Raw genomic sequence first — 139,512 nt, 5'->3', positions numbered from 1 at the left:
GCGAACTGTACTTTGTTTACAAAAATACATGGACAGATGGACAGGTGGACGGACGGACAGACGGACATGCATAAATCGACTTAGAATGTGATTCTATGCAGATCATCAAAATGAACTATGGGTCTATCTAGTTTCCTTTTGCCTGTTACAAACAAATGCACAAAGACATAATACCCTGACCACTTTGTGGTGTAGGGTATAAAAAGCTGTAAGTTCGGCCGGGCCGAACATTGAATACCCTCCACCATTTGGTGCAAATTTAACAATTTAAAAAAATTAAATAAAATCCGTTAAAAATTCTGTTAAAATCTTAAAAATACCGAATTTAGCCGTATATTAGGGTCTATACGACGACGTGGACCTGCATAGGCAAATTTTGTCACAAGCTATTACAATATTCAAATTATTCAATATTGAAAAAAAATCTGTTTATAATGTAGCTAAAATCATTAAAATATCGAATATAGGGAGGTACCATGGGGGTTATAAAACGTCGACCTACACAGACAATTTTCTGTCATAGGCTGTAGTATCCATTACGAACCTTAAATACCAATTTTGAGACAATTCTGGTAAATAATGTCGCTAAAATCATCAAAATACCGAATATCGCGGGGTACCGTTATATAAGGTCTATACGAAGACGTGGACCTACATGGCTAATTTTCTGTCTTAGGATGTAGCATCCATTACGAACCTTATATACCAATTTTGAAACAATTCCGGTAAATGTTTTCGCTAAAATCATCAAAATAATGCATACCGGGAGGTATCGTTATATTTGGGCTATACGAAGACGTGGACCTGCATAGTCCATTTTCAATAGCAAAAGTCCTGCAGACATAATACACATTTGAGTAAAATTTTATCTGATTTCGACAGACGGACAGACAGATAGACGGACAGACGGACGGACATTGATAAATCGACATTGAATTTTATGCTGATCAACCTTGTGAGGTCTAAAATGTACATTTCGAGGTGTTACAAACGGAATGACAAACTTAATATACCCTCCATACTATGGTGGAGTGTATAAAAATAGCTAAAAGCGCTAATATAGAGCAAATTTATATTGATATCCCAACACTTCTTCACATCTGTGAGGGTCTACAAAAAAATAAAATAAAAGTTAGTGGGAGCAAACACAATTTTCGGTTTACATTTATTTTCGGTTTAAAACAATCGAATTTCGCCGACAAAAATCGCTTTACTAATTTATGGGTTTATAAGGAACATTTTGTAACACCAGCAACACGGACATGTCATAATAAGTAAGAACTTACCAAACTGCTACTAATAGTAAATAAATAAGTTCTAAAAGCGCTTATATTATTTGTAGAATTCAGAATCGCCTGATAGGCTTCCTGATTTAGAGGTTATCTCATGTATCATTCGACCTGCCTTTCCAGTTCAAATAGATCCTTCCTGACACGCCTGGGTAGGGAAGTTCACCTAAAGCATATGGTGAATTTTGAGATAACCCAATTGAAAAGATACCGAATATCGTAAGATACAATTATATGGGGGATATACGAACACCTGGTCAGGGTGAGATAAAAAAAAAACTGCAACAAAGTCAATCGCCATAATTTTTACATTCTTTTTTTATAAATTTTATTGAATGAAGCAAAAAATGTCAAAAAATTTCTGAAGTAGTATCAGATTTTAGAAAAAGCTTAGATTTGTTCCAATTGGTACGAATTATGGCCATCAAACGGCCAATGAAACCGTCACACTCTGCCCGAATGTTGCTCTGCGGTATTTTGGCCATTTCCCGGCGAAGCGCTTGCTTGCTTTAGGTGATCGACACATTGATATTTGTTAGTGCCAACCTTGCTTTCCACACAATAGTCCAGCGGATTGGTAGCCGGAGATTTTGGTGGCCATTGTTTCCAGGAAATGAAGTGAGGAACCTCATTTTGTAATTTTTTGCATTGCATTTTCAGGTGGCGCGTGCTGAGTGCGATGGTGCTGAGTCCTGTTGGAATGTCCAATGTCTGCGGCCAAAATGTTTGCGTGTCCAAGGCTTTAATACACCCTCCAGAATATTTCTCGATAATATTCGGCATTTATTCTGAACCATCGGCTGTTATGGCGGCCCACACCATCACCATGGCCGGTGCCTGAGTTCTGGTGGCCAACCGAAGGTGTACATTTTCAGCTGGCCCCTTTGGAGAGTAAACACGATCATTTTGTTTATTCTTGCACTCTTTGGAATTTCAATGGCTTTAACCCCAGCTCATTTTTCAATATTTGCCGAATGGAATATTGCGATATGTTCTGCTCACGATCCATTTTCGGCCACTGCCACGCGGGTTTCGATCAAGTCGCTTCTTTACTTTTCGAACCATTTCTGCTGATGTTGCTGTTTTCTTCCGTCCACTTCCTGGACGTCGGGCTACCCTACCAGTATCGCGGTAACGAGCGATGGTACGAGACACAAAAGATTTATTCACATTGAAATGCTGGAACGCTCTAACGACAGCCACTTGTGTTTTTCCAGCTAAATATAAAGAAATCACACTATCACACTTGAATTCCATCACGAATATATTTTTTTGTGGAAAATTCTTACCAAAATTCTTTTGTACGCTTATAAACAATATAATGAGCTGTCACTGGAATAATTTTAACAGCTGTCATTGGTCTGAAATAATTTTAACAGCTGCCACTCGTCTGAAATAATTTTAACAGCTGTCACTCAGCAGTCTGAAGTTGGTTGCAGTTTTTAGTTATATGATGGCTATATGAAAATGTGGTCTTGTATAGCTAGTTAACTGCTAAAGAAGGAGGCGCGAAATCAAAACAATAATTTTTAGATAACACCTTTGCAAAATGTGTATAAAATGGCAAGATACCGAATATCATAAGATACAATTATATGGGGGATATACGAAGACCTGTATACGTAATTTTCTGTCATAAGAAATGAGACATACAGATAATATCTATGTTTAATATTCTATCAGAACAGTATCGCCAAAATCATCAAAATACCAAATATAGCCGATATGTGGGAGCTAATCCAACACATGAATTTAACTGGACAGTTCTCTAAAGGCTGTTTCATATCATCATTATACTAGTCCCTGGGTACTTTATACCTCGGCAGAGAATTATCTATACAGGTCCACGATATCGTATATCCCCCATATAACGGTACCCCCGATATCAGTATTTTGATGAGGTTAGCCACATTTTCAATGGAATTGTCTTAAAATCCACACAAGTAGTTCCTTGTGAGTACTTTACCCCCTGAGAGAGAATTGTCTACACAGGTCCACGATATCGTATATCCCCCATATAACGTTACCCCCCCCCCCCCCCCCCCATATTCGGTACTTTTGATGATTTTACCCAAATTTTTTATCGGAATTGTCTGAAAATCTGCACAAGGAGTTCCTTCTGGGTGCTTCATACCTCAGCAGAGAATTATATATATAGGTCCACAATATCGTATAGCCCCCATATATCGGTACCCCCCCCCCCCCCCCGATATACGGAATTTTGTTGTTTTTAGCCACATTTTTCAACGGGATGGTCACAAGGGGTTCTTTGTAAGCACTTTACCCCCGACGGAAAATTCTCTATATAGGTTATCGATAACGTGTAGCCCCCATATAACGGTACCTCGCGATATTCGGTATTTTTATGATTTTAGCCACATTTTCCAATCGTATTGTCTGAAAATCCACACACGGAGTTCTTTGTGAGCACTTTACCCCCTGAAACGGAATTGTCTATATAGGTCCACAATGTCGTATATCCCCCATATAACAGTATTCCCCTATATTCGGTATTTTGATGATTTTAGCCACTGTTTCCAATATAATTATCTGAAAATCCACACAAGGAGTTCCTTGTGAGTACTTTACACCCAGACATAGATTTGTCTTTATAGGTCCACAATATCGTATATCCCCCCATATATCGGCACCTTCCTATATTAGATATTTTAAGGATTTTAAAAGAATTTTTAATTGATTTTATTTTTTGAAAATTTTCTAATTCGTTCCAAATGGTGGAGGGTGTTCAAAGTCCGGCCGAAATTACTGCTTTTTTACTTGTTTTTTAAATTTAGTTGTCGTATATGGATATAGCTATAGCTCACATATATAAATATTTTAATCCAATTTCATATTTAAGCGTTCTCAAAATCATAAACATGCTTTCATCAATTTTAGTGAAAATCGGTTTAGATTAAGATGTAGCACCCATATATTAGCTACATTCGGTTTTACTTCACACATATTTCCAATATAAATATATACATATTTTTCCAATTTAAATTATAGTAAGTCTCGCCTGACTTTTGTGCTTTCACATCTAGTTTTTACCTGACATTTTTAATCAGAAATATTTTTCAACAGTTCCTTAGAAAAATTGTAATTGTTAATTGTATAAATGCTCGAATTCCAACTAATCCAACCGTTGAATTTATTAATCATATATGTAAATAAGTTCATTTCTTTGTAATTTTGTTACATTTTTGTAGAGTAAATATTTCAAATCGTCCTTTTCTTCCAAACGACAAAAAATTTCCTCCTACGGCATTTATTTATTGGTTTTGGCCTTTCCAAGGCGCAACATTCTCTTAAATATTTAATTAAAATCTCATAGTCTTCTTATACCGTCATTTGTTTTGTTCTCCCCCAACAAAAAAAGGTAGGGTCTGCTAAATTTACCGCAAAGTAAAAAGGTCGCTTCCCTTATTTAAATTTCACAATTTACATTGTTACTTTAATTTATGGCCGTTGTGTGTTAGGTTTTAGCCTATTTGTTCCAAATACAGGATTAAATTTCTATTCTTATTGAGGAAAATTCACTTTGGGTAAATACCTGGCTTCTTTTTCAGCATGGTATTTTCATTAACACATTTTGTTTATTGGATAATCCTTAAGGGTTATACAAAATTAAAAATTAAGAATAATTAAAAATGATTTTTTAATGTGAAATGTGCAATTTTTTAGGTGATATTAAATGCATTCGGAAATAATATTAACGTAATTCCACACATTCATAGACATTTAGGGCATAGGGTGAATTTTTAAGAGCTATAGAAAAGTTTTTTTTAAAAAAAAAAAACAGTAAGGAAAGCTGGCCGACTATATGATACCCTACACCACTATGTATATTTAGTAGAGCTCTCGAAAGAAAGGTTTATATTGGGCACTTCTAGCTCTATGAGATATCTGGTACCAAATATCATTTTTGTGGAGTGTATATTACGAAAGCGAGGGACTTAAACACCAAAATCGGATGAAACATATATATAGAGCTATAGCTATATCTGAAGCGATTTTCACCAAGTTTTAAATGTTAACTTCTAGAATGAATTCGCTCGGAAGTGCAACTTTTCACTCACTTTGGGCTGAAATTAGTCATTTGGTGCACAAGAAACCTGAAATCGGACGAAGATATATAGGGAAGCTATATCCAAACCTGAACCAATCTTGATAAAATTTGAATCATGTATTGCTGGGCTGAATCTAATATCTGGTACTAAATATCATTTTTGTATATTACGAATGTAAGGGACTTAAAGACCAAATCGTATGAAACATATATATGGGAGCTAAATCTAAAGAGCCGGCCATGTGTTACCCTACAACACTACAATATGTTAGAAGCTCCTTTATGTCCAAATCATTTTGGAAGATTTCGCTTTTGAAATTATATCACGGAACACTGCCCAGCGTTTTGACCAGGGACATTTGCCCAATATTTACGCACTCCGTCTTGCTGTTAGTTGTTGTGGTCCATATTATAGCTAAATATAATCCTTATCCATCTCCAAAAGCAATAGGGCTCTATTCTGGCCCTAGCCCCATCTCCACTCTAAATTTCGTGAAGATCGGACAATAATTGCGACCTGTAGAGTGATTAGAAAATTAACATGGACATACATAGCTAGATCGACTCAGCTCGGCGAGATAGGAAGATCCATATATACTTTCCTATGTGGGAAACCAACACATAGTGTTGTACAAAAAGCAGCTATGTTTGGCCGGGCCTAGGTCCACCATTTTTAAGAAACCTGGCCTCTACCATTTGGAAGAAACTTCGAAATTAAAAAAAAAAAAATCGTCGGAAAATACCGCTCAAATGAAAACCGTTATATGAGGGCTATACGAAGACGTGGACCTATATAAACAATTCTCTTCTAAGGGATAAAGTTCTCACAAGGAATGTGAGAATTTTCAAACAATTCCATTGAAAAATGTAGGGAGGAGGGAGGGTTTTTACCGCTATACGGGAGCTATACGTTATCGTGGACTTATATAGATAATTTTCATCCAGGGAATAAGGTACTCACAAGAAACACCTTGTGTAGAATTTCAGAAAATTCTATTGAAAAATGTGGCTTAAATCATCAAAATACCCAATATCGGGGGGTACCGTTTATGGGGGCTGTACGATATCGTGGACTGATATAGCCCATCTTCGGACGAACGGACGGACAGGGTTAAATCGTCTTAGAATTTTACGCTGATCAATAATATATATTCTTTGTTGGATCTTAAATTATTATTTCGACGAGTTACAAACGGAATAACGAGCTTAAAGTACTCACCAAACTATATATAGTGGAGGGTATAAAAAATAAAATCCGTTAAAATCTTAAAATACCGAATATAGAAAGTCTCCGTTATCCGGTCTATACGAAGATGTGAACCTGCATAGGCAACTTTTTTATAGGCCATTCCAATATTCAAGTACGAAACTTGAAAAATTCCGATTAATAATGTAGCTAAAAGCATCAAAGTACCGAATATAGGGAGGTATCGTTATGTGGGAGCTTTACGAAACCAAAAACTAAAACGAAGGGCCAGCAACGCGGTCTGGGTCAGCTGGTTACTTATATTTTTAACTTACAATTTCATAAATATTCGCTCTAATATAAGGTATCTTGGAAATGTTTGGTTTTATCAAAAAGGTTGTTATTATTTTCTTTCCTTTGTGCAGTTATGCAAATTTATACTTTGAGCTGGTAGTCACTATTTTAAAACCCTACACCACATAGTGGGGCATTTGTTTGTAATATGGAGAAGGAAGCGAGATAGACCCATAGTTACTTTTGAAGATCTCCATAGAATCACATTCTGAGTTGATTTATGCATGTCAGTCGGTCTGTCCGTCCGTCCGTCAGTCCATATATTCTTGTGAACAAAATGCAGGTCGCATTTATTATCCGATTGAGATGACATTTTGCACAAGTCATTTGTTTGGCCCAAGGATGAACCCTATTAAAATTGGATATAATCGGTAAAAATTTAGATATAGCTCCCATATATATCTTTGTCCGATTTGCCTTTTATTGTGCACCAAACGTGGAATATCAGCCCGAATAGTATGGAATTTTGCACATACAACCAAATTAGGTCTGAAAATAAGTATGCCCATATTTGTGGAAATATATCAAATGCAGCTCAGAAGTACCTTTGCTAAATGTTATCGAAGTCGGTTCAGCTTTGGATATAGCTCCCATATACAACTTCGTCCGATTTACCTTTTATTGTGCACCAAACGTCTAATATTTGTCCAAATGGAATGGAATTTGGCACATACGACCGAATTGAGTCTAGTAGCTAGTATACCAAATTTGGTGAAGGTCGGTTCAGATGTAGCTATAGCTCCCATATATATTGTTCATCCGATTTGTTGTATTTGTTACCCACAGCCGTAAAATGCACTCCGTAACAATGATATTCAGGGAAATATATCAAATACAGCTCAGAAATATCTTTGACAAATTTTATCGAGATCGGTTCAGATTTGGATATAGCTCCTATATATATCTTTATCCGATTTCAAATGGGCAATACAAGTCCGAATTTAAAAGATACAAATGCCTCGGCATATTTAGTCCTTTGAACTTTAAATTATAATTATTGAACTTTGAACTTTAAATTATAATTATTATTAAAGTCGGTTTTGTATTGTTACATCATTCCCTTGATATGATTTCAAATTTAGTACTTGTTGCCGTTGTTTTATTCACGCTGCCGGAAAGTATGCTTTAAATTGATGAATTTTTTCAACATGATTTTATTTTTTATTGCACAAACACGATTTAAATGTGATTAACACCTCCCACAAATGGTGCCTTTTTTGGAGAGTATGTTATTGCCAAAGCGATGTGCTTGTGTTAATACGTGAGAATATTAATTTGGTCATATTGACATTTGTTTTGCTCGTACAATTATATTAAACCATCAAAGTTTAATACAAGTGGGCGTTTTAAATACATAAAAAAAATAATTTTAATTATTCGCATTTTTACTTCAATGGCAAGAGAATTCTGAAATGGACAACCAGTGTTTAATGAGTTCAATACAATAAAACTTTTTTAAATTGATGTGAAAATTTCATTGTTATATTGTCTTATATTGAGAAATGAATACGAAACTTTATCAGAGATCACAAAGGACGTGTAAAAGGCAAATAGAAATTTAATATTATATTGGAAACAATTTGGGCAAAATACAAAAATAAAGAAGGCGTAAATTTATTGTTGTTCAATTTGACGTGCCAAACAACAGCTTCAAATTTGTGGTAAATTGAGCAGACCTTTTTACGAAAAAAAAAGAAAATAAAAAATAAAATAAACTTCGAGGTTTTAATTACATATTTTAAAGAATTTTACAACCCTCAAGGGTCTAACTCGATAAATAATCAAAAGGACTATTTAAATATATTTCACAAATCTGGATAAAATCAATGAACAGAAGCAAGAGTTACTCGAAAAAATAAACCAAATGAAACAACATTTTTTGTATGTTTCACATCTAATATATTTTGTATCGAGAATGAATCATATCTGTTGTTCCATACGAAGAAATATCTTTATTATAGGTATTTCAAAGTTAGTAATCAGATATATTTAGGAAATAAAATACATGCTGCAAAAATGTAAGTCGATTTGTAGTCCCCATAATAATGCCGATCTTCATGTATAACTTAGTATCTCGAAATATTCGATAAATCAAAACATTCGTGAAATCAACACACAGCCCACATTATTTGACGTAGAGCTTTGGAATTTGGCAAAATAGTTTGTATTGTGTCTAAATTTTTTGTTTGGTGTTTTGCAATTTCAGCTATCTTTTTCAAAAGATTTATCTGAAATAAGGTTTTTTTTCTAATTCGAAACTGGTTTTAGCATCGATGGCCCAACATTATTTATATATAGCGCTGATATAATGGTACCTCTCTATTTTCGGTACTTTAATCATTATAGCATGCAATTCGATTAATTTTTTCACGAAATTCGGTTCCTCCCACTTTTCTTTGTTTTAAAATCCGATCTCACTAAAACTCAGGAAAAGGATAAAATCTAAGAAAATTGCGTTAAAATATGCCAATAAAAAAGTGAATATTTTTACACACGAGGGCGATTAGGAATCTTTTTAGCCTATCAATGAAAGGGAATAGTTGCTTTTTCAAAAATATTTTTATTTTTCAATATAATCTCCTGAAAATACAATACACTTAGTCCAACGCTTTTCTAGCAATTCTTTCCCTTGATTGAAATAGTTTTCCTCAAGGCCTTCAAAATAGTGGTTTACAACTGTAACTGCATCTTCATTTGAGCACGCTTTTTTAATTTCTCCGTTGTAAAAAACAGTAAAGAAAGTCTTAAAGTCGGGCGGGGCCGTCTTTATGATACCCTACACCACTTTGCTAATTTAGTAGAACTCCGCATAACAATTAAAAGTTTTTATGCGAGAATTCAATCATACACACTATGATTATAATTATAATTTAAAGTTCAAAGGACTAAATATGCCGAAGCATTTGTATTTTTTAAATTCGGACTTGTATTGCCCATTTGGTGCACAATTAATTTAAAATCGGATAAAAATATATATGGGAGCTATATATAAAATTTGGCAAAGATATTTCTGAGCTGCATTTGATCCCCAAATATTGTTGTTACAGAGTGCATATTACGGCTGCGGAGGACAAAAATAACAAATCGGATGAACAATATATATGGGAGCTATAGCTATATCTGAACCGATTTCGATCAATATTGGCATACTTATTTTCCGGCCTAATTTGGTTGTATGTGCAAAATTCGGGCTAATATTACACGTTTGGTGCACAAAAGAAGGCAGAAGAAGATATATATGGGAGCTATATCTAAATTTTTACCGATTATCTCCAATTTGAATAGGGTTCGTCCTTGGGCCAAACAAATGACTTGTGCAAAAGGTCATCTTAATTGGATAATAAATGCGACCTGCATTTTGTTCACAAGAATACATGGACAGACGGAAGGACGGACAGACGGACTGACATGCATAAATCAACTCAGAAAGTGATTCTATGGAGGTCCTCAAAAGTAACTATGGGTCTATCTCGTTTCCTTTTGTCTGTTACAAGCAAATGCACAAAAACATAATACCCTTACCACTATGTGGTGTAGGGTATAGAAAATTCGGATGCGTCTTTGTTGAACACCTGTTTCTATATGAAGGAGTTGCCAGATCGAAACAAAATTTAACATGTGTTCATAACAGAAATGGAAGTTTCCAAAACACTTAACTTCATTCTGTTTATACCGCGCTTTTTGTGCTAAACTAAGAAGTTTCCGAACTGCCATCGTAGTATGGATTGTATATTAAGTTCGTCATTCCGTTTGTAACTCATCGAAATAATAACTTTAGACCTAAAAAAGTATATATACTCTTGATCAGCGTTAAATTCTAAGACGATTTAGCCGTCTGTTGTAATCACGCTACATTCAAAACGAATTAAGATAGGAAGCTAAAATTTTGCACAGATCGGTCTTTTGTCTGCAGTCGATATCGTATAGCCTCCATATAACGGTACCCCCCGATATTCGATATTTTGATGATTTCATCCAAATTATTTAACAGAATTGCTTTAAAATCCACAAAAAAGGAGTTCCTGGTGAGTACATTACCCCCTAGAAGAGAATTGTCTATATAGGTCCACGGTCATATATCCTCTATATAACGGTTCCTCCCGATATTCGTTATTTTGATTATTTTTGCGACGTTATTCACCGGAATTGTTTCAAATTTCGTATATAAAGTTCGGTACAGTTACTACAGCCTATGATACAAATTACATATGCAGGACCACGTCTTCGTATAGCCCCCATATAACGGTTTTCATTTGAGCGGTATTTTCCGACGGATTCTTTTTTTTATTAATTTTTCAGGTTTCTTCTAAATGGTCGAGGGTATAAAAAGTTTGGTCCGGCCGAACTTTGCTACTTTTTTACTTGTTTGTCGCATTTTTAACGCATGAGAGACCACATAGTGGTATGGGTATTATGTCTTTGTGCATTTGTTTGTAACATGGAGAAGGAAGCGAGATAGACCCATAGTTACTTTTGAGGATCTCCATAGATTCACTTTCTGAGTTGATTTAGGCATGTCCGTCCGTCTGCCCATTTATTCTTGTGAACAAAATGCAGGTCGCATTTATTATCCGATTGAGATGAAATTTTGCATAAATCATTTGTTTGGTTCAAGGACGAACCCTATTGAAATTGGAGATATAGCTTCCATATATATCTTCGAATGATTTGCCTTTTATTGTGCACCAAACATGTAACATCAGCCGGATAGTATGGAATTTTGCACATACAACCAAATTAGGCCTGAAAATAAGTATGCCAAATTTGATCGAAATCGGTTCAGATATAGCTATAGCTCCCATACATATATATTTTTCATCCGATTTGTTATTTTTGTCCTTCTGAGCCGTAATATGCACTCTGTAACAACAATATTTGGGCAAATATATCAAATGCAGCTCAGAAATACCTTTGCAAAATTTTACCGAGATCGGTTCAGATTTGGATATAGCTCCCATTTGGTGCAAAATTAATTTGAAATCAGATAAAGATATAGTCTGATTTCAAATTAATTTTGCACCAAATGTGCAATATTAGTCCGAATTTAAAAGATACAAATGCTTCGGCATATGTAGTCCTTTGAACTTTAAATTACAGTTATAATCATAGCGTGTATGATTAAATTCTCCCATAAAATCTTTTATTTGTTATGTGGAGCTCTACAAAATTAGCAAAGTGGTGTAGGGTATCAAGAAGTCAGCCCCGCCCGACTTTAGAACTTTCTTTACTGTTTTTTTTAATGTTCTGCTATATGGTACACTATGATTTTATAGGCTGCGGAATACTACGATTTTGTAGTGCTCCGACTGCGGTACAGTACGATTCTCGTTGTGCTCCGGTACCGCATCACTAAAATATTTTTTAAGGGTTGTGTTGCGGTTCGGTACATTATCTTAGTGTACCTAACCCACTTCGGAAAGGTACAGAACACTACGGTACAGTACCATACTGTTTATTTTTGAACGCTGGTATTTATTACTATAAATCTGGCTGTCTAGATTAAGTCCATACATTTTGAAAATGGGGGTTAATCCCACCAAAAATGTGTATGCAATAGTTATATAGAATTGGTAATGAGCTATGCTTCGTAAAATATTAAATATAACTTAATTTTTTAACTTACTCCTTAAATTTCAAAGGCTTTGAATTGGTAGTTAACATTTTATTATTTTTTAATATCGTACATCATTCCCTTGTCATGAATTTAAACTAAGTATTTGTTGCCGTTATTTTATTCATGCTGCCGCAAAGTATGCTTTACATTTATTCATTATATCAACATGTTTTTGTTGTTTGATAGTGTTATACTCCAGCACGTTTTAAATGTGATTAACACCTCTCACAAATGGAGTCTTTTTTGTAAGTATGTTATAGCCAAAACGATGTGCGTGTGCGTGTGTGGGTGTGTCAATACGTGAGAATATTAATTTGGTAGAATTGACACATTTTTTTGCTGCCATATATTATATTAAACCATTAACATTTAATACAAGTGGGTGTTTTAAAATAAGTAATGAAAATAATTTTAATTATTCTAATGTTTCTTTCAATGTCAAGAGAATTCTTACGGATGGACAACCACTGTTAAATGAGTTCAATACAATAAAATTTTTTTTAAATTGAAGTGAAAATTTCATTGCTATTGTGTCTTATATTGAGAATCGAATACGAAACTTTAACAGTGCTCACGAAGGATGTGCAAAAAGGCAAATAGAAATTTAATATTATATTGGAAACAATTTGGGCAAAACACAAAAATCAAGTAGGCGTAACTTTATTGTTGTTCAATTTGACTTGCCAAAGAACCTTTAAATTTGTGGTAAATTGAGCAGACCTTTTTTGTGAGGAAACAACAATGTTGAAAAATAGAAACTTTGAGGTTTTAATTAAATATTTTAAAGAATTTTACACCCTTCAAGGGTCTAACTCAATAAATAATCAAAATGCCTATTTAAATATTTTGCAGAAATCTGGAAGAAATCAATGAAAAGTAGCAAGAGGTGTAAATTTTACTCGGAACAAATAATTCAAAGGAAAAAACAGTTTTAGTCAATTTTATATCAGATATCTTTGGTATAGAAAATGAATCTTATCTTTTGTTTTATACGAGCAAATAACTTGATTTTAGGTATTTCAAAGGTGGTAATCACATTTCCTAAGGGAAATGTGGTAGTTTCTCATTTTATAAGGCAGTTCCTCTTATATGTCGTATTATCTCGAAGTAGCTCATGTCTCGACATAGCTCATGATTTTCTACACATACATTGTAAATTCTCATAGATGCTTGACATTTTAAGATTTTTATGGATTATAACAGTTGTTTTTGTGGAACACCTCCGTCCTTTGAACACGGACAAAAGTCGGACGGGGCAGACTATAATATACACAACTATGTAGATTTAGTAAGCTACCCGTAACACATAAAGCTACCGTAACAAATTTATAATAAAACCAGTAAAGAAAGTCTTAAAGTCGGGCGGGGCCGACTTTATGATACCCTACATCACATTGCTAATTTAGTAGAGCTGCGCATAACAATTAAAAGTTTTTATGGGAGAATTCAATCATACACACTATGATTATAATTATAATTTAAAGTTTAAAGAACTACATATGCCGAAGCATTTGTATCTTTTAAATGCGGACTTGTATTGCCCATTTGGTGCACAATTAATTTGAAATCGGATAAAAATATATATGGGAGCTATATCCAAATCCGAACCGATCTCGATAAAATTTGGCAAAGATATTTCTGAGCTGTATTTGATATATTTCCCTGAATATCGTTGTTACGGAGTGTATATTACGGCTGTGGGTAACAAATACAATAAATCGGATGAACAGTATATATGGGAGCTATAGCTATATCAGAACCGATTTTCGCCAAATTTGACATACTAGTTTCTAGACTCAATTCGGTCGTAAATGCCAAATTTCATCCAATTTGGGCAAATATTAGACGTTTGGTGCACAATCCAAGATAAATCGGACGAAGTTATATATGGGAGCTATATCCAAATCTGAACCGATCTCGATAAAATTTAGCAAATGTATTTCTGAGCTGTATTTGATATATTTCCCCAAATATTGTTACGGCTGCGGAGGACAAAAATAACAAATCGGATGAACAATATATATGGGAGCTATAGCTATATCTGAACCGATTTCGATCAAATTTGGCATACTTATTTTCAGGCCCAATTTAGTTGTATATGCAAAATTCCATACTATTCGGTATATGATATTACACGTTTGGTGCACAATAAAAGGCAAATCGGACGAAGATATATATGGGAGCTATATCTAAATTTTTACCGATTATCTCCAATTTCAATAGGGTTCGTCCTTGGGCCAAACAAATGATTTGTGCAAAATTTCATCTGGATAAGGCAATAAATGCGAACTGTACTTTGTTTACAAAAATACATGGACAGACGGACAGACGGACGGACGGACATGCATAAATCGACTCAGAATGTGATTCTATGCAGATCATCAAAAGGAAGTATGGGTCTATCTCGTTTCCCTTTGTCTGTTACAAACAAATGCACACAGACCTTGTGGTGTAGGGTATAAAAATAACCAGTTAAAAGTACCAGTCGGTTTTACCGACAGATCTATACCCTCACCCAATGTTCGATCATTTAAATATATATTGACTTCTGTTATGATTATTCAAACTCTTGACCCTCTATGGAGTGGGTTTTGAAAGAAAAGGCCAATCGCTGACTTGTTTCTCAAGTTATTACAGATAAAAGTATTGAAACTTGTGACCCTTTGTGGGTGAGGTACTAGTAGGGGTTCGCAGATAAATAGCATCTTCACAACAGATCTTGTGTTAGCACTAATGTTTGTATGTGTGAAACGTGAAGAGAGTTGGATGCTTATTTCTTTTCTTTAAGCATTTTGTTTTTCAAAATCTTGATTCCTATGTGGGGCAGGTAGCAAGACAAATGGTCCGATATCTACCATCTTTAAAACAGATATTGTGTTGATGGAAATATTGAGATATACCAAGTCTGGAATTTAAATCGGATGTTGATTTCGCTTTTTATGTGCTTTATGGATATTCAAAATTTTGACTCTTTGTGGGGGAGGTACCAGAAGAAATGATCTGATCTCTACCGTTTTTATAACAGATCCTGTGTTAATAGAAATATTCATGTGTCAATGTAATCGGATGTTAATTTCGCTTCTTATGAGCTCAATGGTTATTCAAAATTTGACCTTTTGTGGGGGAGGTACCAGAAAGAGTGAACCGATATATTCCGTCTTACTACCAAATCTTGGATTCATAAAACTAGTAGGATGTATGAAATTTGAAGACAATCGCACTCTTACATCACATTTTATAAAAGTTGTAATTATTCAAAATGTTGACCCTTTGTGGGGGACGTACTTGATGAAGTGGACCGATATTGTCCATTTTCACACCTGACCTAGCACTGACGCAAATATTAGTATTTGCAAAGTTGGAGCAAAATCGAATTATCCTTTCTCTTTCTGTGCAAAAAAGATATATTTTGAAAATTTCGACCTTTTGTGGGGGAGCTACCAGAAGGAGTGGGCCGATATTGCCCATGATGTTGAAAGTTGTGTTGTTGATAAAAATATTTCGATGTACCAGATTTGGACCAGATTTGGACCAAATCGGATACTCCCTTCGAGAGTTATCGTGCGCACCAACCAGCCGGACAGACAGACGGACTGACATCGACTCCAAATGTTCTGAAACGGATTTGGTCCATAGAGACCTAGGGTCTTAAACCATTTTTTCGATGAGGCACGTTTTGGCCGAATCAATTGATATATACTCTCTCTAGCCATATGGCTCAGAGCATAACTAGCCATATGGCTTAGGATATAAATGGATTGATGTGCTGGATGAAGTGGACCGATATTTTACATTTTCGCACCTGACCTAGCACTGATGCTAATGTTAGAATTTGCAATGTTGGAGCGAAATAGGTTAAAACTTTCTCTTCTGTGCAGTAAATTATTTTTTTTGAAAATGTTGATATTTTATGAGTATCAGAAGGACTGGACCGATATTCCCCATCTCTGAACTCGATCTAAGTTTGACAATAATATTGCGATGTACAGACAAATCGATAAGTACACCCTCTCATGAACATACCACGTGCAGATGATCATGAGAAAAGCAGGAACATGTCAAATTTAGTCCGCATACACAGTTTTTCCTTGGGATTTGTTAATTGTCAATTGCTAATCGCAACCTTTTCAATTTAAACGACATTTTTCTAGCTATTGGAGGAAATCTAGATAGCAATACATATTAACCTACATACTTCCCCGTTTTAATTATAGCCTCAATAGCACTGTTGTGTAGTTTTTTATACCCTCCACCTTGGAAAGGAGGGTATATTAACTTTGTCATTCCGTTTGTAACATCCTTAAATATTCGTCGTAGACCCTATAAAGTATATATATTCATAATCAGCATAAAATTCTAAGTCGATTTAACGATGTCCGTCTGTCTGTCTGTCTGTTGAAATCACGATACAGTCCATATTATTTGACGTAGAGCGCCAAAATTTAGCAGAGAAATTTGTATTGTGTCTAGGATATTCGGTATTTTGATGATTTATGCCACATTTTTTCACCGATTTGTCTAAAAATTGGTATTTGTTAGACATAATGGGTTCCAGCCCCGGTAGCGAATCATTGCATGTATGGGTCCACGATTTGGTATAGCTCCCATATAACGGTACCTCCCGATATTCGCTATTTTGATGGTTTTTGCCACATTTTTTCACTGATTTGTCTAAAAATTGGTATTTATGGGTCATAATCGGTCGTAGTTCGTGTGGCGAAACATTGTAGTTATAGGTCCACGTTTTGGTATAGCCCCCATATAACGGTACCTCCCTCCGTCACACATTCATTGCAATTTGATATGAAAGCGTGTTTGGTGCATTAAATACACGAAATGGGACTAAAAATGTATATGGGAGTTATATCCAAATCTGAACCGATTTCAATATAATTTGGTGAATTCATTTTCGTACCGGATTTCGTGACTTCTTCCGAATTTCATTGGCTACTTGTCTTGTTTATTTAATTTAGTTTTGTAGCAAATTCTGTTGTACATTCCAAATTTCAAGAATGTATCTATAACCGATCAATATATATGTGCCTACAAAAATTAAATTTTTTGGAGGTACATCTGCTTTTGATGCTATATCTCCAGTTTCAAGTGGAATTTCAAAAAGGTATATAGTCTATGATATATAGTCTATGTGCTGTAGTATATTTGAAAGTTTTCAAAAAAATCTGTTTAGTGTTTTTGAGTATAGAAATTACAAACAAACATACAAACATTTTCCTCTTTTATAGATACAGAAAGATTTCTATTAGTATTTATTCTGGGAGAGGATAAGTCAAAGCGAGCATTATTCGTCCTCAGGTTCGCTTGCTTATATAGCCTTATGGCTTCCAACGTCGTAGCAATTATTATATTTTATAATTTTATTTTATATTTTCCAAAAAAAAAAGGTATATATATATATATATATATATATATATATATATATATATATATATATATATATATATATATATATATATATATATATTTAATGAGAACGTGAGAGCATTACCTCACTTAAACTTCGTTAAACAACAAGAAGAACCAGTAAAGAAAGTTGTAAAGCCGGGCGGGGCCAACTTTATGAAATTTTCTAAATAACATTTGTTTGGTTCAAAGACGTACCCTATTGAAATTGGTGAAAATCGGTCCAAATTTAGATATAGCTCCCATATATATATCTCCATCCGATTTTAGGTTTCTTCTGCACCAAATGGCTAATATCAGTCCAAATGGTGTGAATTTTGACCGAATTCAGTCTATAAGCATGTGCTTCAAATTTGGTGAAATTCGGTTCAGATATAGCTATAGCTCCCATATATATGTTTCATCCGATTTGGTGTTTAAGTCCCTCGCATTCCGAATATGCACTCCAAGAGACTGATACTTTGCACCAGATATCAGACACAGCCCAGCAATTCATGATTCAGATTTTATCAAGATCGGTTCCGATTTGGATAAAGCTCCCATATATATCTTCATCCGATATTAGGTTTCTTGTGCACCAAATGGCTAATATCAGTCCAAATGGTGTGAATTTTGGCACTTCAGACCGAATTTAGTATAGAAAACAGTACTTCAAGTTTGGTGCACGAAACAAGAATAATATTTAGTACCAGATATCAGATGTAGCCAAGAAATAGCTGTTTTTAATTTTATGAAGATCGGCTCTGATTTGGATATAGCCTCCATATATATCATTATTCGATTTCAGGTTTATTGTGCACCAAATAGCTAATATTAGTCCAAATGGAGTGAATTTTCGAAATGCAACCGAGTTTAGCATAGAAGGAAGAATTTCAAATTTGCTCCCATATAAATGTTTCATCCGATTTGATCTTTAAATCTCCAAATTTCGGAATATGCACTCTACCATAATGACATTTTGTACCAGATAAGCTCAGAAATTGCAATATAAACCTTTCTTTTACGTTCTACTAAATATGCATAGTCGTGTAGGGTATCATAAAGTCGACCCCGCCCGACTTTAAGACTTCCTTTACTGGTTTTTAATTAGTTTCAATTGGTGGAGGGCATTCAAAGCTCGGCCGGGCCGAACTTACTGAAAATTGAAAATCCCTTTATTCACATGACCTTTTGAGCTACGTCATTACAATGACCCGTTTAATTACAACGTACGCAAAATTATACCATATTACTGGATCAAATTTCAATGGATTTCAGAACAGCCACCCCAAATGACGATATGTAAACATAATTACTGTTACAAAACATCAGCGTAAAGAGCAAACGCAAACATTTTCATTTTAATTAAGGTGTGCTATTTTCACATAGCCCAATTAACTTCTTAGCTGTACACTAAGCTTAGGAATATGAAAAGTTCAAGAATTCATATCCTAGAGAGACATTGAAAAATAATCAAAAAGAAAAAAAAATAGAAATGATGTAATGAATGTTTACAAACTAATTAGAATGGGGATGGTGGGAGCCTTTGGATACGAAAAGCTAAGTTTTCAATTACAAAAAAAATAACTCTAAAATTCATCTAAACAAAGATGAGATATTAAAATGACAATCAAAAAATTACGAATTAAAAACTAAACTTCTAATGATGTAATAAATGTTTACACAGCACACAGTATACAGTTGGCAGTTTAGTGTGCCAATGGTCGATTAGCAAAACATCATTCAAAATAGATGGTGCGTTGGAAGTGGTATGTTTTTCGTGCTCCACACTCTCACCCTAGGTTGGAATCAAAAAATATCGTCAATGTGAAAAGAAACCCGAAAACAAGAACAAGTCCAGTAAACAATTACTTGGTTCTGACGCGTAAAATGTGTATTCAGTTCTTAGGTTGCCTTTATGAAGGACTAAACAGACCCCAAGTTTCGTCGACAAGGCAGGTCCAGGCGCATGAACATAGAGTATATTTGTCTTTATATGTCTCAGAATCTACTATACTGAATTACTGAATTAACGCCCAGTTGTAACGGCTGAAGCTAGAATCTTGAATAAATTTGCCATGAGAGTCAATCTTGATGTGTAGGCGTGTGATGATGATGTAATAAAAATTGTTTACTATGTGTTGGTCAAACGGAACGATTTAAAATCCTGAAATTTGGAATGGTGGAGTGCAGTATAGATGTACCAAAGGGTTTTTATACCCTCCACCTCCACTATGGAGGGTATATTAACTTTGTCATTCCGTTTGTAACTCCTCGAAATACTCATGTCAGACCCAACAAAGTATATATATTCTTGATCAGCGTAAAATTCTAAGTCGATTTAGCGATGTCCGTCTGTCCGTCTGTCTGTTGTAATCACGTTATCTTTCGAAGAATTGAGATAGAAGGCTAAAATTTTGCACACGTGTTTATTTTTCCAGTAGGCAGGTTAAGTTCGTAAATAGGTCCACGTTTTCATATAGCCCCCATATAACGGTACCTCCCGATATTCGGCATTTTGATGATTTTAGCGCACTTATTCACCGGAATTGTTTCAACTTTGGTATTTGAAGTTCGTAATGGATACTACACCCTATGACAGAAAATTATCTGGGCAGGTCCACGTCTTCGTATAGCCTCCATATAACAGTACCTCCCGATATTCGGTATTTTGATGATTTTAGCGACATTATTCAGCGGAATTATTTCAACTTTGGTAATTGAAGTTCGAAATGGATACTACAGCCTATGACAGAAAATTATTTGGGCAGGTCCACGTCTTCGTATAGCCCCCATATAACGGTACCTCCCGAAATTCGGTATTTGATAATTTTAGCGCCATTATTCACCGGAATTGTTTCAAATTACGTATTTTGAGTTCGTAATGGGAACTACAGTCTATGACAGAAAAATGTCTATGCAGGTCCAGGTCTTCGTATAGGCCCCATGTATCAGTACCTCCCTATATTCGGTATTTTGACGAGTTTAGATACAATACACGCCGAAATTGTTTGAGATATCGTATTTGACGTTAGTAATGGATGCTATAGCCTGTGACAGAAAATTGTCTATGCTGGTCCAGGTCTTCGCACAGCTCCGATATAATGGTACCTCCCTATATACGATATTTTGATGATTTTAGCTAAATTATTCACCGTTTATTTCAAGTTTCGAATTTGAATATGGCAAACTATGCCCATGTAGGTCCACGTCGTATAGACCCCAATATAACGGCAATATTCGGTATTTTTAAAATTTATCAGAATTTTTTAAGGATTTTATTTTTTTTTTAAATTTCCAAATTCGTTCCAAATGGTGGAGGGTATTCAAAGTTCGGCCCGGCTGAACCTATTGCTTTTTAACTTTGTTTTTTTTTTGAAATTCGAACATTAAGGTTACTAGAAGTTCTAAAATGGGACTAAATTTCTAAAATGGTACCATTTGGTATTGTGTGAAGGGATAGAGCTGAACCCTGAATCAAGTTGGTAAAGTAAGTTTGATGTATGAAGGTGATTTTGAAAGTGTGTATTAGGTGCGCAAACTGTACTAAATGGTAAAAAAATTGAAGTATTTTAATTTAGGATTAAGGAATGAAGCTGGAATTTTGAAATTTTGTATCGGGGTCACTGTTGGAAGTAGGTTTATGATAAAAGCGGGGTTTGTTTTAAGTTATGCTATTTATAACTTATGAAAGGCTTTAACGATATGGTTGAAAATTGCTTAGAGCGGAAAGACAGATATAGGAATAATTTTTATTCCAAAAGTGTACAGAAAATACTCAGCTTATTTAAATATACTTTGTCTTGCGATTATGATTATTCAAACTTTTGGCCCTTTATGGGGGAGGTTCCGATGCAGTGGACTAGTATTATCAATTTCGTATCGTGCCACATTTGGACTATATCGACTGTTTTCTTAACTTTATGTGAGATATGTGATCATTTTTGGAAAATGCCCCACGGATATATATATATATATATATATATATATATATATATATATATATATATATATATATATATATATATATATATTGTTAACTTGTTTTGCAGTTTTCAGATATTAGCACTGCAATTCTGACCCTTTGTGGGAAAGGTGCAGAGGGTGTAGCTCGATGTACATTATCTTAATACCAGATCTTGTGTTAAAAGAAATATTTTGATTTGTAAAATTTGAAAAGAATCGGATGCTTATTTCGCGTTTTATGAGTTTCATGGTTATTCCAATTTTTAACCCGTTGTGGGGGTTGGGAGGATCAAAAGAATTGGACCGATATATGACATCTTCATACCAGATCTTACTTTATCACAAATTTGAAACATATTTCGCATTTTATGAGAAATATAATTATTCAAAATATTGACCTGTTGTGGGGGAGGTACCGGATGAAGTGGCCTGACATACTTCACCTACACACCTGATCTTGTGTTAGTAAAAATTTTGAGATGTGTGAAATTTGAAGAGAATCGGATGCTCATTTCGCGTTTAAAGAGCTTTATGGTAATTCGAAATGTTGACCCCTTTGAAGGAAAGGTACCATAAGCAGTGAAACGATATACACCATCTTCAACTCTTTGATCTTGTGTTAGTAGAAATATTGAGATGTGTGAAATTTGAAGAGAATCGGATTCTTATTTCGATTTTGATGAGAGTTATAATTTTTCGAAATTTTGACCCGTTGTGGGTGAGGTATAAGAAGGAAGGGTCCGACATATTCCATTTTCACAAATATTGAGATGTGCTGAGTTTTAAAATAATCTGATGCTGAGTTTTATGAATTTCGTTTCTATTCAAAATTTGATCCATTGTGGGGGAGGTACCAAAAGGAGTTGATCGATATGTCCCATCTTCACACCAGATAGTGTGTTACTATGGCTGAGGGTTTTTTATGAGCGTTTTTGTTATTCAAAATTTCAACAACTTTGTGGGAGAGGTACAAGAAAAAGTGGGCCCATATCGTCAGACCAGATCGAAATATTGTATATTTTTTGTTCGAGTAAATATATTGTATTTTTTTGTTCATGTTGGATTTTACTTACTTATTCCAATATTTCTATTTTGTACTGAAACAAGTAAAAAAACATTAAGTTCGGCCGGGCCAAACTTTTAATACCCCCCACCTTAGGGTAAAAGAAACATTAGAAGAAATTTGGCAAAAACCATGAAAATGCCGAATATCGGGAGGTACCGTTATATGGGGGCTACACCAAAACGTGGACCTATAATTACAATGTTTCGCCACACGAACTAGGACCCATTACGACCCACAAATACCAATTTTTAGACAAATCAGTGAAAAAATGTGGCAAAAACCATCAAAATACCGAATATCGGGAGGTACCGTTATATGGGGGCTATACCAAATCCTGGACCCATACATGCAATGTTTGCCACACGCTCAGGGACCTGTTATAACCTACAAATACCAATTTTCAGACAAATTTGTGAAAAAATGTGGCATAAATCATCAAAATACCGAATATCGGGAGGTACCGTTATATGGGGACTATACCAGAACGTGGACCGATATATCTCATTTTCAATACCAACCACCCTAGATACAATGCAAATAGCTCTGCAAAATTTTGGCGCTCTACGTCAAATAATGTGGGCTGTATCGTGATTTCAACAGACAGACAGACGGACGGACAGACAGACAGACGGACATCGTTAAATCGACTTAGAATTGTATGCTGATTATGAATATATATATACTTTATGGGGTCTAAGACGAATATTTAAGGATGTTACAAACGGAATGACAAAGTTAATATACCCTCATTTCCAAGGTGGAGGGTATAAAAATTGTCGTATGCACCTATTATTTGAAATGTTGCCTTGAAGCCATTGTATATCAACATTTGTTTCCTCAACAACAGAGACCGTCGACTACGGCTGTGTTTTTTAAATGTGTAGATACAAAAAAGAATAGAATGTTGAATTGGATGCTGACAACGACAGGAAACCCGTGGTTGAAATCAGTTGTGCTTCGGGCATCTTAGAAAACGGTCGGTTAGCGGAAAACCCTGAAAAGGATATATTAAGTTTTTTCACATGATACACAACTATAGAGTGTCTAATGTCGGGAACAAATGTACGTAATTAATAAAGTTCAAAAATACCAGAATTTAAATAATTAAAAAAAAAAAATAAATTTGTGAAAAGGGTGTACTAATTCGCAGAGAAATGTTATTCTTGGTCTAATTACCGAAACTTGTAAAAAAGTTGATTTAATATATCTTTGGGCAATCCTTGGATATTCTAATAAATTCTATTGCATTGTGGATAGCAATAGAAGGTACGTAATTGTAAGAGTGGATTTCTGAATGATATATGTGTGAGTATTATTTGAAGCGGTTTACTAGTATAAATAAACAAAGAAACCTTTAAATAGCTACGTGGTGATAAATTTAACACCATCGATGTCAATTTTTTTCCTGATTAAAAAAGGCTTCATAAATAAATCCATTGAATAATTAAAACAAGTGAGCAAAGGCTATAGTCGTGCGGGGCCGACCATGTGATACCCTACAACACTAAAATATGTAAAAGCAACCTTATGTTTACCATTTGTGGTCCATTTTACAGTTAAATATAATCCAGTGGTCATCCAAAACGCTAGACCTCTTCCCTGTCCTTAATTCTCTTCTCCTATTCGTCAACGAAATGAGCATAAAAAAACAGAAATTCCCCTTTTGTGTATTTTGCATTTCGCCTGTAAGTTATTTTAAGCGTTTCCGTAATTCGGTTGGAAATATTGGTATTTTTTCACACAAAAGTAGTGGTCCATTCTACCCGCTGTTCTAAACTTCAACTTCATGTGAGATTTCGTGTCCTTTGATTTCTATTTGTAACCCTTGTAACGCCTGCATTGCGGACATCTTTAAAAAACAATATCCCTAGGCCTTCTGAGCCTAAGCCCACTGAAAAATTTCGTAAAGTGAAAAAATATTACAAAATATGCACTTCAATATTATAAGTCAAATTGAAAAAATCGCATGCGATTAAAAATATGAAAAAATAAAAAATGACACAAAATCCTACAAAATCTATCTTAACATCATTATTGGCATCTTTTTATGCGATTTTTTTAGAATTTATTCTGATACGCCAAGAGGGCATTCTGAATTGACAAAATTTGTCAAAATCTGTGCAGCCATTCTTGAGATATAGCATTCCAGCTAACATCCCCTTCCTTTGTATATACACATTGCATATATTTCGCTATATATATCCGATATATTTACTATCAGCATCTACGTTACCGTCAGAATTGACCTTATCGTCTATTTGTGATTTAGCTGTGATTAAATATTACCCGATGACCATCAAAATTGGAAGCCTTCTGCCCAGCCCAAAGCTCAAGCCCCATTCTAACTTCCGCGTCGATTGGTTTATAATTGCGACCTGTAGAGCAATTGCAATATCAGGAAATTTTTCCGTTTTTCGTCCATTTCAACCCCTAAATATTATGAGATCATCGCCAAAACCAATAGGGTTCTATCCTGACCCTATCCCGATTTACATTTTCAATTTCGTGGAGATCAGGCCATAATTGCGACCTGTAGAGTGATTACAAATTAACATGAACAGGCGGACGGACGGACATACATAGCTAGTTCGACTCAGCTCGGCGAGATAGGAAGATCCATATATACTTTCCTATGTGGGAAACCAATATTTCGAGGTGTTACATAATTTTTGGCCCAATCAGACTTTAAATACCCCCAATACATAGTGTTGTAGGGTGTAAATATTTGATATTTGTGACCACTTGCTTGTGGGCAATGTTATATAGTAATAACTAATAAAATTTTTTGAAGTTTTCGGATTAAGATTCCTTGGAATCTGATATAAGCTACGCAGTGTTTTTCGCAATATTGCAGATTCAAATAGGAGGTGTATTTTAGTTGAAAATATTAACCCCCCAAATTAACGCCATCAATTCATACATATTATAAATAGATTTTAAAGCTTTATTTAATGTCAGTTTATGCAAAAATCTCATACAAACCATAGTTTTTCAAGGATGACATCAAAGGCCAAAATCTTCCTCACTTTCCTCATCCATTTTCCCAAAATAAAATAAAAAAAGAAAATATTTCCTAATTGCTTTATTGCTGGTTCCAATCCAAATCCAAATCTCCCTTTAAGTTTAATCTTTTTTTGGGAAAGTTTCAAAGAAAAAAATATTCTAGATCAATTGTTTTAATAAAGACATTGTTAATTTTTCAAAAATTTAGTGCTATATGTGCAATTAGATTTTTAAAGTAATTTTATGTATTTGTAAGTTTATTCATAATTTATGAATTTCAAATAAAAATTCGGATCTGATGCGACACGTTTTATGCTGAGATGTATTTCGAAATAGGAAATATTTTTCAAACAATCAATAATATATTTGGTATGGTACTGGAACGCAGTTGTTATACCTTACAGCACATAGTGGTAAGGGTATTATGTCTTTGTGCATTTGTTTGTAACATGGAGAAGGAAACGAGATAGACCCATAGTTACTTTTGAGAACCTTCATAGAATCACTTTCTGAGTCGATTTATGCATGTCAGTCCGTCTGTCCGTCCGTCCGTCCGTCTGTCCAAGTATTCTTGTGAACAAAATGCAGGTCGCATTTATTATCCGATTGAGATGAAATTTTCCAAACAATATTTTTTTGGCCCAAGGACGAACCCTATTGAAATTGGTGAGAATCGGATCAAATTTAGATATAGCTCCCATATATATCTTCATCCGATTTCGGGTTAAATGTGCACCAAATGTCCACTATCAGTCCAAATTACCTGAATTTTGGCACACCCAACCGAGTTCGGCCTAGAAGCAAGTATATCAAATTTGGAGAAAATCGGTTCAGATATAGCTATAGCTCCCATATATATCTTTCATCCGATTTAGTGTTTTAGTCCCTTACATTCGTAATATTCACTCCACAACCGTGATATTTGGTACCAGGTATTAGATGGAGCACAGGAACAGCTGTTTTAAATTTTATCGAAATCGGTTCAGATTTGGATAGAGCTCCCATATTTATCTTCATCCGATTTCGGGTGATTGACCACCAAATGGCCGTAATAGCATCAATTTTGGCAAATCCGACCGAAACCAGCTTAGAAGCAAGTACACCAATTTTAGTAAAAATCGGTTCAGATATAGCTATAGCTCCCATATATATGTTTCATCCGATTTCGTCTTTAAATCCCTCACATTCGTAATATACTTTTCACAGGAATGTAATTTGGTACCAGATATCAGATAAAGCCCAAAAATAGTCGATTTTAATTTTATCAAAATCTGTTCAGATTTGGATATAGCACCCATATGTATCTTCATCCGATTTCGTGTTAATTGTGCACTAAATGGTCAATATCAGCCCAAATCACCTGAATATTCGTACATAAGACCGAATTCTGTCTAGAAGCTAATACGTCAAATTTGGAGAAACCCGGTTCAGAGATAGCTATAGTTCGTAAAATGCACAATAGAATTAGATAGATTTTGATTTTGTACAACATATCTCATAGAGCTCTGTAATGCCCTGTATAAACCTTTTTACGAGAGCTCTACTAAATATGCATAGTGGTGTAGGGTATCATATAGTCGGCCCGCCCGACTTTTGAGCTTTCCTTACTGGTTTTTTATTTACAAAATCTGCTTTAATAATCAAGTTATTTTTTTTTTTTAATTTGGAATGAAAAATCACTAACTCAGATATCGTTAAAAAATAATATTAATAATTAAAAGTTAATGCATTTTTGCTGCCTACAAAAAACATTAAATATTGAAATTAAACGGCAAGCACTCTAATAAACAACAAAGATTGGCAACGCTATCGAAGTAAAGATTTAGTCGTCTAAAATTAAAGCAAATAAAATAATTTTTTGGTCAATAGCAAATGGCAAAAATATGTTTGTTTGTTTGTGTTTGCTTTTGACATATTTGTGATTACACTCAAGATTTTAGTATTTACGACGAAAGAATTGTCTCAACTTCTAAAGGTATTGAAATCTGGAGTAAGCATACGCATATTTGAGATGATGTGAATATGTTAGGAAAATATTTATAAATGAATGAAACGTATTTTTATACCCTACACCATAAGGGTGAGATGATAAAACTGCAACCAACTTCAGACTACTGTCAAGCCACTCGTCCGACAGCGGTTAAAATTATTCCAGTGACATCTCATTTTATTGTCTACAAGCATACAAAAGCATTTTGGTGAGAATGTTGCAGAAAAAAAGTTATTCGTGATGGAATTCATGCGTGATAGTGTGATATCTTTATATTTGGCTGGAAAATCACAAGCGGCTATCATTAAAGCAATCCAGCATTTAAATGTAAATAAATATTTTGTTTCTCGTACCATCGCTCGTTACCGTAATATCGATAGCGTAGCCCGACGTCAAGGAAGTGGACGGAAGAAAACAGCAACATCAGCTGAAATGGTTCGAAAAATAAAGAAGCTACTTGATCGGAACCCGCGTAGCAGTGGCCGAAAAAATGGCTCGTGAGCAATATTCCATTCGGCAAATATTGAAAAATGAGCTCGGGGTAAAGCCATTGAAATTCCAAAAAGTGCAAAAACTTACACCGCAACAAGAAGAAAATAGACTCAAAAGAGCCAAAGAGTTGCTTCGCTTGGCCGAATGTGGTGAACTGGCGAATTTGGTTTTCTCCGATGAGAAAACATTCGTTGTCCAGCAGTTTGTAAACAAACAAGATGATCGTGTTTACTTGCCAAAGATGTTATAAATGTCGAATATTATCGCGAAAATAGTCTGGAGGGTGTATTAAAGTCTTGGGCACGCAAACATTTTGGCCTCAGACCTTGGACATTCCAACAGGACTCAGCACCATCGCACTCAGCGCGAGGTTCCTCGCTTCATTTCCAGCGCACAATGGCCACCAAAATCTCCGGATACCAATCCGATGGACTATTGTGTCCGGAGTATTTTGGAAAGCAAGGCTGGCACTAACAAATACCAAAGTGTCGATCACCTCAAGCAAGCGCTTCGACGGGAATGGGCCAACATACGGCAGAGCAACATTCGGGCAGCGTGTGACGGTTTCATTGGCCGTTTGAAGACCATAATTCGTGCCAAAGGTGACCAATTTGAACAAATCTAAACTTATTCTAAAATTTGATGCTATTTCCGACTATTTTTGCTTTCATTCAATAAAATTAAAAAAAAATGTAAAAATTATGGCGTTTGACTTTGTTGCAGTTTTTATATCTCACCCTGTATATGTGTCATATGGTCCCACTCCTTCTGGAACTGTCTCCACCAAGCGTGAAAATTTTCAATAACTATTTATCCGATGATTATCAGAATTCGTTCAAACTTGGAAGATCATAATATTTCCATCGATCGAAATTCAGGCGCGAAAGAGGAAAATTTTGAGACAATTCTTCTGGAACATTTCTCACAGTGGGAAAACACTTACACTAACATCAGAGCTTGTGCGTAGACCGGTATCTTTTGGTATCTTAAACAAAGATTCCAAATTCAAAATGCACAGTATATTCCAGTTTTAAAGTTTGCACATTGACATATTTCCACCAACATTATATCAAATATGAAGATGGGATGTGTAGGTCGAATTTTTGTTCTACGTCCCTCAAATGTTGCATAAGAAAAAATTTTCAAATTCTGAGGATATATGTCAAAAGGAATCCCCTAGTCTTATTAATTTCTTTTTGGCTTAATTTGCCTTCATCCGAATGGTTTTTAGCTTAATTCTTTCAAAAACTCAACATTTGCTTTATTCACGAAGCTACTGATTATTAAACAGCGTATGATACATGATAATTAGTACTGAGCTAAATTCTTCTGTTAACATTGTTTTATCTAATTTTTGCAAAAAAATAGTACAAATTATCGAGTAAATGAACATTCCAAATTCTACATCATACTACAACATATTGCAGTTACAATTAGTCCGTTAGTTAGTTAGTCCATCCCCAATTGTCAATGAAAAGACAAATCAGCTCATTTCCTCCTGTTGATTGGAAAGTATTCAGGTTCTTTGTGCCATTCCCCTGAATTCATTCGACACAAATCAACCGAGGATATAAACTGTTTATTAATTGCCTTGGCTGGCACTACTCCCCAAAGTTTCACTGGAATACCAAAGACAAAAAATTTGTGAAAAAGTCGTAATAAAGGATCAACTAAGTAATCTGATTTCAGTGTGAAAACTTTCTTTCTGTTTCCCAACAATTTTCTGCTTCAAAAGAGATTTCAGATGTACAAATTAAAACCCTCCCCCAACCCCTCACATTTATTTATGCCACAATATAAGCAATTGAAATGAAAACGACAACCATGGGAACCGAATAACTTCGGAAAGTTGAAGTGTGTGCAACAATTGAGATTGGAAATGTGATCTTTATCAAAAAGTTGTCAAAGTTAATTTAGCTGTAATGACAGACAATAAATATTGTCGACATCGAGAGATGGAGAAAAAGTTTACCAAAAATAAATGGGATTTTATTTTTCCATTTGTGCATCATGAGAAAAATGATGAGAAAAATTGAAAAAAGAAAGAAATGATTTACAAATATGAATATTTAAGTCATACAAAATCAAACTGAACAAGTATAAAAGCAGCTAAGTTCGGCCGGGCCGAACTTTTAATACCCTCCACCATTTCGAAGGAAATTTAAATTTTTCAAAAATAAAAATTCGAAAACTACAACTTAAATGGAAACTTTTATATGGGGACTATACGAAAACGTGGACCTTCATATAAAAATTGTTGTCATAGGCTGTAATACCCGTTACGAACTTCATATACGAAATTTGAAATAATTCCGATAAATAATGTCTCTAAAATCACGAAAATACCGAATATCGGGAGATACCGCTATATGGTGGCTATACGAAGATCTTAACTTGCATACAAAAATTTTTGCCATAGGTTGTAGTACCCATGAGGATCTCCCAGTATAAAATTTGAAACGATTCCGGTGAAAAATGTTGCTGAAATCATCAAAATATCGAACATCGGGAGGTAATGTTACTTGGGACTGCATTCAAAAATGTTTGTTATCAGCTGTGGTAGAAATTTGAAATGATTCCGGTGAATAATGTTGCTGAAATCATCAAAATATCGAATATCGGGAGGTAATGTTATATGGGGGCTATGCAAAGACTTGGTCCTGCATTCAAAAATGTTTGTCATCGGCTGTAGTACCCATTACGAACTTTAAATAAGAAATTTTCAATAATTCCGGTGAATAATGTCGCTAAAATCATGAAAGTACCGAATATCGGGAAGTACCGTTATATGGGGGCTATATGAAAACGTGGACCGACATGGCCCATTTACGAACTTAACCTGCCTACTGGTAAGCTATGCATGTATGCAAAAGTTCTATCTCAATTCGTTCGAAAGATAGCGTGATTACAACAGACGGACAGATCGTCTTAGAATTTTACTCTGATCCAGAATATAAAGTTTGTTGGGTCTATTATGAATATTTCGAGTAGTTACAAACGGAATGACAAAGTTGATGTACCACCCTCCATACAATGGTGGAGGGTATAAAAATGACGAGACTCTTAGAAGATGCTGTAAAATATCACAATTTTGTGGGGCTCCCAATTGATCATAAGGGAGTAATAGCCAAACGAAGGTGACCATATATCCCAAATTTTCCAAAATATATATAGTGTTGACTGAAATACATAGTTGTATGCATATAGAGAATCGGCGAAACATTTATGATTATTCGAAGTTACGACCCATCTTGGGAGAAGGTACTATAAGAAGTTGGGTGTTTATTCAACATTTCGACCCATTTTGGGGGAAGGTACCATGAAGAGCTGGCTGATATTGCCGATTTTCGCATTGTACCTTAATTTGATACAAATACTACGATGTGCCAAGTTTCGATCAATTCGAACACCGATTACGATTTATTGGAGATTTGTGATTGTTTTGAACTTTATTGAAGTAGTGGACCCATATCTGTTGTTGCTAAATATATTTCATGAATCGGTAAACAAAAAGTGGACCCATATGTCTCATTTAATTCAATGATCATTACAGTAATTCAAAGCTCTGTATAAGCTCTATGTTCCTTTGTATATAGTCAAGGAAATATAAGGGGCTTAAAAGAGTTTGGCCTGAGAACTCCAACTTATTTTGGATTTTGAATCTACAAACCGAGTCCTATCAAATCTACTTGGGATATTCCACATTGGGTATTGTATAGTGAAATTATAGTATTTATACCCTACACCACAAGGTGGTCAGGGTATTATGTCTTTGTGCATTTGTTTGTAACAGGCAAAAGGAAACGAGATAGACCCATAGTTCCTTTTGATGATCTGCATAAAATCACATTCTGAGTCAATTTATGCATGTCCGTACGTCTGTCCATGTATTTTTGTAAACAAAGTATAGTTCGCATTTATTACCCGATCCACATGAAATTTTGCACAAATTATTTGTTTGGCCCAAGGATCAACCCTATTGGAATTGGAGATAATCGGTAAAAATTTAGATATAGCTCCCATATGTATCTTCGTCCGATTTGTCTTTTATTGTGCACCAAACGTGTAATATCAGCCCGAATGGAACAACCAAATTAGGCATGAAAATAAGTATGCCAAATTTGATCGAAATCGGTTCGGATATAGGTATAGCTCTCATATATATTGTTCATCCGATTTGTTATTTATATCCTCCGCAGCCGTAATATGCACTCTGTAACTATAAAATTAGGGGAAATATATCAAATATAGCTCAGAAATACATTTGCTAAATTTTATCGACATCGGTTCGGATTTGGATATATCTCCCATATATAACTTCGTCCGATTTGACTTTAATTGTGCACCAAACGTCTAATATTAGCCCAAATGGGATGAAATTTGACACTTACGAACGGATTGAGTCTAGAAGCTAGTATGTCAAATTTGATGAAGATCGGTTCAGATATAACTATAACTTCCATATACATTGTTCATCCGATTTGTTGTATTTGTTACCCACAACCGTAATATGCACTCCGTAATAACGATATTCAGGGAAATATATGAAATACAGCTCAGAAATATCTTTGCCAAATTTTATTAAGATCGGTTCAGATTTGGATATAGCTTCCATATATATCAAATGGGCAATACAAGTCCGAATTTAAAAGATACAAATGCTTCGGAATATTTAGTCTTTCGAACTTTAAATTATAATTATAATCATAGCGTGTATGACTGAATTCTCCCATAAAAACTTTTAATTGGTATGTGGAGCTCTACTAAATTAGTAAAGTGGTGTTGGGTATCATAAAGTCGGCTCCGCCCGACTTTAAGATTTTCTTTACTGGTTTTTGTTTGTTTTTTATAAATTTGGAATTGGTGGAAAATAAAAATTTGTTTTTTTTTTGTATGACCCCCAAATAGTATTAGGTGTCCAAATTTCTTTTGTTTAGAGACTTACAACCAAAGTTGATTTAAAGTATTCCTTTATTTGGCACTTTCCCCAAAATTTAAGTTGTTATGGGTGGCTTTGACTTTGAATGAAAACTTTTTATTTTACCAGTAAAAAACATTAACCCATAAATTTCACCTTTTGATATATACAATTCTAATGCAATTTTCTTAAAAGCTACTATAATTAGGTATATGGTTTGTTCTGAGATATAATGTAAATTTTATGTAGAATGTTCCATCTTTTGACACTTTCTGCTTAAAACGAGATTTTATGTTACATTCATGCATCACTCGAGAATATGTTAAGGTTTCCAAATTTTCAATCTCTATTTAGATTACTTTGCGATGTAGTCTTTCACAATACCCATACACGTGTCTTCAATTTTTATATTTAATGTAAAAAATCTTCTGAATTATCAATGATCTTTTTTATGGGTTCTAGTTCTTGTGGCAAAAATTGAATATTAAGCTCACGTTTTCCTATAGCGCACATATAACCATACTCTCCGATATTCGGTATTATCCAAGCGGTCTAACTGGTATTTGTAGTTTAAAGAGAACACATTTGAATTCAGATACTTTTATATAAAAATGCTTTCTTTACCCAAAGTTGGGGGGTATTAAAAGTTCGGCCTGGCCGAACTTAAAGTTTTTTACTTATTTTTTGTATTGCACAGTGTTATCAAAATTACACTGTGCGACAAAATGTAAATTTTTCAAAAGTAACGGGAACAAGTTAAAAAGCTTCGGCCCGGCCGAACTTTGAATGCCCCCCACCATTTTGAACTAATTTGGAAATTTTCAAATAATAAAATCCGTTAAAAATTCTGTTAAAATCTAAAAATACCGAATATAGCCCTTATATTGGGGTCAATACGATGACATTGTTTGATATTATAAACGGTGAATAATGTAGCATCATCAAAATATTGTATATAGGGAGGTACCGCTATATCGGAGGATACCTGAACCTGCATTTTTCTGTCACAGGCTGTAGAATCCATTACGAACTTTAAATACGACATCTCAATCAATTTTGGTGAGTATTGTACATAAACTCGTCAAAATACCGAATATAGGGAGGTACTGATATATGGTGTCTATACGAAGACCTGGACCTGCATAGAAAATGTTCTGTCTTAGGCTGTAGTATACCAAATTTTAAACAATTCCGGTTAATGTCGCTAAAATCACCAAAATACCGAATATGGGGAGGTACCGTTATATGGGGGCTATAAATTTTAGCCTTTTAACGCAATTCGTTCGAAAGATAGCATGGTTACAACAGACAGACGGACATCGCCGAATTGACTTAGAATTTTAAGCTGATCAAGAATATATATACTATATGTTGGGTCTGAAACGAGTATTTCGATGAGTTATAAAGATCCATTATGAAAGTAGAGCCAAAAGCGAAAGCATGTGTATCGGCGTTTTGAATGTTTGCATCGAAAAGAAACCATAACCCCCTCTTCCACACTTTTAAAAATGTGAAAAATGAATTAAAAGAAAACAAGTAAGCAAAGACTATAGCCGTGCTGGTCCGACCATGTGATACCCTTCTACACTACAATATGCTAGAAGCTTTTGAAACGACGTCATCATGTTGTTAGGTATTCAAAACAATTTCACACGAAAATTGTGGTCCATTTTACAGCTAAATTTGATCCAATGGTCATCCAAAATGCTAGACTTCTTTCTTGTCCTTATCTCTCTTCCCATGTTGTGACCATTAGAGCGACTTCAAAATCAGGAAATATTCAAAAACAATAGGCTTTAATTCTGACCCTAACCCTACCCCCATACAAAATTTCCTGAGAATCGGGCGATAATTGGGACCTGTTTATAATACCCTCAACACATGGTGTTGAGGGGTGTAGAACATTTTTTTAGAAAATGTTCAATGCATAATTTTAATTTTTTTAGAATTTATCCTTTTTATGGCAGAAAAAGGAACGAATTGATGAGAGTTGTGAAAATCAGTCTAAGGTTCTTGATTTATAAGCGGAATAACTACGATTTATTTCTTTTACCTACTTTATATTGTACCTACTTTGCTATATATCCGATATCTTTCATATCAGCATCACTGTAATGGTCAGAAGTTACATTTTAATGTACGGCGACTTCGTAGAAATGTTTTTATTTTTTTTAACATAAAGGCTATGGCTTATTTTACCCGATAAATATTTTCCGACGACCCTCCAAATTGGTAGGACTTACTGGCACAGACCTTAACTCTGACTCCATTCAAAATCCCGCGTCGATTGGTTTATAATTCTGGAAATTTTTTCTGTTTTTGGTCCATTTCAACCCTAGGTTTTTTTGATCATCTCCAAAAACAATAGGCTTGTATTGTCACTCTAACCCCACCTACAATCGTGAGAATCGGGGCATAATTGCAACCTGTAGCATAAATAGCATGATCGACTTAGCTCTGCGAGATACTACAATATTTCGAGGTGTTACATAACTTTTGGCCCAATCAAACTTATAATACCCCCAAAAATTCTGTCTTATCTTATACAAGTATGTTCATTGTGCAGGATTTTAAAATTCTAGCTTTTAGACAATGCTCTATAAAAATGGTGTACCGTATTGTATTTTTTTTTGTATTTTCGTACTTCTAACGACAAAGTTTTCAAAAATCCCTTAGAATATAACATAGAAAATATAACATTTTAAATTCACATCAATTGCTCAACGGCATTGCTGTAACATACCTAGCAATTAGTGCGAACGAACTGAATTCTACAAAATCCAAGAATTTTTCAGATCCTAGACGAACATTTAAATATGTGACAAATGCCATATGTTGAATATTGCTCCGAATTCAGGAAATCTGACGTATAAAGAATGATAGGAGCTGAAACCTAGAATGGGAAAAGGCGTTTTTTACATTCTAAAGCAAATAATTTATTTCCCAAAACCGTATGCCTTGGCATGAACTTGTAATTTGCAGCTGTTTAATGACCATTAACAACAAAGTATCTTCCCTGCATTCAATCTCTCCTGTGAACAGCTACAAATGTCTATGAGGCGGATGAGCGCACACACAGGAGCATACAATTGTAACAATAATGAACACAAGGACCTTTGAATTGTGAAAATAACATAAATTAAGCAACAATTGGCTTCAGCATTCCCATTGCCATCCTCATGGCTCAGTAACAGAGAAGAAGCCAAAAAAGGCTCACGTTTACATACGTGCAAAGTAATTTACATACATACATATGTATGTGTGCACACAGTTGTGGAAATAAACTTAAAGAGAACGATTTAATTGAAACATTAGCTAGCAATGCCATAACATGGAGGTAAAAGTTAACTTCAAAATTAGTTTTTAACGTCCGCACTTGAATTCCTAAGCTATTTTGTCGCTGAAAGTGATACTAAATCTGTCGTTTGTTCACGAAACTTTTTTAAAAAGTTTATAATGTGCTATTTAATTAAAAGCAATAAAAATAGCAAACTTTCATAGATCATATAAAAAAAATTAGATTTTTACATTCTCTATTGAGTAAACGTTACTATTAATTTTAAAAGTTTTCAACATTGGAGAGTAATCAGTGAATATGATAGAGGAATAGAAAATTGGTATGCCCCGGATATTTCAATTTAGATATGATAGTAATATTAATATTAAATAATACTTATTCAAGCTCTAGAAAGAACAAAACGCTGATAGGTGTGTACCGTCCAAATTCCGCAAAAATACTTATTACAAATCGGGTTATCAACGCATAATTTGTAAGGGCATGTTACGCGAAATAAGAAATCATTTCCTGGATACTAGAAGCGAAGACATCTATATATATAAAAGAAAGTTGTGTTAGTTACTACGCTTATAACTTAAGAACCGCTGGACTGATTCTAACGATTCATACAAATTCGGAATTGTCTCCTGTCCGAAAAGGATAATATACAAAAAAATCGCGTAAAAATGTGATATATTAACATTTTCATTTTGACTTTTGAAATGTACAATAGTAATGTTTTATTTTGCATGATTTTTTCCATTTTGACTTACTTTTTTCTAATGTACATTTGTAGTGTTTTTTGTATTTTATTTTTGAATTCGAATATTAATACCAATTTATTTAATTGACTTGATTTCTTGAGAACTGAAATTGATGGCGGGTTACATGGAAGTGTAGTACCGAATTATGTGGTGGCGTAACGGAATAGACGATATCGAAATAATTTAACGCGGTCACGCCAAAGTTAAAAGATAAATTATTTTTCAAAATCGCTAAAAAATCAAGAAAAAGAGATCTTATTGCAAAAACTCTCAAATCGGGAACAAATCGAAAAAAAATTCTATGGAATCGAATTTTATAATAATAGTACATTCTATTGACAAACTTAAGGAGGATCTTTAAACATTTGCTGTAAAAAATCAGAAAACAAGTTGAAGATTTTTTCAATTTGTTATTCTTCTTTTGTCAATTTTTTTCAATTTGTATTATCATATTGAATTCAGTGGATTTTTTGTGAACAAAATAATGATTTCTATCCTTCCAGAAATTCTTCCCAAACATTCAAGATAACTTAAATCGCTTTTGCAGGTCATGATATCGATCATAACTCACGGATAAGGGTACAAACCGATTTCATATTTATATATCCATCGTATGATTTAAGATATTTTTGGGGTCATGCCCACTTTTTTCATTTTTGGCCTTATTTGGCAAAATTTGAAATTTTCAGAGTAGGGCCCATATTGGTCTTGACCACATTTATCAATTGATTTGGCTAAAAAATTGTATATACGCTACCCTGGTGTATGGAACCATCATACAGATAATTGTCACCTAGGAATTTATTTAAGTAAAGCCCCCACATTGGAGTATCCCCAAGTCCACTTTCACATCTAATGTGTGTTCAGAAAAGAAAATTTTGTATTCTATTGAATTTGTAACCCCCAAGAGAATATTGGTTGAGAACATAGATTTGGGATGCACATCTATATGAAATAAATTATGAAAACATGGACAAATTACAAATATAAGAAAGTAGCACGGGACAGAATATTTGTTGAATCGTCGTTGAATTATACTATGATAAAAATACGGACTTACAATTTACAACCAACTTACAATTTAAATGGCAAATGAAATTAATTCCCATGGGTGTAAAATTGCTATATTTTTGATTTGGTCTCTGTTTGTCATATTGGATTATAAGCGGTAGAAGAAAGTTTTCAATGTAGGTCGATATTTCGGAGTAGTGCCCATGTAAAGGTACCTCCTGATTTTACCATATTTCAAAAGATTTGGCTAAAAATGTATATTTGGGTGGAATCTTACACAAAAATTGCAACATATCTACAAATTTTAGAATTTTCTCCATGTAATAGTACCCCCTCAAGTCCACGGCTTAAATATGGGTATAGGTATTTTAAAACACTTTTAATCGACCAGTACGTGAACAGATATCAGTCATATCTGTGAATAATTATACTTTGACAAATATGCCTAATAGACAAAAACTACAGGCCGGCAACGCGGACCGGGCCAGCTAGTAAAACTATAAACATGGAACAAAATACATATTTCCGTTTAGTTTATTCATTTCACAAGATATAGCCTTTTGGTAGCCAAAAAATAATTACAGGTTTTGTTTGTGCGATTAAACGCCTCTAGACTTTGAAGCATAAATTCATGAGACACTGACCGAAATGTTGGGATATTAAATTTAATGTTACGTCCGAAGTAAAATTTGTCAACAAATTGGGAAATATTTTCTAGATTTTATTTGTAACATTAATGTAATTTTATACCATCCACCATTCTATGGAGGATATAATAGCTTTCTCATTCCGTTTGTTACTCCTCGAAATATTTATAATAGACCCTTCAAATAATAGAGGTTGAGATGAAAAAACCGCAACCACTTTAGGCTGCTGTCAGTTCTTAGCTCGTCCGACAGCTGTTAAAATTATTCCAGTGATAGCTCATTAAATGGTTTACCAGCGTACAAAAGCATTTTGGTGAGAATTTTCCAGAAAAAAAGTTATTCGTGATGGATTTCAAGCTTGATAGTGTGATTTTTTTTATATTTGGCTGGAAACCCAGAAGTGGCTATCGTTAGAGCACTCCAGCTTTTAAATGTTAATAAATCTTTTGTGTCTCCTGCCATCGCTCGTTACCGTGATACTGGTAGCGTAGCCCAACGTCAAGGAAGTGGACGGAAGAAAATGGTTCGAAAGAAGAAATGGTTCGAAAAGTAACGAAGCGACTTGATCGAAAACCGCGTCGCAGTGGCCGAAAAATGGTTCGTGAGCTGAACATGTCGCAATATTCCATTCGGCAAATATTGAAAAATGAGCTCAAGGTAAAGCCATTGAAATTCCAAAAAGTGCAAGAACTTTCACCCCAACAGAAAAAAATGGACTCAAAAGAGCTAAAGAGTAGCTTCGGTTGGCCGAAAATGGTGAATTGCCGAATTTGGTTTTCTCCGATTAGAAAACATTGTTGCCCAGCAGTTTGTAAACAAACAAAATGATCGCGTTTACTTGCCAAAGAGATCAGCTGAAAATGTTTACCTTCGGTTAGCCATCAGAACTCAAGCGCCGGCCACGGTGATGGTGTGGGCCGCCATAAATGCCGAATGTTATCGCGAAAATATTCTGGTGGGTGTATTAAAGCCTTGGGCCGCAGACCTTGGACATTCCAACAGGACTCAGCACCATCGAAATTAGCAGGCGTCACCCAAGAATGGTTACAAAATGATGATCCTCGCTTCATTTCCAGCGCACAATGGCCACCAAATTATCCAGATACCAATCCGTTGGACTATTGTGTCTGGAGTATTTTGGAAAGCAAGGTTGACACTAAAAAATACCAAAGTGTCAAGCAAGCGCTTCGCAGGGAATGGGCCAAAATACCGCAGAGCAACATTTGAAGGTCATTTTTCGTGCCAAAAGTGACCAATTCGAACAAATCGAAACTTATTCGAAAATTTGGTGCTATTTCCGACATTTTTTACTTTCATTCGATAAAATTTAAAAAAATGTTAAAATCGTGTGGTTTGACTTTGTTGCAATTTTTAATCTCTGTATACATGTGACTTCTTTTTTATACCCTCCACCATACTATGGAGGGTAAATTAACTTTATCATTCCGTTTGTAACTCCTCGAAGTACTTATGTCAGACCCAACAATATTCTTGATCAGCGTAAAATTCTAAGTCGATTTGGCGATATCCGTCTGTCTGTTGTAATCAGGCTATCTTTCGAGTGAAATGAGATAGATGGCTAAAATTTTGCACACATGTTTATTTTTCCAGTAGGCATGTTAAGTTCGTAAATGGGCCATGTAGGTCCACGTTTTCAGATAGCCCCCATATAACGGTACCTCCCAATATTCGGTATTTTGATGATTTTACCGACATTATTCACTGGAATTGTTTCAAATTTGGTATTTGAAGTTCGAAATGGATATTACAGCCTATGACAGAAAATTGTCTGTGCAGGTCCACGTCTTCATATAGCCCCCATATAACGGTACCTCCCTATATTCGGTATTTTGATGATTTTAGCGACATTATTTAACGGTATTTTTTCAAATTTGGTATTTGGAGTTCGAAATGGATACTAAACCCTAAGACAGAAAAATGTCTGTGCAGGTCCACGTCTTCGTATAGCCCCCATATAAGGGTACCTCCCAATATTCGGTATTTTGATGATTTTAGCGTCATTATTCACCAGAGTTGTTTCAAATTACGTATTTGGAGTTTGTTATGAGAACTACAATCTGTGACCGAAAATTGTCTATGCAGATCCAGGTCTTCGTATAGGCTCCATATATCAGTACCTCCCAGCATTCGGTATTTTGACACTTTAGGTACAATACCCATGGAAATTGTTTGACATGTGGTATTTGAAGTTCGTAATGGATGCTACAGCCTGTGACAAATAATTGTCTATGCAGGTGCAGGTCTTTGCACAGCTCCGATATAACGGTACCTCCGTATATACGATATTTTGACGATTTTAGATACATTATTCACTGTTAATTTCAAGTTTCGAATTTGAATATGGTAGTTGCTTATGACACGCAATGCCTATGTAGGTCCACGTCATAGACTCCAATAGACGGCTATATTTGGTATTTTTAAAATTTTAACAGAATTTTATTATTTGAAAATTTCCAAATTCGTTCCAAAAGGTGGAGGGTATTCAAAGTTCGGTCCGGCCGAACTTACTGCTTTTTAACACGTTCAGTTCTACTTTTATGACCTATTGGATTTTCGGTTTAATTATTGAAAACATTGAAAATTTTCCGACATATTATAGTACGCATTTCCGCCAAATGACCCTTTTTGTAAACGCTTCTCATTCACAGTGATCCAATGCCAAAATTCATTTCTATTCCTACACTATATCAAATGTCAAGATTTTATCTCAATTCGTTCACATAATTCCAAATAGTACCGAATTTAGAGCATTTTACTCTTTTGGTACACCTATTGTCTGAATATTCGAAAACACAACAACAAAGTCCCTCATTAAAAATTCAGATTTCCAACTCCATCCCACCCAAATACCAAGTGTAATTTGGTTTATTATTTTACGACTTTTCAAGCTTTTTCATCTCTTCATTCGAAATTGGTATTAATTAGGTTAAGTTGGGGGGAGTATAGCTGATTGCTATCGGGCGCGTCCACAGGTTACGGATAGTGCAAAGCTCTTTATATGAACTGGTTAGTGGCAAATTGAATAAGCAGTCGCAGACAGGCACTGTGTTTGGGGGAGAGTCTAGACTTAAATAACAGAGTGCCAATAATCTTTAGACTGACGAGGCGATTTTTCGGAGCTCCATAAAGTAGTCAAACCTCTGTCCTGGTCTCTAAATAAAGACGACCTCTTAACCATTTATATTAACCATTATTCATAAGTTTATCCATCAGTGTAACAGATGTTGATGTATGTTATAGTCAGGGCATCGACTGTATTTTAAGGGAGCTTCGTTTATACCTTTGCAACTCAACGAATATTAGGTTTAGTTACATAGTCCTTTGTTCGGAGGTTATGCCATGGCAACCTCAGTCAACAAAATTATAAAGGTAAGGTCACATTGAGCAAATATTTGACGAAAAATGTCAAATATTTCTTTGTCACAATCTGACCACCAAATATTATTTGACGGTAAATACAAAGACAGCTGATTTTGGGAAAACAAAATTATTTGCCAGAAAACAAAAATTTGACCAGTGTGTCCATAATGTGAACACCTATGATCAATTATTTTCCTCTTTTTTGGTCAAACATTTATTTGACGGTGCAAATGTTTTGTAAGGTCAAACAAGGAAAAATATCAGTTTAAAACATTGGGCAGCATTTTGCTTTAAGAACAGGAGCATTTGTAACATGATGTTTAATGAATAGAAAAGCAAACGAATACAATAGTGGTATTGTTTATTTGATATTTTTGAATTAACTGAATTTGAATGTTTAGTAAAAATTTAATATATGGTCTTTTCCAGAACTGCAAGATGTAAAAGTTTTTACTACGATTACCGATTTTCCCTTTATTATATCGAAGAAAATTGACAAACTAGTAGATTCTTGCAGGTTCAGGAATAGGATATAGGTAGATGCATCAACGCTTGAAACATTGATATGTGAAACATTTTGAAATGTTTTGACAAAAATAAGAAGATTTTTCTATGTTTTTTTTTTACGCAATGATGTGTATTTTTCAACATTTTTTACAAATTTCAATAATATTTCATTCATTATTGTTTTGTCAGTTCATTGTCCCAGCAGCTATGTCGATGCGACTACCAGTATTCTTCTACCGTGATACAAACATACAAAAATGCAAAAAAATGTTCTGACAAGGAATTTATTCCACAACAGCTTCCTTCTCCAAATAAATTATACCAGAAACTCCATTATCTTTATGTCTCTCTTTCACTCTCTCTGTCATTTCTCTCGGCCAAATAAATTTATGTTTCCTCACAGTTTGATCAAACAATTTATTGGGAAAATATATTTTACGAATGTGAACATGTGTCAAACATGTTTCCCCATAGCACTATTTGATGTTATTTGGTGACTGTTTGAACAAACAAAATCTGTTAAATATTTGATTGTAATGTGAACATCGAATCAACTCTGTATGAATTTCACATTTGTTCAGTCAAATATGGGAAAACAAATTTCGATCAAATATTTGCCCAGTGTGACCGTACCTTAAGTGTGAAGTTTACCTCCAACTCGATAAAGATTACCTGCCAATCAGACTCGGGCAGCGATTCAGGATCGTCTGCAGGACGAAGCGGAAAATCTGTACTGAAGTTACTTGCCTCACTCTCGGTCATCGAATAATATTTAGCGGGTAAAATAGGCCATATCTTTTTTGTTGAAAAAATTCAAAATTTTTCATAAAACCGCGAATATTTTAAATCCCGGCGAAATCACAAAGCCATGACAAGGTTACTTCTGATCTTTACATTCATGTTAACATCCAACAAATCGGATATATAGCAAAATATGTGCGATATATATGTCTATCAAGAAGATATGCTTGAAAGATCTCTTATATGTCGAGAACGGCTGAACTGATTTCAACAGTTCTCATTAATTCAGAATGGCCTCTTGGCCGGAAAGAAAAAACGTCTAAAAAAATCGCATAAAAATATCTCTCTAAAGATGAAAATATTGATTTTTTAACATTTTCTCATATTTTTTCAATTTTGACATATTTTTGGCATATTTTCATTTTGAATTAAACATTTGGTAATATTTCTACAGCTACCAAAACTAAGTAGTTAGGATATCAGGATATCATATACAGATCGCATTTATGGCCCGATCCTTACGAAATTTTGCATGGGGATAAGATGAGTGTCAGAATAGAAGCCTACTCTTTTTGGAGATGATCGCCATATATTTAGGGGTTGAAATGGACCAAAAAACTGCAAAATTGCCAGCAGGTCGTAATTATCGCCCGATCTTCACGCACATTTGAATGGGGGTTACCGCACATTGCAAAAGCCAAGCAGTTTCTAATGGCCATCCAAAAATATTCATATGTGTTAAATAGTTTGCCAACTTTTGTAGACAAAATACGAAAATGTCCGTTACAGAGACTTTTTGGAGAATTCACAAATTTCACGAGAATTCTTCACGTTGAAGAATATAGTCAAATGTCTGTATCTCATATAGATGCGTTTCAGTCAAAAACCAATAATAAATGTTAATATTTTGCCACTTCTGAGAGATTATAGGTCTTTGGGAAATATTGGTTCCATATCTAGGAAGACCATTTACGTGCAACATCTACCAATAAATTGGAAATGAGCAAATTAGTTTAAGTTGTTATTTTTCGAAAATTAGAGAACGAAACCTGATGGTTTTCTTTAATTTTTTGTCACAATATCTTGTGGAATTCTGTCGAGCATTTCGCCTATGTAAACTGTATGGTTTATTATAGTGTTGTAGGGTATTCAACGGTCGGCCCCGCTCGACTGTAGCCTTTGCTTAATTGTTTTTTCATGTTTCTGCCCCAATTTCAGACTGAATGAGTCCCAGATTGATATTTCTGAGTTTATTTCATATAGACGTATGTCCCAAATCTACGTTCCCAATCGATATTCTCTTGGGGGTTACAAATTTAATAGAATACTAAATAGAACAGTGTGGCTTGTTTGTTCGGGATACCGTAGTATTTTGTTGTTGCAAAATGGTCAGGCTTATCCCAGACAAAAACAAGGGAACTGATGAGGATTGGTGGCTCTTTCCGAAACCTAGGTATTCCCTGCCTTACCCCCTGGTAAACATTATCATCGTTCTCCACTAATAAACAAACGTTGTTTTTATAAAAACAACAATAAAGGGATAAGCCTGACCATTTTGCAACAACAGAATACTAAATATTCTTTGCTGAGAAAGTGGACTTGGGGGTATACTAATGTGGGGACTATACTTAAATGAATGCCTATGTGGATAAATATCTCTAAGATGATTTTCTACCCCAGGGTTTTTTTACCCCAGGTAGCCTCTAGACTAAGATGTGCACTTTTCCGAAAAATAAAAATTTTATAAGAAGACGCCGAAAATACCTTACATCATATGATGGTGGTACCAAAACGTGATAATTTTTTGCAAAGATGGTTTCTTCTTAAATTATCAACATAAGCTTAAATTAGTACGAAAAATATGGTTAAAATGTAGAATATACTTGAAATCGGGTTGTTCCGTTATCAGGGGCTATGGCCCATATCATGACCTGCCAAAGCGATTAAAGGTATCTTGAATGTTTAGGTAGAATTTCTATTTTGCGTTCTTTATAGTCGGTATTTGACTGATTGCAGCCCCAATGTATTTTGCATTTTGTGTTCTCTGTCTTGTGTTCTATTGTCATGTGAAAGAAGCAGGTCCACTTTTTGAAATTAACCCCATAACGCTTCTTCGGTTATTTTTGTTTGTTTAAATGTATTCTCATCTTCCAGCTGAAGCACGATGTAGGTCCTGGAGTAGAAAGCATTTAACATCGTGTTGCGCCCTCATTTCATTTTTAATATTATTAATTCAGAGTTCAAACCAATAAAAAAATGTACACTTCAATATAGAAAAAAGAAAAAGAATCTTCAACTGGTTCGCTGATTTTTTTTGCGGCAAATTTTTAAAGGTCCTTACGAAGTTTATCGGTAGAATGTACTATTATTTTGAAATTCAATTCCATTGAAAAATTGTCGATTTTTCCCGATTTTAGAATTTTCATATAAAGCGACAACGGATATAATTGCTATTTATAGATTTTATGTATTTATTGGGTATTACGAATAAATACATAAAATCTATAAATAACAGTTTTATCAGTTGTGGCTTTATACTACCCAAAAAAACCTACACATCATATTAGAATTCAAAAAAAAAAAAAACAGTACAAGTGTACATTCGAAAATAGTAAGTCAAAATGGAAAAAATATGCAATATAAAACATTACTATTGTACATTTTAAAAGCTAAAATGAAAATGTTCAGATTTCATATTTTTACGCGATTTTTTTTGGATTTTATTTTTTTCTGCCAAGAGGCAATTCCGAATTTGTCTAAATTGTTAAAATCAGACCGGCGGTCTTTATGTTATAAGAGTAGTAACTAACACAACTTTCTCTTATAGAGAGAGATAGATTTAAAAGTAGGCTCGTTCCTAGGGTTGGATGGAAAGCCAACAGCATCTCGGGTAATAATTCTCAAACCGATATCTTCACTATTTTGGCAAATATAAAGATTTTAGATAAATCGTAATAGTGGGCGTAAATGGAGGCGTGGTCAATATTTTTTCTTTAAAAACCTAACTCGGGGTATGACGAACGTTTGTACAAAAAATTATGCAAATCGGTCCAGCCGTTTTCAACTGATTCCATTACCAACAAACATATATCTAAACATATATCTATATCTTAATTTTGACGGATTATCTCCAGTTTCAATAGGGTTCGTCCTTGGGCCAAACAAATGACTTGTGCAAAATTGGATAATAAATGCGACCTGCATTTTGTTCACAAGAATACATGGACAGACGGACGGACAGACGGACAGACGGACTGACATGCATAAATCAACTCAGAAAGTGATTCTATGGAGATCCTCAAAAGTAACTATGAGTCTATCTCGTTTCCTTTTGCCTGTTACAAACAAATGCACAAAGACATAATACCCTTACCCGTAATGTGGTGTAGGGTATAAAAACAATGAAGGGGACTAAGGGAATGCTTTCATTTAAATTTATATAGTTTTTTTTTCTCTCAGAAACAAAACACCAAATTATACGTATATAAAAAAATTTTCTAAAACCCTTAAAATACCTTAAATTAGGACTTTTATATTACGACTATCCATAATATTGGACTTTTCTTCACAAACTCTTGCAGAAAGAGATCTTCAAAATAATTAAAATTAGGAAGTGCCGTTCTATATGGTCAATATATAATAGTGGACCTATCTTTACAAAATTAGGAGGGAGAGATTCAGTACTCAAAGTGTCAAGTTACTCATGACTGAGTTTAGAATTGTGGTCAAAACCTTCAAAATATAGAAAATTTGGAGGTACAGTAATAAGGAGCCTATACCAAATATTAGAGCAATCTTGAAAATTTTTATTATGAAGAGATTATTATTATTATTTACAAATGATTTGGTTTAAAATTGTGGTCAAAAGATTCAAAATACCAAAAATCAGGAAGCAACGCTATGTAAGGGTTATATCGAAACGTGGACCGATATGTGCCGTTTTTACTTCAACCATACAAGGGGCAATATAAATGTCTGACCAAAATTAATTAAAGCGATAGAATGCTTCCCGTTTTTGAGGATCTCCGTTTTTGAGGATCTCACACCACTGTGCAACGGTGGTATATGCCTCGACCTCTAGTCAGGGGACCTGAATAGTCTATGCTGTAGTTCCGGTAATCGTCCATGTATCTTCCCCCTTCATACAACTTCTGAAATAAACGAGCTTGTAAAGGCCTTGATTTGATGTAATTTGCAAACATTTACAGTTGTATTTAGCACAGTTTTTATACCCTACACCACAAGGTGGTCAGGGTCTTATGTATTTGTGTATTTTTTATAACAGGCAAAATGAAACGAGATAGACCCATAGTTCCTTTTGATGGTCTGCATCGAATCACACTCTGAGTCGATTTATGCATGTCCGGCTGTCCATTTATTTTTGTAAACAAAATAACGGGCGAGATAAAAAAAACTGCAACAAAGCCAACCACCATAATTTTTAATTTTTTTTTTAATTTAATAGATGAAAGAAAAAAATGTGGAAATAGCATCAAATTTTAGATTTGTTCGAATTGGTCACCTTTGGCACGAATTATGGCCTTCAAACGGCCAATGAAATCGTCACACTCTGCCCCAATGTTGCTCTGCGGTATTTTGGCCCATTCCCGTCGAAGCACTTGCTTGAGGTGATTGGCACTTTGGTATTTTTTAGTGCCAAAATACTCCAGACACAATAGTCCAATAGTCCAACGGATTGGTATCCGGATATATTGGTGTGCTGGAAATGAAGCGAGCAACCACATTTTGTAACCATGCTGCTGTTGGCCAACCAACCAAAGATGCACCTCTTTGGCAAGTAAACACGATGATTTTGTTTGTTTACAAAGTAGCATGAACGTTTTTTCAAAGGAGAACACCAAATTTGGCAGTTCACCACCTACAGTCAAGCGAAGCAACTCTTTAGCTCTTTTGAGTCTATTTTCTTTTGCGGTGTAAGTTCTTGCATTTTTGGAATTTCAATGGCTTTACCCCGAGCTCATTTTTCAATATTTGCCGAATGGAAATTTGCGATATGTTCAGCTTACGAGCCATTTTCCGGCCACTGCGACGCGGGTTTCGATCAAGTCGCTTCTTTACGTTTCGAACTATTTCTGCTGATGTTGCTGTTTTCTTCCGTGCACTTCCTTGACGTCGGGCTACGCTACCAGTATCACGGTAACGAGCGTTGGTACGAGACACAAAAGATTTATTCACATTTAAATGCTGGAGTGCTCTAACGATAGCAATTTGGGGTCAAATATAAAGAAATCATACTATCACTCTTGAATTCTATTACGAATAACTTTTTTTCGGGAGAATTCTCACCAAAATGCTTTTGTACGCTTGTAAACAATATAATGATCTGTCACTGGAATAATTTTAACGGCTGTCGGACTAGTGGCTTAGAAATGACAGCAGTTTGATGTTGGTTGCAGTTTTTTCATCTTATCCTGTATTATTCATCTGATCTGTTATATTTGTTCTCCACAGCCGTAATATGCATTGCTTAGCAACGATATTCAGGGAAATATATCAAATTCGGCTTAGAAATACCTTTGCCAAATTTTATGGAGATCGGTTCAGGTTTGGATATAGCTCCCTTATATATCATTATATAAGTTAATTGGGCACCAAATGGGTAATAAAAGCCCGAATTGAAAAGACACAAATGCCTCGACAAATTAAGTCCTTTGGACTTCAAATCGTAACTATAATCATAGTTGGGTTGATCTAATGCTCACAAATTACACGTAAACAATTTTATTTTTTATATGAAGCTCTGCTAAATATCTAAAGTGAGGTAGGGTATCCGTCCGACTTTAAAACTTTCTTTAATGGTTAAATCTTTGGGCAATGCTTTTTTGTGACCCACTGGTGGGTCATGAGTCTCGACTCATACCTTGGAAATATTGGTGTAAACTTATACAAACCGAAGCATCATAATGAATTGAGTACTTCGATATGAACTGTTGCCTAGTGAACAGTATTATCGACAATTTTATATTCAATGCTGCGTACAACATGTATGGAAACATTTTGCTGTAGGAACATAAATGTGGCAGACGACAATATAAAACACGAATGCTGCTGGTCGGTCGGATGCTGTTAGCAATCGATGGCGCCCAAATCAGTTGTCATTCGCTTGGCACACGTTGCGGTTGATTTTGTCGGTCAAAAAATACAAAAAAAAAAAAAAAAAAAATTAAAAGTGAAAAAAAATTGAATAATAAAAAAGCGTAACATGTTGCGCCGTTTTTTGTTTTAACAAAATGTAAATATTTACTATTTCAACTAGAAAATGTACATACAATACATTAATGCATGTATACATGTGTTTGTTTATAACAACGTTGAGAGGAAACGGAAATACGCTAAACAAGTTTCACTGAACGAAAGCAATTACGAGTTAAATTGAGTTGCTGTTGTTATTTGGTGAAAAGTGAAATGAAAACGATAGCAAGTGTGGGTGTTTATGCGAAGTTTTTAAGTGCCATAAAAAAAGCAAATATCAGCAAAAAGTACAAGTGCCTGTGCGGATCAAATGTTAAATATTTTTTTTATTTTTAATGTTTTCGATTCATAGGCCGCAAATGAAAATGGCAATACAACAGGTTGTAGTTTATTTTAAGGAAACCTTTAGAGACTAATAAAACTACTACAACGAGGAATTTTAGCCACGTCTTAGCCGACCAGTCGCAGAAAAGGTTGTTCACTAAAAACCAAATGGGTTTAGTTACTGTAAAATACAAGTCCTCAAAGACAATATTAATGTCTACGTAAAACTTTTTGGTATTTCGAAATGGGATTTTTTTTTTGCATTTTCTAGTGGTAACATTAGAAAAAGGTAAAATTAATGAGGAATTGGATACAAATATACTCAAAGGGACGATTAAATTGGTTCAACTCCATGAAAAAACAATATTTAAAGAACTTTTTTACAAATGTTCAAGAAAATCCAGTTAGGAGGGTCATCACTATCCATATGTAGGAAACTATCCGCAACAAATATACATTTATCGTGGAAATTTGTGTGACCTAAATTATAGGAGCTGTCATCGATATTGAATGCGTATTGCTGATTCAGAGCGATTTAGATTTTTAATTCGATAGAAACAAATATGTGGTATAGGAAATGGACTTGATTCTGGCACATTTTGCATAATTTTCATCAATTTTTTTTTTTAATAGTTGCTCCTTTCGAAATTTCCTTTTTAAGCACACCCCTGATGGGAGCTATATTCTTGTCCCGATCGATATCCACCAATTTCAATAAGGATGCATATAGAGTGCATATTATATTAAAAGCATTTCATATTAAATCGTATGAAAACTTTTTCTATATCTGAAAAAATTATATCAGAACAAAACTTGGCACAATTAAGTCTAGTCGGAACCTTTAAAAACATACAGGGTGAGATGCTGTCATTTCCAAGCCACTCGTCCGACACCTGTTAAAATTATTCCAGTGACAGTATATAATATTGTTTACAAGCGTACAAAACCATTTTGGTGAGAATTTTCCAGAAAAAAGTTATTCGTGATGGAATTAAAGCGTGGTAGTGTGATTTCTTTATATTTGGCTGGAAAACCACAAGTGTCTATGGTTAGAGCACTCCAGCACTTAAATGTGAATAAATCTTTTGTGTCTCGTACCATCGCTCGTTACCGTGATACAGGTATCTTCGCCCGACGTCTAGGAAATGGACGGAAGAAAACAGCAACATCAGCAGAAATGGTTCGAAAAGTAAAGAAGCGACTTGATCGAAACCCGCGTCGCAGTGGCCTAATAATGGCATATCGCAATATTCCTTTCGAAAAAATATTGAAAAATGAGTTCGGGGTAAAGCCACTGAAATTTCAAAAAGTGCAAGAACTTACACCGCAGCTTAAAAAAATAGACTCAAAAGAGCTAAAGAGTTTCATTGGTTGAAAGTGGTGAACTGCCGAATTTGGTTTTCTTCGACGAGAAAACATTCGCTGTCCAGTAGTTTGTAAACAAACAAAATGATCGTGTTTACTTGCCAAAGAGGTCAGTGGAAAATGTGCGCCTTCGGTTGGCCAGAACTCAAGCGCCGGCCATGGTGATGGTGTGGGCCGACATAACAGCCCATGGTCGCTCTCCGCTCGTATTAATCGACCGTGGCATCAGAATAAATTCCGAATATTATCGCAAAATATTCTTGAGGGTGTATTAAAGCCTTGGACACGCAAACATTTTGGCCGCAGACCTTGGACATCCCAACAGGACTCAGCATCATCGCACTCAGCACGCGCCACCCAAGAATAGTTACAAAATAAGGTAACAAAATCTCCGGATACCAATCCGTTGGACTATTGTGTCTGGAGTATTTTGGAATGCAAGGTTGGCACTAAATAATACCAAAGTGTCGATCACCTCAAGCAAGCGCTTCGCCGGGAATGGGCCAAAATACCGCAGAGCAACATTCGGGCAGCGTGTGACGGTTTCATTGGCCGTTTGAAGGCCATAATTCGTGCCAAATGTGACAACTTCGAACAAATCTAAATTTATTCTAAACTTTGATACTATTTCCGATATTTTTTGCTTTCATTCCCTGTACTGGGAGGTGCCAAGTTTGAAAAGAATCGGTTGCTCATCGCCTTTTACGAACGTCATGTTTTTCAAAATTTTGACCCATTGTGTGGGAGGTACCATAAGGAGTGGTCCGATATATCTCATCTTCATAACAGATATTGTGTTGTTAAAAAAATGGGATGTGTGAAATTTGAAGACCATGGGACTTTTATATCACATTTCATTAGAGAGGCTATTATTAAAAATGTTGACCCTTTGTGGGGTATGTACATAATGGAGTGAATCGATATTGCTTATTTTCCCACCGGACATAGCACTAATAGAAACATTAGAATGTAGGGGTGGTATCAGAAGGAGTGGACAATATTTCCCATCTCCGAAACAAGAAAAAAAAAACTGTTAGTTCGGCCTGTCCGAACTTTGATTATCCTCCACCATTCGGAACGAATTTGGCAATTTTCGAAAAAATAAAATCTTAAAAATACCAAAAGCAGCCAGATGGCTTTATATTTAGTCTGGTTTTACGAGATCCTCATGGACATTTAACCTCGTCCGATGCACGTCAACATTTTGATACTCTATGTCTCACTGTGATACGGGGTGGATTTGTTTGTAACAGGCAGAAAGGAAACGAGATAGAACCATATTTTCATTTGATAATACCAGTAAAGAAAGTCTTAAAGTCGGGCGGGGCCGACTTTATGATACCCTACACCACTTTGCTAATTTAGTAGAGCTCCACATAACAATTAAAAGTTTTTATGGGAGAATTCAATCATACACGCTATGATTATAATTATAATTTAAAGCTATGCCGAAGTATTTGTATATTATAAATTCGGACTTGTGCTGCCCATTTGGTGCACAAATAATTTAAAATCGGATAAAAAAATATATATGGGAGCTATATCCAAATCTGAACCGATCTCGATAAAATTTGGCAAAGATTTTTCTGTGCTGTATTTGATATATTTCCCCGAATATCATTGTTACGGAGTGCATATTACGGTTGTGGGTAACAAATACAACAAATCGGATGAACAATATATATGGAAGCTATAGCTATATCTGAACCGATCTTTACCAAATTTGACATACTAGCCTCTAGACTCAATTCGGTCGTAAGTGCCAAATTTCATCTCATCGGGGCAAATATTAGACGTTTGGTGCACAATATAGGGTAAATCGGACGAAGTTATATATGGGAGCTATATCCAAATCTGAACCGATCTCGATAAAATTTAGCAAAGGTATTTCTGAGCTTTATTTGATATATTTCCCCAAATATTGTTGTCGCAGAGTGCATATTACGGCTGCGGAGGACAAAAATAACAAATCGGATGAACAATATATATGGGAGCTATAGCTGTATCTGAACCGATTTCGATAAAATTTGGCATACTTATTTTCAGGCCTAATTTGGTTGTATGTAAAAAATTTCATACTATTCGGGCTGATATTAAACGTTTGGTCCACAATAAAAAGAAAATCGAACGAAGATATATATGGGAGCTATATCTAAATTTTGACCGATTATCTCCAATTTCAATAGGGTCCGTCCTTGGGCCAAACAAACGATCTGTGCAAAATATCACCTGGATCGGACAATAAGTGCGCCCTGTACTTTGTTTACAAAAATACATGGACTGACGGACATGCATAAATCGACTCAGAATGTGATTCTATGCAGACAATCAAAAGGAACTATGGGTCTATCTCGTTTCCTTTTGCCTGTTACAAACAAATGCACAAAGACTGACCACCTTGTGGTGTAGGATATAAAAATGTAAAAATTATCCCAAGTTTGAAAAGAATCGGTTGCTCATCGCCTTTTATGAACGTCATGTTTTTCTAAATTTTGACCCATTGTGGGGGAGGTACCAGAAGGAGTTGTCCGATATATTTCATCTTCATAACAGATATTGTGTTGGTAAAAAATGGGATGTGTGAAATTTGAAGACCATGGGTCTTTTATATCACATTTCATTAGAGAGGCTATTATTCAAAATGTTGAACCTTTGTGGGGTATGCACATAATGGAGTGGATCGATATTGCCTATTTTCCCACCGGACATAGCACTAATAGAAACATTAGAATATAGGGGAGGTATCAGAAGGAGTGGACAATATTTCCCATCTCCGAACTCGATCTAGTTTTAAAAACAAGAAAAAAACTGGCCGAACTTTGATTACCCTCCACCATTCGGAACAAATTTGGCAAGTTTTGAAAAAATAAAATATGTTAAAATCTTAAAAATACCGAATGCAGCCAGATGACTTTATATTTAGTCTGGTTTTACGAGATCCTCATGGACATTTAACCTCGCCTGATGCACGTCAACATTTTGATACTCTATGCCTCACTGTGATACGGGGTGGATTTGTTTGTAACAGGCAGAAAGGAAACGAGATAGAACCATATTTTCATTTGATAATGTTAGATGTTTCCTTCCATTTGTTCATCAAATATTTTATATCAGCCCAGCCTGGATGGATTCTGGCACACACAACCGAATTTAGCCAGGAAGCGTATAAGTAGGATATACGGTTATATTCATCCATTTGATATATCTCAAAGACATGACATGCATTCTATAGCAATTACATTTGGTACGAGAGGTCACATACAACATAAGAATACCTTCATCAAAAATAGTGGAAGTGGATTACGATATAGTTTCCATATGGTCGTTCAATCCGATATCGAATTTATGCCGCATTTGGAATGATCTACCTCAGATAAGTTTCCAATCTAAAAGCTCATTTTCGCAGATAGTTTTACTTAATACGCATAGTGACGTAGGTTATCATAAAGTCGATTCCACACGCTTTTGTCCTTTCTTTTCTAGTTAAAATTGTTCTTTCACTAAAATGTTGCAACTAATTTCGATTTAACAATAATTTCTGTCACAACTTGAGACACTACACAGCAGCTAAGTTTAAAAATATCCATCTCTCTTTAATCAATCAACTTCCTTCACATTGTTGTTGTTTTTTTTTTTTTTTTTTTTCATTCAATCAAAAACAATAGCAACAAAGAAAATAAATGTTTTTATGTTCCTGTCATAAAATCTGTGTTGCTGCCGAAGGCGATGTCATTTGATGTCAAACAGAAGTTGTAGATTTTCCATCAATAATCACGCGCGTACTGAGGACACTCGTGCCAGGCGAAATCAATTTGAACAGATCTCACGGATACAAATTGATTAATGGAATGTTAAATAACAATGCTAACCGATGCGTGGTTGGAAGGTGGAGTAGAGATACACGGAAATTAATCAATTGTATTTGAAGTCGATTTATGTACGTCAAAGTACCTGTTGGAAAAGTACAGTACATTTAAAGGTGAAATTTTAAAGAAACTTTAAAAGCAACATTAGTACAAGTACAAAGAAGGCAAACATAAAGAGAAATAATTTGGTGTGCAGATTTTATACAGGAAAACTTCTTCACTTAAGTAGATGACTTCAATATTGTGACATTAAAAATATACAGGCAATAATAAAAAGTTTTGAAAGCTATATAGGGTAAGTGTGCCTAAGGTCGGCATGTCCCATTAGTCGGCAGTTTTGAAATTTAAACTTAAATAACTAAGAATAGAATTGACCAAATAATGAAATAATTGCAAAAAAACGTCAACAGTGTTCTCTGCTCTCTTTCTGTAAAAAAACAATGAGCTCCGATCATTTATTACGAGAGAATAACGGTTTTCGTCAGTGAGTGTCTTCCAACGCATACGATAGTGCTTGTTTGTAAAGAAAAAAATAGTGGTGGCGTCAACTTAATCATCGATTTAAGTAAATTAAATTTAATACTTTTGGAATCAGAAATATTTTATTTAAGAATATAACATTCTAAAGATCATTTTACAACTTAAAAACATACAAATCAACCATTTTTCTATTATATTATTTAATGCCGACATTAGGAAAAAAAGATTTGCCAGTAGTCGGCAGGGGGCGCCGATTACTAGAAAAATATAATTTTTGACCCAACACAAATAAAAAAATATTTTTGTGTCGGCAGTTGTTTTTATTTGTGCTTTTTGACCAACTTTTCTAAATTAAGTAGGTTTTTTAACTCAGCTATTTGACATAGCGGTGGCATTTTTGAAGAAAGGAAAGAGATCAATTCACAAATTCCAAATATAAGAAAGGTACTTTTTTCTTTTTTATTTAATCTCATTTTTATTTTAATTGAAAGTTACTGAAGGTAACCATACTATTCATAATTTTCTACCTATATTTGGTGTAGAGTGATAATTAAATAAAACACTATTTAAAAACGAAATTAATTAATTGAACTGTGAATTTGTAATATATTATACTATTAGAAATAAAAAAATACTGAAAAACTATATGCCGACTACTGGCAAATAGACATGCCGAGCACTGGAAAATGGTGCCGACTACTGGCAAAAAACTACTATTTTAGTAAAATTGCAAAATTTGCCAATTTAATAAAAACTAATTCAATTTTTGTTTATTATTTCGAAAATTAAACAAAATTTGGAATCTGAACAACTTTATTTTTCTGCAATTGAAATATCTCACTCAGAATGTTGAAAGATTGAAACATTGAAAATTCTAAAAGTGCCGACTACTGGTACACTTACCCTATCAAAAAAAAAAAAATAAATAAATAAATAAATAAATAGAAACAGTCGAGTCAAACTAGACTTTTGCCCAAATACCCACAAAATTAAATGTGGATAGGGAGCTAGAGTTTAGAAAAATCACAATTTTTATAAAAATTTCATGTTCTACAACTTTTGGTTTAGGTGATTTTAAATCCTTGTCGAAAGAAACCAGTAAAAAAACAACAAGACATAAAAACAAATAAGCAATAGGGCCGACCATGTGATACCTTGCAACACTTCAAAATGGTAGAAGCCCTCTTCTGTCCATTATGTAAGATTTCGTTTTTGAAATTATGTCATAGAGCACTGATCAGTTATTACCTTAGCTTTTTTAACAGGGACATTTGCCCAATATTTACCCACTCCGCCATGCTGTTAGTTGTTGTGGTCCATTTAACAGCTAAATATAATCCAATGGTCATACAAAATGTTAGCCTTATCCCTCTCCTTAACTCTCTTCTCATGCAAAATTCGGTGGCGATTGGTTTCAATTGTGTGATGAGGATTTTTTTTGTTTTTGATTCATTTGAATCCCTAAATATTTTGCGATCATCTCCAAGAGGCAAGAGGTCACTCTGTATCTTTAAATTTAGAGCCATCTATATGATTTGCTTGTCTACGATACTTGGCTATATTCATCAACGAAATCAGCATAAAAAAGCAAGAAGTTCGCACTTCATGTGTATTTTGGATTTCGCCTGTAGGTTATTTTCACTGTTTCGGTAGAATGGAAATGTTGGTATTTTTCTCACACAAAAGGAGTGATCCACTCTACCCGCTGTCCTTAACTCTAACTTCATGCGAGGTTTCGTGTTCTTTGCTTTCTATTTGTGACCTCTGTAACGGCTGCAACGGTCAGGAACGGTTTTAGTTGTTGGTTCATTTCAACCCTAAATATATTGCGGACATCTTTAAAACAATATGCCAAGCGCTTCTAACCTTAACCTTACCCTTACGAATATTTTCAACCTGTGTTATAAGGTGAAAAAATATTACGAAATGTACACTTCAATATTATAAGTCAAAATCAGGAAATGTTTCAGTTTTTCGTTAATCTCTAAATATTATGCGATCATCGCCAAAAGCGATAGGCTTCTATTCTGACCATAACCCCACCTCCATGCTAAATTTCGTGAGGATCAGGCCATAATTGCGACCTGTACCGTGATTACAAATTAACTTGGACAGACGGACGGACGGACATACATAGCTAGATCGACTCAGCTCGGCGAGACCAATAATATATCGTACATAATTTTAAGACTTTCAAGGATTTTTATATTATTCGCAGTTTTTCCTCTTTCATTCTTTTCTTTTACTATTTTCACCAAAAACTCTTTAAAATCGTTCATTTTGAAGTTTTTCCGCAGAGGACACTTAATTTTTGTGTCCAAAACTATTTCAACGCCTCCATATGTAACCCCGGGTATTTTTCAGACAAAAATAGTGGCCCATTCTACCCGCTCTTCATGCGATATTTCGTGGTCTTTGGTTTCTATATATGACCTTTATAACGGCTGCAAAATCAGGACATTTTTAGTTGTTGGTCCATTCCAACCCCTAAATATATTGCGGACATCTTTGAAAACAATAGGCCTAGCCCTTCTGAGCCTGAAGTATTCTAGGAATAGTTCATGTATTAGTCTTAACATTATAAACACAATTTTCGAAAACTGACATATGTACTTGTTCATTAAATTTCTCGAAGGAGATAGAGTCGAAGAACTCTGGCAAAGTTCTTTTATGAAATATACGTCTCTTCTTCCCTACCCTCATGTGTTGCCGGTTCTGTCATATTTTGCTCTGAGAGTGTAAATATTTCATTGAATGATTTGAAATTGATAACGAATAATATGTATTATTACGGTAATAGATTAATTCAATTTAAAATTCATTTCCGTTGAAAAGAATTTTATTCAATTTTAAAAAGGTTTCATTTCCCCTATTTAAAGTTTGGTTTCATTGGAAAACAGATTTGATTTATTCCTGAAATTCCATATATGAATATCCTATATTTTCACTTAGGCCTACTCTCGACACTAAACACTAGCAGGGACATTGTTCCGTTTCATAAATCAATCCCATGCGAAAATTCTTCGCATATTATAGGCAATTCAAAAAGAATCATTGGGGAGAGCTGTCTGTTTGTTTTGTATGTTTTGACAGTGAAAGTTTCGAATTTTTCCCAATTCCTCCCACACACACACATATATATTTATGTTGTATACCCCTCCCCCCTCTTGGCTGAATGTCTACGTGCCAGCAATGTTGGTTGTGTTTTCCTGCTGTAACTTTTATCCTGCCACTTTTTTTGCCACGTTATTGATGGCAACGTTCTCTGTGCGTAGCGTTTAGATTTTGGTAAATTAATGAGTTATGCGGTCGTGCTCGTGCGTTTTATGTTTCGAATTCTTATGGCTTATAACACTAAGTTGATGCGGTAAACCAAACAATTTGCCATTTACGGGTTTTCATTTTTATTACAACTAGCGAATGTTTTTCCAAAATATTTGTTTGTTAAAGAAAAACAAAACGTAGGGCGATAAAAAACACACATATTTAAAATAATCTGGAATTGAAAATTGATGGAAAATCAATCATTTGCTATTTAAATCGGGAACTGGAAATGTTGAAAATAACTTCAAATATTATTTTAATTTGACAAATGTCTTTAAAATACCTTCAAAAGAGGTTCAAGGTTAATTTGTGCATTCTAAGATATGGACAGTTATTAGCATGAAGGGACAAATTCATTGTAAAATATAGCAACATTAATTTTTGAATATGATATCTCTCAAATGGCCGCCTCTGGCGTTGATGACGTATTGTGCCCATTTTGCTGTATTTTGCTGCATTTTCCATCGTTTTTGCCAACATTTCGGCGAGAATAGCGGCTATTTCTTCACGAATGTTGTCCTTGAGCTCTTCTACAGTCCTTGGCTTGTTAACGTAAACCTTTGACTTCAAATATCCCCACAAGAAGAAGTCAGGCGGCGTCAAATTGGACGAACGCGGTGGCCAGTCCAAATCACCACTTTTCGACATCAAACGGCCCGGAAACAAATTCTTCAGAAAATCGATTGTTATGCGACTTGTGTGCGGTGGAGCGCCGTCTTTTTGAAACCAGAACTGCCTCATACGCTTTCGACGAATAATTGGCACCACAAAATTGGTCATCATGTCGCGATAACGCTCCTGATTGATGGTAACAGCATGGCCATTTTCATTTTGGAAGAAAAACGGCCCAATGACCGTTTTCGCACTAACGCCGCACCAAACTGTGACTTTTTCGTCATGAAGAGGAACTTCTTGAATCTCCTGAGGATTTTCAGTGGTGTAAAACCGCCAATTTTGTTTATTTACGGTCCCATTCAATGTGAAATGGGCTTCATCGGACATGATAATTTTGTTCCAAAATTGCTCGTCATCTTCGGCCATTTCGATGACTCTTTGGGCCCATTCCAATGCGTCAATTGAATTTTGTACGGGAACAAATGCAAATCAATGCGAATAATCCGTTGTAAAGTGGACCGAGCCATGCCCAACTGCTGAGAACGGCGTTTTTGGGATGTTTTTGGGGACCTCTCAACACTGGCTCGTACGGCAGCGATATTCTCGGCCGATCGCCTTGGTCGACTTTTATATGGCCTCTTCGGATTTGAAAGAGCCTTACCAGTCGAACATTTTTCGCACTTCTCACATTTTTTAATGTTTTAAAAGCACGTTGAGTTTTCACAATTGAATTCTTCTGTTGAATGTAAATTTCAACTATTTCAGAGCGCTCGAGTTGCGTGTATTGGTTCATGGTAAAAATCTGCTTGGACTGACGCTTCAAACGCGGTATGTCATTAAGTGATGTGCAAAGTTGTGCGTTGCCAGATGGGTCCGTCGAATATGGGCAACCCTGTAGTACAACTAAGAAACAATATAATTAATTGCATCTTAGGATCCCATACAATTCGATGAGGATATTCTTGTGTTTTGTATTTGACCTCTCGTACCAAATATAATTGTTATAGAGTACATGTCATGACTTTCATAACTACAAATCTGACATATTCTAAATTGGGCTGATATTACGCATTCAGATATAGATACAAATCGACAAAAATTTGGGAGATGCATTTTAAATTTGGGATATGTATAAAATCAAATCGGATTAAATATATATATGGAAGCTATGGTTATATCTGAACCGATTTTCACAAAATTTGGTACACTTGCTTTTTGGCCGATCCGATCGAATGAGCCTAAATCCATTTATTTTGGGCTGATATTACGGATTTGGTGTACAACAAAGCTAAAATCTGATGAAGATATATATGGGAGCTGTATCCAAAATTTTATGTATAAATTTTATTGAATGTCGGAAATATCATCAACTTTTAGAATAAGTTTAGATTTGTTGGAATTGGTCACCGTTGGCACGAAACGGCCAATGAAACCGTCACACGCTGCCCGAATGTTGCTCTGCGGTATTTTGGCCCATTCCCGGCGAAGCGCTTGCTTGAGATGAGCGACACTTTGGTATTTTTTAGTGCCAACCTTGCTTTCCAAAATACTCCAGACGCAATAGTCCAACGGATTGGCATTGTGCGCTGGAAATGAAGCGGAGAACTTCATTTTGTAACCATTCTTGGGTGGCGCGTGCTAAATGCGATGGTGCTGAGTCCTGTTGGAATGTCCAAGGTCTGCGGCCAAAATGTTTGCGTGCCAAGGCTTTAATACACCCTTCAGAATATTTTCGGTTGTTATGTAGGTCCACATCATCACCATGGCCAGCGCTTGAGTTCTGATGACCAACCGAAGGTGCACATTTTCAGCTGACCTCTTTGGCAAGTAAACACGATCATTTTATTTGTTAACAAACTGCTGGACAACGAATGTTTTCTCATCGGAGAAACCCAAATTCGGCAGTTCACCACTTTCGGCCAAGCGAAGTAACTCTTCAGCTCTTTTGAATCTATTTTCTTTCCGTTGCCGTGTAAGTTCTTGCGCTTTTTGAAATTTCAAAGGCTTTACGCCGAGCTCATTTTTCAATATTTGTCGAACGGAATTTTGCGATATGCCATTTTCGGCTACTGCGACGCGGGTTTCGATCAAGTCGCTTCTTTATTTTTCGAAACATTTCTGCTGATGTTGCTGTTTTCTTCCGTCCACTTCCTTGACGTCGGGCTACGCTACCAGTATCGCGGTAACGAGCGATGGTACGAGACAAAAAATGTATTCACATTTAAATGCTGGAGTGCTCTAACGATAGCCACTTGTGGTTTCCCAGCCAAATATAAATAAATCACACTATCACGCTTCAATAACGAATAACTTTTTTTCTGAAAAATTCTCACCAAAATGGTTTTGTACGCTTGTAAACAATATAATGAGTCACTGGAATAATTTAAACAACTGTCGGCAGTCTACAGCTAGTTGCAGTTTTTTTCATCTCACCCTGTATATTCTAGATCAGCATTAAATTCTATGTCGATTTAGTGATGTCCATCCGTCTATCCGTCTGTGGAAATCACTCTAGCATCCGAACGAAATGAAGTAGGTTGATAAAATGTTACTCAAAGGTATATTACGTCTGACTTTTGGTATTGAAAATGGGCCATATAGGTCCACGTTTTGGTATATCACCCATATAATGGTACCTTCCTATTTTCGGTATTTTGGTGATTTAAGCGACGGAAATATTTCAATATTATTTGTCTGTGCAGGTACACATCTTCGTATAGCTCCCTTATAATGGTACCTCCCTATATTCGGAATTTTTTATATGATTTTAGCTACATTATTCAACGAATTTTTTTATTCAAGTTTCGCATTTGAATATTGTGATGGTCTATGACAAAAGTTGCCTATGCAGGCCAACGTCGTTTTATAGACCCTAATATAACGGCTATATGCTGTATTTTTAAGATTTTAACAGAATTTTTGAATGGATTTTATTTTTTTTTTTTTTTGAAAATTGCCAAATTTTTGTTTGCTATTACATGTGTAAAATTTGTCAGATATATTTCTATCTACAAACTAGATTTCAAGTTCTGTATTTTCTTTATTTCGTTCTTTTATTCTGCTAAAATTTATTGTTTTCATATTTCTCATATTTTATCTCTGGATTTCTATTTTTCTTTTTTATCAACGCTCATTTGTGGAAATGAGAAAAATATGTTGTCGTCACCTAGTTATAGCCGGTGTAAGAAACATTTTTATTGCATTATTTAAATCAACACAATTATTGAGAATATTTTCGGTGGAATATCGAAATATCGTTTATTTTGCAGAGGTATCAAATTTTTAATTAATGGGCTCATCACTACACCTGGTTTTTATCGTGTAAACACATCATTTGGCCAAAATCAATAAACTTCGTCTGCATATCTTTGTCTGTTAATGATTTTGTCGGATGATGATGTTGTTGTTATTATTGTAGCTGTTTGGATTATTTATTAGCTTCTGAGTAAAAGAAAACCCAATTATCCGAATGGTTTCCGTTTATAGGCACTTTTTCAATTTTGAGATTTTTAGCGAGCGTTGATTGCATTTCATTCTGATGTTTGTTTTTGATTTTGTTGTGTTTATTATTTTGAACCCCCTCCGTGTGTGTGCTTTTTGGCTAACAAAATTACAATGAAGACCATGTATTATGGCTTTTAATTGCCTCTCTGTGGGAAAATTGCACTTTATTTGTGGAAATCGGCAATACTTTATTATACCCTCCACCATACTATGGAGGGTATATTAATTTTGTTAATTTTGATGATTTTAGCGATATTATTTACCGGAATCGTTTCAAATTTGGTATTTGAAGTTCGTAATGGATACTACATCCTAAGTCAAAAAATGAGCCATGTAGGTCCACGTCTTCATATAGCCCCCATATAACGGTATCCCCGATATTCGGTATTTTGATGATTTTAGCGACATTATTTAACGGAATCATTCCAAATTTGGTATTTGAAGTTCGTAATAGATATTGCAGCATAAAACAGAAAATGGGCCATGTAGGTCCACGTCTTCGTGTAGCCCCCATATAACGGTACCCCCCGATATTCGGTATTTTGATGATTTAAGCGACATTGTTTACCGGAATCGTTTCAAATTTCGCATGTGAAGTTCGTAATGGATACTTCAGCCCATGCCAGAAAATTGTCTGTGCAGGTCCAAGTCTTCGTATAGTCCCCATATAACGGTACCCCCCATATTCGGTACTTTGATGATTTTAGCTACATTATAAACTGATTTTTCTTCAAGTTTCACTTTTAAATATTGTAATAACTTATGACAAAAGTTGCCTATGCAGGTCCACGTCGTCGTATAGGCATTCGGTATTTTTAATATTTTAACAGAATTTTTAACGGATTTTATTTATTTATTTATTTTTTTTTTTTGGAAATCGCCAAATTTGTACCAAATAGTGGAGGGTATTAAAAGTTCGGCCCGGCCGAATTTACAGCATTTTTACTTGTTTTTATTTTACGAAGAATTATATTTTTTTAATGTGTTATAGAGTGTTTTGAAATCGTCATTCGAATGTTGAGTAGTGTTTCAAAGACATTTGCATGACAAAATTCAAAGGGTTCAAGAATTACATGAAAAATCCAGCAGATTATTAAAGTAGAACTAAATCGATAAGGAAAGGTCAAAAGTCGGTCCGGGCCGACTTTATGATACCATACACCAATGTTCAAATTCAGTAGAGCTACTCGTAACAAATAAACGTTTTTATTGGGACTTTGTGTGAAGTAGATCATACGAACAATGATCGTTTTTGGATGCGCAGTATGACTTTAGATCAGAAAACAAAAGAAACTAATATATGGGATTTTTATATTACACTTTTTGGCAGGCATATCCAAATCTCAACCGATCTCTAAAAATAATATATATATATATTTATACCCTACAACACTATGTGTTGGGGGTATTATAAGTTTGATTGGCCCAAAAATTATGTAACACCTCGAAATATTGGTTTCCCACATAGGAAAGTATATATGGATCTTCCTAGCTCGCCGAGCTGAGTCGATCTAGCTATGTATGTCCGTCCGTCCGTCTGTCCGTCTGTCCATGTTAATTTGTAATCACTCTACAGGTCGCAATTATGGTCCGATCTTCACGAAATTTAGAATGAAGGTGGGTCTGGGGTCAAAATAGAACCCTATTTCTTTTGGAGATGATCGCCAAATGTTTAGGGGTTGAAATGGACCAAATACTGAAAAAATTTCGGATTTTGCAGTAGCTATACAGGTCGCAATTATAGACCAATCGACGCGGAATTTCACATGTAGCTAGAGTTTAGGGCGGGGAAGAGGCCTACCAATTTGGGTGGTCATCGGATAATATTTAGCGGGTAAAATAGACCATATCTTTTGTGTTGAAAAAATTCAAAATTTTTCATTAAACCGCGAATATTTTAAATCCCGGCGAAATCACAAAGCCAGGACAAGGTTACTTCTGATCTTTACATTGATGTTTACACCCAACAAAACGGATATATAGCAAAATATGTGCGATATATACGTTTATCAAAGAAGATATGCTTGAAAAATCTCTTATATGTCGAGAACGGCTGAACTGATTTCCACAGTTCTCATTAATTCAGAATGGCCTCTTGGCAGGAAAGAAAAAACGTCTAAAAAAATCTCATAAAAATATCTCTCTAAAGATGAAAATATTGATTTTGTAAAATTTTCTCATAATTTTTCAATTTTGTCATATTTTTGGCATATTTTCATTTTGAATTAAACATTTGGTAATATTTCTACAGCTAACAAAACTAAGTAGTTAAGATATCAGGATATCATATACAGATCGCATTTATGGCACGATCCTTACGAAATTTTGCATGGGGATAAGATGAGGGTCAGAATAGAAGTTTACTCTTTTTGGAGATGATCGCCATATATTTAGGGGTTAAAATGGACCAGAAAACTGCAAAATTGTCTGCAGGTCGTAATTATCGCCCGATTCTCACGCACATTTGAATGGGGGTTACCGGACATTACAAAAGCCAAGAAGTTTTGGATGGCCATCCAAAAATATTCAATGTGTGAAATAGTTTGCCAACTTTTGTAGACAAAATAAGAAAATGTCCATTCCAGTGACTTTTTGGAGAATTCACAAATACAGGAAAGACGCACTTCTGACTATTTCGTTAACGCTGATTTCGATGAAGAATATAGTCAAATGTCCGTATCTCATATAGATGCGTTTCAGTCAAAAACCAATAATAAATGTTAATCTTTTGCCACTTCTGAGAGATTATAGGTCTTTGGAAAATATTGGTTCCAGATCTAGGAAGACCATTTAAATGCAACATCTACCAATAAATTGGAAATGAGCAAATTAGTATAAGTTGCTATTATTCGAAAATTAGAGAACGAAACCTGATAGTTTCTTTTATTATTTGTCACAATATCTTGTGGAATTCTTTCGAGTATCTCGCCTATGTAAACTGTATCCTTTATTATAGTGTTGTAGGGTATTCAACGGTCGGCCCCGCTCGACTGTAGCCTTTGCTTACTTGTTCTATTCTACATATGATTGCTTTAGTTTTATGCGAACCGATTTTCACCAAATTTGACACACTTTCTTCCAGGATGAATTCGGCCATATGTGCCAAAATGTATTGCAATGTATATATTAACCATTCAGTAAAGAAAGTCCTAACGTTGGGCGGGGCCGATTTTATGATGCCCTAAACCACTTTGCTAATTTAGTTGAGCTCCACATAACAATTAAAAGTTTTTGAGGGAGAATTCAATCATACGCCCTATGATTATAATTATAATTTAAAATTCAAAGGACTAAATATGCCGAAGCATTTGTATCTTTTAAATTCCGACTTGTATTGCCCATTTGGTGCACAATTAATTTGAAATCGGATAAAGATATATATGGGAGCTATATTCAAATCTGAACCGATCTCGATAAAATTTAGCGAAGGTATTTCTGAGCTACATTTGATATATTTACCCAAATATTGTTGTTACAGAGTGCATATTATGGGTGTGGAGGACAAAAATAACAAATCGGATGAACAATATATATGGGAGCTATAGCTATATCTGAACCGATTTCGATCAATTTCGATTTCAATTTCTGCTCTTTCCAATACTATTTTAGTTTTCTCATAACGTTGTTGTATTTCTAAGTATGTGTATTTTTATACCCTACACCACAAGGTGGTCAGGGTATTATCTTCAGAGGAGGATATTCCCCTCATATATTAGTTCTTTTGGACTTTAAATTATAACTATAATCATAGTTGGTATGATCTAATTCTCACAAATTCCCCATAAGAACTTTTATTTGATATGTGAAGCTCTACTAAATATGCAAAGTGGTTTAGGGTATCTTCCCGCACATCATTACATAGGAGTCCTTGATACACTTGTTTCATTTTCATTGCTCTATGGACACTTCCAGCTCTCCTGAGCCATAACATTTTCTTACTGGTTTTTCATAAATGTATTTACTTTGTAACTTGTCGGTGATTAAATGCAATAATTTTATTAACCTTGAAATGTTAAAGCTTACATACAAAGTTGTTCTTGCTTTTAGCGGTTTTATACATTAGAATTCCTCCGTTCAGTTGATTTAATTAAAGTTATGTGTTTTATTATTCCATGTATTTTTAATGCACTTCTTGCAACCCGACAGCAAGCTGCTAAGTACTTTTATGTGCATGTGTGTGTGTGTTCACATATACATCACTTCTGTTGACATACATAAATACAGATGGATTGCTGGATATGCTTCTCACATTTCAGCTGGCGGCGACCTTTCACTTGCAGTCATTTCATTTCATTTAATGTATTCTAATTAGTCATGCCCAGAGCAAAGCAATCATTGCCGCAGGTAAAAGGCTACTCTGGCGTGCTCTCAGGCAAAATGTAATTCTGTTGCGTTTTTTTTCTTCCTTCTGATTTTCAGACCTAATGGACACCCGTAATGGAAATGTCAATACAAACTTGCATGGATTTTAAATGACATGGCATTTTTTTCAAATCAAATGAAAGCAAATATTAAATCTGATTAGAAGAAATATAAATTATCACAGATTCTTTTCAGTACGCCAGAGGTGGTCCATTAGTGTGTGTGTGTGTGTTTGTATGTGTGTTCCTCATTAAAAGCTTTAATTTGTATTGCTGCTTAAACAAAAAAAATCTGTTTGTGTTCTGCTTTCTTCATTGGTATTTGCAATCGTACCTAATTTCACTGGTCAAAAACAAGCGATAATAAATCACTCACTCAATCAACGATCCGTGAAGTAAATTCATCTTTCAATCGGATGAAAATGAAACTGCAATTTTCGCCTAAAAAGAAAAATAATTGAATGTTTATTTTGAGTTTCATTCTTAAATTGTAAAGGAAATTTTGATATACAAACACTTAAATAAGAAATGACTGTGCCGCAACATTTCTTTTCATCCTCTCTTTCTTTCTATCCTCGCCGTGAATAATAAATTTTGCAAACGTTCTTTTTTCTTAATTGTATTATTTTACATGCAAATACGAATGTGCTTCACTTATCTTGCTAGTTGATGTCATTTTATTGTGGAAAACAATATTTTCGCATTAGCAATGTCTGGCAAAATGCAGAATGATACGAAGGCCGGAGGATAAGACATCTTAATAGTTTAGCATAGTGACAATTGCATAGTTGGTCATGAATGTTTTTGACCACAACTTACAAAGTGAGATGAAAAAACTGCAACCAACTTCAGACTGCTGGCATTTCTAGGCCACTCGTCCGACAGCTGTTAAAATTATTCCATTGACAGCTCATTATATTGTTTACAAGCGTACTAAAGCATTTTGGTGTTAAAATTTCCAGAAAAAAAGTTATTCGTGATGGAATTCAAGCGTGATAGTGTGATCTCTTTATATTTGGCTGGAAAGCCACAAGTGGCTATCGTTAGAGCACTCCAGCATTTAAATGTGAATAAATATTTTGTGTCTCGTACTACCGCTCGTTACCGTGATACTGGTAGCGTAGCCCGACGTCAAGGAAATGGGCGGTAGAAAACAGACACATCAGCAGAAATGGTTCGAAAAGTAAAGATCGAAACCCGCGTAGCAGTGGCCAAAAAATGGCTCGTGAGCTGAACATATCGCAATATTCCATTCGGCAAATGTTGAAAAATGAGCTCGGGGTAAACTCATTGAAATTCCAAATACTGCAAGAACTTGCACTGCTTGGCCGAAAGTGGTGAACTGCCGAATTTGTTTTTCTCCGATGAGAAAACATTCGTTGTCCAGCAGTTTAAAAAAAAAAAACAGTAAAGAAAGTCTTAACGTCGGGCTGGGCCGACTTTATGATGCCCTACACCACTTTGCTAATTTAGTAGAGCTCCGCATAACAATTAAAAGTTTTTATGGGAGAATTCAATCATACACGCTATGATTATAATTATAATTTAAAGTTCAAAGGACTTTATATGCCGTAGCATTTGTATCTTTTAAATTCGGACTTGTATTGCCCCTTTGGTGCACAATTAATTTGAAATCGGATAAAAATTTGCTATATATTTCCCTGAATATCGTTGTTACGGAGTGCATATTACGGCTGTGGCTAACAAATATAACAAATCGGATGCACAGTATATATGGGAGCTATAGCTGAATCTGAACCTATCTTCACCAAAGTTTGCATACTACCTTCTAGACTCAATTCGGTCGTGAGTGCCAAATTCCTTCCCATTTGGACAAATATTAGACGTTTGGTGCACAATATAAAGTAAATCGGATGAAGCTATTTATGGGAGCTATATCCAAATCTGAACCGATCTCGATAAAATTTAGCAAATGTATTTCTGAGCTGTATTTGATATATTTCCCCAAATATTGTTGTTACAGAGTGCATATTACGGCTGCGGAGAACAAAAATAACAAATCGGATGTACAATATATATGGGAGCTATAGCTATATCTGAACCGATTTCGATCAAATTTGGCATACTTATTTTCAGGCTCAATCTGATCGTACGTGCAAAATTCCATACTATTCGAACTGATATAACAAGTTTGGTGCACAATAAAAGACAAATCGGACGAAGATATATATGGAAGCTGTATCTAAATTTTGACCGATTATCTCCAATTTCAATAGGGTTCGTCCTTGGGCCAAACAAATGATTTGTGCAAAATTTCATCTGGATAGGGCAATAAATGAGAACTTTACTTTGTTTACAAAAATACATGGAGAGACGGACGGACTGACAGACGGACGGACGGACATGCATAAATCGACTCAGAATGTGATTCTATGCAGATCATCAAAAGGAACTATGGGTCTATCTCGTTTCCTTTTGTCTGTTACAAACAAATGCACAAATACATAACACCCTGACCACCTTGTGGTGTAGGGTATAAAAACAAAATTATCGTGTTTACTTGTCAGCTGAAAATGAGCACCTTCTGTTCGCCACACAGAACTCAAGCGCCGGCCATGGTGATGGTGTGGGCCGCCATAACAGCCGATGGTCGCTCTCCGCTCATATTAATCGGTCGTGGCATCAGAATAAATGCCGAATATTATCGCGAAAATATTCTGGAGGGTGTATTAAAGCCTTGGGTGCGCAAACATTTTGGCTGCAGACCTTGGACATTCCAACAGGACTCAGCACCATAGGAAACAGCACGTGCCACAAAAAAAAGAATGGTTACAAAATGGAGTTCCTCGCTTCATTTCCAGCGCACAATGGCCACCAAAATCTCCGGATACCAATCCGTTGGACTCTTGTGTCTGGATTTTTATACCCTCCACCATAATATGAAGGGTATATTAACTTTGTCATTCCGTTTGTAACTCCTCGAAATACTCATGTCAGACCCAACAAAGTATATATATTCTTGATCAGCTTAAAATTCGAAGTCGATTAAGCCATGTCCGTCTGTTTGTCTGTCTATCTGTCCGTTTGTCTGTCTGCCCGTCTGTCTGTCTGTTGTAATCACGCTATCTCTCGAACGAACTGAGATAGAAGGCTAGAATTTTGCACACCTGTTTATTTTTCCAGTAGGCAGGCTAAGTTCGTAAATGGGCCATGTAGGTCCACGTTTCATAAGGCCCCCATATAACGGTACCTCCCGATATTCGGTATTTTTAATGATCTTAGCGACATTATTCACCGGAAATGTTTCAACTTTGGAATTTCAAGTTTGAAATGGATACTAAAGCCTATGACAAAAAATTATCTGGGCAGGTCTACGTCTTCCTATAGCCCCCATATAATGGTACCTCCCTATATTCGGTATTTTGATGATATTTGCGGCATTATTCACCGGAATTGTTTCAAATTTAGTATTTGAAGTTCGTAATGGATACTACAGCCTATGACAGAAAATTGTCTGTTCAGGTCCAGGCGTTCGTATAGCCCCATATAACGGTACCTCCCAAAATTCGGTATTTTGATGATTTTAGCGTCATTATTCACCGGAATTGTTTCAAATTACGTATTTAGAGTTCGTAATGGGAACAAAAGTCTGTGACAGAAAAATGTCTATGCAGGTCCAGGTCTTCACATAGGCCCCATACATCAGTACCTCCCTATATTCGGTATTTTGACGAGTTTAGGTACAATACCCACCGAAATTGTTTGAGATATCGTATTTGACGTTAGTAATGGATGCAATAGGCTGTGACAGAAAATTGTCTATGCTGGTCCAGGTCTTCGCACAGCTCCGATATAATGGTACCTCCCTATATACGATATTTTGATGATTTTAGCTACATTATTCACCGTTTATTTCAAGTTTCGAATTTGAAAATGGTAATGGCTAATGGCAAACAATGCCTGTGTAGGTCCACGTCATATAGACCTCAATATAACGGCAATGTTCGGTACTTTTAAAATTTAACAGAATTTTTTAAGGATTTTATTTTTTTTTTAAATTTTCAAATTCGTTCCAAATGGTGGAGGGTATTCAAAGTTCGACCCGGCTGAACTTACTGCTTTTTAGCTTATTATTTACTATTTTAAACTTACAAAAAAAATTATTAAATACGGCTCCAACCGACATTTGGTTCCAACTTAAACATATCTCTGAATCAGATCTAGTTCAGAAAGCCTTGAATGTTTATACCTCTCTAAAAGTTTGAAACCCGAGTTCGTACTTTTCAAACCTCGGACATTACAATATGTTACATGCAAATATATCCAGGGAACAAACAATAATTTAGGATTTGAAAATAGTGTAGCTTTAACTATCGGTATCTAAATTTAGTGTCAAAAAGTTTGGGTTATTTTAAGAAAACAAAAATCCAAAAAATATATTAAACATAATCATTTCTGTTTAAGGTTTTAATCTTTATCATAACAAGCAAAGATATTCTATCAAACATTAAACACATGCCTGAATATTGTGTAGAAATTCCAAATTAATAGATATTACAAAATTTCTTTGCAGCGATCAAAACATGTTTAACGTCCCAATGAAAGTATTTCACCTCTGCAATGTTTATGAGTAAAAAAAACTCTGTCAACAATTTGTGCTGTTGTTTTGTAAGAAACTTTTTGCTTTTATACGTTTTTCCAAAAGGTTAAAAGTATGTCCTATTCCAAAGACAATTTGTAATCGCTTAGCAATAGTTCAACCATATCAAAACTTTTGACATTCATTCACTGCTTACTTACTCTCCTCCGGCAAATTCTTTGCTGTCCCAACTTAGACTAAAACAACATTAAGTAAAAGTCTCATAATTAACGGTTGGAGAAGAAGAATTTATGAGAAAATCTGTTATTCTCGTAATAAGTTTGTTGGGTAAATAATTCGCAGTTTTTTTGTAATTGCAGGTAGTGAGTCAATGGAAAAGTCGAAAACTGTAATCAAAATTTGCATTAACTTAATAACTATAAAGACATCGATACCGAAATAAAGATAGGTCCTTACCTAATTTTTTTTATTTCGTAAATTTTGTGCAGAAAAAGGGGCTTGAAGAAGAACGACTTATGGGGATATTCTTTGAAAAATTACAAATCAAAAGAACTTTATTTTTTTATCACCATGTAATGAGTAACGTCGACCATGATCCCGAAGGTTCTAGTCCGAAACTCGACGTCGTAATAAAACACGATGAGTTGTAAATGTAAGACTTTAGTGTGCTTAACTACAAAACAACAAGTTAAAAAGTACCAGTCGGTATTGCCGCCATATATATACCCTCAGCCAGTGTTCGATTATTTAAATATAATTTGACTAGTGCTACAATTATTCAAACGTTTGGCACTCTATGGAGCAGGTTCCCAAGGAATGGGCCAATATTGTCCATTTCGTATCGGACCCAAAAATATGATATAAATATTCCGACGTTCCTGGTATGGATTATATCGAATCACTCCTTCACTTTATATGAGATATGTAATAATATTTAGAAAGTGTTAAAAGTGCGTGATTTACAAGATAGAGTCTACCGAAATATTCCACTTTTATACTTCATCTGATACGAATAAAAAATATTGAGCGAAATATTTGGCAACAATACAAGAAAGGATATTTATGCCCAATTTTATCCTAAATAATAAATACCGATAAATTTCGTATTCATATCAGGCTTCTTATTGAGAGAAATATTTGAGAATAGAAAGTACTTAAGTATTGCAAAATTGTTTGGAAAGTTATAACAGATATAATTATTGAAAATTGTGACTCCAGAAGGGGTTGGCAGATATATATCAACTTCAAAACAGATCTTGTGTTAGCAAAAATATTTGTTTGTGTGAAATTTAAAGAGATTCGGATATTTATTTCGCTTTATTTGAGAGTTTTGGTTTTCAAAATCTTGAACCCTATGTATAAGGGAGGTACCAGAAGAAGTGGTTCAATCTATACCTCCTTTATAACAGATCTTGTGTTGATAGAAATATTGAGATGTGCCAAGTCTAAATGGAATCGGATGTTAATTTGACGTTTTATGAGCTTCATGGGTATTCAAAATTTCGACACTTTGTGGGGGATGTACCAGAAGGAGTGGACTGATACATGCCATGTTAGCACAAGATCTTGGGTTTATAAAAATATTGAAATGTGTGAAATTTGAAGACGTTCGGATCCTTACATTACATTATTTAAGATTTATAATTATTCAAAATGTTAACCCTTTGTGGAGGAGGTACTTCATGGAGTGGTTTCTCTTTCTGTGCAAAAAAATATATTATATATATATTTTTTGAAAATTTTGACCTTTTGTGGGGGAGGTACCAAGAGAAGTGGGCCGATGTATTGCCTCTTAACACCAGACCTTAGGCTAATAAAATTATTAGGATGTGTGGAATTTGAGGACTATCGGACTCTTACATCACATTTTATAAGAGCTTTAATTATTCAAAATTTTGACCCTTTGTGGTGGAGGTCCCTGATGGAGTGGACCGATATTGTCCATTTTCGCACATGACCTAGCATTGATGAAAATGTGAGGATTCGCAAAGTTCGAGCAAAATCGGATTATCCTTTCTCTTTCGGTGCAATAAATTATTTTCTTTGAAAATGTTGACATTTTGTGTGGGAGGTACCAGAAGGAGTGGGCCGATATTGCTCATCTCGAACTCGATCTAAGTTTGACAAAAGTAGTACGATGTGCCAAGTTTGAATCAAATCAGATACTCCCTTCGAGAGTTATCGTGCGCACCAGCCAGCCAGACAGACAGACGGACGGACGGACATCGGTAGATCGACTCCAAATGTTCTGAAACAAATTTGGTCCAAAGGGACCTAGGGTCTAAAACTATTATTTCTGATTTGGATATAGCTCCCATATATAGGGTCGTCCGATTTATACGTTTTTTTGCACCAAGTGCGTAATATCAGTCCGAAACAAATAAATTTTAGCACACACTACCAAGTTCAGTCCAGAAGTGTGTTTGATGATTTTGGAGAATATCGATTTAGATATAGCTATATCTCCGATATATATTTTTCATCCGATTTGCGGTTTATGTCCCCTATATTTGTAATATGCACTCCACTACCATGATGTTTGAAAGCAGATATCATTTATACTACAACACCTCTTCATCGAGAACGGTTCAAATTCGGATATAACTTCCATATATATCCCCTTTATTGTGCACCAAATATAAACACATTTAAAAGAAGGTCAATGATCCTGACTTGCGACATTTCCTTACAGGTTTCAATTGATTTGGTCCTTATTTTGCGTCTTGATTTCTAATTGGGTAGAAAATCTCTTTGACAAAAATGTTAAATTTAGGCCAATGTTCCTGAGCAGCGTCCATATAAATGATTTGAAATCGGATGAAGAGACATTTATGGGATCTGTATCCAAATCTGTACTTATTCCTACAAATTCCAGTGGGGTTCCAGTAATACTATTGACAATGTCAAAAGTAGGTCAGCATAGATTTTCTATTGACATTTCCTACAGGGCTGTGACTCCCTATATACAGGGAGAGATAAAAAACTGCAACAAAGTCAAACGCCATAATTTTTACATATTTTTTTTTTATTTTATTGAATGAAAGCAAAAAATATCGGAAATAGGATCAAATTTTTGAATAAGTTTAGATTTGTTCGAATTGGTCACCTTTGGCACAAATTATAGCCTTCAAACGGCTAATGAAACCATCACACACTGCCCAAATACGCTTGCTTGAGGTGATCGACACTTTGGTATTTTTTAGAGCCAACATTGCTTTCCAAAATACTCCAGACACGATAGTCCAACGGATTGGTATCCGGAGATTTTGGTGGTCATTGTGCGCTGGAAATGAAGAGAGGAACCTCATTTTGAGACCATTTTTGGGTGGCGCGTGCTGAGTGCTATGGTGCTGAGCCCTGTTGGAATGTCCAAGGTCTGCGACCAAAATGTTTGCGTGCCCAAGGCTTTAATACACCCTCCAGAATATTTTCGCCATATTCGCGGCCCACACCATCACCATGGCCGGCGCTGGAGTTCTGGCTGCCCAACCGATGGCGCAAATGTTCATTAAACACGATCATTTTGTTTGTTTACAAACTGCCGGACAACGAAGGTTTTCTCACGTAGACGGAGAAACCCAAATTCGGCAGTTCACCACTTTCGGCCAAGCGAAGTAACTCTTTAGCTCTTTTGAGTCTATTTTCTTTCTGTTACGGTTTAAGTTCTTGCACTTTTTGGAATTTCAATGGCTTATTCGGTATTTCGATGATTTTAGCGACATGGTTCACTGAAATCGTTTCAAATTTCGTAATGACAGTTCGTAATGGGTACTACAGTCTGTGACAGAAAATTGTCTACGTAGGTCTAGGTCTTCGTATAGCCCCATATAATTATTAGAAATTGTAATGATTTTAGTGACATTATTCACCCGAATTGTTTGAAGTTCTTATAAGTACTTCAATCTATGACAGAAAATTGTCTATGCAGCTGCAGGTCTCCGAATTGCCCCATATATATATACCTCCCTATATTCGGTATTTTGATGATTCCAGTGACATTATTTACCGAAATTGTTTTCAATTTCGTATTTGAGGTTCTTATAAGGTACTTCAATCCATGACAGAAATTTTTCTATGCAGTTTCTGGTCTCCGAATAACTCCCATATATGGGTACCTCACTATATTCGGTATTTTGATGATTTCAGCGACATTACTCACGGGAATTGTTTCAAATTTCTTTTTTGAAGTTCCTAATGGTTAATACCAGAATTGTTCCAAATTTCGTATTTGAAGTTCCTAATGGGTGCTATAGTCTATGACAAAAGTTGCCTATGTATGTCCAGGTCTTCGTATAGACTCTAAATATCGGTACCCTATATTCGGTATTTTTGCGACACTATACACCGGAATTGTTTAAAGTTTCGTATTTGATTTTTGTAATGGCCCATGGCAAAAAATGGTTATGCAGGTCCACGTCTTCGAATATAATACCCTATATTCGGTTAACGGATTTTAATATTTAATTTCTTTGTGTTGAAAATTTCCAAAATTTTTCAAATGATGGAGGATATTTAAACTTTGGCCTAGCCTTAATGCTTTATTACTTGTTAATTGTTAAAATTGTTTATGTTTCTGCGAAGTAATAGAAGAAGTGGACTCATATTGTCCATCTTAAAATTGCATAAAAAATATGGCAAAAATATTACGATGTGGAAAGTTTGGAGCAAATCGCACCAGCCAGACTCCTATGGCTAAATCTACTTCAAATATTCTGAAACGGATTTCTTCCAGAAACATAGATCCTAAACCATTATTTTTATGAGGGACAAATGATATATTTCCTTAACTTCTGAATGTTCTAAAATTCTTTATCAAGTAATGTGTTTATGTGCTTTAAGCCGAAAATCGTGTATGGGATATTAAAAACGTTTGTTCGTGTGTTTAATTATTTTGTTTTGTTTTTATTTTGTGTCTCTTTTCAGCTAAATTAACAAAATGGATTTCATCTTAAGCCATCTACATCGGCCGAAACGCGAGGCCAATTTAAAGGAATTTCTCTCACATCTCTTTGTGGACTGCATGGTAAAGTACAAAAACCAGTCACAGCAGCTAAATGAAACGTCGGCCAGCAGCACAGGTAATTAATTAGTTAGTTAATTTGATCGTGGACACACAATTAATTAACTAAGTGCAAATGTATGAAGCAATTAGACAATAATATATTGTGAAGCACAAGCCAATGTTGTAATACCAACGAGTAATAATGGCTTTAAGTAGACCGGGATTCTAATGGTAGTAGTAGAAAAATATATATAAAACAAAATTAGAAAATGAGCTGTAGCGGAATAAACACGCCAAAAGTGCCTTCGTGAAAACTTGTAAAGAACAAAAGTATAGTGTACAATTTCGTACTTTTCGTTTTCTTAAAGTAATAATTTGCAAAAGTACAGACTCATTTTGTATCTTGCGAAAAAATAACAACTCAATAGCCATGTTGTACCCTTTAGTACTTTTGTAAAACAAAGCCACAAATCCAGACTTATCTCAGCCCAAATGTAATTTAATCAAAGTTCTACCTCTTTTCAAGCGCTCAATATTTATGTTGTACCGTTAAGAATTTTTCATACCACTTGATTATAAACAAGTTAAAAAGCGGTAAGTTCGGCCGGGCCGAACTTTGAATACCCTCCACCATTTGCGAATTTGTATATTTTTAAAAAATAAAATCCTTAAAAAATTCTGTTAAAATTTTAAAAGTACCGAATATAGTCGTTATATTGGAGTCTATAAGACGTGGACCTACATAGGCGTTGTTTGCCATTAGCCATTGCCATATTCAAATTTGAAACTTGAAATAAACGGTGAATAATGTAGCTAAAATCATCAAAATATCGTATATAGGGAGGTACCGTTATATCGGAGCTGTGCGAAGACCTAGGCCAGTATAGACAATTTTCTATGACAGGCTATAGCATCCATTGCTAACGTCAAATACGGAATGACAAAGTTAATATAGCCTCCATAGTGTGGTGGAGGGTATAAAAATCCATCTTTGTTCCAAATTTTTAATTTTAGAAGTCAACTTTTTTATGTTCCAACTCTTACCTGTATCTTAATAATGGTACATACTATTTTGTGCTCCATTGTAGTTTTCATACTTTTGGAGTACAAATTTTCAAAAATTCCCGGGATATGTGGCCGTTACGCCAAATCTAAGAGTCCCAGCTTATAAACTTCACATTTTTATACCCTCCACCATACTATGGAGGGTATATTCATTTTGTCATTCCGTTTGTAACTCATCGAAATAATGATCTTAGACCCAACAAAGTATATATTCTTGATCAGCGTAAAATTCTAAGACGATTTAGCCATGTCCGTCTGTCTGTCTGTTGTAATCACGCTATCTTTCGAACGAATTGAGATAGAAGGCTAAAATTTTGCGCACATGTCTATCTTTTGATAATTTTAGCGACAACATTCACAGGAATTGTTTCATATTTGGCATTTGAAGTTCGAAATGGACACTACAGCCTGAGACTGAAAATTGTCTGTGCAAGTCCACGTTTCGTATAGCCCCATATAACGGTACCTCCCAATATTCGGTATTTTGACGATTTTAGGTACAATACTCACCGAAATTGTTTGAGATATCGTATTTGAAGTTCATAATGGAAGCTACAGCCTGTGACAGAAAATTTTCTATGCATTATTCACCGTTTATTTCAAGTTTCGAATTTGAATATGCTAATGGCTTGTGACAACCAAGGCCTACGTAGGTGCACTTCGTACAGGCCCTAATATAACGGCTATATTCGGTATTTTTAAAATGTTAAAAGAATTTTTGGCGAATGTTATCTTTTTCGAAATTTTTTAAATTCGGTCTAAATGGTGGTTCGGCCGGGCCGAACTTTTAATTACCTCCACCATTTTGAAGGAAATTGATAAATTTAAAAAAAAATCCGAAAACAGCTAGCGAAGACGTATACCGCCACATGGAGGCTATACGAAGACGTGGACCTACATTCGAATTTTTTTGTCATAAGGTGTAGTACCCATTAAGATCTTTCAATACGAAATTTGAAACGGTTCCGGTGAATAATGTTGCTGAAATCGTCAAAATACCGACTATCGGGAGGTACCGTTGTTTGGGGGTACCATATAAAAATTGTTGTCATATGCTGTAGTATTCAGCATACGCAAATACGAAATTCGAAATAATTCCGGTAAATAATATCGCAAAAATTATGAAAATACCGGATATCGGGAGGTACCGTTTATGGGGGCTACACGAAGATCTGAGCCTGTATACAGAAATTTTTGCCACAGGCTGTAGTACCCATTGGTATCTTTCAATACGAAATTTGAAACGATGCCTGTGAATAACATTGCTGAAATCATCAAAATGCCGAATATCGGGAGGTACCGTTGTATGGGGGCTATACGAAGACGTGAACCTGCATACAAATATTTTTGTCATAGGCTGTAGTACCCATTACGAACTTAAAATACGAAATTTTAAATAATTCCGGTTAATAATGTCGCTAAAATCACAAAAAAAAAAAAACAGAATATCGGGAGGTACCGTTATATGGGGGCTATACGAAAACGCGGACAGACATGGCCCATTTACAAACAGCCGGACAGACAGACGGACATCGCTAGATCGTCTTAGAATTTTACGCTGATCAAGAATATTTCGAGTTAATATACCCTCCATAGAATGGTAGAGGGTATAAAAATGTACCATTTTCGCAAAGAAAAAGTTTGTATTGTCCAACAAATTTTAATATCAAATTTCAGTACTCCTCACCATTTACATGAAAGCATCATCTTTATAAGACGTGATATTCCGAACGAGCTATAAAGAAAATTTTCTGCGAGAGGGATTAGTTAAGCAAAAGTATTAAATAGTACTATTTGGAATTATGCGAACGGATTCAGATGAAAATCTTGAAATTAAGTTTAGTGTAGGAGTAGAACTGAAATAATGAATTTTGGTTTTGGGTCACTGTGAATGTAAATCGTTTAGCTAAAGGGGCGATTTTCGGAAATACGTACTACAATGTGAACGAAAAGTACTGAATGGTACTACACTTGATACAAGTGAATGAATAGAGCTGACCTCATGAATTTTGCTATGAGAATAATTATGGGTTAGTCAATGAATAGCTTTTGGTAATGCGTGGTATATGGTGTAAATAGAGTGTACGAATAGAGCTGATATATATTGCTTAATTTTTAGATAAAGAGGTCGGTTTGCAAATATGTTCTGAAACGTGTTCCAAAAGTAAAAAAATGTTACTGAACTTGGTATACATAAATATTTAAAAACTGGAGCTCATAAGGTTGAAATTGTGCCGGAAACATACAAAATATAGCATTATATTACGGCTATACCTAACCAGGGGCCCATATAAACTCCTTTTTCTGGAATAAGGTAAAATTTCAGCAAACTATCTTAAAATATCTCTTACCTCTATCGAAACTTTAGCGGAGGTTAAACAGGTATTAAACCCTTGGTCTCTTTGGACCAAATCCGTTTAGGGCTTTTGGTGCCGATCTAGTGGTGCCCCCCCTGTCTGTCTGGCGGACTGGTGCGCACTATAACTCTCGGAAGGAGTATTCCCTTTTTATTCAAAATTGGTACATCATAATATTATTGTAAAACTTAAATCGAGTTCGGAGATGGGCAATATCGGTCCACTCCTTCTGGTAACTGACCCACAAAAGGTCGAAATTTTCAAAAAAAAAAAAAAAACATATTTTCTGCACAGAAAGAGAAGCGATAATTCGATTTTGCACCAACTTTGCATATATTTATTTAGGTCCGATACGAAATGCACAATATTGGCCCATTCATTTCAAAACCTACTTCATAGAGGGTCAGCAGTTTGTATAATCCTAACACAAGTTTTAATGCTCCTAAATATGCATTAAATAACAAGTAAAGAAAGTCCTAAAGTCAGGCGGGGCCGACTTTTTGATACCCTACACCACATTGCTAATTTAGTAGAGCTCTACGTAACAATTAAAAGTTTTTATGGGAGAATTCAATCATACACGCTATGATTATAATTATAATTTAAAGTTCAAATCTTTTAAATTCGGACTTGTATTGCCCCTTTGGTGCAAAATTAATTTGAAATCTGATAAAGATATATAAGGGAGCTATATCCAAATCTGAACCGATCTCGATAAAATTTGGCAAAGATATTTCTGAACTGCATTTGATATATTTCCCTGAATATCGTTGTTACGAAGTGCATATTACGGCTGTGGGTACCAAATACTAGAAATCGGATGAACGATATATATGGGAGCTATAGCTATATCTGAACCGACCTTCACCAAATTTGGCATACTAACTTCTGGTCGTAAGTGCCAAATTTCATCCCATTTGGGTAAATATTAGACGTTTGGTGCACATTAAAAAGTAAATCGGACTAAGTTATATATGGGAGCTATATCCAAATCTGAACCGATCTCGATAAAATTTAGCAAAGGTATTTCTGAGCTGTATTTGATATATTTCCTCAAATATTGTTGTTACAGTATGCATATTACGGCTGCATAGGACAAAAATAACAAATCGGATAAAACATATATATGTGAGCTATAGCTATATCTGAACCGATTTCGATCAAATTTGGCATACTTATTTTCAGGCCTAATCTGTTTGTATGTGCAGTATTCGGGCTGATATTACACGTTTAGTGCACAAAAAACGGCAAATCGGACGAAGATATATATGGGAGCAATATCTAAATTTTCACCGATTATCTCCAATTTCAATAGGGTTCGTCCTTGGGCCAAACAAATGATTTGTGCAAAATTTTATCTCAATCGGATAATAAATGCGACCTGCATTTTGTTCACAAAAATACATGGACAGACGGACGGACAGACGGACTGACATGCATAAATCAACTCAGAAAGTGATTCTATGGAGATCCTCAAAAGTAACTATGGGTCTATCTCGCTTCCTTCTCCATGTTACAAACAAATGCACAAAGACATAATACCCTTACCCCTATGTGGTGTAGGGTATAAAAAGTAGGGTTGCGACCCACTGGAGAAAATAATGTTTGGGGCCCGAAACCTTCTTTGTGGGCAGAAGATCAAATGTTGGAGGAAAATACTATACAATTCAACTAGATAAGTCTACCGACTGTCAAGGCTTGTTCTATATTTGTACGTTATATATGGCAAGAAAATGAAAATATTTTGTTTATTATAAAAAAGGACAAACGTTTGTAATGACTGCTAATATCCAAATTTGCCCTTAATTGGGGATGCATAAATTTCCACAGATACAGACACGCTTAAGCTGGGTAGCCATTTCCTCGAGAACCTTGTTGAGACTATACCTATTCCTTGTTTTAGGAAGTCTCTCCGAAAAAAGTAACTTTCGAAGAACTGAATTCTTCATAGACATGTTCGTGTTTGGACAAATGAACGAGGACATTTTTCCCCAAGACAACCACAATTCAAAGTGCTACCTCGCTCACTCTTTCGCTTAGCTGTCGTTGCATTAATGACAAGAATTTCAAGAATTCCACAAAAAAAGCAAAGTTTAAAGTTCACATGGCTTTCAGCAGTAATTTTCTCCGCAAATAAAATGTCAAACGAAATGTAACAATCGAATTAGTGCCACTCATTGCTGGCAATTGTTATCATTTATTACCTATAAATGTATTCGCATTTTCATCTTCTGTTTTGTCTTTGTCTTCCATTGCAGAATATCCCACAGCCATACCACGTTATGTTGAAGATGCCATACTCAATGAGGGTTCCATCGATATTGAAAATGTCGATGTGACCGATGCTGAACGTAATGAACTGTATGCCACAATAAGTGCAGCAACACTGGCACCAAATCTAATTACCACACAAACCGATGCAACATCTGATGCTACCACTGCATCATCGGCCCTGCAATATTCTACCGCTCTCGTGCTAAACGCCAGTGGAAAGGGTTCAACCACAACAACACCATCTACACCCGGTGGACAATTGTTTTGTCCACTTCGTTTCGACGGTTATCTTTGTTGGCCACGTACGCCAGCTGGCACTGTGTTGAGTCAGTATTGTCCGGACTTTGTTGAGGGCTTTAGTAGTAAATTTCTGGCCCATAAAACGTAAGTATCCTGTTGGACATGTGCGAAACATACTTACAATGACAACAACTATGTAAACGATGTGGGTTGTGGGTTTTTCTCCTGCTTTTTTTTGAGTTCGTTGTCGATGTAGTTGTTGTTGTTGCTACTTCTGAAAGCTGTTTGATAGTGCCGTAGTTGTTTGTAACACATTTGAGTGGCTTACCTTTGGTCTGAGGAATGCTTTTAAAAGATTACCACCAACAGAAATCGTGGTGATGGCAGAAAATGCTACAAAGTTGTCTTACTTAAACATAAATGAGACCTTTGGGTAAAAAGCAAAAGCAAAAAAATATTGTCTGCTCTTTGGTTTTTCCCCCAAATATACTTCGAGGCATACTTTTATATTCATAAAGCGTTTTTCCAACTTTTCTTTTAATTGTTCCATTCATTTGGGGAATATGGAAAATTGTACGCCAAAAAAAAAAAAAAAAAAAAAAAAACAAGCACGTCCTTTTATGTTTCATTATTCTGCCGAGATTGGCAAAAGTTTATAAAGGAAATGAAATTTGAGAGATGAAGATGCAAATGAAAGATGTTTTGGGAAACAAAAATTATTGGATAAAATTTGGATGGAATTTAGTTGCATGTGTATAGGAAAACTATGTTAAGGAATGTTAACTTTGGTGTTTTGTGGGAAGGGCACTAGTATATATACAGGGTGATATGAAACATGTTAAAAAGCAGTAAGTTCGGCCGGACCGAACTTTGAATACCCTCCACCATTCGGAACGAATTTGGAAATAAAATCCTGAAAAAATTTTGTTAAAATTTTAAAAATACCGAATATTGCCGTTATATTGGTGCCTATACGACGTGGACCCACACAGGCATTATTTGTCATTACCAAATTCTAATTCGGAACTTGAAATAAACGGTGAATAATGTAGCTAAAATCATCAAAATGTAGAATATAGGGAGGTACCGTTATATCGGAGCTGTGCGAAGACCTGAACCTGCGTAGACAATTTTTTGTCATTATACCCTACACCACAAGGTGGTCAGGGTATTATGTCTTTGTGCATTTGTTTGTAACAGGCAAAAGGAAACGAGATAGACCCATAGTTCCTTTTGATGATCTGCATAGAATCACATTCTGAGTCGATTTATGCATGTCCGTCCGTCCGTCCGTCTGTCCATGTATTTTTGTAAACAAAGTACAGGTCGCATTTATTGCCCGATCCAGATGAAATTTTGCGCAGATCATTTGTTTGGCCCAAGGACGAACCCTATTGAAATTGGAGATAATCGGTCAAAATTTAGATATAGCTCCCATATATATCTTCGTCCGATTTGCCTTTTATTGTGCACCAAACGAGTAATATCAGCCCGAATTGTATGGAATTCTGCATATACACCCAAATTAGGCCTGAAAATATGTATGCCAAATTTGATCGAAATCGGTTCAGATATAGCTATAGCTCCCATATAAATTGTTCATCCGATTTGTTATTTTTGTCCACCGCCGCCGTAATATGCACTCTGCAACAACAATATTTGGGAAAATATATCAAATACAGCTCAGAAATACATATGATAAATTTTATCGAGATCGGTTCAGATTTGGATATAGCTCCCATATATAACTTCGTCCGATTTACCTTTTATTGTGCATCAAACGTTTAATATTTGTCCAAATGGGATGGAATTTAGCACATGCGACCGAATTGAGTCTAGAAGCTAGTATGTTAAATTTGGTGAAGATCGGTTCAGATATAGCTATACCTCCCATATATATTGTTCATCCGATTCGTTATATTTGTTACCCAGAGCCGTAATATGCACTCCGTAACAACGATATTCAGGGAAATATATCAAATACAGCTCAGAGATATCTTTGCCAAAGTTTATCGAGATCGGTTCAGATTTGGATATAGCTCCCATATATATCTTTATCCGATTTCAAATTAATTGTGCACCAAATGGGCAATACAATTCCCAATTTAAAAGATACAAAAGCTTCGGCATATTTAGTACTTTGAACTTTAAATTATAATTATAATCATAGCGTGTATGATTGAATTCTCCCATAAAAACTTTTAATTGTTATGTGGAGCTCTACTAAATTAGCAAAGTGGTGTAGGGTATCATAAAGTCGGCCCCGCCCGACTTTAAGACTTTCTTTACAGGTTTAGTATAGCTCCTCCTTAATATCATGTATTGTTCGACAATATTTCTGTTTATGGAGAGGTAGAGCTAACCGATATTGCCCACCTTCATTCCAGACCTAGTGGTCATTATCGTATGAAATAGACCCTAATGGTATAAAAAATTATAATCACCAACGATTGCAAAACTAAATAGGTTTTCGATAAGCGGTGTTATTTTGGAATATTTTGATGGTTATTTAGAAAAGTTCACAGTGTGTTTTTATGGTTATGGAAATGTGTACTAGTGTAAGAACTTTATTAAAATGAATAAGGCAGGACTTCAGAACACTTGGTACTGGGGTCACTGCTCCTGGGTAGGGTTGAGCTAAACAGTTGTTTTTGGAAATGCGTTCAACAAGTACTTAGTGATACTAAAATTGGTATTGGGTGGACGGATAGAGCTTTAAATCTAAAATTTGGCATTAGGATCACTGTTAGTATGTACGTACTAAAAAGGTATGAAAAGTACTAAATGCTACCCAGTTTAGTACTTGTGAAATGAATGAACTAGGAAATCGAAAATTTGGTATATGAATTACTTTTTTTGTGCCGTAGGGTTGACACATTGAGGTTGATGATTTATGTAGTAAAAACTTTCGTAAAGTAGAATTGCATTCGGTATTTGGGGAGGGGATGGAGCTGAAAATCTGAAGTTTGTAACAAGCGTCTTTAATGTTGGAAATTTTAAGATTTTCTCAGGACCATCTTCAGTTCAATAGGAGCATTTTTCTAGACCATCTTAAGTTAAATTAGCACGGATTAGCAGAATTTTTCTAGACTATCTTCAGTTCAATATTTTAAGACTTTTCAAAGATAATCTTCAGGTCAATAGGCATAGATTTTTTTTTTTAATAATTTTCCAAAGACCATTTTAAGGGCATTAGGCGTGAATTTTTTAAAAATTTTCAAAGAATTTTTGCAAGTCAATAGACGTGGATTTATTAAGAATTTTTCAAGACCATCTTCAGTTCAATAGGCTTGGATTTTTTAAGAATTATTTAAGACCATCTTAACATCAATAGGCTTGGTTTTTTTTAAGAATTTTTCAAGACTGTCTTCAGTTCAATAGGCGTGTTTTTTTTTTAAGAATTTTTCAAGACCATCTTTAGTTCAATAAGCGTGGATTTTTTAAAATTTTTCAAAACCATTTTCAGTTCAATAGGCGTGGATTTTTTAAAGAATTTTTCAATACCATCTTCAGTTCAATAAGCGTGGATTTTTTAAAAATTTTTCAAAACCATTTTCAGTTCAATAGGCGTGGATTTTTTAAAGAATTTTTCAATACCATCTTCAGTTCAATAAGCGTGGATTTTTTAAAAATTTTTCAAAACCATTTTCAGTTCAATAGGCGTGGATTTTTTGAAGAAAATTTCAAGACTATTTTCAGTTCAATAGGCGTGAATTATTTGAATAATTTTTCAAGATCATTTTCAGTTCAATAGGCGTGGATTTTTTTAAGAATTTTTCAAGACCATTTTCATTTCAATAGGCATGGATTTTTTTAAGAATTTTTTAAGACCATTTTCAGTTCAATAGGCATGGATTTTTTTAAGAATTTTTTAAGACCATTTTCAGTTCAATAGGCTTGGATTATTTTAAGAATTTTTCAAGACCATTTTCATTTCAATAGGCATGGATTTTTTTAAGAATTTTTCAAGACCATTTTCATTTCAATAGGCGTGGATTTTTTAAAGATTTTTTAAGACCATATTCAGTTCAATAGTCGTGGATTTTTAAAGATTTTTTAAGACCATATTCAGTTCAATTGGCGTGGATTTTTTAAAGATTTTTTAAGACCATATTCACTTCAATACGCGTGGATTTTTTAAAGATTTTTTAAGACCATTTTCAATTCAATAGGCGTGGATTTTTTAAAGATTTTTTAAGACCTTATTCAGTTCAATAGTCGTGGATTTTTAAAGATTTTTTAAGACCATATTCAGTTCAATTGGCGTGAATTTTTTAAAGATTTTTTAAGACCATATTCACTTCAATAGGCGTGGATTTTTTAAAGATTTTTTAAGACCATTTTCAGTTCAATGGGCGTGGATTTTTTTTTTTTTTGAAATTTTCAAGACCATCTTCAGTTCAATGGTCGTGGATTTTTTTTTTAAATTTTCAAGACCATCTTCAGTTCAATGGGCGTGATTTTTTTTTTTTTTTTTTTGAAATTTTCAAGACCATTTTCATTTCAATAGGCATGGATTTTTTGAAGAATTTTTCAAGACCATTTTCAGTTTAATAGGCATGGATTTTTTTAGTCAATAGGCATGGATTTTTTAGTCAATAGGTCTGGATTTTTTAAGAATTTTTCAAGACCTTCTTCAGATCAATAGGCTTGGATTTTTGAAGAATTTTTCAAGACCATATTCAATAGGTTTGGATTTGAATTTTTCAAAAAATTTGTTCAGTTCAATAGACGTAGATTTTAGATAGACGAAGATTTGTTTTGGTCAATAGGCGTGGACCTTTTTTAGAATTTTTCAAAGAATTTTTTCAGGTCGATAGACGTGGAGTTTTTTTAGAATCTTTCAAAGAATTTTTCAGTTTAATAGGTGTGGATTTTTTAAGAATTTTTCAAGACCATCTTCAGTTCAATAGGCGTGGATTTTTTAAGAATTTTTCAAGACCATCTTCAGTTCAATAGGAGACAAGACAATTCTCATTTCAATAGGCATGGATCTTTTTAAGAATTTTTCAAAACCATTTACATTTCAATAGGCATGGATCTTTTTAAGAATTTTTCAAAACCATTTACATTTCAATAGGCATGGATTTTTTTAAGAATTTTTCAAGACTGTCTTCAGTTCAATAGGCGTGTTTTTTTTAAGAATTTTTCAAGACCATCTTTAGTTCAATAGTCGTAGATTTTTTAAGAATTATTTAAGACCATCTTCACAACATTAGGCTTCGATTTTTTTAAGAATTTTTCAAGACCATCTTCAGTTCAATAGGCGTGGTTTTTTTAAAGAATTTAGAATTTAAACTTTCGTAAAGTAGAATTGCATTCGGTATTTGGGGAGGGGATGGAGCTGAAAATCTGAAGTTTGTAACAAGCGTCTTTAATGTTGGAAATTTTAAGATTTTCTCAGGACCATCTTCAGTTCAATAGGAGCATTTTTCTAGACCATCTTAAGTTAAATTAGCACGGATTAGCAGAATTTTTCTAGACTATCTTCAGTTCAATATTTTTAAGACTTTTCAAAGATAATCTTCAGGTCAATAGGCATAGATTTTTTTTTTTTAATAATTTTCCAAAGACCATTTTAAGGGCATTAGGCGTGAATTTTTTAAAAATTTTCAAAGAATTTTTGCAAGTCAATAGACGTGGATTTATTAAGAATTTTTCAAGACCATCTTCAGTTCAATAGGCTTGGATTTTTTAAGAATTATTTAAGACCATCTTAACATCAATAGGCTTGGTTTTTTTTAAGAATTTTTCAAGACTGTCTTCAGTTCAATAGGCGTGTTTTTTTTTTTAAGAATTTTTCAAGACCATCTTTAGTTCAATAAGCGTGGATTTTTTAAAAATTTTTCAAAACCATTTTCAGTTCAATAGGCGTGGATTTTTTAAAGAATTTTTCAATACCATCTTCAGTTCAATAAGCGTGGATTTTTTAAAAATTTTTCAAAACCATTTTCAGTTCAATAGGCGTGGATTTTTTAAAGAATTTTTCAATACCATCTTCAGTTCAATAAGCGTGGATTTTTTAAAAATTTTTCAAAACCATTTTCAGTTCAATAGGCGTGGATTTTTTGAAGAAAATTTCAAGACTATTTTCAGTTCAATAGGCGTGAATTATTTGAATAATTTTTCAAGATCATTTTCAGTTCAATAGGCGTGGATTTTTTTAAGAATTTTTCAAGACCATTTTCATTTCAATAGGCATGGATTTTTTTAAGAATTTTTTAAGACCATTTTCAGTTCAATAGGCATGGATTTTTTTAAGAATTTTTTAAGACCATTTTCAGTTCAATAGGCTTGGATTATTTTTAAGAATTTTTCAAGACCATTTTCATTTCAATAGGCATGGATTTTTTTAAGAATTTTTCAAGACCATTTTCATTTCAATAGGCGTGGATTTTTTAAAGATTTTTTAAGACCATATTCAGTTCAATAGTCGTGGATTTTTAAAGATTTTTTAAGACCATATTCAGTTCAATTGGCGTGGATTTTTTAAAGATTTTTTAAGACCATATTCACTTCAATACGCGTGGATTTTTTAAAGATTTTTTTAAGACCATTTTCAATTCAATAGGCGTGGATTTTTTAAAGATTTTTTAAGACCTTATTCAGTTCAATAGTCGTGGATTTTTAAAGATTTTTTAAGACCATATTCAGTTCAATTGGCGTGAATTTTTTAAAGATTTTTTAAGACCATATTCACTTCAATAGGCGTGGATTTTTTAAAGATTTTTTAAGACCATTTTCAGTTCAATGGGCGTGGATTTTTTTTTTTTTGAAATTTTCAAGACCATCTTCAGTTCAATGGTCGTGGATTTTTTTTTTAAATTTTCAAGACCATCTTCAGTTCAATGGGCGTGATTTTTTTTTTTTTTTTTTGAAATTTTCAAGACCATTTTCATTTCAATAGGCATGGATTTTTTGAAGAATTTTTCAAGACCATTTTCAGTTTAATAGGCATGGATTTTTTTAGTCAATAGGCATGGATTTTTTAGTCAATAGGTCTGGATTTTTTAAGAATTTTTCAAGACCTTCTTCAGATCAATAGGCTTGGATTTTTGAAGAATTTTTCAAGACCATATTCAATAGGTTTGGATTTGAATTTTTCAAAAAATTTGTTCAGTTCAATAGACGTAGATTTTAGATAGACGAAGATTTGTTTTGGTCAATAGGCGTGGACCTTTTTTAGAATTTTTCAAAGAATTTTTTCAGGTCGATAGACGTGGAGTTTTTTTAGAATCTTTCAAAGAATTTTTCAGTTTAATAGGTGTGGATTTTTTAAGAATTTTTCAAGACCATCTTCAGTTCAATAGGCGTGGATTTTTTAAGAATTTTTCAAGACCATCTTCAGTTCAATAGGAGACAAGACAATTCTCATTTCAATAGGCATGGATCTTTTTAAGAATTTTTCAAAACCATTTACATTTCAATAGGCATGGATCTTTTTAAGAATTTTTCAAAACCATTTACATTTCAATAGGCATGGATTTTTTTTAAGAATTTTTCAAGACTGTCTTCAGTTCAATAGGCGTGTTTTTTTTTAAGAATTTTTCAAGACCATCTTTAGTTCAATAGTCGTAGATTTTTTAAGAATTATTTAAGACCATCTTCACAACATTAGGCTTCGATTTTTTTAAGAATTTTTCAAGACCATCTTCAGTTCAATAGGCGTGGTTTTTTTAAAGAATTTTTCAATACCATCTTCAGTTCAATAAGCGTGGATTTTTTAAAAAATTTTCAAGACCATTTTCAGTTCAATAGGCGTGGATTTTTTTAAGAATTTTTCAAGACCATTTTCATTTCAATAGGCATGGATTTTTTTAAGAATTTTTTAAGACCATTTTCAGTTCAATAGGCATGGATTTTTTTAAGAATTTTTTAAGACCATTTTCAGTTCAATAGGCTTGGATTTTTTTTAAGAATTTTTCAAGACCATTTTCATTTCAATAGGCATGGATTTTTTTAAGAATTTTTCAAGACCATTTTCATTTCAATAGGCGTGGAATTTTTAAAGATTTTTTAAGACCATATTCAGTTCAATAGTCGTGGATTTTTAAAGATTTTTTAAGACCATATTCAGTTCAATTGGCGTGGATTTTTTAAAGATTTTTTAAGACCATATTCACTTCAATAGGCGTGGATTTTTTAAAGATTTTTTGGCGTGATTTTTTTTTTTTTTTTTGAAATTTTCAAGACCATTTTCATTTCAATAGGCATGGATTTTTTGAAGAATTTTTCAAGACCATTTTCAGTTTAATAGGCATGGATTTTTTTAGTCAATAGGCATGGATTTTTTAGTCAATAGGTCTGGATTTTTTAAGAATTTTTCAAGACCATTTTCATTTCAATAGGCATGGATTTTTTGAAGAATTTTTCAAGACCATTTTCAGTTTAATAGGCATGGATTTTTTTAGTCAATAGGCATGGATTTTTTAGTCAATAGGTCTGGATTTTTTAAGAATTTTTCAAGACCTTCTTCAGATCAATAGGCTTGGATTTTTGAAGAATTTTTCAAGACCATATTCAATAGGTTTGGATTTGAATTTTTCAAAAAATTTGTTCAGTTCAATAGACGTAGATTTTAGATAGACGAAGATTTGTTTTGGTCAATAGGCGTGGACCTTTTTTAGAATTTTTCAAAGAATTTTTTCAGGTCGATAGACGTGGAGTTTTTTTAGAATCTTTCAAAGAATTTTTTCAGTTTAATAGGTGTGGATTTTTTAAGAATTTTTCAAGACCATCTTCAGTTCAATAGGCGTGGATTTTTTAAGAATTTTTCAAGACCATCTTCAGTTCAATAGGAGACAAGACAATTCTCATTTCAATAGGCATGGATCTTTTTAAGAATTTTTCAAAACCATTTACATTTCAATAGGCATGGATCTTTTTAAGAATTTTTCAAAACCATTTACATTTCAAGAGGCATGGATTTTTTTTAAGAATTTTTCAAGACCATTTTCAGGTTAATAGGCATGGATTTTTTTAAGATATTTTTTTGGTCAATAGGTCTGGATTTTTTAGGAATTTTTCAACACCATTTTCAGTTCAATAGGTTTGGATGTGAATTTTTCAAAGATATTTTTCAGTTCAATAGATTATTTTTAGAATTTTTCAAAGTTTTTTTTTTTGGTCAATAGGTTTGGATTTGAATTTTTCAAAGATATTTTTCAGTTCAATAGGCGTAGATTTTTTTTAGAATTTTTCAAAGATGTTTTTTGGTCAATAGGTTTGGATTTGAATTTTTTAAAGATTTTTTTCAATTCGATAGGCGTAGATTCTTTTTAGAATTTTTCAAAGATTTTTTTGGTCAATAGGCGTGGATTTTTTAAAATTTTTCAACGATTTTTTTCAGGTCAATAGGCGTGGACCTTTTTTTAGAATTTTTCGAAGAATTTTTTCAGTTTAATAGACGTGGATTTTCTAAGAATTTTTCAAAGACCATCTTCAAGTCAATATGCGTGGATTTTTTAAGAATTTTTCACAAATCATCTTTAGGTCTATAGCCGTGAATTTTTTTAAGAATTTTTCAAATACCATCTCCGGGTCATTATGCTGGATTTTTTAAGATTGTTTAAAGATAATAGGCGAGGATTTTTTAAGATTTTTTAAAGATAATAGGCGTGGATTTTATTAGATTTTTTTTTTCAGTTTCAGTTCAATAGTTTTAAAGACAATTTTTAAGTAGATGGGCTGGGATTTTTTAAGAATGCTACATTCTTAAAATTAGCAAATGGAAATTAGATATATCCACTGTTCCTTTGGGTGATCTTTATAGAATCAGAGTCGATTGATTTATCCTACACCATATATTTGTCCATGTAATATTTAAACACAAATACAGGTCACATATTTGGTCCGACTGAGATACAACTTTGCAGAACTCTAATGTTTGGTCTAAGCATGATCCTTATTGAAATTAGTGACAATCGTTCCAAATTGAAATAATATTCGGTTCAAGATATCAAATGCAGCCTAGAAGTTTGCATATAGCTTTAATACGTAGAGTAAGTGTACCAGTAGTCGGCACTTTTAGGATTTTCGCGTTTTTAATCGCTCACAATTCTGAATGGAAATTTTCAATTATTACAAAGTTAATTTATTCAGATTCGAAATTTTGTATAGTTTTTGCAATAATAAATAAAGTTTTAATAACTTTTTATTAAATTTCATAAATTTGTAGTTTTATTAAAACAATGCTTTTTTGCCAGTAGTCGGAACCACTTGCCAATTGTCGGTATGGTTGGAACATACCAGTCGGCATACCAAATTTTTTGTAAGCAAAATTAATAATAATAATAAATTAATTCATTAAAATATAATATTTTTGTTTAGTTAAACTGATTCGACGTCTTTATTGTACTTTTCTTAAGAATATGAATTGTTGAGGACCTTCACAGACAAAAATTTAATTTTTTTTAGAATAAATCATCTTTTCTTAGCGAAATTGTACTCAAAGATAGCTGGCAATATATTTGAAGTAAACAAAATACATTTAGTTATAAAAGTTTCATTTGTTAGGGCTTAAAAATAAAAAGTGCCGACTACTGGGACATGCCGAACTTAGGCACACTTACCCTATTTTCCTTCAATTTAATGTAAATGGTACATCAAACATGTTAAGATTGTAATTTTGGATCATACGATCAAGTTGCGACCAGAATAAAACCTGCCATATTTGAATCTAATCGGTTTTAGAATAGCTAAAACTCATATATATTATATACCGTAATAATCTATAGCTGTTATATTTGATACGAGAGGATACATACGACATAAAAATACCTTCGATAAATGTAGTGGCACTAGGTTATGTTTTCAAATTTTAATCGACCTTGGTATGATGCGACTGGTTACTAAGTTCTTGTTTCTACTTTTCAAATATCGGTACCTGTCACCTCAAACCATAAAATACAGATTAAGGCCTCTTTTTGGAAAACTTAAACTGAACAGTTTTTGTCTGTCAGCAATTAAGGTCTATCTTCAAATTGAATTTTTCCCCCTCAAGATAACGAGCACACACACACCTACTCATTTAAATTTCAATTTAATTTCAGTTGTTTAGAAAATGGCACTTGGTATCATCATCCGGACAGTCTACAAGAATGGTCAAATTATACAAACTGTATAGATTACGAGGATTTAGAGGTAAGATGTCGAAACTAGCAATGACACATTTTAAAATTGAATTTCGGCAAAAAAAATAAATAAATTAAATTTGAATATCTTTTCATGTATATCAGTTTCGTACGTTCGTCAATGAGCTGTATGTAAAAGGCTACAGTGTATCCTGTGTGGCATTATTCCTGTCATTGATAATATTTTTGGGTTTCAAGTGAGTAAACAACGCCCAAGTGTAAATTGAATGGATTTCACGCAAATCCATTTGCTCAGTGGTATAGCGTCAATCTTCCAATGCAAACAGTGTTTTTTTTTTTCTTATTTATGTCTTTCAATTAAACTCCCACTACAACTTTACTATGGCGTTTTTTCGTTTCGTTTTGCCTCCTGTTTCAGGTCCTTACGATGCACCCGGATACGTATCCATGTTCATTTGTTTGCATCGTTGGCATTTACATGTATCACCTGGATTATGTGGTATAAACTTATTGTCGAAGATCCACAGATTATACGTGACAATCCGGTAAGAAGACAAACTTTGTGTGCGTGTCTGTATTGCAGTATGTTTGTGTGTGTGTATTTTAATTTAAAATGTTAAAGTACATTTGGTTTGTGAGTGTGCGTGTGTGTATACCTATGGCCCTTGTGGTCTTATATCCATGTAAGCAATAATACAAATATTTCTTTTCTCCTTTTCCAATTCTGAATATCGAATGTCAATTCCCAGTACTGGTGCATAATACTTCATTTGGTCATCCACTATTTCATGTTGGTCAATTACTTTTGGATGTTCTGTGAGGGATTACATCTTCATTTGGTATTAGTTGTGGTAAGTACAAAGGGGAAACATTTCCATATATCAACTGTCAAGAAGATTGAAGAGGACTACCATTATGCTTTAATTTCAAAAGGTTATTAAAAATTTGAACAATCGCAATAAATATTTAACTTCCTTATTTAATCCCTGTATATTTGGAGTCATGGGAATGTAATTAAGTCGTATAAGTTATTCGGCAGCAATTATGGTAATGGAAACGTTTAAAAGTATCAGTTTGATTTTTTTACCATTTAATCATGTATATCTTTTGTGGGGGAGGTCTCAGTAAATTTAAGCATATATATCTCATCTTCAGATCACGAAATCTAATTTCCCTATGTGAAGTATGAAGAAAATTGGAGAGTCAGGGTTAGGTAGGAAACCACCATGTCGTTTTGCATGAGTCAGAAAAATTAGGAAAAATATATCATAAACATACGATCTACGCCCTAACAAGGCAAAAAACAAACATTAACAAGTAAAAAAGCAGTAAGTTCGGCCGGGCCGAACTTTGAATACCCTCCACCATTTGGAACGAATTAGAAAATTTCAAAATAAATAAAATCCATTAAAAATTCTTTTAAAATCTTTAAAATATCTAATATAGGAAGATGCCGATATGGGGGGATATACGATATTGTGGACCTATAAAGACAAATCTATGTCTGCGTGTTAAGTACTTTCAGACAATACGATTGGTAAATCTGGCTAAAATCAACAAAATACCGAATATCGGGGGTATCGTTATATGGGAGCTATACGTTATCGTTAACCTATATAGAGAATTCTTTGCCGAGGTATAAAGTACCCACAAGGAACTCCTTGTGTGGATTTTCTGACAATTCCGATAAAAAATGTGGGTAAAATCATAAAAATACCGAATATCGGGGGGTACCGTTATATGGGGCATATACGATATCGTGGACCTGTATAGACAATTCTCTCTCAGGGGGTAAAGTATTCACAAGGAACTACTTGTGTGAATTTTCAGACAATTCCATTGAGAAGTGCGGCTAACATCTTCAAAATACCGAATATCGGAGGATACCGTTATATGGGGGCTATACGATATCGTGGACCGATATAGCCCATCTTCGAACTTGACCTGCCTGCAGACAAAAGAGAGATCTGTGCAAAATTTTAGCTTCCTATCTTAATTCGTTTAGACTGTAGCGTGATTACAACAGGCGGACGGACAGGGCTAATTCGACTTAGAATTTTACGCTGATCAAGAATATATATACTTTGTTAGGTCTAAAATGATTATTTCGATGAGTTACAAACGGAATGACGAACTTAATATACCCTCCATACCTTTTTTGGTGGAGGGTATAAAAATTCAGCTGAGCCTGGAACTTAAAGTAACATTTAGTACTTTTCGTTGAATTTTAGTACTTTTTTAGTATTTGCAAAACCGCTCCATATCTCAATCCGCTCTATCTTTTCACCCACTGCCAAATTTAGTTCAATCTTGTACTTTCGAATACATTTTCAAAACTAACTCCATATCTCAACGCCAGATACCAACAGTTATCTAAGTATTAAATTTCATAGTTTTGTCTCCAAGACTAAGTTTAATACAATTTAGTATTTTTAGTACAATTATAGTACACATTTCCGAAAACACATCCATGTGTCCCGGCCACAAACGAACTGCAACAATAACATCAAATTTCAATCTATCTCTTCACCTAAAAATTGTCGAAATATGGTACTATACAATTAGTACTTTTCGTGCACTTGCAATATACATTTCCAAAATCACCTCCATATTTCAATACCAGATACCAAGTGGGGCCTCGATATCAAATTTGGGGATTTCAGCTCTAACCCTTCACTCGATACTGTATAACTTGGTGCTTTTCGAACAGTTGTAGTACCCATTTCCAAAACCACCTTCACTACTATCCAATTTTGATTCTCATACCAAAGTTTATAGCTACATGAGTCTCTCCGGTTCTCTTTCTTAATTTTAAGAATTCTAGCACATTCCGTTTGTCCAATTCAAAGTACTAACTTTTTAGTACATTTCTTATCCTTTTAGTTCGGATTTTCAAAAATCCTGACTTATCACATGTCTACGCAGCAAGACGTGCAAATTTTGGATATTCCAGTTTTAGTCGCTTCGTCTGGACGTTGATTATATCTTCTTCTATATTTATAAAAGAATGAATGTCTGTACGTTTGATTGTTTGTTTTGTAATTTATAGACCCAACAACAGCTAAACAGATTTTCCTGAAAATTTCCCAATACAGCATTGCTTCGGAGGTATAGCATCAGAATCGGAGGTACCTCCAAAAAATTGAGTTTTTGTATACATATATCTATTGATCGGTTATAGATACAGTATTCAAATTTGAAATATGAGACGGAATTCGATACAAAAATGAACTTTCCAAAGCATAACGAAATCGGAGCAGATTTGTATACAGCTCCCATATTATTCTCGGTCGATCTCACTTATTTGATGCAACCAACACGCTATGTATCTCCAATTTTAATGAAATTTGGTACCAAAGTAAATTTGCAAATTATATTGAAATCAGTACTGGTTTGTATGTAGCTCCCATACATATTTTCGGCCGATTTCGGGTATTTGATGGACCAAACACGATACGTATCTCCAATTTCAATAAAATTTAAAATACTTAACGGAATTTGGTACAAAAATCTAATTGCCACATTATATAAAAATCGGTTTAGATTTGTATATAGGACCCATATATATTTTCGTCCGATATCATGTATTTGATGCACCAAACACCGCATGTTTCTCCAGTTTCAATGAAGTTTGGAATTTGTAACGGAATTTGGTCTAAAAATTAATTTTGTCAGTTTATATTGAAACAGATTCGGATTTGGATATTACAGTAGAGAAACAACACAACAATTAAATTGAGGCTACTATAACTACGGGGAAGTACAGGGTGAGATAAAACAACAACTGCAACAAAGTCAAACGCCATAATTTTTACATATTCTTTTAAATTTTATTGAATGAAAGCAAAAATGTCAGAAATAACATCAAATATTAGAATAAGTTTAGATTTGTTGGAATTGGTCACCTTTGGCACGACTTATGGCCTTCAAATGTCCAATGAAACCATCACACGCTGCCCGAATGTTGCTCTGCATTGTTTTGGCCCATTCCCGGCGAAGCGCTTGCTTGAGGTGATTGACACTTTTGTATTTTTTAGTGCCAACCTTGCTTTCTAAAATACTCCAGACACAATAGTCCAACGGATTGGTATCCGAAGGTTTTGGTGGCCATTTTGCGCTGGAAATGAAGCGAGGAACCTCATTTTGTAACCATTCTTGGGTGGCGCGTGCTGAGTGCGATAGTGCTGAGTCCTGTTGGAATGTCCAAGGTCTGCGGACAAATGTTTGCGTGCCCAAGGCTTTAATACACCCTTCAGAATATTTTCGCGATAATATTCGGCATTTATTTTGATGCCGCGGTCGATTAACAGGAGTGGAGAGCGACCATCGGCTGTTATGGCGGCCCACACCATCACCATGGCCGGCGCTTGAGTTCTGGTGGCCAACCGAAGGTGCACATTTTTAGCTGACCTCTTTGGAAAGTAAAGACGATCATTTTGTTTGTTTACAAACAGCTGGACAACGAATGTTTTCTCACCGGAAAAAAAACATTTTTTTAGGGAATCGAAGCACCTCTTTAGCTATTTTGAGTCTATTTTATTTCTTTTTGGAACTTCAATGGCTTTACCCCTAGCTCATTTATCAATATTTGCCGAATGGAATATTGCGATATGTTCAGCTCACGAGCCATTTTTCGGCCACTACGACGGGGGTTTCGATCAAGTCGCTTCTTTATTTTTCAAACCATTTCTGCTACATATAAATAAATCACACTATCACGCTTGAAATCCATCACGAATAATTTTTTTTTCTGGAAAATTCTCACCAAAATGCGTTTGTGCCCTTTAAACAATACAATGAGCTGTAAGTGGAATAATTTTAACAGCTGTCGGACTAGTGGCTTATAAATGACAGCAGTCTGAATTTGGTTGCAGTTTTTTCATCTCAGCCTGTACATCTATTGACAAAACCGACTGATACTTTTTAATTCATTTATTATATTCGAACTATAAGTGTACTAAAAGGCCATAAATGGGGCATTTTGGCATTTTGTGAACGGATTGAGCTACAATATTTTCATTTAGTATAAGAATTAAGTTTGGGAAATATTGTTGATATAATAACGTGGTTTTAGTAATATGTACCAAGTGTAAGAACTGTTCTAAATGGTACTAAATATGGTACAATTTTTTTAAAGGTGAGTAAAAAGGTCTGGTAAGCAAGTAAAAGGCTGCTAAGTTCGGCAGGGCTGGTCTTTTAATAAATTGTGGAGAGCTTACCCTTAGTTTTTTGACCCGGAGAATTTGACCAATATTTACGCACTCCGTAGTGTTGTTAAGTAATCAAAACAATTTCACACGTGGTCCATTTTACAATCATCCAAAATGCTAGACTTCTTCTGTCTTAAACTCTCTTCTGATGCGAAATTCTGTGTCGATTAGTTTTCAATTGTGGCCTATAGAGCGACTACAAAATTACAAAAAATTAAATTTTTTTAATCCATTTGCACCTCAAAATGTACATCTTAAGAACAATAGGCTTTAATTCTGCCTCTAACCCTACCCCCATGCAAAATTTCGTGAGGATCGGACGATAATTGCGATATGCATATAATACCCTCAAAACGTAGTGTTGGGGGTGTAAAAATTTTGAAAATTTACAATTCAAAATGACAAAAATTGAAAAAAATCGACAAAAGATATTCACTTTTTATACCCTACACCACAAGGTGGTCAGGGTATTATGTCTTTGTGCATTTGTTTGTAACAGGCAAAAGGAAACGAGATAGACCCATAGTTCCTTTTGATGATCTGCATAGAATCACATTCTAAGTCGATTTATGCATGTCCGTCCGTCCGTCTGTCCGTCCGTCCGTCTGTCCGTCCGTCTGTCCGTCCGTCCGTCTGTCCATGTATTTTTGTAAACAAAGTACAGTTCACATTTATTGCCCGATCCAGATGAAATTTTGCACAGAACATTTGTTTGGCCCAAGGACGAACCCTATTAAAATTGGAGATAATCGGTCAAAATTTAGATATAGCTCCCATATATATCTTCGTCCGATTTGCCTTTTATTGTGCACCAAACGTGTAATATCAGCCCGAATAGTATGAAATTTTGCACAAATCATTTGTTTGGCCCAAGGACGAACCATATTGAAATTGGAGATAATCGGTCAAAATTTAGATATAGCTCCCATATATATCTTCGTCCGATTTGCCTTTTATTGTGCACCAAACGTGTAATATCAGTCCGAATAGTATGGAATTTCACACGTACGATCAGATTGGACCTAAAAATAAGTATGCCAAATTTCATCGAAATCGGTTCAGTTATAGCTATAGCTCCCATATATATTGTTCATCCGATTTGTTATTTTTGTCCTCCGCCGCCGTAATATGCACTCTGTAACAACAATATTTGGGGAAATATATCAAATGCAGCTCAGAAATACCTTTGCTAAATTTTATCGAGATCGGTTCAGTTTTGGATATAGCTCCCATATATAACTTCGTCCGATTTACCTTTTATTGTGCACCAAACGTCTAATATTTGTTCAAATGGGATGGAATTTGGCACATACGACCGAATTATGTCTAGAAGGTAGTATACCAAATATGGTGAAGATCGGTTCAGATATAGGTATAGCTCCCATATATATTGTTCATCCGATTTGTTGTATTTGTTACCCACAGCCGTAATATGCACTCCGTAACAACGATATTCGGGGAAATATATCAAATACAGCTCAGAAATGTCTTTGCTAAATTTTATCGAGATCGGTTCAGATTAGATATCTGATTTCAAATTAATTTTGAACCAAACGGGCAATACAAGTCCGAATTTAAAAGATACAAATGCTTCGGCATATTTAGTCCTTTGAATTTTAAATTATAATTATAATCATAGCGGGTATGATTGAATTGTCCCATAAAAATTTTTAATTGTTATGTGGAGCTCAACTAAATTAGCAAAGTGGTGTAGGGTATCATAAAATCGACCCCGCCCGACTTTAGGACTTTCTTTACTGGTTTATTGGTGTATTTTCCCGCGATTTTCTTAGATTTTCTGCTTTTCTGGCAAGAGATCATTCCGAATTGATGGGAATTGTGAAAATCGGCCCAGCGGTTCTTGATTTATAAGCAGAATAAATAAGAATTATTCTTTTACATATATATTGTACCTATTTTACAATATATCCGATTTCTTGACAATTAGCATCACTGTATTGGTCAGAAGTGATCTTTTAATGTAGTTGTAATTTGGCTGGGATTGAAAATATTCGGTTAAGTGGAAATTTTCCTATTTTCTTACATAAAAGTTAGGGTCTATTTTACCCGCTAATTATTGCCCGATGGCCGCCCAAATTGGTAGGTTTCTGCCCACTCCTAATCTCTAACTCCATGTAAATTTTCCTATAGAGCAACTGAAAAATCAGGATATTTTTCTGTTTTTGGTCATTTCAACCCCTAAATATCGTGCGATCATCTCCAAAAACAATAGGGTTCTATTTTGACCATAACCCCACCTCCATTTTCAATTTCGTGAGGATCGGTTCATAATTGCGACCTGTAGCTTGATTACAAATTAACATGGACAGACGGACGGACATACATAGCCAGATCGACTCATCTCGGCGAGATAGGAAGATCCATATATACTTTCCTATGTGGGAAACCAATGTTACGTCGTTTCAAACAAACTTTAATCGAGGTAAATTTTGTATTTGGTGACGAACATGTTGTGGATTCGTTTGAATTTTAGAAAATTATATTTTAGCTGCATGCTCCCCCGCTCCCCGAAACTTAAAAATTAACGTTGAATTCTCCAGTACCCCTTATGTTTTCCACCAAAGGTCTTCGTCAAGGACACCATTGTGATGCGTTGGTTCAAAATCTTCTCCTGGCTATCGCCGTTGATTTTTGTGGCAGCATACGGAGTGGCACGATACTTTCATCCCGAGGACAATAAACAGTAAGTAATTAATATTCATGAGAGCGAAACGAAACGAAAATCTCATATCCTGTTTTTCCTGCTCTTCTGCTCTGCAATTAAATAAAAACAGTTGCTGGATGAATGATAGTTTTTTGCTTTGGATATTTTCGGTGCCGGTGTGCATATCTTTGGTATCAAGTTTCTGTAAGTTTGTCATTAAAACCAAGAACAAAGTTTCCTTTAGTCAATAATGATTTCCTGTAATCGGGAGCAAATGACATATGTATGTTTTCACCCCCTCCCCACTTACAGTTTTCCTCATCAATGTCCTGCGTGTTATTGTGCGAAAATTACATCCACAATCTGCCCAACCGGCCCCCTTGGCCATACGCAAGGCAGTGAGAGCCACCATTATTTTGGTAATGTATCCATCCATTCATCCATCCGCCGTTCACCTGTAATCGATTTATGTTCATTGGACTATAAAATTAATTTCCTCCATCTTTGTTTGTACATTTATTGACAGGTCCCCCTGTTTGGGCTGCAACATTTTCTCCTGCCCTATCGTCCGGATTCCGGCACCCCTTTGGAGCGCTTCTATCAACTGCTGTCTGTCATTTTGGTTAGCCTGCAGGGTTTTGTGGTGTCATTCTTGTTCTGTTTTGCAAATCATGATGTGACATTTGCTGTGCGTAGTCTGCTGAATCGTTTGATGCCCAGCATTGTGTCACCGCCACCTCCGACGAGCAGCACAGGTCAAGTGGCCACAACTACTCCCAGTCGAGAGTTGGGTGTTTAAGAGATCAATCTGTGTGGACATATAAAAATGTCATATATTTCAACATAAATGTAACCCTCCAAATTAAATGTACAACCTATATGACCCATGATAATATTAAGAAGAACAAAAAAAAAACACATTAACAACAAAGCATATAATCGTACCTTATGCATCTAATAGAGTTCGATCTGTTTCGGTTCGAAATCTCTAGAGGAAAAAAGTCAACTATTTATAATTTTTTCAGAATCCGTGCATTTATTTTCGAACATTCTCTATTATTAATTATTGTGATTATGAAATATTAATACTCTACCTGATAACAAATATAAAAAGAACAAATAAAGATGTATGTATATGTGTGAATGCAGTGTGTATGTATAGTCTAAGTGAAAAGAAAATGTCTCGTTATAACTTATATGTAACAATAAACTATATTAAATATATGGTTTTATTCTGAATGATCCTTGAGGAAGGAGTATATGGAATTGAAGGTAAGTTTAGGCATAGCCATTTGGGTTTACACCAAATACATGCAATATAATTACTAATGTTAATGTGAGTTATTCCGTACCCTTTTTTTATACCCTACACCACAAGGTGGTCAGGGTATTATGTGTTTGTGCATTTGTTTGTAACAGACAAAAGGAAACGAGAACGATAGAATCACATTCTGAGTCGATTTATGCATGTCCGTCCGTCCGTCTGTCCATGTACTTTTGTAAAGAAAATACAGTTCGCATTTATTGTCCTATCCAGATGAAATTTTGCACAAATCATTTGTTTGGCCCAAGAACGAACCCTATTGAAATTGTAGATAATCGGTAAAAATTTAGATATAGCTCCCATATATATCTTCGTCCGATTTGCCTTTTATTGTGCACCAAACGTGTAATATCAGCCCGAATAGTATGAAATTTTGCACATACAATCAAATTAGGCCTGAAAATATGTATGCCAAATTTGATCGAAATCGGTTCAGATATAGCTATAACTCCCATATATATTGTTCATCCGATTTGTTGTATTTGTTACCTACAGCCGTAATATGCACTCCGTAACAACGATATTCAGGGAAATATATCAAATACAGCTCAAAAATATCTTTGCCAAATTTTATCGAGATCGGTTCAGATTTGGATATAGTTCCCATATATATCTTTATCTGATTTCAAATTAATTTTGCACCAAATGGACAATACAAGTCCGAATTTAAAGATACAAATGCTTTGGCATATTTAGTCCTTTGAATTTTAAATTATAATTATAATCATCGCATGTATGATTGAATTCTCCCATAAAAACTTTTAATTATTAAGTGGAGCTCAACTAAATTAGCCAAGTGGTGTAGGGTATCATAAAATCGGCCCCGCCCGATTTTAGGACTTTCTTTACTGGTTTAAGATGTAAGTTATTTCCTACTCTCAATAAATCAATTCTGAAAAGCAGTCGTTCAGTTGTTTAAACAGTTGAGTGGTATTTTTGTTTTGTTTCCCTGATGGGCGGAAAATATTTCAGCTCTTGGTATATGTGAAACTCCGATTTCAAGTATTTTTTTATGTTTTTGTCATGTTTCCTGTTTTATTTGAAATTTGGCCATTTTGAGTTCTTATGTCCAAACGGTATTTACGAACAAAAAACCAGTAAAGAAGGTCTTAAAGTCGGGCGGGGCCGACTTTATGATACCCTACACCACTTTGCTAATTTAGTATAGCTCCACATAACAATTGAAAGTTTTTATGGTAGAATTCAATCATACACCCTATGATTATAATTTTAATTTAAAGTCGAAGGACTAAAAATGCCGAACCATTTGTATCTTTTAAATTCGGAATTGTATTGCCCATTTGGTGCACACTTAACTTGAAATCGGATAAAGATATATATGGGAGCTATATCCAAATCTGAACCGATCTCGATAAAATTTGGCAAAGATATTTCTGAGCTGTATTTGATATATTGCCCTGAATATCGTTGTTACGGAGTGCATATTACGGTTGTGGTTAACAAATATAACAAATCGGATGAATAATATATATGGAAGCTATAGCTATATCTGAACCGATCTTCACCAAATTTGACATACTAGCTTCTAGACTCACTTCAGTCGTAAGTGCCAAATTCCATTCCATTTGGACAAATATTAGACGTTTGGTGCACAATAAAAGGTAAATCGGACGAGGTTATATATGGGAGCTATATCCAAATCTGAACCGATCTCGATAAAATTTAGCAAATGTATTTTTGAGCTATATTTGATATATTACCTCAAATATTGTTGTTGCAGAGTGCATATTACGGCAGCGGTGTACAAAAATAACAAATCGGATGAACAATATATATGGGAGCTATAGCTATATCTGAACCGATTTCGATCAAATTTTGCATACATATTTTCAGGCCTAATTTGGGTGTATATGCAAAATTCCATACAATTCGGGCTGATATTACACGTTTGGTGCACAATAAAAGACAAATCGGACGAAGATATATATGGGAGCTATATCTAAATTTTGAGCGATTATCTCCAATTTCAATAGGGTTCGTCCTTGGGCCAAACAAATGATCTGTGCAAAATTTCATCTGGATCGGACAATAAATGCGACCTGTACTTTGTTTACAAAAATACATGGACAGACGGACAGACGGACGGACAGACGGACGGACGGACAGACGGACGGACGGACATGCATAAATCGACTCAGAATGTGATTCTATGCAGATCATCAAAAGGAACTATGGGTCTATCTCGTTTCCTTTTGCCTGTTACAAACAAATGCACAAAGACATAATACCCTGACCACCTTGTGGTGTAGGGTATAAACAGTAAAGAAAGTCTTAAAGACGGGCGGGGCTGACTTTATGATACCCTACACCACTTTGCTAATTTAGTAGAGCTCCACATAACAATTAAAAGTTTTTATGGGAGAATTCAATCATACACGCTATAATTATGATTATAATTTAAAATTCAAAGGACTAAATATGCCGAAGCATTTGTATCTCTTAAATTCGGAATTGTATTGCCCATTTGATGCACAATTAATTTGAAATCGGAAAAAGATATATATGAGAGCTATATCCAAATCTTAACCGATCTCGATAGAATTTACCAAAGATATTTATGAGCTGTATTTGATATATTTCCCTGAATATCGTTGTTGCGGAGTGCATATTACGGTTGTGGGTAACAAATATAACAAATCGGATGAATAATATATATGGCATATTACGGCTGCGGAGGGCAAAAATAACAAACCGGATAAACAATATATATGGGAACTATAGCTATATCTAAACCGATTTGGCATCCTTTTTTCAGGCCTAATTTGGGTGCATATGCAAAATTTCATACAATTCAGGCTGATATTGCACGTTTGGTGCACAATTAAAGGCAAATCGGACGAAGATATATATGGGAGCTATATCTAAATTTTAACCGATTATCTCCAATTTCAATAGGGTTCGTCCTTGGACCAAACAAATGATCTGTGCAAAATTTCATCTGGATCGGGCAATAAATGCGACATGTACTTTGTTTACAAAAATACATGGACAGACGGACGGACGGACGGACGGACATGCATAAATCGACTCAGAATGTGATTATATGCAGATCATCAAAAGGAACTATGGGTCTATCTCGTTTCCTTTTGCCTGTTACAAACAAATGCACAAAGACATAATACCCTGACCACCTTGTGGTGTAGGGTATAAAAATGGAGATTGTCTGAATGTAAAACCGACTGATACTATTTAATTCGTTTTACCTTGCCACCGACAAAGAATAATCCAGCTGATTCCCAATATATCTTGGGAGCACCCCAATAATCTGGAAAGCATAAAACACAACGGAAAAAATGAAAACGGCAAACATTGGGTCCCAAATTGTAACAAAAATGCTAAGAAATCTTTGTATATTTTGCGATTTTAAGAACATACCCTGCAAATTGTCATAATAAGTCCAACCATTCATTATATGCATAGTAACTAATATCACCCCACATCTGATTTTAAATGTAATTAGTTTTATTTTTCTGCTCAGCGAATATGGTTGTGTATACGGTTGAACAATGCTGGGAAATATTGCCAGAATTTATATTACTATAAAAATCGTCAGCTCTGTAAATAAACAAGTAAAACTGTCGCATGGGCATAAAAACCCGCACGCATACATTAACAAGTAAGCAAAGGCTTAGCCGTGCGGGGCCGACCATGTGATACCCTACAACACTACAATATGTTGGAAGCCCTTTTGATGCCTGGATCCAATTTGGAATATTTAGCTTTTGAAATTAGGTCATGGAACACTGCCTAGATATTACCCTTAGCGTTTTGACCAGGGACATTTGCCCAATATTTACGCACTCCATCGTGCTGTTAGTTGTTGTGGTCCATTTTATAGCTAAATATACCAATGTTTATCCAAAATGCTAGAATTCTTCCCCGTTCTTAACTCTCTTCAATTGTGTGAGCAGGAAATTTTTTCTGTTTTTTTATACCCTCAGCCATATGGCTGCAGAGGGTATATATCATTTGATACGGTGAAAACATGCCTAGTCGAAATAATGGTTTTAGACCCTAGGTCTTGTAGCATACAACGATTTCTTATTGGTGGTAGATGGAGTTATGGAACTGTGTGACACCTGCACGCGTTGCTGCCGGCCTTGTGGCTCGTCGGTGGGGGGGTTCATTTGGCATCAACGTCCCTTATACCATTGGGCTACAGAAGATTTAACAATTTTTTTTTTTTGCGTGCGAGAACGGAATAATTAATTTTTTCTAGAGACTTTAAAAGGTATTTAAGAGTTAATATGTAGACAGATTAACAGATGAAATAGCACTACTAGGGAATAAGATAGGATGTAAGAGAAAGTAAAAGAGTTCTAGAATGTCAAAAAAACTTTAGCAACAAGGCGGCATTTGTTGCATGCATTGCCCTCCCAACCATTGTCATAACCTGCCAAACGTATCCTGAAGCAAAAATTTCGGTATGACCCCATGTATAATTCAACCAGCCTTTACAATGACTACAAAGGATCAATCAAATCATGTTCAAGTTTTATTCATATTAGTAACTATAATAAATAAAAAGGAATTCATGTATACGTATCAAAACTAAACTAGACATATTATTATCCCAGGGGCAGAACTTTAACTAGCAGTTAATTTTGAAAAAAGTAATGAAACTATTTGGAATAAATAATATGATGACATCGAGTTTATACAATGTATAGTAAAAAAATCATGAAATGAAATTAAAAAGATTTAAATAATTTATAAGAAAACGAAAAATATCAGCAATTTTAAATTAGGTTGTATAAATATAAAAATAAGACTAAATTCATTCATAGTTGTTAATTAACACATACTGTTGGTAGGGTGCAAAAATGCTCAAATGTTCAAACAAATGAATTGAACAAGAATTGATAAGCAAAAAAGAAAAAAAAAATAGTGGTTGTGCTTCTTTTTTTTTCTTATTCTCTTTGTTGCTAATTTTTCGATGGTCATAAACCAAATCCAGCAAAGTGTGTATCAACATTTGGGTAGCACTTCGTAATAATGTTTTAAAGATATGAGATGGAGAGTAAAATAGAGCATACAAATCAAAAAAAAGAGCTCTGTAATTTTTTCCTATTACTGCTTAAATACCAAGTAATAATCAACATTATTGCTCCATGACAACCCAATTATGGCGACTCATATATCCAACTCTCATTTAAAAAAAAACATAGCAAAACCAAGAAGAAATAAATCAATAACTCACTCAATTATCACGATCCCACGACGAAAGTACTTTCGCAGAGGCATTGATGGTCGCTGCGCTGCTGAATGCGCTGTTTCTACGGCAATCCAAAATTCGATCACTTGCTGTTGATGCTCTTAAAATAAAGTTGTTATATGGGAGTAGCAAATTTGTCGCCAACTGTTATACACAATACGTTGATTTTGCAAGGGTAAATGTTGCTGTCTCATTTTCACATTCAGATGCAATTGAATATTTTAATTTCATTTAGAACACTGTTTTAACTTCATTAAGACTCCATTTTGTGCTTCTTCAAACTCCATTTTAACATTTACCAACATCATTATCCCACAACCCAAACCCTTACAGCCACAATTATGACCATAATAAAATGACCATTATTATGTTCGAGTGGCATGAGTGTTGGGAAGTGATTTGCAAAATCAACGGTACACACTTCTTTTTTCTATTAAATTTTACGAATTATTTGGCACTGTCAATTTTTTATGGTTGACTTAGGGGTTATTCTAGAAAAAGTTACACTAACTTCACTATGCCAATAATATAAATTCTATATACAATAAATATCACTTATTCAAAACACTTAATTTAAGGACTTTTAGAATAAAAATAATTACTTAAAATTATGATTTTAGGACTAAAACTGCAGCTAGTTCTAACTTCTTTTAATTTATAATGTGTTTTCACCGAAATGTGAGGTTATCACTCCCCTTCCTTGCAGGTTCACTTCATTAACCACTGCCGATGTTAAGTTTCCAACAATTCCACTTCCGTATACATCACTTCTTCACAAATCTTTGGTGAATAATTTATGAATATTATCACATGGAAATTTTAGGAAACTTCGGTCAATCTTAAACGTTGCCCAAATAAATGCTGAGATGCTTAACACACGACGATCAAACACAACTGTATCACAATCAATTGCACAGTCTGATCGATGTTATGAGAACAGTTATTGGATTTTTTGTGTTATGCTTTCTGTCGTGTCCTAATAAAGCTTTGGCACTCAGCTTGCATAATTCTATTAAGAAGTAATTGAATTATAAGCATTATGAAAAAAAATAGAGAATGAAAGCTATTACCAGTGGTATTATTCAATTTCCAGACCAATCCAATGTAAAATCATGTAAAGCATCTTTCAATTGAAATCATATGCAACTCAAACGAAACCCTAGGCACTTAATGGAATGGTGATTTCATCTTTGAATTAATTGATGTAAGATTCGGCTATCAGGTTAATCTGTTGAAGCCAGATATAAAATATAAAAAATAAGATTTTCAGGGTACAAAACTCACATTAAGTCAAGTGGTTCAGTGACAAAAATATTTCAGCCAACCAGGAAAAAAAATCCTTATCAGAATTTTGTAGTTTTTTTTTTTAATTTTCTTCAATTCACTTTGAAAAAACGAGGCAGCCATGTAGAAATACCTTATATCGATGCCTACCCTTGGTGTTACTTTTGACAAAATGGACGGATGCTGCTATTTCATCGAAAAGGAAAACTTGGATCCGGCTGTAATACATAATTGTTCTTCCAGTTAAAAAGAGGAAACAATTGGCAACAAAGGTGGGAAAAACGTCAACGAACTGATAGGTATATTCCAACAATGAACCGGTTGATAGATAGATGGCGCTAAGTATATGGACAACAGGCATACCACAATCATAAAAATTGTAAAGCACTACATTTTTACAAGAGCAAGCGCTACTACAGTCTCTTTGGACCAAATCCGTTTCAGAACATTTGGAGTCGATCTAGCGATGTCCGTCCGTCCGTCCGTCTGTCTGTCTGTCTGTCTGGCTGGTGCGCACGATAACTCTCGAAGAGAGTATCCGATTTGATTCAAACTTGGTACATCGTAATATTTTTGTCAAACTTAGATCGAGTTCGGAGATGACCCACACAAAATTTCAAAATTTTCAAAGAAAATAATTTATTGCACAGAAAGAGAAAGGATAATCCGATTATGCTTGAACTTTGCGAATCCTCATATTTTCATCAGTGCTAGGTTATGTGCGAAAATGAAGAATATCGGTCCACTCCATCAGGGACCTCTCCCACAAAGGGTCAAAATTTTGAATAATTAAAGCTCTTATAAAATGTGATCTAAGAGTCCGATAGTCTTCAAATTCCACACATCCTAATAATTTTATTAGCCCAAGGTCTGGTGCAAAAACGGAGTTTATCGGTCCACTCCTTCTGGTACCTCACCCACAAAAGGTCGAAATTTTCAAAAATATTTTTTGCACAAAAAGAGAAACGATAATCCGATTTTGCTCGAACTATGCAAATCCTCATATTTTCATCAGTGCTAAGTCATGTGCGAAAATGGACGATATCGGTCCACTCCATCAAGTACCTCCCCCACAAAGGGTCAAAATTTTGAATAATTACAACTCTTATAAAATGTGATGTAAGAGTCCGATTGTCTTCAAATTTCACATATCCCAATATTTTTATTAACACAAGGTCTGGTATTAAGGGGCAATACATCGGTCCACTTATTTTGGTACCTCCCCCACAAAAGGTAAAAATTTAAAAAAAAAAAATATATATATATATATAATATATTTTTTGCACAGAAAAGGAAACAATTAGCCGATTTTCCTCTAAATTTGCAAATCCTAATATTTGTGCTAGGTCGGGTGCGAAAATGGACAGTATCGGTCCACTACATCAAGTACCTCCCCCACAAAGGGTCAACATTTTGAATAATTTTAACTCTTAAATAATGTGATGTAAGGATCCGAACGTCTTCAAATTTCACACATTTCAATATTTTTATAAAACCAAGATCTGCTGTTAACATGGGATGTATCGGTCCACTACTTCTGGTACCTCCCCCACAAAGTGTTGAAATTTTGAATACCCATGAAGCTGATAAAACGCGAAATTAACATCCGATTCCATTTAGACTTGGCACATCTCAATATTTCTATCAACACAAGATCTGTTATAAAGGTGGTATAGATTGAACCATTTCTTCTCCCCCATACATAGGGTTCAAGATTTTGAAAAACAAAACTCTCAAATAAAGCGAAATAAATATCCGAATCTCTTTAAATTTCACACAAACAAATATTTTTGGGGGTCACAATTTTCAATAATTTTATCTGTTATAACTTTCGAAACAATTTAGCAATTTTTTACTTGCTATGCTCAAATATTTCTCTAAATAAGAAGCCTGATATGAATATGAAATTTATCGGAATTTATGATTTTGTATAAAATTGGACATAAATATCCTTTCTTGTAATTTTGCCCAATATTTCGCTAAATATTTTTATTTGTATCAGATGAAGTCTAAAAGTGGAACATTTCGGTAGACTCTCTCCTGTAAATCACACACATTTTAACACTTTCTAAAAATTATTACATATCTTATATAAAGTGAAGGAGTGAGTCGATATAATTCATACCAGGAACGTCGGAATATTTATATCATATTTTTGGGTCCGATACGAAATGGACAATATTGGCCCATTCCTTCGGAACCTGCTCCATAGAGGGTCAAACGTTTGAATAATTGTAACACTAGTCAAATTATATTTAAATAATCGAACAGAGGCAGAGGGTATATATCTGTCGGCAATACCGACTGATACTTTTTAACTTGTTTTTTTTTTTAATATTTTGTGCTCAACTCCAAAACTATCACCAAATTTAAATTCATCTATTTGAATTGCTTTTCTACGATATTTGGCTTTATTCATCAACGAAATCAGCATAAACCAGTAAGGAAAGCTCAAAAGTCGGGCGGGGCCGACTATATGATACCATACACCACTATGCATATTAAGTAGAGCTCTCGTAAAAGGGTTTATACAGGGCATTTCAGGGTTTATACAGGGCATTCTATCGTGCATTTTACGAACTATAGTTATCTCTGAACCGGGTTTCTCCAAATTTGACGTATTAGCTTCTAGACTGAATTCGGTCTTATGTACGAAAATTCAGGTGATTTGGGCTGATATTGACCATTTAGTGCACATTTAACCCGAAATCGGATGAAGATATATATGGGAGTTATATCCAAATCTGAACAGATTTCGATAAAACTTAAAACAGCTATTCCTGTGCTCCATCTAATACCTGGTACCAAATATCACGGTTGTGGAGTGAATATTACGAATGTATGGGACTAAAACACTACATCGGATGAAACATATATATGGTTGCTATATCTATATCTGAACCGATTTTCACTAAATTTGATATACTTGCTTCTAGGCTGAATTTGGTCCGATGTACTAAAATTCAGTCCATTTGGACTTATATCGGCCATTTGGTGCACAATTAACCCGAAATCGGATGAAGATATATATGGGAGCTATATCCAAATCTGAACCGATTTCGATAAAATTACACACAGCTATTTCTGGGCTGTATCTTATATCTGGTACCAAATATCATTCTTGTGGATTGCATATTACGAATGTGAGAGGCTTAAACACCAAATCGGATAAAACATATATATGGGAGCTATAGCTGTTTCTGAACCGATTTTCTCCAAATTTGTTGTATTTGCTTTAAGGCTAATCTCGGTCACATGTGCCAAAATTCAGGTAATTTGGGCTGATATTGGATATTTGGTGCACATTTAACCCGAAATCGGATGAAGATATATATGGGAGCTATATCTAAATTTGATCCGATTCTCACCAATTTCAATAGGGTTCGTCCTTGGGCCAAAAAATTATTGTTTGGAAAATTTCATCTCAATCGGATAATAAATGCGACCTGCATTTTGTTCACAAGAATACATGGACAGACAGACGGACGGACAGACGGACGGACGGACAGACGGACGGACGGACAGACGGACTGACATGCATAAATCGACTCAGAAAGTGATTCTATGAAGGTTCTCAAAAGTAAGTATGGGTCTATCTTGTTTCCTTCTCCATGTTACAAACAAATGCACAAAGACATAATACCCTTACCACTATGTGGTGTAGGGTATAAAAAGCCAGAAGTTCACCTTTTGTGTATTTCGAAAATCGCCTGTAAGTAATGTTGGTATTTTTTCACACAAAAGTTGTGGCCCATTCTGCCCGCTGTCCTAAACTCTAACTTCATGCGAGATCTCCTTTGGATTCAATTTGTTAACTTTATAACGGCTGCAAAATCATGAATATTTTTAGTTGTTGGACCATTTCAAATATATTGCGGACATATTTGAAAATAATAGGCCTAGCCATTCTGAGCCTAACCCTACCCTTCTTCGTGAGGATAATTGCAATCTGTATATAATAACCCCAACTTGTGTTGTAAAATGAAAAAATATTACAAAATGTACAATTCAATATTATAAGTCAAATTGAAAAAATCGCATGCGATAAAAAATATGAAAAAATAAAAAAAAAGTCAAAAAATACTTATGTTAAGAGGTCTTTCTGAATTGGCAAAATTTGACCAAAATCTGCTAACATCTCCTTCCTTTCTATATATACATTGTATCTGTTTCGCTATATACATCCGATATATTTACTATCGGCATCTACATAACGGTCAGAATTGACCTGTTCATCTACTTGTGATTACGACAGGATTAAAAATATTTGCGGTAAATGGAAAATTTTACTTTTATTTAACACAAATGTTATGGTCTTTTTTACCCACTAAATATTACCCGATGACCATTGGAAGGCTTCTGTCCAGCCCTAAGTTCTAGTCCCATGCTAACTTCCGTTTCGATTGGTCTATAATTGCGACCTGTAGTGCAGCTGCAAAATCATGAAAATTTTCATGCGAGCATCTCCAAAAGCAATAGGTTTCTATTCCGGCCCTACCCCCACCTCCATTCTAAATTTCGTAAAGATCGGGTCATATTTGCGACCTGTAGAGTGATTACAAATTAACATGGACAGACATACGGACGGACATACATAGCTAGATCGACTCAGCTGGGCGAGATAAAAGATCCATATATACTTTCCTATGTGGGAAAACAATATTTCGAGGTGTTACATAATTTTTGGCCCAATCAAACTTATAATACCCGCAACACAAAGTGTTGTAGGGTATATAAAGTCGATGCACCCGAAGCCAGTTACTGTTTGGTGTAGATTTGGCCCAGAGGCTCAGTTGGGCAATTTTTCTTTGAATATCAGCAATGAATGACCGTTACGTAATCCGGCCGACGGTCACCTGCATAAGCCATTACAATATTCAAATGCGAAACTTAAAAAATAAATCGGTGAATAATGTTGCTAAAACCAACAAAGTACCGAATATCGGGAGGTACCGTTATATGGGGGCTTTACGAAGACGTGAACCTGCATACGAAATCTCCTGTCATAGGCTGTAGCAACCATTACGAACAGCAAATACCAAATTTTAAACAATTCCGGTGAATAGTGTTTATAAAATCAATAAAGTACCGAATATCTGTAGGTACCGTTTTAGTAGGGCTATACGAAGACGTGGACCTGCAAAGACAATTTTTATGTCTTAGGCTGTAGCATCCATTTCGAACCTCAAATACCAAATTTAAAACAATTCCGGTGAGTAATGTCGCTAAAATCATCAAAATACCGAATATCAGGAGGTACCGTTATATGGGGGCTATACGAAGACGTGGACCTGCACAGACAACTACCTGCCATAGACTGTAGCATCCATTACGAACAGCAAATATCAAATTTCAAACGATTCCGGTGAATAGTGTTGCTAAAATCAACAAACAACCAAATATCGGGAGGTACCGTTATATGGGGGCTATACCAAAACGTGGACCTACATTTTCAATACCAATAGTCCTGCAGACATTTAAGTAAAAATTTATCAACCTCCTTCATTTCGTTTGGAAGCTAGAGTGATTTTCAAAGACGGAAAGACGGACGGACATTGCTAAATCCACATAGAATTTTATGCTGATCCAGAATATAAATACTTTGTGGGGTCTAAAATGTATATTTCGAGGTGGAATGACAAACTTAATATACGTCCATACTATGTATGTGAAGGGTATACAAATATATTTGGTGAACTACAACTATAACTAAGCCTTTTCAAGCCTAAGCCTTAAACCGGTATTTTTAAAAACGGTATTTTTTTAATGCTGCTGCCGACAACATTCATGTTTAAATCATATATAAGCAGTGAGCTCCATTTTGGTCCCCTTTTCCAATTTATTGTTTTTTAATAGGCGTCCCAGCAAACTAAATTGTATTTAAAAATCTATGGACTGTATTTCTTTATGCTCCCAAACGATAAAAAGGAGCCACTTGCCCATTTTCTTGTACCCAATCCATTTTTTGAGAAAGCATGTGTTCAATATTGCTCGTTGCTAACAGAAAGGATTACCAAGGATATGACAACAATGTTTTAAATTTTGTCAATGGCATAGCATAACATATTATCTTATTTCCGCCTGGTGTATCCTATAGTCATTCATCATTATTTTTCGTACAATGTGCAGAAGCTACAGCCTTCATTGTCCCAAATTGATATACAGCTAAAACTTAAAGTAACAAATTGATTTAATGTATACAAATATAAACTGTTAATGCTATTAAATCGAAGATGGGAGTTCATATGCATCTGATGTCAATACGTATACTGTTTGAAGAGGCAAAAAAATTCAATATTCAATTAAAAATATTGTTTTGGGTATAGCTGCCATATACATCTCCACACACGATTTAAATTTTTGACTTTTGAATATGACACGATTTGTGCAATACAACCAGAAGTGTTTAAATGCGAGAGACATTATTAAGTACTCAAGAGGAACCTACGAGAAGTGCAAGTCTACGTCTACAAAGATACGTAGAGCAATACCAAAAACTACAAGTTCTATTTTAAATACCGAAAGTCCTACACATTTGAGTAAAAATTTATCAACTTACTTCATTTCGTTCCACAGGCGGACAGACGGATATCGCTAAATCGACATAGAATTTTAAGCTGAACAAAATATGTATACTTTGTGGGGTTTAAAATGTATATTTCGAGGTGTTACAAACGAAATGACAAACTTAATATACCCTCCATACTATGGTGGGTACGCAATCATTTTGGCCGCAGACCTTGGACATTCCAACAGGGCTCAGCATGCGTCACCCAAGACTATTGTGTCTGGAGTATTTTGGAAAGCAAGGTTGGCACTTAACAATACCAAAGTGTCGATCACCTCAAGCAAACGCTTCGCCGGGAATGGGCCAAAATACCGCAGAGCAACATTCGGGTAGCGTGTGGCGGTTTTATTGGCCGTGTGAAGGCCATAATTCGTGCCAAAGATTACCAATTCAAACAAATCTAAACTTATTCTAAAATTTGAAGCTATTTCCGACATTTTTTGCTTTCATTCAATAAAATTTATAAATTATGGCGTTTGACTTTGTTGCAGTTTTTTTTCTCACCCTGTATAGGTTTCAGCACTCAAATTAAAGCCCATGGCTATTCAAAATATCTAATAATTATAAAATATCTTAACTTTTGCTATGCATATTTATTTCTAGTTAGTAATTACTGTGGAGTCACCACTTATAGTGAAAAATGTGCCGCTTATTCCGATACAAAATGTTAATATAATAACTTGAATGACAATATCATGAATAAATTGGTACCATAGCTACTAAGTTTTGCAAGTCCTTGTTGGTTGTAGAAAAATTTAGCTTTTTTCTGGCTCGTTCTCGTTTATGGCAGTCAACTCCAGCACAACACATCTTCCATTCATGATTACTTTCACATAATCCAGACATCTTTGGAAAACTTTTGTAATAGTAATAACTATAGGTATCCTTTATTTTGCTTCCTTTAAATAGGCTTCAATAGAAATCAAACAAATGTTGCCACAGGTGAAGTTAATCCTTTAAGGAGTTTGCTAAATGATAGAACGCACATCAGTTAGATTTAATTATGGGCTTTTATAACTTTAACACCAAGTAGAATGTCACACATGCGGTATAATGCAAGTATGAACTATAACTTTAATGTACTTTTTGATTCTGTGAGAAAAAGTAAAGAAAATATGTAACAAATTTGTATTTGTGTCCCTAGAAAAACAAAATATCTTAAACAAAAAAAAAAAAAAAAATAAATAAACAAATAAATAAATAAATAAAATAAAATCAAAAAAAAAAAAAAAACAAGTAAGCAAAGGCTATAGTCGTGCGGGGCCGACCATGTGATACCCTACAACTCCACAATATGTTAGAAGTCAATTTTGTGCAATCCATTTTGGAAGATTTCGCTTTTGAAATTATGCCATGGAGCACTGCTCAGATATTACTTTTAGCATTTTGAACAGGACATTTGCCCAATATTTACGCACTACGTCGTGCTGTTAGTTATTGATGTCCATTTTAATATAATCCAATGGTGGTCCAAAATGCTAGAATTCTTCCCTGTCCTTAACTCTCTTCTCAGGTGTGTTGATTGGCTTCAATTGTGTGATCAGGTATTTTTTCTGTTTTTGGTCCATTTAAACCCCAAAACATATTTCGGACATCTTTGAAAACAATAGGCCTAGCCCTTATGAACCTAACCCTACCCTTGTGAAAATTTTCGTGAGGTTCGGACGATTATTGCAATCTGTATATAACACCCCCAACCTGTGTTGTAAGGTAAAAAATTATTACAAAATATACACTTCAATATTAAGTCAAATTGAAAAAATCGCATGCGATATAAATAAAATGAAAAAATAAAAAATCTCACAAAATACTACAAAATCTATATTAACATCATCATTGGTATCTTTTTATGCGATTTTTTTAGATTTTATACTTTTATGCCAAGATGGCATTCTGAATTGACAAAATTTGTCAAAATCGGTTTAGCCATTCTTGAGATATAAGCATTCTAGCTAACATCCCCTTCCTTTGCAAATACACACATATATATATATATATATATATATATATATATATATATATATATATATATATATATATATATATATATATATATATATATATATTATATTTACTATTGGCATCTACGGTCAGAATTGACCAGTTCGTCTGTTTGTGATTTCGCCGAGATTAAAAATATTCGCGTTTTAATGGAAAACTTGACTTTTATTTAACACAAATCTTATGGTCTATTTCACCCACTAAATATTACCCGATGACCATCAAAATTGGAAGGCTTCTGCCCAACCCTAAGCTCTAGCCTCCTGCTAAATTCCGCGTGGATTGGTCCAAATGTGCAACCTGTAGAGCAACTGCAAAATCAGGGAATTTTTCAGTTATTAGTCCATTTCAACCCCTATATATTATGCGATCTTCTACAAAAGAAATAGGCTTTTATTATGGCCCTAGCCACACTCCCATTCTAAATTTCGTGAAGATCGGGCCATAATTGCGACCTGTAGAGTGATTATAAATTAACATGGACAGACAGACGGATGGACATACATAGCTAGATCGACTCAGCTCGGCGAGGTAGGGAGATCCATATAAGAAACCAATATTTCGAGGTGTTACATAATTTTTGACCCAATCAAACTTATCATACCCCCTACACATAGTGTTGTAGGGTATAAAACAAGTAAAAAAGCTGTAGGTTAAAATCTTAAAAATACCAAATATAACTCTTATAATAGGGTCTATGCGACGACATGGACCTGCATAGGTAATTTTTTTTATAAACCATTACATTCAAATACGAAAAAAATCGGTGAATAATGTAGCTAAAATCATCAAAATACCGAATATCTGAGGTACCGTTTTGCGTGGGCTATACGAAGACGTGGACCTGCACAGACAACTTTCTCTCATAGTCTGTAGTTATTGTTATATTATACTAGCTGGCCCGGTCCGCGTTGCCGGCCCGTAGTTTTTGTCTATTATGCCTATTTGTCAAAGCATAATTATTCGCAGATATGACTGATATAAGTGTTTACGTACTGGTCGATTAAAAGCGTATTAAAATATCTGTACCCATATTCAAGCTGTGGACTTCAAATGTGTGGATGTGCTATACAAATCCATTAAAAAGTATATATCAATCTTATCCCCATGTAAGGGATCAAATTAATTTTTAGTATGGTAAAAATCGTAGTAACATTTTCCAGTCAAATGAGCTGTAATTATACCCTACAACACTATGTGTTGGGGGTATTTTAAGTTTGATTGGGCCAGAAATTATGTAACACCTCGAAATATTGGTTTCCCATATAGAAAATATATATAATGATCTTCCTAGCTCGCCGAGCTGAATCGATCTAGCTATGTATGTCCGTCTGTCCGTCTGTCCATGTTAATTTGTAATCACGCTACAGGTCGTAATTATGGCCCGATCCTTACGAAATTTTGCACGAAGGTGGTTTTAGGGTCAGAATAGAAGCCTATTTCTTTTGTAGATGATCGCCAAATGTTTAGGGGTTGAAATGGGCCAAATACTGAAAAAATGTCGGATTTTGCAGTAGCTATACAGGTCGCAATTATAGACCAATCGACGCGACCAATCGCATGAAGCTAGAGTTTAGGGCGGGGAAGAAGCCTACCAATTTGGTGGTCATCGGATAATATTTATCGGGTAAAATAGACCATATCTTTTGTGTAGAAAAAATTCAAAATTTTTCATTAAACCGCGAATATTTTAAATCCCGGCGAAATCACAAAGCCATGACAAGGTTACTTCTGACCTTTACATTGATGTTAATATCCAACAAATCGGATACATAGGAAAATATATGCGATATATATGTCTATCAAAGAAGATATGCTTGAAAGATCTCTTATATGTCGAGAACGGCTGAACTGATTTCGACAGTTCTCATTAATTCAGAATGGCCTCTTGGCAGGAAACAAAATACGTCTAAGAAAATCGCATAAAAGTATCTCTCTAAAGATGAAAATATTGATTTTGTAACATTTTCTCATATTTTTTCAATTTTGTCATATTTTTGGCATATTTTCATTTTGAATTAAACATTTGATAATATTTCGACAGCTAACAAAACTAAGTAGTTAGGATATCAGGATATCATATACAGATCGCATTTATGGCCCGATCCTTACGAAATTTTGCATGGGGAGGTCAGAATAGAAGCCTACTCTTTGAGGAGGGTCAGAATAGAAGCCTACTCTTTTGGAGATGATCGCCATATATTTAGCGGTTGAAATGGACCAAAAAACTGCAAAATTAGCAGCAGGTCTTAATTATCGCCCGATCCTCACGCACATTTGAAAGGGGGTTACCGGACATTGCAAAAGCCAAGCAGTTTTGGATGGCCATCCAAAAATATTCAATGTGTGAAATAGTTTTGTAGACAAAATACCAAAATGTCCATTCCAGTGACTTTTTGGAGAATTCACAAATACAGGAAATACGCACTTCTGACTATTTCGTTAACGCTGATTTCGTTGAAGAATATTAAATGTCTGCATCTCATATAGATGCGTTTCAGTCAAAAACCAATAATAAATTGGAAATGAGCAAATTAGTTTAGGTTGCTATTATTCGAAAATTAGAGAACGAACCCTGATGGTTTCTTTTATTATTTGTCACAATATCTTGTGGAATTCTTTCGGATATATCGACTATATAAACTGTATCGTTTATTATAGTGTTGTAGGGTATTCAACGGTCGGCCCCGCTCGACTGTAGCCTTTGCTTACTTGTTTCAATGTGACTTATAATATTTTTTAATATTTTCATCTTACAACACAGGTTGAGGTTATTTAATAAGGATTGCAAATATCGTCCGATCCTCACGAAAATTTTCACAAGGGTAGGGTTGGGCTCAGGGGGCCTCTTGTTTTCAAAGGTGTCCTCATAATATTAGGTGTTGAAATAGACCAACAATTATAAGTTTTCCTGATTTTGCAGCCGTTGTAAAGGTCACAAATAGAAACCAAAGGACACGAAATCTCGCACAAAGTTAGAGTTTAGGACAGCGGGTACAATGGACCACTAATTTTGTGTGAAAAAATATACCAGCGTTACTTACAGGCGATATCGAAATACACAAAAGGTAAACTTCTGGCTTTTTTATGCTGATTTCGTTGACGAAAATAGCCAAATATCGTAGACAAGCAAATCATATAGATGAGTCTAAATTTGGAGATACAGAGGGGCTTCTTGCTTTTGGAGAAGATTGCAAAATATTTAGGGGTTCAAATTAACCAAAAACAGAAATGTTTTTCCGATCACACAATTGAAGTCAATCGACACGCCTGTGAAGAGAGTTAAGAACAGGGGAGAATTCTAACATTTTGGGTGACCATTGGACTATATTTAGCTCTAACATCGACTACAACAACTAACAGCACGACGGAGTGCATAAATATTGGGTAAATGACTAGGGACATTCCAAATACTAATTTCAAAAGGATTGTCGAATACTCCTTTCGAAAGTTATCGTGCGCAGCAGAAAACTGTTATAATTCTTTAACTCTCTTCTCCTCCACCATACTATGGAGGGTATATTCATTTTGTCATTCCGTCTGTAACTCCTCGAAATACTCATGTCAGACCCAACAAAGTATATATATTCTTGATCAGCGTAAAATTCTAAGACGATTTAGCCATGTCCATCTGCATGTCTGTCCGTCGGTCTGTTGTAATCATCTTTCGAACGAATTGAGATAGAAGGCTATAATTTCGCACATATGTTTATTTTTCCAGTAGGCAGGTTAAGTTCGTAAATTGGCCATGTAGGTCCAAGTTTTAATATAGCCCCCATATAACGATATTCACCATATTCGGTATTTTGATGATTTTAGCGACATTATTCACCGGAATTGTTTCAAATTTGGTATTTGAAGTTCCAATGGATACTACACCCTAAGACAGAAAATTGTCTGTGCAGGTCTACGTCTTCGTATAGCTCCCATATAACGGTACCTCCCGATATTCGGTATTTTGATGATTTTAGCGACATTATTCACTGGAATTGTTTCAAAATTGGTATTTGAAGTTCGTTATGGGAACTACAGTCTGTGACAGAAAATTGTCTGTGCGGGCCCCATATATCAGTATATCCCTATATTCGGTATTTTGACGATTTTAGGTACAATACCCACCGAAATTGTTTGGGATGTGGTATTTGAAGTTCGTAATGGATGCTACAGCCTGTGACAGAAAATTGTCTATGCTGGTCCATGTCTTCGCACAGCTCCAATTTAACGGCACCTCCTTATAATATCGTATATAAGGATTTGACGATTTTAGCTACATTATTCACCGTTTATCGAATTTGAATATGGTAATTACTTCTGACAAACAATGCCTATGTATGTCCATGTCGTATAGACCCCAATATAACGGCTATATTCGGTATTTTTAAAATTTTAACAAAATTTTTTAAGGATTTTATTTTTTAAAAATTTCCAAATTCGTTGCAAATGGTGAAGGGTATTAAATTTCGGCCCGGCCGAACTTACTGCTTTTTAACTTGTTATATTTTTAAATTCGAATGTTAATACCAATTTATTAAATTGACTTGATTTCTTGAGAACTGAAATAGATGGCGGGTTACATGGAAGTTTAGTACCGAATTATGTGGTGGCGAAACAGATAAGGCGAAAGTTAAAAGGTAAAAACTTTTTTAAAATCGTTAAAAAAAACACGAAAAAGAGATCTCATTGCAAAAAATCAAAAAATAAATTTAATGGAATCGAATTTTAAAATATTAGTTCATTCTATTGACAAATATTGCAAGGACCTTGCAACTTCTGCTGTAAGAACTCATCGAACAAGGTGACGATTTTTTTTTTCAATTGTTTTTCTCTTCTTTTTTAATTTTTTTACGATTAAATTTTAAATGATTTTTCGATTTGGCTTATTATATTGAATTCAACCAATTTTTTGTAAACAAACTAAAAAATTATTTATACACTACAACACTATGTGTTGGGGGTATTATAAGATTGATTGGGCCAAAAATTATGTAACACCTAGAAATATTGGTTTCCTACATAGGAAAGTATATATGGATTTTCCTATCTCGCCGAGCTGAGTCGATCTAGCTATGTATGTTCTTCCGTCCGTCTGTCCATGTTAATTTGTAAGCGATAGCCACTTGTGGTTTTCCAGCCAAATATAAAGAAACCACACTATCACGCTTGAATTCCACCACGAATAACTTTTTTTGTGGAAAATTCTCACCAAAATCCTTTTGTACGCTTGTAGACAATATAATGAGCTGTCACTGCAATAATTTTAACATCTATCGGACGAGTAGCTCAGAAGTGACAGCAGTCTGAAGTTGGTTGCAGTTTTTTCATCTCACCCTGTAAATGTTCGATTTTGCCTCTACCAACATTTTAATCTATATATCTGGACTATATGTGGTAACTCATGCACATATTAACTTTTTCTAAAAATTATCACATTAAACCTGGCACGTATTTATATTTCGGTTGCTCGCCCCAAGACACGTCCATCATTCCACAACTTTTTCATAAATTCCTTTGTCATCATAGCGGACCCATCCCTTTACGAATTCATATCCCTTCACAAATGCATTTATTATTTTAGATTGTACAGAACACCTTTCATCCATTACTCCACATGATTTCGCACAATGTTATACTGTTTTAAATATTCTGTTATGAAAATTGTGTCCAAGGAGATGGGTTCGGACAGTGACACATCAAAAACGTAACTTCCTATCATTGGTGTTAATTCTGTGACTATTCAACCGCTTCTATTTATGTCTAATTAAAAACATTTGCCGAAATTAATTGTTCCAACCAATGCGAAGCGAATAGATTGGCAAATATTTATATTTCCGCAGCGTTGTAAATTTAATGGGAACATTCTTCGACCATGGCTTTAGATATTTGAACGACGAAAGCCTCGCCCACTTCGCATAAAATATTTTATTACAGGATAATTTCAACATTAAACAGGTAATGATGGAATTCTAATCAGTGTATAATAGAAAAATGTTCGTAGGAGAAGCAGCTGATGACCCAGTTTATTACCGACATAATTGGCAGTGTCAAGAAGGCAATAAAGACAAATTTATGTTCGACACAAATGCCAAAATCGCTTAATAAAATGTTGTTTTGGGAAATTTTGACGTAAACTTCGTATTATAAGAAAAAACCAGTAAATAAAGTCTTAAAGTCGGGAGGGGCCGACTTTATGATACCCTACACCACTTTGCTAATTTAGTTGAGCTCCGCATTACAATTAAACGTTTTTATGGGAGAATTCAATCATATACGCCATGATTATAGTTAATATTTAAAGTTCAAAGCACAAAATATGCCGAAGCATTTGTATCTTTTAAATTCGGACTTGCATTGCCCATTTGGTGCACAATTAATTTGAAATCGGATAAAAATATATATGGGAGCTATATCCAAATCGGAACCGACCTCGATAAAATTTGGCAAAGATATTTCTGAGCTGTATTTGATATATTTCCCTGAAAATCGTCGTTACGGAGTGCTTATTACGGCTGTGAGTAACAAATATAACAAATCGGATGAACGATATATATGGGAGCTATAGCTATATCTGAACCGATTTCGATCAAATTTGGCATACTTATTTTCAGGTCCAATCTGATCGTACGTGCAAAATTCCATACTATTCGGACTGATATTACACGTTTGGTGCACAATAAAAGGCAAATCGGACGAAGATATATAAATTTTGACCGATTATCTCCAATTTCAATAGGGTTCGTCCTTGGGCCAAACTTAATCTGGATAGGGCACTAAATGCGAACTGTACTTTGTTTACAAAAATACATGGACAGACGGACGGACGGACGGACATGCATAAATCGACTCAGAATGTGATTCTATGCAGATCATCAAAAGGAACTATAGGTCTATCTCGTTTCCTTTTGCCTGTTACAAACAAATGCACAAAGACATAATACCCTGACCACCTTGTGGTGTAGGGTATAAAAAGAATAAGTAAGCAAAGTCGTGCGGGACCGACCATGTGATACCCTACAACACTGCAATATGTTAGAAGCCCTCTTCTGTCCATTTTGGAAGACTTCGCTTTTGAAATGATGTTATAGAGCACTGTTCAGATATTGCCATTAGTTTTTTGATCAGGGCCATTTGCCCAATATTTACGCACTCCGTCGTGCTGGTAGTTATTGTGGTCCATTTTACAGCTAAATATAATCCAATGGTCATACAAAATGCTAGCCTTCTTCCTTGTCCTTAACTCTCTTCTCATGCAAATTTCTATGTCGATTGGTTTCAATTGTGTGATCAGGAATTTTTTTCTGTTTTTGATTCATTTGAACTTTTGAATATTTTGTGATCATCTTCAGAAGCAAGAGGACCCTCTGAATCTCCCATTTTAGACTCATCTATATGATTTGCTTGTCTACGATATTTGGCTATTTTCGTCAACGAAATCAACATAAAAAAGCCAGAAGTTCCCCTTTTGTGTATTTTGGATTTCGTCTGTAAGTTATTTTCAGCGTTTCGGCAGACTGAAAATGTTTGTATTTTTTTACACAAAGAAGTAGTGATCCATTCCACCCGATGTCCTAAACTCTAATTTCATGCGAAATTTCGTGTCCTTAGGTTTCTATTCGTGACCTTTTTAACGGCTGCAAAACTAGGAACATTTTTATTTGTTGGTCCATTTCAACCCCTAAATATATTGCGGATATCCTTGAAAACAATAGGCCTAGCCCTTCTGGGTGGAACCCTACCAATGTGAAAATTTTCCTGAGGATTGGACGATAATTGCAATCTGTGTTGTAGGTTGAAAAAATATTATAAAATATACACTTCATTATTATAAGTCAAATTGAAAATATCGCATGCGATAAAAAATATGAAAAAAATAAAAAATGTCACAAAATACTACAAAATCTATATTAACATCATTATTGGTATATTTTTATGCGAATTTCTTATATTTTATTATTTTAGGCCAGGATTCAGGCAACATTTGTCAAAATCTGTCCAGCCATTCTTGAGATATACGCCTTCTAGATAACATCCCCTTCCTTTGTACATTCACATTGTATATATTTCGCTATATATATCCGATATATTTACTATCGGCATCTACGCAACGGTCATTTGTGATTTCGCCGGGATTACAATCAAAATTGGAAGGCTTCTGACCAACCCTAAGCTCTAGCCCCATGCTAATTTCCACGTCGATTGGTCAATAATTGCGACCTGTAGTGCAATTGCAAAATCAGGTCCATTTCAACCCCTATATATTATGCGATCTTCTCCAAAAGAAATAGGCTTCTATTCTGGCCCTAGCCACACTCCCATTCTAAATTTCGTGAAGATCGGGTCATAATTGCGACCTGTAGAGTGATTACAAATTAACATAGACAGACGGATGGACATACATAGATAGATCGACTCAGCTCGGCGAGATAGGAAGATCCATATATCCTTTTCTATGTGGGAAACCAATATTTCGAGGTGTTACATAATTTTTTGCCCAATCAAACTTATAACACCCCCAACACATAGTGTTGTAGGGTATAAAAAATAAATAAAATAAAAGTTAAGGTAGAGCTACCAGCTGATTAATTTTTTTTCTATGTATGCTCCACTTCTACCAATTTGGTGTATGTATTTATTGCTTTGAAAAATTAACAAGTAATAAAGCTGTAAATTCGGCTGAGCAATTGGCAATTTTCAAAAAAATAAAATCCATTAAAAATTCTATTAAAATCTTAAAAGATACCGAATGTAGCCGTTATATTAGAGCATACACGACGACGGGGACATGCATAGGCAAGTTTTGTCATAAGCCATTACAATATTTAAATGCGGAAGTTAAAAAAAAATCTGAGAATAATGTAGCTGAAATGAAAATCACAAGGAACTCCTTGTGTGGATTTTCTGACAATACGATTAGAAAATGTGGCTAAAATCATCAAAATACCCAATATCGCGGGGTTCCGTTATATGGGAGCTATACGTTATCGTTAACCTATATAGGGAATTCTCTGTCGGGGGGTAAAGTGCTCACAAAGAACCCCTTGTGTACAAAGAACCCCTTGTGACCATTCCGTTGAAAAATATGGCTAAAAACATCAAAATACCGAATATCGGGGTACCGTTATATGAGGGCTATACAATATCGTGGATCTATATAGATAATTCTCTGCCGAGGTATAAAGTACCCACAAGGAACTCCTTGTGTGGATTTTCAGACAATTCCGATGAAAAATGTGGTTAAAATTATCAAAATACCGAATATCGGGGGGTACCGTTATATGGGGGCTATACGATATTGTGGACCGATATAGCCCATCTTCGAACTTGACCTGCCTGCAGACAAAAGAGAGATCTGTGCAAAATTTTAGCTTTCTATCTTAATTCGTTTAGACTGTAGCGTGATTACAACAGACGGACAGACGGACGGACAGGGTTAAATCGTCTTAGAATTTTACGCTGATCAAGAATATATATACTTTGTTGGGTCTAAAATGATTATTTCGATGAGTTACAAACGGAATGACGAACTTAATATACCCTCCATACCTTTTTTGGTGGAGGGTATAAAAACGTTGAGTATGGACGTGCAGAAGTACTCTTCAACGTTAGGGGAAGAACAATCTTTTGAATCCCATCTTACACAGCAAATACCAGTGAAATCGATTGGAAAAAACAGTTGCGGTCTTATACTAGAAATTAGAAACCACTATGCAGGTGCTATGCTAAAACGTAAACCTACATAGATAAATTATTTCATCTATTGTGAGTCAATTCAATTCCAAATCTGAAACAATTATGTTGAGAAAGATGACTAGCATCAGCATAATACCGAAATGGGGAGGTACCTTTACAGGGGGGTATAGGAAAACCTGGTCCTATTTGCACAGTTATTTGTAATAGAAGGTATACATTAAACAAGCGAATTCCAAATTTTTAATTATTCCGTTCGAAATGTGGCAGCAATAAAAAACATTTTTTATTATTAGGTACTGTAATATGTGGGCTATACGTGTAGCTAAATGGAGCACTTTATGTCTAAAGGCGTAATATTGCCCAAAAATATCAAATACTAAATTTCAAGCAATTCCCTTGGTATCTTACTGTGGGAGCTGTACAAAAATTTAGAACTGCATAGAATCTCTGTGTGAGCGGTAGGTTTCTACTATGAACCTTCATATCAATTACCGTTGTTAGATTCCTTTTTATAGCGACCATTCTTGGGCCGATATAGCACTTTTTCAATCCTATAAAAATTTCCGATATAATACAGGGTTCCCATATTTGACGGACCCATGTTTTTTCTTTAAAATCAAAGAAAAAAAATAAAAATTTGGCGGTTGGCAATGTTAATCATTTAATTTGTTCCAAGTAGATTTGTTTACATCAATTTTTGAATATGATATCTCTCAAATGGCCGCCTCTGGCGTTGATGACGTATTGTGCCCTTTTTGCTGCATTTTCCATCGTTTTTGCCAACATTTCGTCCGGAATAGTGGCTATTTCTTCACGAATGTTGTCCTTGAGCTCTTCTACGGTCCTTGGCTTGTCTTTGACTTCAAATATCCCCACAAGAAGAAGTCAGGCGGCGTCAAATCGGGCGAACGCCAAAATCAGGCCAGTCCAAATCACCACTTTTCGACATCAAACGGCCCGGAAACAAATTCTTCAGAAAATCGATTGTATTGCTTATTTACGGTCCCATTCAATGTGAAATGGGTTTCATCGGACATGATAATTTTGTTCCAAAATTGCTCGTCATCTTCGGCCATTTCGAAGACTCTTTGGGCCCATTCCAATCGACGAGACTTGTCCGCAGGCAACATTCTTTGCGTCAATTGAATTTTGTACGGGAACAAATGCAAATCAATGCGAATAATCCGTTGTAAAGTGGACCGAGCCATGCCCAACTGCTGAGAACGGCGTTTTTGGGATGTTTTTGGGGACCTCTCAACACTGGCTCGTACGGCAGCGATATTCTCGGCCGATCGCCTTGGTCGACTTTTATATGGCCTCTTCGGATTAGAAAGAGCCTTACCAGTCGAAAATTTTTCGTATAAACGCTTAATGGTGTTCTTAGAAGGCGCATTTCTCACATCTTTTAATGTTTTAAAAGCACGTTGAGTTTTCACAATTGACTTCTTCTGTTGAATGTAAATTTCAACTATTTCAGAGCGCTCGCGTGGCGTGTATTGGTTCATGGTAAAAATCTGCTTGGACTGACGCTTCAAACGCGGTATGTCATTAAGCGATGTGACATCTCTGTCAAAAGTTATGGCGTTGCCAGATGAGTCCGTCGAATATGGGCAACCCTGTATATGCTCCGAAGCATAACATGTATATGTTGAATTATGGCCTTCAAATGGTCAATGAAACCATCACACGCTGCCCGAATGTTGCTCTGCTGTATTTTGGCCCATTCCCGGGTAAGCACTTTCATGAGGTGAGCGACACTTGAGTTCTGGTGGCCAACCGAAGGTGCACATTTTCAGCTGACCTCTTTGGCAGTAAATACGATCATTTGGTTTGTTTACAAACTGCTTTCCCCAAGACACGTTCATCATTCCACAACTTTTTTCATAAATTCCTTTGTCATCATAGCGGACCCATCCCTTTACAAATTCATATCCCTTCACATTTATCCCTGCATTAATTATTTTAGATTGTACGGAACACCTTTCATCCATTACTCCACATGATTTCGCACAATGTTATACTGTTTTAAATATTCTATTATGTAAATTGTGTCCAAGGAGATGGGTTCGGACAGTGACACATTCACAAACGTAACTTCCTATCATTGGTGTTAATTCCTGAGACTATTCGACCGTTTTTATATATGTCTAATAAAAAAAAACATTTGCCGAAATTAATTGTTCCAACCATTGCGAAGCGAATAGCTTGGCAAATATTTATATTTCTGTAGCATTGTAAATTTAATGGGAACATTCTTCGACCATGGCTTCATCGATTTTAAAGAGCAACGCATCGCCCGCATCGCATAATACAATTTATTACATGATAATTTCAAAATTAAACAGGTAATTATGGAATTATAATCCGTGTATAATAGAAATCTGTTCGTATGAGAAGCAGATGATGACCGAGTTTATTGCCGTCATAATTGGCACTGTCAGAAATTTATGTTCGACACAAATGGCACAATGACTTAATAAAATGCTCTTTTTGGGAAATTTTGGCGTACACTTCATAATATAAAAAAAAAACAAAAAAAAATTAATAAAACCAAAAAAAAGTTAAGATAGAGCTACCAGCTTATTACGTATTTTTTCTAAGTATGTCCGACTGCTACCAATTTTATGTATGTATTTATTGTTTTAAAAAATAACAAGTAAAAAGCTGTAAATTTGGCCGGACCGAACTTCAAATACCCTCCACCATTTGGAACGAATTTGGCAAGAATATAATGCAATAAAAATTCTGTTAAAATCTTAAAAATACCGAACTTAGCCATGCATGGGAACTTTTTTCATAAGCCATTACAATATATTCATGCGAATAATGTAGCTAAAATCATCAAAACAGCTAATATTGGGAGGTACCGAAGTACGATTCATCGCATAAAAGGTGATATTAATGATGCTAGTTTAGATTCTGTAGTATTTTGTGATATATTTGGATTTTTTCATATCTTTATCGCCTGCAATTTGTTCATATTAACTTATAATATTAAAGTATACATTTTGTAATATTTTTTCACCTTACAACACAGATTGGGGATATTATATACAGATTGCAATTATCGTCCGATCTTCCCGAAAATTTTCACAAGGATAGGGTTAGGCTCAGAAGGCCTAGGCCACTTCTTTTCAAAGATGTCCACAATATATTTAGGAATTGAAATGGACCAAAAACAGAAATAAATTCCTGATCACACAATTGAAGACAATCCACACGCCTGAGAAGAGAGTTAAGGACAGGGAAGAATTCTAGCATTTTGGATCACCATTGGATTATATTAAAATGGACCACAATAACTAACAGCACGACGAAGTGCGTAAATATTGGGCAAATGTCCCTGGTCAAATGGCTAAGGGTAATATCTGGCCAGTGCTTCGTGACATAATTTCAAAAGCGAAATCTTTCAAAAATGGATTTGGACCTAAAAGCGCTTCTAACATATTGTAGTGTTGCAGGGTATCACATGGTCGGCCCCGCACAACTATAGCCTTTGCTTACTTTTTTTTTTTTTCTTTTTTTTTGTGCAGAAATATAAAAATTGTGGTGAAGTTTATGAAGTGTCTCTTATCACTTGATTTTAGTGGTCACCTGTGTTAGGTTTACTTTTCTTCTCATTCAATGACAAACAGAAACCTAATTTAATTCATTACAAATATTTGCCATTTTTAACAACACGTCAATAGAACTTCTAATCACTTGGAGTTGGCATATTGTTGTCGTGCTATCAACCGTTTCCCCTCAACATCTCACTATCAAAACAAACCTCAGTAGTGGATAAAAGTTTTTTTGTGTGAAATAAGTCTACACTCCCTCTTTGTGCAGTTGTTTGTTTGTTTGTCTAAGACATTAAATTTATGCCAGAACCAAAAGTGTGTATTTTAATGTCAACACAATCAAGGAATTCGAATTGTGGTACTACAGAGACTGTCTTAGACGGTTGCTGTCAACTTGTCATTCTGCTGAAGTTAAAACTAGGAAATTGTGCTTATGCTATTATGTGCTTGCTTCTAAAGGATACGTTGAAAATGAAACTGTTGTGTTTATATGTTTTTGACGGCAATAAAAATGAAGCTGACAGCCCATAATAAGTGTGTCATTTACTTTTAAATTCATTTCGACTATTAAAAGTTTTCTCTCGTGCGTATGATGTGTAAATACTCAATTTGGCTGGTGATAACTCATACGCCACAGAGCTCCAATATGACATTGATATCAAAGCTGTAATGCAAAGCTCAAAACCAGGGTGGGTGTACTCAAAGAAAATTACATTTTAAATCTCTAATAGAAGAAAACACTATTTTCTCATAGAAAATGTAGAGAACAACAAGTAAGCAAATGCTTACTATGGTATTATAAATATCAGCAATAATAGTACGCTAACAGTTTTCCAGATTTAACAAATGCAAGGTATTTAAAAAGCCAATTGCATTTCTATAGATATAGATATTTTTTGTAAATTAATACAAATATTAAATTTTGTATTTTCCCATAAGTAAGTATTTCTTTGAGCTTTAGGTCTGGGGTTTTTTATACCCTCCACCATACTATGGAGGGTATATTAATTTTGTCATTCCGTTTGTAACTCCTCGAAATACTCATGTCAGACCCAACAAAGTAAATATATTCTTGATCAGCGTAAAATTCTAAGTCGATTTAGCCATGTCCGTCTGTCTGTCTGTCCGTCTGTTGTAATCACGCTATCTTTCGAACAAATTGAGATAGAAGGCTAAAATTTTGCACACATGTATATTTTGCCAGTAGGCAGGCTAAGTTCGTAAATGGGTTATGTAGGTCCAAGTTATCATATAGCCCCCATATAACGGTACCTCCCGATATTCGGTATTTTGATGATTTTAGCGCCATTATTCACCGGAATTGTTTCAAATTTGGCATTTGAAGTTCGTAATAGATACTGCAGCATAAACAGAAAATGGGCCATGTAGATCCACGTCTTCGTATAGCCCCCATATACCGTACCCCCCCGATATTCGCTATTTTGATGATTTTAGGGATTGTTTCAAATTTCGCATGTGAAGTTCGTAATGGATACTTCAGGTCCACGTCGTCGCATAAGCATTTGGTATTTTTAAGATTTTAACAGAATTTTTAAAGGATTTTATTTTTGGAAATTGTCAAATTTGTGTCAAATGGTGGAGGGTATTTAATGTTCGGCCCGGCCGAACTTACAACTTTTTTACTTGTTCTCTATTAAAATCGGATATTTCGCAATGGTATATTGCATCATCAGGGAGATCTACAAAAATACGTTTTGATTTTTATATTTCTTGTTATCGCAGCATTAAATTATTCAATAACAATAAAAGACAAACAGAAAAATACACCGAAAATAAATACAAGTGTCAAGTTTTATTTATAACTACGATAGAATTTCACTATCATCATCTGTGGTAAATATTGCACTGAGTTGTTTTACATATTGCACAATCTATTTTTCTGTGTGAGATGGCGGTAGCAATAAGCTGCGTTATCCGTGTCGCTCTTATAGTTTATTCTCTTTGTTGTTGATAGGTTATTAATATGTAACATTTCTATCGCCAATCTCCTCTCGTTGTTATTCTTCGTATGTAGTATTTTAATATTCTCAAAGTTTGGTGTGTGGTCAAAGCTCAAAGAAATACTTACTTATTGAAATTATATTGGACAAGGTCGTATAAAAAACAAACTTGAATAATATTTTGTACTTTGGTTTAAAGGTTCCATGAGTTTTTGTACATTCCCCCGTTCCAGACATTTATAAAAGCATTTATAACATATTAGCTGGCCCGCCCGCGTTGCCGGCCCGTACTTTTAGTCTTTAATGCATATTTTTTAAAGCCTAATAGCATACAGGTCTGAATTATGTATTTTTTAATGACTTACGACAAAAGTTGTCTATGAAGGTCCACTTCGTCGTATAGGCCCTAATATAACGGCCACATTCGGTATTTTTATACCCTCCACCATACTATGAAGGGTATATTAACTTTGTCATTCCATTTGTAACTCCTCGAAATACTCATGTCAGACCCAACAAAGTATATATATTCTTGATCAACGTAAAATTCTAAGTCGATTTGGCGATGTCCGTGTGTCTGTTGTAATCACGCTATCTTTCGAACGAATTGAGATGGAAGGTTAAAATTTTGCACACATGTTTATTTTTTCAGTAGACAGGTTAAGTTCGTAAATGGGCCATGTACGTCCACGTTTTCATATAGCCCCATATAACGGTACCTCCGGATATTTGGTATTTTGATGATTTTAGCGACATTATTCACCGGAATTGTTTCAAATTTAATATTTGAAGTTCGAAATGGATACTACAATCTATGACAAAAAATTATCTGTGCAGGTCCACGTCTTCGTATAGCCCCCATCAAACGGGGGTCATTTCGGTATTTTGATGATTTTAGCGTCATTATTCACCGGAATTGTTTTAAATTACGTATTTACAGTTCGTAATGGGAACTACAGTCTGTGAAGAAAATTGTCTATGCAGGTCCAGGTCTTTGTATATGCCCCATATATCAGTACCTCCCTATATTTGGTATTTTGACGAGTATAGCTACAATACCCACCGAAATTGCCTATGTAGGTCCACGTAGTATAGACCCCAATATAACGACTATATTCGGTATTCTTATACCCTCCACCAAAAAAAGTATGGAGGGTATATTAAGTTCGTCATTCCGTTTGTAACTCATCGAAATAATCATTTTAGACCCAACAAAGTATTTAATATTCTTGATCAGCGTAAAATTCTAAGACGATTTAGCCCTGTCCGTCCGTCTGTCCGTCTGTTGTAATTACGCTACAGTCAAAACAGGAAGACAGGAAGCTAAAAATTTGCACATATCTCTCTTTTGTCTGCAGGCAGGTCAAGTTCGAAGATGGGCTATATCGGTCCACGATATCGTATAGCCCCCATATAACGGTACCCCCCGATATTCGGTATTTTGATGATTTTAGCCACATTTTTCAATGGAATTGTCTGAAATTCCACACAAGTAGTTCCTTGTGGGTACTTTATACCTCGGCAAAGAATTATCTATATAGGTCCACGATATCGTATATCCCCCATATAACTGTACCCCCCGGGATTCGGTATTTTGATGTTAGCCACACTTTTCAATGGAATTGTCTTAAAATCCACACAAGTAGTTCATTGTGGGTACTTTTTACCTCGGCAGAGAATTATCTATATAGGTCCACCATATCGTATAGCGCCCATAAAACGGTACCCCCACGGTATTCGGTATTTTGATGATTTTATCCACATTTTTCAATGGAATTGTCTGAAATTCCACAAAACAAATCCCTTGTGGGCATTTTACCCCCTCAAAAAGAATTGTCTATATAGGTCCACGATATCGTATATCCCACATATAACTGTATCCCCCGATATTCGGTATTTTGATGTTAGCAACACTTTTCAATGGAATTGTCTTAAAATCCACACAAGTAGTTCATTGTGAGTACTTCACCCCCTGAGAGAGAATTTTCGATACAGGTCCACGATATCGTATATCCCCCATATAACGGTACCCCCCGATATTCGGTATTTTTATGATTTTACCCACATTTTTCATCGGAATTGTCTGAAAATCCACAAAAGGAGTTCCTTGTGGGTACTTTATACCTCGGCAGAGAATTATCTATATAGGTCCACGATATCGTATAGCCCTCATATAACGGTACCCCCGATATTCGGTATTTTGATGTTTTTAGCCATATTTTTCAACGGAATGGTCACAAGGGGTTCTTTGTACACAAGGGGTTCTTTGTGAGCACTTTACCCTCCGACAGAGAATTCTCTATATAGGTTAACGATAACGTATAGCTCCCATATAACGATATCCCGCGATATTCGGTATTTTGATGATTTTAGCCACATTTACCAATCGCATTGTCTGAAAATCCACACACGGAGTTCTTTGTGAGCACTTTACCCCTGAAAGAGAGTTGTCTATATAGGTCCATAATATCGTATATCCCCCATATAACGGTACTCCCCAATATTCGGTATTTTGGTGATTTCAGCCACTTTTTCCAATGGAATTATCTGAAAATCCACACAAGGAGTTCCTTGTGAGTACTTTACACGCAGACATAGATTTGTCTTTTTAGGTCCACAATATCGTATATCCCCCCATATCGGCACCTTCCTATATTAGATATTTTAAAGATTTTAAAAGAATTTTTAATGGATTTTATTTTTTTTGAAAATTTTCTAATTCGTTCCGAATGGTGGAGGGTATTCAAAGTTCGGCCCGGCCGAACTTACTGCTTTTTTGCTTGTTAAAATTTGAACAGAATGTTTTAAGAATTTTATTTTTAGAAAATTTCCAAATTCGTTCCAAATGGTGGAGGGTATTCAATGTTTGGCCCGGCCGAACTTATTGCTTTTTAACTTTTTAAGATTTTAACAGAATTTTAACGGATTTTAATTTCTATTCATTTACCCATATCTCATTCCCATTTTACAAACAAACTGTTGTTAACTATGGCCGTCTATTCTCATTTATCATTTGAATTTTGTTGTCACTTCAAAATTGCAAACGTGTCATGTAATAAGAATATTGCCCGCTATGCTGGCAAGAAATAATGACTTTGGAAACATAAATAATGGTGGAAGGTTATTAAAATAAATATATTCTTGTATCGAAGATTATTTTATAATTTTTAATTTATTTCGTATTTTAAAATATAGAGAAGCGGAAATTAGTTTTGTATTTTATGCAAACCTACGGCTGTTGAAAAGTGAGTCCCTTCTGTTGGGAGGCGCAAGAAAATGTGGGCCAATACTTTCCACTTTCGGAGAAGACGTAAGTTGTAAGCAAAATACATGCGGTGTAAAAGTTATATAAATTTGACCAAAATTTTGATCGAAATATTTGTTTATGCGAATATTCATTAAATGATAAACTTAATTCACATTTTATGAAAATAAATATTATTTCAAATTTTAACCACATTACTGTACTAAATGGTACAATATTTAGAACTGTGTGAACGGGTGAAGCTGACATTTTGTATTAGGGTTGGTGACGGGAGGTTATACGGGGGGAATCCGAAAACGGGAGGATTCCGAAATAAATCTTTTGTGTCTCGTACCGTTGGTCGTTACCGTGACTCTGGTAGCGTAACCCGACGTCGAGGGAGTGGACGGAAGAAAATAGCAACATGAGCAGAAATGGTTCGAAAAGTAAAGAAGCGACTTGATCGAAACCCGTGTCTCAACACCGAAAAATTGCTCGTGAGCTGAACATATCGCAACATTCCATTCGGCAAATATTTAAAAATGAGAACTTACAACAGAAAGAAAATAGACTCAAAAGAACGAAAAAGCTTGTTCAAAAATGCATTTAAGAACTTAAAAAAAAACTGATGTATTTGAAAAAACATATTGCGAAGTGCCACTATTGATTTTTTTCACTTGTATACACCAATTTTAGATTGAACAAAGTAAAGACAACCTTTTCGTTTGATTCTTGATTCAATTCTCACATCTGCCTCGAATGATCAAATGTTTCAGTGAGAAAGGAAGAGACAACCTTTGCTTTATATTTCCTTGAAGTACTACAAAAACAAAACTAGCTTAACCACACAACTATTCACATATTTTCTTAGGTGTTAGCCTTTATTATTTTGAAAAACGGATAATTTTGGAATATTTAATTTAATTGTTAATTTTTTCCGTCGCCTGCACCACGCCCCAAAATATTCAACACTTTGAACACCTCTATTTATCTAACACAAATACATAAATACATCAATTATATAATTTTAAATTCATTTGAGTAGCATTGATTTGTGGTTTCGATACTTTACAAACTAGTAAATAAATCTTCATTCATACATACATCAAAACAACGCCAGGATCCATAAAACGCACAGAAATTCTCTGAATTTGTGGCATTTCTGAATCCAACGCGACATCAAAAACACGTCATTCAAACGTAACGTAAGGATTATAAAACAAATCATGTTGGGTAAATACATGATTGCCGTAAGGCGTAAGCCAAATTGAGTAATAACAAACTCATATAGATAATATTACAATGTAAATACCGATCAATATCGAAAAGAAAACATGGAATTTGGTAAGGCCAATAGACAACGGAATTGCTTACAAATAGCTGCAACAACATTACGGCCAATCAGTACATATATCTGATATATAAAAATCATGTGGTCGGACAATAAATCTTATTTCGTTATTACAAGTTTCAATGAAACATGATCTGTCCGATAACCAAAGGTCAGATAATCTTAATTTTAACCACCATCGTATTTCGACTTAACTTGACATTTTCATTATTTTAATCAGAGTGTTTAATAAATTAAAACCAATAAAGAAAGTCTTAAAGTCGGGCGGGGCCGACTTTATGATACCCTACACCACTTTGCTAATTTAGTAGAGCTCCACATAACAATTAAAAGTTTTTATGGGAGAATTCAATCATACACCCTATGATTATAATTATAATTTAAAGTTCAAAGGACTAAATATGCCGAAGCATTTGTATCTTTTAAATTCGGAATTGTATTGCCCATTTGGTGCACAATTTACTTTGAAATCGGATAAAGATATATATGGGAGCTATATCCAAATCTGAACCGATCTCAATAAAACTTAGCAAAGATATTTCTGAGCTGTATTTGATATTTTTCCCTGAATATCGTTGTTACGGAGTGCATATTACGGTTGTGGGTAACAAATATCGGATGAATAATATATATGCAAGCTATAGCTATATCTGAACCGATCTTCACCAAATTTGACATACTAGCTTCTAGACTCAATTCGGTCGTAAGTGCCAAATTCCGTCCCATTTAGACGAATATTAGACGTTTGGTGCACAATAAAAGTTAAATAGGACGAAGTTATATATGGGAGCTATATCCAAATCTGAACCGATCTCGATAAAATTTAGCAAAGGTATTTCTGAGTTGTATTTGATATATTTCCCCAAATATTGTTGTTGCAGAGTGCATATTACGGCTGCGGGGGGCAAAAATAACAAATCGGATAAACAATATATATGGGAGCTATACTTATTTTCAGGCCTAATTTGGTTGTATATGCAAAATTCCATACAATTCAAGCTGATATTTCACGTTTGGTGCACAATAAAAGGCAAATCGGAGGAAGATATATATGGGAACTATATCTAAATTTTGACCGATTATCTCCAATTTCAAAAAGGTT

The 139,512-nt window shown here is 34.8% G+C and overlaps 1 protein-coding gene and 1 long non-coding RNA gene across 6 annotated transcripts; one reads left to right on the top strand and one right to left on the bottom strand.

Moving 5' to 3' along the window:
* Nucleotides 1-23,911: 23,911 nt before the first annotated feature.
* Nucleotides 23,912-103,385, top strand: LOC131804684 (calcitonin gene-related peptide type 1 receptor-like). Of its 5 annotated transcripts, none has more exons than XM_059127741.1 (11): nucleotides 23,912-24,006; nucleotides 77,212-77,366; nucleotides 82,971-83,370; nucleotides 94,278-94,368; nucleotides 94,464-94,555; nucleotides 94,738-94,864; nucleotides 95,069-95,170; nucleotides 102,091-102,233; nucleotides 102,325-102,398; nucleotides 102,507-102,613; nucleotides 102,721-103,385. In XM_059127741.1, the coding sequence occupies exons 2-11, from the start codon at nucleotides 77,225-77,227 to the stop codon at nucleotides 102,991-102,993; spliced, it is 1,551 nt and encodes a 516-aa protein (XP_058983724.1). In that variant the 5' UTR covers nucleotides 23,912-24,006; nucleotides 77,212-77,224; the 3' UTR covers nucleotides 102,994-103,385. The 5 variants fall into 5 exon arrangements, with proteins under 5 accessions (XP_058983724.1, XP_058983725.1, XP_058983727.1 ...); XM_059127742.1 differs by lacking the exon at nucleotides 23,912-24,006 and adding an exon at nucleotides 24,166-24,210; XM_059127740.1 differs by lacking the exon at nucleotides 23,912-24,006 and adding an exon at nucleotides 49,825-49,928.
* Nucleotides 103,386-109,613: 6,228 nt separating this feature from the next.
* On the bottom strand, nucleotides 109,614-110,121 carry LOC131804639 (uncharacterized). Its single transcript, XR_009343203.1, has 3 exons — nucleotides 110,039-110,121; nucleotides 109,825-109,982; nucleotides 109,614-109,763 (listed from the first exon to the last, which is right to left on the bottom strand). It is a non-coding gene; the product is annotated as an uncharacterized LOC131804639 (long non-coding RNA).
* Nucleotides 110,122-139,512: the final 29,391 nt, after the last annotated feature.

The sequence above is a fragment of the Musca domestica genome, unplaced genomic scaffold, assembly GCF_030504385.1.
Source record: "Musca domestica strain aabys unplaced genomic scaffold, Musca_domestica.polishedcontigs.V.1.1 47, whole genome shotgun sequence".
In the NCBI taxonomy this organism is placed as follows: Eukaryota; Metazoa; Arthropoda; class Insecta; order Diptera; family Muscidae; genus Musca; species Musca domestica.
Note: the sequence above shows the minus strand (reverse complement) of the source record. Positions and strands in the feature narration are given on the sequence as shown.

Bases quoted from the DNA above. Each gene is read 5' to 3' on its own strand.
- LOC131804684 (XM_059127741.1), top strand. From the start codon at position 77,225: ATGGATTTCATCTTAAGCCATCTACATCGGCCGAAACGCGAGGCCAAT. The intron at 83,371-94,277 runs GTAAGTATCCTG...ATTTAATTTCAG, and splicing joins AAATTTCTGGCCCATAAAAC to TTGTTTAGAAAATGGCACTT. The intron at 102,614-102,720 runs GTAATGTATCCA...ATTTATTGACAG, and splicing joins TGAGAGCCACCATTATTTTG to GTCCCCCTGTTTGGGCTGCA.